The sequence below is a fragment of the Nelumbo lutea genome, chromosome 3 (genome assembly GCF_056320005.1).
Source record: "Nelumbo lutea isolate HS-2025 chromosome 3, American lotus-T2T, whole genome shotgun sequence".
Classification (NCBI taxonomy): domain Eukaryota; kingdom Viridiplantae; phylum Streptophyta; class Magnoliopsida; order Proteales; family Nelumbonaceae; genus Nelumbo; species Nelumbo lutea.
The window spans coordinates 100,312,943-100,431,326 of NC_142686.1; the positions used below are offsets into that span (position 1 = coordinate 100,312,943).

Sequence of the window (118,384 nt, forward strand, 5' to 3'; positions counted from 1 at the left end):
ATACAATACAATTTTATAGATTATTAAACTTAATAAATAATTAAATTTATAAAATTCAAATAACAAAATTATTTAAATAACTAAATAATATTTTAAATAACCAATTTTACTTGTATCAATTAATAACTCTAGAAGAATAACTTTCAAAAAAATAATATTCATTAATAATAATTTTAAAATCTTAATCTATATTTATTATATATTTAATAGACTAAAATTAATATATATTGTAATTTTCGCAATTATTATAGTTTTTTATGATAAATATATTTTTAATAATTATGTATAAAGCTATATTTGTTTTATTATTTAACAGAAATTTTTTAATAATTATTGGATATTAAACTACTATTTTTTTAACTTATTAAATTAAATTTTTTATACTTATTGTATTTTTGTATTTTTTTATACTTTATTCATTGATATTTATTAGAGATTAAACTATTATTTGAGATTACAATATTTATTGACTAACTTAATATATTTAGTATTTTTGTAATTATTTTATTTTTATTAGTTATTTATTTTATTTTCATTATCAATATATTTTTCAATAAATGCATATTTTTACTGTTATTTTTTAATAATTATTGGTGATTAAACTACTTTTATTTATTAGAGATTAAAATATCAACTTAGATGGAATTAGGAGTGTTTATCATGGCTTGTTTTAGTTCGGTTGTAGGTTATTTGACCAACCAAATCGACATGGTCAAGTTGGGGAGTTGGTTACCCGAAATCTACTGACCATTAGTGAAAACCAACTAAATCGGGTTGTATTGGTTTGGGTTGATATTTGGTTTGTTCAATTGGTTTAAAATATTAAACTGAAAACTTAATTTTAAATTTTAAAAATGACATTAACATTATGAAAAAAATAAATTTACAATATAAAATATTTGAGACTAAGGAATATGGGAATTTCTCCACTTTTTCATATTAAAAAATTATATTTAAAATATAAAAATATTAATATATATCTGTAGTTGGGTCATTCGATTTTGGTCAATTTACAAACGGCCATAGCAAAATTGATCCAATTTCAACCAGAAATATTAGAATCTAAGTAACTCAAGTCAAATTGGTTGGTTTCATCAATGAACAAGCTTGGGTGAAATAAATTATAAATTATATATATATATATATATATATATATATATATATATATATATATAATTGGGGTCAGGGCGGGGAGGGGACCTCAATCCCCATCCCCGACCTCGATCGAGGATTCCTATTAATCCCCACCCTCACCTTGCCAAAACAATCTCATCCCTAGCTCCATTGGTTTGGGGATGTTAGGTCCCCGTCAAGGATGGGGAAAATTGACATTCCTAAAAGTGTGTTTTAATAAATGACCCTAATAGAAACACATAATAATATACAATTGTTTTATATTTTCAATTTTTTAAATAATTAATAATTATTCATATTTTATATACCATTTTTAATAAAATTTTTATAATACAAAAATAAAAATAATTAATTTTAGTTATGCTTATTTATCAAACTGATGAAACCGACTAACCCGATTAACTCGACCCGAGTTGGTCGATTTTCTAGTATTTTAGGTTGGCTTTTGTTCAAAAACTTCCCAATTCGACCAAGTTGCATTAGTTTCACTTTGGCCATGTATAAACCAATCAAAATTGAAGGACCTGACCATGGAGATATATATATAATTTATTTTTCAATAATTGCATTGTAATTTTTAAAATTAAATTAAATTTTTAAGTTTGAATCTTTTAATCAGACTAACCAAACCAAAAAATTGACCCAAACTGATACAACTTGAGTGGGTCGGTTTTCACAAAAGGTTAATCAGTTTTAACTGACCAACACCTTAACATGACCAAGTCAATTTGGTCGGCCAAATAGCCTACAACCAAATCGAACCAACTCATGAACACTCATTATTTCAACTAAATTAATAGTCTTATCTATAATAAATAAAAATAGTTTAATCTCCTATAATTATTCAAAAATTATAGCAAAAATACACAATATTGAAAATATATTGATAATGAAAAATACAGTAAGTACTAAAAATATATTAACTTAGTCAATAAATAGTATAATCTCAAATAATAGTTTAATTTCTGATAAATATTTATCAATAACTTATAACAAATATAAATACAATAAGTACAACAAATTAAATTTAAAAATTTCAATAATAGTTGAAAATACATTTTTCATAAAAGACAATAAATATTATTTTTAGTATATATAATTATATAATAAATACAGATTAACAGTTTAAAAATATTATTAATAAATACTAATTTTTGAAAGTTATTTTCTTGAATTATTACTTGATATAAGTGAAATTAGATTTTTACACTATTATGTCAAAATATTAAATTATTATTAATTTAAATATTATGTTATAATTATTTTGCTGCTTTTTAGATTTTTTTTAAATTTATTATTAATTTTTTTATTTTAACTATTTAAAATCTAGTTATGTTAAATATTTTTTATTTAAATACTTAAATAATATGTAAAATATTTAAAATTTAAAAATTTTAATTATTTATTGAATTTAATTATCCATAAAATAATAATTTATATTTTTATTACATAATTTCATTAATAACTTTGTAATATATTAAATTATTATTAATTTCTATATTATATTATAACTATTTTTCTACTTTGAATAAGCTTTTTAAATTTATTACATAATTTTGTTATTTTAACTATTTATTTAAAGCTATTAAATATTTAAAAAACATTTAAATTGATAATCCAAAAAAGCATAATTTAAATTGCTAGTATATAATTTCGTGATATATTTTGTAAAAATATAAAATTACTTTTGTGTTTTTAATAAATATTTTAAAGTTATTATATAATTTTTGTTAGAATATTTAAATAATTCATAAATTTTTTAATCCAAGCTTTCTTTATAGAGATATAGATAAAAAAGTAGGGGAGAGGATAAATAGGAATTGGAGATAATTTAGGAGAGAAACTCATTGCTAAATTAGAGATAATTTTGGAGATAAATAGGAATTAGAGATAATTTAGAAGATAAATAGGAATTATAGATAATTTAGAAGATAAATAGGAATTATAGATAATTTAGAAGATAAATAGGAATTAGAGATAATTTTGGAGAAAGTGGGGTAGGTAGTTTAGGATAAATTTTAGAGGATGAGATTATTTAGGTTATTGGGAAAGTGCATCTCATTGGTTGTTTCAAAAATGACATGAAATAAGAAAAATAATTCAAAAAAAGGAAAAAATTTCTTGACTGCTTTATACATATATATATATATATATATATATATTGAAAATAATAAAAAATAGTGTAATATATTGTTCTTTTAATACTTATTTTTTTTATTGTAATTTACTATTATTTTTTACATTTAATCATTATTTATTGAAAAATTATAAAAAATAGTGTAAATTTAAGAAAAACTAACTGGGACCTTTATGATGCACATGCTTTGTTAAAAGAATTTGAGGCAAGAGGATCTAGGGGTGCAACTTGGGTGGGCCCAACCCGAGCTTGATCCAATTCAAGCAGAACTTTGCACAAGTTGGGCTTGAGTTTTCAAACTTCAAACTAGCTTAGGTAGAAAAAGTCAAGCCTAATTCAAACTCATGTTTGTCTTGAGTTGAAACCTCGGGTAGCATGATACCAATCTGACCCAATTTCAGCCCATCCAACGTTTTATGATATATAGGAATGGCAATGGGGCACGGTGGGGTTGGGGAGCCTATCTCCATCTTCATTCCCATGAAAATCCCCATCCCTGTCCCTGATAACAGGAACAAGGTTATCCCCATCCCTGTGAGGATCCCCACTCCCATGATTTTTTATAATAACAACCATTTTGCTTTTATTTTATTTTATTTAAAAAATAAAAATAAAATAATTACAATTTAGAAATCCATTAGAAAAGATTCAAACATATTCAACCTTTTTTTTAAATATTAATATATAAACGTATGTGTGTATGATCAGGGTCCCCATAGAGCGGGGAGTGCTCTTCTTGTCCCTGCCAACAGAGATGAAAATTTGCCCATCCCCATCCCTATAGGGGAAAAATCATCCCCATCCCTGCTCCATTCGGGGCGGATCCCCACAGGGATCGAGGAAATGGAGAAAACTGACGTCCCTATATATATCTATACTACTTTAAAAAGCACAAATAGCCTCAAGAATATTTTTTGAATTTTTTGAGGACAAAATTTACCCTTCCATTTTTAAATTTATTGATAAAAAATGAGGGCAAAAGGGTAATCACTTATTAATATTAAATGAGTTGAAAAGAGACAATTATAAGATATTCAATGCATTCAATTTATTTTCATTAAATCCAACACTTAAGGTATTAATTCGCATTCAACTTCATTGAATCATATATTTAAGGCATCTTTATTTCTTCTCACCATTAAATTCTATTAATTAAATCCATACATAATAAATTAATAATTCCAATAACATAAAAACATACTTTTAAAATATACCTGAAAAAGAAATAGTGTCTTCAACTAAATAGTGATAAGAAATTAAACCATTTCGGGTCAAATAGGCCAATCCATGTTGTCACAATTAAATAATAAAACAAAAAAATAGATAAAGTGAAAAAAATATAGAAATTAAAAGAATTGGGAACATTTAAGATCATATATTCGATATATTAAACAATAATAAGTATGATAAATAAGAAATGTTTTTATTAATGATGGAAATGGAATGTAAAATTTAAAACCAATTAGAAATAAAACTATTTTCCTATTCTCTCTCATTATATCTCATATTAAGGTATACTCTCTCATTAAATCCACAAAATTAATTTTAATATTATAAAAATAAATATTTTGAAAAATAATTTAAAAACAAAACTATTTTCTTCCCTCTCAATGGTGGATAAGCAATTCAACCATTTTGGGTCAAATGGGTTAATAAATAATATCATATTTAATAATAAAAAATTAAATATATAAAATATATAATACAAAAAATAAAAAGAATTGGACATATCATTAATATTGCATATTCATTATACTTAATAAAAATACATATAAAATGTAAAGTAATTTTATTAGTGATGAAAATGGAATGTCAAAGTTAAAATCAACGTATAAATGAAATGATGTTATAGTCAAATAATAAATATTTTATAAATAGAAAATATAAATAATAACAAAAAAAATAAAAAAAATTGGACACATATCTAATGTTACATATTCATATAAATAAATATTGGGTACATCTCTTATATTATTCATTCATTATCAATGATGGAAATGCAATATAAAATTTAGTGTCAACCTAAAAATCAAATTATTTTTCTTTTTGGGTTGTGGGTTAGTGGCTTGGGTCAAATGGATTAACCGATGATATGATAGTTAAATAATAAATCTTTAAAAAATAAAAAAGTACAAGTAATCAAAAGAATATATAAAAAATTATATATTAATTATGTCAAACAATAATTAAGTATAATAAGTAAAAATTATTTATATAATGTAGATGATATATAATTTAAAGGGGTTTTTACCATTCAGTCCACCTCTAAAATCCTAGCTCCATTGTGCAGTTGGGGGTAGGTGCCAGCTCGGAATTGATGCCAATTCTAGGGTGAGTATGGGTGCTATAGGTGGAGGTGTTTATAAATTTGAATTATTGTAGGTTTGCAATTTAAATCTGAATTCTAAGTTGGAATGCAGTCTAAAAATCCCTAATTTAAAACAAATCCAAAAGTAAAGCTATTTTCTTATATAGACGGTAGGTCAATGATCCAACTTTTCAAAGAAAATCATGATGTCATAATTGAATAATAAATATTTAAAAAATATAGAACATAAACAATGAAAAGTACAAAATTCTATCGCATTTGGGAACATTTATAATGTTATATATTCATCATAATAAATAAAAATAATTGTTAAAATAAAATTTGTCTTTATTTATGGAAAAAAATTAGTGAAATACAAAATTTAATAATAATAATAATAATAATAATAATAATAATAATAATAATAGTAGTAGTAGTAGTAGTAGTAATAATTGTTGTAATTTAAAATTTTCACATGCAATGCACGTACGCATTTATTATAAGCATTTGAGTTTATTTTTAATCATATTGTTACTTTTGTTAATTTTTAATTTTTATCTTAATTATGATACATCTAAAATCCAAGTAATTAATATAAAAAAAAATCACATACAATACAAGTAATTAATTACTAATATATTTTTATATATACAGCTCTTTACCCCCAAACCTAAGCCCAACCCAAAATGTTAGGTTAAGCTCGGGAGTCGGGAGTTGAACTAAATTGGGTTTAGGCTGCGCCAACGAAAACTGCACCCCTAAATCTTTTTGCCACAGATTTTTTAAGAAAGTCCGTACATTACAAAAATGAAAGTGGAATTACCCGAACCGCTATTTTCTTTGCGTTCTAGTCTAAACCAACACGTGGCAGACATCCGACCGGAGGGTATTTTGTTGTTAAATCCCATCAGCCCATCATACTTGTCATGTCTTGTCCGATGCCTATTGTGTGAACTGAGGTGTCTGAGGTTGCCGCCCCACGCCATCGCCATTCACGACCCTCCTCCTCAGGGATATATGTACTTGGGCCTTTGGGCCGGATCACGCGTGCATTATCCACTCCACGATACTCTTTTAATCAGTACGGGTGTCTCCAAACAACTGGTGTACATCTCCATCAGTCCAAATCGGCTGCATCTCATGGGCCCCATTTGAAAGCCACACCCAAACCAGCCCATTTGGATCATTCCAAGTTCCCACCCACTGGACTCATTCAAACCCCACCCCATCTCAGTCTTTGGCCTCAACTCAAACACATAATGTAACTAGGGCCCACACATCCACATCTTGTTCTTTGTCCCATTCTGACTGGGTTGACCATCCAATAGCGGTGACCCACGTGGAGCAATGTGACAAGGGCCAATACATACATCAATGCAGCTGGACCGGGCCCAGCTGGACATTGGGTCAAACGAGTAGCGGACATTCTTGGCCCGAGGCCTGGTCTGGTCCTATAATAAGAAACAATAGACGCAAGTAGTCACTGACCCAGATTAGCTTTATGGGCCTGGAGGCAGCGCAGCACCCGCTACGGTGCTTGACATATGTTGGGATGCGGATGAGCAGATGTGCTGCTGATTGCTGCATTTAGACGAGACTGAACCAAGCTACTAGCTATATATGGGTGGGCTTGGATTGCGTGGGTCAGTTGATGACTAGTACTACAATTGGCTGATCCATATGCCAATATGCCATATATGGATGGAGTGCTTTCTTCACCATCAACCCAAAGAGAACGATGTTTAGGTGTATGACGGCCCGGGCCACCCATGGGCCAGTACAGTTTGGCACAGCCCATGGCCCCATCTCCAATCTGTCGTGCTGTGCCAGCAGGCCCAACACGGCCTGCTACAGTCTGGGCAGTACGATTAAATCGTGTCGTGATGGCTCGGCACAGCCCACATCACGTCTAATAGGCAAGTTGAACTAAAACTTTATCTTAACCACTAAATCCAGCGGACCAAGTTATTCTTTATCTTAAGTTGCCATGTGGATGAGGGCCTGAAAATTTGATGGTTTGGGTTTATTAGTTGGGCTGTAATGGGTCTGAATTGAATTTGATCCATCCTAATCCGATCCAAAATCATATTGGGGTCCTTACGTCGGATTTGGGTTGCACTTATTGTGTTTAAAGCACTGTTTTCAAACTGTTATTGATCCGGATGGTCGGACTGTTTGTCGTGGAACCTTCCGGATAGTTGGTTTCGTTTCACCCTTAACCTGGTCATTGGCCAAAAATGTTGGTTTGATCAGTGACCCACCGACCTGGATGGTCGAACAGTCAATCTGTTTGACCTAAACAATATTTTTTTGTCTTTTTTATTTTCATTTATTTTTAAATTAAAACAGGTCATCCATTTGAATAGACGGTCAAATCACTGACCCAGACTGGTGGCCAAAGTGCGTCCAGTTCCGAATTGGTTTTTAAAACCACAGTTTAAAGAAAGAAAACTTAAAAAGAATTACTTATTTTTAAGTTATATAAATACAAATATTGAATTTATTAATTGGGCTTAGACCTAGTCAGATTAGATGGGATGCATCCATTCCAATCAATGAGATGAAGGTTCTAAAATCTGAATCCAAAATAATCATATCGAATGTTGGATTGGATTTCCAAAGTCTTTTGTAATCCTTTGACAGCCTTAATGATAAGAAAATTTACTCTCTGCAAAAAGGAGAGGATGGTGAGAGGACCACTAGGTTAGGTACCTAACTAACACATTCAACTGCAATTTAGTAATTCAGTAACTAATACCTGGCCTATGACAAGTTGGGGAAGAGAAATCATGGCTGGAATCTCTATTCTATACTTCTATAAAGAAATATACTTTTTTTTGCTATGAATAATGTAAAGATAAAGGAGACTTCTCTTTGTAATTGTCCCTATCTCTGATCATCTCTGATCAGAAGAAAGAGATTGCAGAGAATACCAGTTTCGGTAGATAAACCGGATATATTCTTCTTGGGTTTTGTGTAACAAAGACATACTACTGAAATTAAAACTGTAAGATAAGATGGGTTTTGTCTTTTATAGAGTAGAATGAGAAATAGAAGAAAATCCATGCAGAAGTGAATGGTTGTAAAAGTCTTTTTGGTTTGCAGTCGAAATTGGAATCTAAATCCTCTGAAATCGGATTTAGAATTGATTCATTCTCATTATCTGTTTGGTTCAAATAGGAATGGAAATAGGAATTAAAATCAGTAAAAATGAGATTTCATTTTTAAGGGAGAGGCAGGGAATGGCCATTCCCTCCCTCAAATGGGGGAATGCTATTTCAGTATAAATGAGAATGAAATTCCAATTCCACCCAACCAAACAGTTGAAATCGATGGATTGTAAAACGGGGCCTAATTCTTGATAAATAACATTTAGGTGGATTGAAAATTTGATACATTCCGATATTTTGAATCTTATTTAAAACAAATATATGGTTTTAGGTGAGGTGAGAAAAATTTAAATAAGTGATTAGGATCTTTTGTTTATATCAAGGGATTCCGTCTTTTTTTTCCGTTCTTTTTCTCTGGGTGGGACAAAAGAAGGGTCTCAAAGTCGCATCCTTTAACAAAAGCTACCCCCTTTGTCTCAGACTCTCAGGCAGAGTCGTATGGCTCTTACTTTGAACGTTATATGGAGTTTGGATCCTCTAAACCGTTGACCAAAGTGACTATCCTGGTCTGCTGACCAGACCAGAGTAGGGTACTCTGATCAACGGTTACATGGTCAAGCCAACACTGTATGAGCAAAGCATGCCTTCCAGAATACATCCTCCCTAAAGGAGGAATTCACCATCTAGAATTTGACTGCCTCAAGGTCTCTGGGTAGCAGAGTCTCCGTTTTCTATATTCTGAAAGAGATATTTTGGTGGGATTGGTGTTTGCCAGACACATTGTATAGCGAAAGGCATTTTAGACCACAAGGAAGCTCAATTAGTCTCAACTCATCAATTTGGACTCAAGTAGCTCCAAAGTGAAACACCCAACATCCCCACCCAAAAAAAAAACAAAAACAAAGCATAGAAAAATAGAAAAAAAATAAATAAATGAGAAAATCTATGATACTAGAAAGACATGATACCTAAGAGGTTTTGACCAATCACAACTCCAATAAATTTGATGAAAATCCACTTGATTGATTACTACTTTTATGATGCTGATCGATTGGTTATAAGTTTTTCTTGTTTTTCTGGCATCATAGTCAAATCTTGAATATAAATAATTAAATATGTCTAACAACATCATTTTAGATTTATTAAAAAAATGATTTTCGGGGTATTAAAAAAATAATTTTTCATTCTCTAAAGACAGACCAAGGGTGGAGGTTTTGGGGCCGAAATGAAATGAGCTTTGGAAGTAAATGCACTGTCAATCCATGTTCTAGAGGGTCCCTCAGCTGATTAATTGTCTGAATTTGGCAAATGCAGGACCCCCTGTGGCTATCCAAAGGAGGAAGAGCCCTAAGAACCCCATTTTTAGAAACCCTTTTCTCTTGTCATCACACTGGATTGATTTTCAAACTTATTTCACATCATCAACGCACTTCCTCTTATGCATTTAGTTATACCAATGAAACGCTTCTTTGATTTCTAGGGTTTTTTGTCCACCTGAAAAGGAAGAATATATTCCCTTAGCAAAGATAAAAGACAAGGGACTGTCTCAGATACGGGGAGACAGGACTAGTAGGTATGGTTTTTGCCTTGGGGCCTTACTCTTCATAACTCACTACAAACATTCAATTCAAAGGATAGGAACTTGCTATTCGATGGGTCACACCAAAGCCTGGACCTCCGGCTAAAACCTAGCATGATTTGATCACTTTCAATCGCCTGATTTATGCATTTCCTTTTGAGAAAACTCCAAGACTCTTTAGCAGAGAAAATAATTTCTCCATCCTTCCAATATTTGCAGTGAAAAAAGAAAAATAAAAAAAAAAGACAAACAGTGGCCTGATTTTCAGGCGAGTTGACTGGTGGGCCCGATCATCTGATGTGGGAAACATGTGTAGTGGGCCCCCTGGTCGCTTTTCACAAGAAGACAAATGTCAATTGCAATCATAATCCATGAGGGTCCATTTGGATTTTGGAAGCTCAAATGACAATTGGCTTCGTTTAGTAATTAGAATATGGTAGTCTTTGAAACCCATTTTGAATGCACAAGGCTAGGGCACCATTTTGATTAGTTTCATTAATTAAAAACCCTAATTTCTCTTCTTTTATACAACTCTGTTGTAATTGCAGAATAAAATTCTTTCATATATATATGCAAAACAGAATAGGTGACTCCTGAATCCTGCCTCCATAGGACTGGAAGCAAACTCAATAATTCCAATTGAATATATGATAAAACAGCAAACGAGCATTTCCCTGTAATCTAGAAAACCAAGAAAATAAAGAGAGAGAAATTATTATTTGAAAATGAAAAAAAAACTAAAAAGTCCTGTAATCTGAGAGTGGAAAGTTCCAATCGAATATATGATAGAACAGCAAACAAGCATTTCCCTGTAATCTAGAAAACCAAGAAAATAACAGAAAGAAATTCTTGCTTGAAAATGAAAAAAAAAAAAAAACTAAAGAAATTCCTGTAATCTGAGAGTGAAAAACAGGAAAACTTCATGGGAATTTTGGGATGCAGGTTGGTGTACATTTTGGAGCATTATCTTGGATGGAATCATAAAAAGAATACTGCAAAAGTAGAGGAAGGTCCCCATCTCATCAACTTGAAAGAGGATCAGGAGCTATGCTGGCCATTGGTAGGGCCCGTTTGCTTTGTCGTGGACAGTAAAATCAACATTTAACGGTGAGAATGGTTGTTTTGTTTCTTTTATTTCTACTCTTTCCCTACCTTCCCTCATGACGAGTATGAGCTAAAAAAAAAAGTCAAAAGTCATACATTTGCTTTAAGAGATCATGTGCCACACAATACAACATTCTGGGCCTTCTGGTTGGGACCCAGAAAAAGTCAGGGGTCCACTTTTGGCCCCTCCTTGGGTGGGGCCGTGGGGGTCGCTTCCCTTCCCATAGAGACAAACTCGGTCAAACTTTTTTTTTTTTTTTTTGGGGGGGGGGGATCCCCAAACCCAACCATACCGGAGCCTATCCACCAACTCGAGTGATAAATTTCATCCGACCAAAAACAGGCCGTCTTTACAATCGTTTCCAATCCAAATCATTCTGAGCACCAGAGGGCCGTTCACGTGACTCGTGAGGGAGCACTTCTTAAACTATAATACTTCTCCAGATGGGAATCATGGCGATATCAGGTGGGGGATGGGCGTTAAGCCCATTTACCAGAACACAATCGCAAAGGCAAAAGCAGCTCATGATGATTGATGAGGGGACCTCTCAGATTCGAAATTATTTAGTAAAATATCCGTCACAGATTTCCTTCTTGTCTTTTTTTTACTCAAGAGTGTAATGGATGTTAAGATAAGCTTGTAAAATGCTATTAAACTGTTTAGGAAACCTTATCTGAATAAATGTATCGATTGAAAATGAAAAAGAGAACAAGAGAAGTGCAAGAGACTGCCAAAATAATAAAAGAGATCAATTCCATGCTAAACAACAATATCACCCCAAGATTCCAAATAGAGATTGAAGTTCTTTATCCAAATGCAAAGATTTAATTCGTCCCATCTCCTCCACAATCAAACATTGCTCTGGATGGCCACAAAACAAAAACTGACAAGTCAAGAAATACCAAATCAGCATCCATATATTAGTGGGTTCAAACTTTGAATACAATAAAAGAAAGAAACAAATGAAAAAGAAAACAAAGAAGGGGTGAACGTGAACCCTACGATCCCACCCCCACCACCTTGAACAATATATAATTTAAAAAGACAAAAAATAGAAAGGAACCCTGTATCTTTTTCCTTAGTTTCACTACTCCCCTACACACCCCCTACCATTCCCTTTCCCGTCCAAAACCGAGCTCTGATTCACGGACGAACATTCTTTTTAATCAACACCTTCTCACCAGTAACACCAGGATTAAGGTTCAATGGTCATTGAAATAACAAGCCACTGGTTTTTTCACAAAGGATGAAGAAGCTAAAAGCAAGAGACCATAAACATCTTTCGCCCTTTCTCTCCACGCTTCTCTATCTGCAAGACCACAACCAAACCAAATTAATTAGAAAGAAAGAAAGATAGGCACACGGGGCTTCCCATTCAACTACAATCTAGTATTAATGCACCTGGTCCTAGAAGTGCCAAGGGTGAGTTCAAGGTCATCTGATCCGCACTCCTCGTGGATCCTCTCTCCTTCCCATGGCTTCACCAGCCCTGTTGCATTGCTACCAAATGCAAATTCATCTGAGATGCGATCTGACATTGGAACGTCTGCAGTCTGGTCGGAGCCCCCAGCAACTGCTGGTGAGCATGTCCCGCTTTGACCAGGTGTCCACATTCGAGACCCTCCACCAGCTAAAACCTCTTCCTTGAATCCAAATGGGTTTGATGAGACAAGGCTGAATGTAGGAGAGGATGGCCCACCTTGGGGGATACGGATACCGGCAAGCCATCCTGAGTCCGGGACAATTTGACGCCCAGGGCTTGGTGGAGTGGAGGAAGGTAGGAAGGAGTAGTGCTGTCCGGGCCAGGTAGGACCAGCAGTAGGATCATCCCAGTCGGTCTTGATTCGTGGGGTACGGGCAGTTGGAGAGCTCAGTGGAGGGGTTACAGGAGCACTTATGGAACCACCAGTGATATAGAGATGGTGGGGTAGCTTTGAGGAGGCAGAGGATGATACAGATGAGAGATTTTTCAGCCAAGGGATCAGGGAATTGCCATCACCATTTGCATTAGCATTGGCAGCATAAGACGATGAAGCTGGGCTTGGGAAGGAAGATGTTGCTGGGCTAGGGTTGTATGATGCACATGGGCTTGGCTGGTATGAAGAACATGGGCTTGCGGAAGCAGACCCACCAACTACATCCATGCGCTCCACAGGCTTGCATCCCTGCAAAATTTAAACGATAAGAGAATTTATTAGACAAAAATAACAAAGGTTAATGACTTGAAGGTTTGACAATATGAAAGTGTCTTGCAAAAGTTTGCAAGTAACACAATTAGGACGTAACATGAGCATTTTGCAGCTTTCACTTTGTCATGGAGTACCAAGCACAATAAAGCTCAGAAAAAGAAGTTGCTGTCATGTCCTAATTAGATTATGATGAAATGCGGGACAAAGCATTCCCCACTGGATCCATGCATCCTCTGCATGCTTGATCCGCTAGCATCAGGCTATAATCATGGACTCTCGCTGTTATTGGGCGTGTATAAATTATTCTTTCACCCTTACCCCAAAATTTACCCTTATAAATCATGATTGACCTTGTTTGAAGACATACATTCTATTTCAATCGGATTTGATGTTTTGGGTAGGAAAACTATGTTCTTACAAAAGGCCAAAACAGTTAAAGGCACCAATGAACCTCGGGCTCAGTTTGGAAGGAGTACAAATACACATGTAGAGTGCAAAACTTTGCATTTTGTATTATTTTGTATCTATTTGTACTATACATGTATTTGTACTCTTTCCGAACTAAGTCTAGTTCTCAGTTTGGAAGGGGTACATATACAAATATGTACAGTACAAATATATATAAAATAATACAAAATACAAGCTTTTGCACTCTGCATTTTTGTATTTGTACTCCTTCCAAACTGAGCCTATAAAGCCCAAATTCTGATTCAATTAAGCATTAAATTTCAACGGGATCCAAATTCATTGATCAGAAACCTCCAATTGGAGAGACAGGACCACACGACTTGGACTGGTAGTAACCCAATGATTATAACAATCAAACATCTATAAACATAAAGCTAACCAAGCTCTAGCTCCAATTCAGAGAGTCCTTAATTCCTTATGCATTTTTCTTCTTAGAAATACCAAAAGAGTATGGAGGCATGAACTGAAACTAATCCAATGACAAAGAAAGCCCAGTATTATTTGAGACATGGGTAAATCCAAATTTCAAATTTTATACCAATCATATTCATACCTGAAAAAAAAAAGAGAAAAAAAAACACTCATCACACTAATGTAAATAAACCAAGAAGGCTGCAAAACTCTCAATTTGGAGATATACCATTATAACCAAACAACAGATTCTCCTGCCTACTCAGGTCCAAGCAAAGGAGACAAGTACAGATCCATAAAGCTATCAGGTGTTCGAATGAGGAGAAATTCCGGGGAGAAACTTAACCCTGGATCAGACATTTTATTCCTTCAAACAAGCCCACATCTAAAGCCCAACTCTATGGACAACTACGTAATTCTAAGGTTTAAAGTGAGATGGTACACAAATATCAACGAACGTATTCTTTACGACGCGTAATCCCTTGATTGGTCTGGCGTTCAGAACCACAAACGGCAAAGTATGTGGTGTGTGCCTAAATGGAGGAAAAACGAAAAGGGGATCCATAGGTTCGAGATTTTGAGATCTCTTCTCCAATATTCTAACGTAAAATTCTGCAATAAAGAAACGCAGCTCAAACCCCCAAAACTATGCTCGCTGCGGCTACGCTTTCGTGGGAAAATATAGCATCCGGGAATCTCGCACATTAAAAACCACTAAAGTATTCGCTTTGGCCATCAAGCTCATATGCTCAGAAGGCCCCGGCAAAACAAATTGGCCAAAATGACCTAACATGAATACACAAATTCTGACGTTAAAGTAAGGGGTACCTTAGGTAACATGGAAAAGTGAAACCCAATTCCGGAATTACCCTCGGCTCTCACGAGAACTGGTATAGTGGTATTTTTGATCGGAAGTTGGACGCTCCAAAAGAAGAGCGGAGCTCAGAGGACGGCAAAAAAAGGACTGGCCACAGCTTACAATAAAGAAAGACAAGAGGCTACATTGAATCTACCAAAGGGAGATGGTACCCAAAATGGCAAAATTACCCCTCTTAAAATCCGGATTTCTGGATTTTGCGGGGAATTTTGGGAAAGAGCTCGACTATTGAGAAATGAGAGGGGCACTGTCGGAACATGGCTTCCTATACGCTTTCAGGCTTGCAGTGCTTCAGATTTACAGTCATCGTGTAGACTAGCAGAGAATCTTTATGCTTCACGCGCCCAGGAAAAAAAAGGCACCCCCTGGAACTGATCTAACGTGCGCTGGTAGGCAACGCTGCAAAAGGATCTGTTCTAGCAGTTCTATGCTACGAAAGAAGAATGAAAGAGCACATAGGTGCGTGAGCGCTTTCTTGGCTCCAACCAAGGTACGGAGCTCATTTAACCTGACCGGCGGTTTAGCTAATGATCCACCGGCATCCGCGCTCGTTAACAGATTTTAGTGATGATAAAAGAAGCTAAACCGATTTCAATGGGGTCAATCATTGAATGAAGTCAATGGACTTCAATTCTGTTTCAGAGTTGGAAGTTCATAAAATTAAGACAGAAAAAAAGACACATCCTAGGCAGATATCTTATCTGCAACCAACCGGCGCAGAATAGTATCGATCACTCACAAAATGCGACATTAACATGCGCCGGGTGAAACCAGATACCACTAGGTGAGAGAAGTGAGTAGAAAAATAGATTATGCGAGGAAGAATTTTCTTGCTTACCTTTCTGTAAGTGGTACCGTCTTCTTCGACGGTCCATCCGGCTTCGTTGCAGAGCGCTTTCAGGACCTCGTTGTTGTCGCAATGCTTCGGAAGCTTGTAATTTCCGTACATTCGTAGACCCGCGAAGATCTTCGCGGCGATCGCCCGCCTTCTTCTCTCCCGTCTCTTGTTATTCTCCCTCTCCTTCCATGTCGGAAGCCTCGTTCCCGACGTCATACCGTAAAGCCAATCTCCAATCTCCCCCCAAAAAAGCAACCAAAGAGAAATAGAACAACCCAAACAAATGCCTTAAATCGTTAGGCCTCTCTTCACCAGCTCGGAAGAGATAAAAACACCCGAAAAGCCATCTCCGGCCAAGAAATCGAAGCAGATACTACTCAATCCGCTTGCAGAATCAGATCAGCCACCGAATCCTGATACGAAACAGCCCGAACTTCAATTTGACTTGACAGAAACCACCGGGAAATCGGAGATCGGACTACCCCCTAGATAGAAGCCTAGAATCTAAAAGACTGCTCGGAAAACCAGATCCAACCCAGTGAAACAAGGAATAGATCCTCTAGCTTCGGTAGGAGAAGAAAGAAGCCTACCAAGAGACCGTATCGAACTCGTGAAAATGCTTGAAAAACCGCTCGTAAAACCAGATGGGAGGGCTTCTCATTAAAAACCAGAAACCCCAAAAAGTTCGTAGAGACCATGTAACGAATAAATGAGGAGTTTGCGGAACGGCGAGCTAAATACCTGGGTTGGTTTGTAATGCCCTTGTACTCTGACATAAATTACGCAATTGCCACTGTGTCCTTTACCCACCCCAAAAAAAGTGTGAAGAGGGAAAGATGATGATTTGCATAATTGCGTCTGGACTCCGAACTTCCGAAGGAGAGGAACAGATCAAGGGAGTGTGAGAGAGAGAGAGGGCAAAATGGGAATTGAAAATAGAAGCCTGGGTTTGGCATTTGTTGAAGGGAATTGATCATCTCTCTCTGTAAGTATACGGAAAATGGAAGACAATTTCATTATTATGTCATCTCATGATCTCGCACAGCACAGCCGCAGAAGCCGCAAAAATTGGGTAGGGTTGCTAAGGCTTAGGTGTAAATTGGGTCAGCCCTAACCGAATATATCCACACCCAATCCGCTGAAAAAGTGGTGGATTCACAGATACAGGATTAGGGGCCCGTGTTGAGGATAGGGCAGGGGTGAATGTATAATGAATATGCAAAACAAGGATTGTAGTTTTGATTCACATTTCACAGGCCATGTTTGGTTTCAATCCACCCTTTTCAGTTAATTCTCCAGGTTTTCGGCATATTTTTTTTAGGCTTCTACATCTAAGTATTTCCCATCAAACATTTAGATTATTAAAAGGAGCAATTTTCTCTCAAAATTACATGGTATGATCATGAAAAAAAAAATTACATAGACAAAAAGAATATGGGTTTTTTGATTAATGGAAAATAAAATCCTGTTAATCAATTTTTCTTCTCAAAATAAAAAAAAAAATTAACTAACCTTTAGGCTACATTTGGAAACAATGCAAATAAGTGTGAATGTAAATATGTAGAATGTAAAATCGTTCATATAAATTGTAAAATTGGGTTAGTTTTGCACGGACAAATTTATCTTCTTAGGAAACAGGCTTTTGACTCTAATGGATGCAAACATAAATTCCAATAAAGCATATGCATTTTTTTTATCAAAAGTCCACTTGAATGCAAATTTACTTCTTTTTTTTTATTGATGTATGCATTAGTCTGTCATTTGTCAATGTATAAATGTAATGTTGCCAAGTACATGCAAAAGTAAATCAGAGTACAAATTTATCTTAAATCAGGATTTACACTCCATTTGCATTGTTTCCAAACGTAGTCTTAATGTTATGTTGTTTTGATGTCTGTTAGCAAAATTAGGCACCACGTATACAAAACAGGAATAAGTGGACTCCAATCCGCCTCAGAAATCTGAATTGCAGCCCCCTCCTAGTCTATTAGTAGCCCACCCCTTATAAACCTCATCCTGCCCGTGAATTTGGCATCAATCCTCGAGCAAAATTCAGTCTACCCTTATAAATCTTAGTTCCACCCTAAGGGTGGACTGAACTATAAAAACCCCCAAAAACGTTAATTTGATGTTTTCTTAGAAAGCTACTCAATGTATGAGTGTTATATGAAAATATTTGGGGACACTTAAAAAACACTTGGAAAGGTAGAGGAGAGGAAAAAAATGAATAGTACAGACAGGCCCAATGCAGATTTTTTATTTTTACTTCAAAATTATAAACATTCAAAATGTCAACAATCCACACTCTATGCACCAACGCCCACCATGAATTGGCATCATTTCCAAGCCGTCACCTACCCCAACAGTAACCCTGGGCTGAACGGTCATTCTCCCAAAAAAATGCTTACATGGCTTTAACATGGAGTGATCGCCTTAGAAAAAACGCTATTGATATCAAATACACACACACACACACACATACACACACACATATATATATATATATATATATAGATATTCAATCCAAATCCGATTTGATTGAAATGCTAGTAAATTTATACAAAATTAAAATAAATTTATAAAAATAAAAATAAAAGAAAAGCATATAAGAAAATAAATTTTATATAGACACCAAATCTCAAGATTCAAGAAATATCCAAATTTGAATCGAATATTAAATTGATCATTATCTGAATCTACTATACAAATTGAATTTGAATTGGATTAAATCCGATCCATTTGCAACCTAGTTGATTTTTGGAAAGTTTAATGTGCATCAAGCGCCACTAGGGATGACAATGGGGTGGGTTTGGGGAGGGTTTTGTAAATTATAGATTCCACCCACCTCTCAAACCTCTCAACCTGTACCTGCCCCAAAACCTATAACGGGTTAGATTTTGAGAATCCAAACCCTCCCAGCATTCAAGGGTAAGACCGGGTTGGGTTTAAAACCTGAATCTAATTTCCTATTATTTCTTATCATATATAAGCAATAAATAAGTAAAATAACACAAATAAACATCAAGGTTTCTAATGATTGATTAAGAAATGCAAAAAATCCATAAATTATCAATTATTCTTTACATAAAATTCAAAATATTATTAAATCCAACACCTAATACATAAAATCTGTATGCTTTCCAACAATATACAAGTTGAGGAGGGTCGGGTTTAGTCTAATACCTTACCTTGTACGCTTACGGGTTATAGAATCCCAAAACCATACCCACCCCAAAACCCATTATTTAAACAAAAGAACCCCACCCTGTCGGGGATAGTAAAGGCAAGTACCCACCGGATAGGGTAAAAATTGCCATCCTTAAGTGACACACTTAACCAGGAGCATATAAATAATCATCCATAGAAATTGTCATTCCTACTAATTGTTAAACCTTGGAAATAAGCAAAACCATGGAAATCATTATGTGCATTCTACAAAATTCCCATCCAACTAAACTTAATTTTGGTGCTAGTACCAATATTCTGCAACGAAGGGAGTGATAAAATACTGAATAGTTCATTCATACTCGAAAAGAAATTTATACAAAAATTAGACTTCACCTTCAAACAAAAAACTTAGACCATTAGATTGTACACTAATCCTTGTATCTTTCATTTATTTCCAATGTGGAACTTTATCGTCAAACACTTATATGCATTCCGACATTTTTAAATGGAAGAATGCCTACTGATTAGTTACATGTCTATCAACGTCATTGAAGGCCAAATTGGGGTGTTCTTTTGTGTGAATTTCTAGATGGAAAATAGGTGAGTTAATATGATGTTCCATAATTAAAATAAATAGGCGTATCATAAAATTTGTTTTCATTTAAAAAGCCATCATTTTGATGATTTCAAAAACATGAATGGTTTGATTTTGTTTCTCAAAACAAAAATACAGTTTAAGAATGCATTTTTGTTTTTCTTTGAATAATGTGGCAATTTCAAAAAACAAATGACAACAAAAAAACATTCAATGTTGTGCAACACCACCTTAGTTTTGGGTTTCTCATACATATTTTCTTTTTGGTGATCTGATATTAATGTTTTACAAAGCATACATTATTCACATAGATCCCAATTAAATGGATATTAATTAAATGGAAAGTATTTTCATATTATTTTTATTATTTGCAATGTAACATTTCTTAGAAACAAAGAAAAAAATAACTAATCAATGGTGCTGTGTTTATAAAATTTTACACTATAGTAATTGTCCCTAAAAACATCTTATTACAAGCTAACAACTGTACAGTGTTGTTGTGAAGTAAAATTTGAGGTAAATGCAGGGGTAAAAATTGAATAAAAAAGGGGTATCATTAATTTTGTCGCCATTATCACAGGAGATTGGTTGAATCATGGCGGGAGAGAGATATGCTCCGATTCACCCTAATGGCAAATTGGCAACCCAGAAGCAGCGTTGGAGTGGTGTGGACTGTGGAGTGGGTATCCAATGCAACCTGCCACTTGGCCATCAGCGCACTCCCCCCTGTATAAAGTGTGTTTATCACCAATCACCCACAACCATCCAACAATCAGGGCCCAGTCCCAACTCATACGTGTCAACTGGGGGTTGTACGTGTACGGCCTTCAGTGATTGTGGATTTTGTTGTTGGGCCATTGTGGGGCCCATTATACTCCAGCTTCGGGACGGCGCGGGTGCACGATAATCCGGCGGAGTGCGGACTCATTAGAGTTTCAGACCATTTAAGAGTTAAAGACTTGAGACTTATGAGAGAGAGAGAGTTGTCTGAAGACTTTGCACGTGCAGAGCGGACGTGAGACCGGTCAGCGCTTAAGTGAATTGAATAGTGTTTTGAAATCCGAGCGTGACTTTGCTTCCTTGCGTTTGGTGTCTTTTTCTTCTTTTCTTTTGAGAGTCTTGGTCGTTTACGCGGCATGGATTACGGGGTTCAGAGGCTGAAAGAGAAAGGAAGAAGCCGGAGCCGGGAGGAGAGAGGAGAGAGAGAGTGGATCGGGTGGTGTTAAGTGTGATAGGGACGGAGAGTGTGTGAGAGAGGGAGAGAGAAGGTGTGACTGTGGGGACCATGGCCATGACCTCCTTGGCTGAGCGGTGGGGTCACATGCAGCCCGATATGCCCGCCACCCACGAGGCACAGCAAGTGGATATTATAAAAAGGATTAAAACGAAAAAAATTGGGGTAATGGAATAAATCAACAAAAGAGAGGGGCTGAAATGACGAGAATGGCCTCCATTTATTGCCTTGTTCCCTTTTTACGAAAATAGGCCTGAATTGCTTGGCTCTGTTCAAAGAACAACGAGGGTGCTTTCGTCTATTTGGTTGCTAGGGCATCGTGTGTGTCATGTGTCATGTATGTGTCTGGCTGTCGTTGGTGAGCAATGACGTCGCCTTTCGACGTGGATACCTTGATGTATCTTATCCGTCCATTTCACCAATCTTGTGAAGCTTTATCATACATCATAGATCTGGAACATTTCATGGTTCCCGCACATGTACTGTTCGTAGTTAAGTTGATCAACGGCAACAATTACTTCAACCACGAGATGGAAAACAATAATACATTAATACCTGGTGGAGCGAAGTTTTCAAGAGTTGCATAAACTCGTTGTTTACTGACATTTTTGTTGTCTCCAACAATTAACATCATCGTATGTTCATGTCCCATCATCACACGCATAACAGTCCATTCCCTGATAAGTAAACATGACAATGCAACATACAACATTCATACTCAAGAATCGCCATTAGCCAATCTGACCCGACTTGGACATGGAAGAAGCTCAGGGTCCGTTTGGTTTGTCCGAACATGGAAATAAAATCGGAATTCAACAACTGTGTTGAGTGGCTTGGTGAAATGGCAACTTCTGAGGGAATAGACCTGATGGCTCAACGGGTTTGCTTAGCATGACCTGCTTGTTCTTTATCAGGCTTTCTCAAACAAGATCGAGCCCGAATCCATCCCGATAATATTATATATAATATATATTAGTTTATTAAATACATGCAGATAGGACTTTTTATGTCCAAACTGGGGTGTGAGTTTTATATAAGACCTATGTTAGGGTGTAGACATTTTCTGTTAATAAAGAGGCAAATCTTGGACTAAACCCAGGTTTTGAACAGGTTGATTTGGGAATAAGAATTCCTTTCCAGCAGATTTTGGTTCTGAATTTCTGATGAACCCAATAGGGAGGGGGAATAGACCATTCTAATTCCGACTGAAAACCAAATGGACCCCTAATGGCTAATACCGAATGGAGTACATAAGCAATAAGGCATTGTTTTCAGACTCCAACCAGATCGAACCCAATAGTTGAACCGGTGAACCAGTAATGGCTTGAACGATCTATCCAGTTAATTAGTAAAACTATGACCCAAACAGCTTTCTGGTCTGAGTTTGAATTATGAAGTGTACTTTTTTGTTAATAAATATAACAGGGTTTACCGTTTACCTTTAGGGATTTATTATCTGAAAATGGCTTGATTAACATGTAACTGTTTTGTGATTAAAGGTTGTATTATAATGTGCCAGGCATTGTTTATAATAACTCTTAATCAATGCGTCAAACCTCTTCTGCATTGTTTTTAGTCTTTGGCCTCTCAAACCCTAATTTTTCTTAGCCATTCACATTAGACATGTAGAAGATATGGTTAATATAATTTCTTAGTTTTGTGACTGAGGACTGAGGAGGTGACCTACCCATATTTCACAAGGCCCAATTATCTTCAGGTTAGAAGATATGTCACCATCTGCTCCTTGAGGTCATAGGGTTGAATTCTATAAAGCCCCCCAAGTGGAAAGGTTGAAAGTTCTAGGTCTTTCATAGTTGCAAGTATTTCAAATTTCCTTGTAATGATTCCATCTCAGAGATGATCATATGCAAATGCCATGAAACATCAAACAATTTCCTAACACCCCAACAAATTTTGGCTAAGTCAAACCCAATTAGAGGAAATTTTATGTTAATTATTGTCTAAATTAAAAAAAAATTGTAGAAATTTCCTACACAGTTACAAATTTGCATAGAACAAAAATACAGTTACAAATTTGCAGTTGTCTTTCAAGCTGATGTTTGGGCCAGTGGATCTCCATGTTGGGACCCATCAAAAGGGAAGTTGAAATCTAATGAACATGAGCAGTACGCGACTTCAGTATTCTTGCCTGCAACTAATGAGGATAAATAGCAGCCCAGCTGATACTTGTGAGGGCACCCTTTTGGGCCGATTCTTAGAGTCTAAGGAGTCCAAAAAGCACAGGGCCCGATGTAAGTTTGGATGGTTCAACTACTGGAGCCCAGGAAAACACATGAAGAGTATTAGAGTAGTGACCCTCAAATCAACCTACCATCTTAGGTTAAAGCCTTTCACCATGAAACCACAATAATATTTAGGGCATGCATGCATGCATGATGATGATGATGATGGAGGCATTTTCCTCGGAGTCCCACTCTTCCACATGAGGCCAAACCAACATCTCTTTCTATAGTTCTCTTGTATTATTATAATAATTTTTCAATGTCCATTGTTTATGTTCTACTCATGCACACCCTCATATTCTTCTACTTAATTATCTCCTAAGACCTCACATTGGAAGAAAATCTGAACTCCATTATCCAGATAAAACCCCACGTGGGATGATGCAACCCACGTGCAAACAAAGGCAAGGAGTGGCAAAGTCAAGAATAGTTTAATCACCAGATGGTGACACGTGGCTGAATCCTGTAGATTTTGACCAATGCCGTGTTAGATGGTATTTGTTAGCAGGTCATTATTGGGAACCCACTTCACCATTTTGTGTGCTTGTCGGCAAAGGCAAGGCCAAAGCAGCCTTATTTCATATATAAAATATTTATTCTGTGGGAAGACCCAAAGCCCTTGTCGCTTGCTTCATATTTTAGAGGATAAATTATACACACCCACACTCTACTTGGGAGATCGTGATTAGGTTAAGGGGTGCAAATGGATCGGATAATTTGGTCGAATTCGGATAATTTTCGGATTTTTGAGAAGATTAAATTTGATATATGTTATTTATTTATTTATAAATTTATTATATTATTTATTTTTTATTAAAATATGTATATATATGATGAAAATAATTAAAAAAATACTTGTATTTTATTTAAATTAGTATATCTTATTTTCTTTTAATAATTTATTATTTTTTAAAGAAAATAAATCGGATTGGATCAAATCCGAAGATCCAACTTACTGATAGGATTCGAATTCAAATTGAGTCCTATTAGATTTGATCGTATCCGACTGAACAGTGTCAAATCATATTCGAATATACCCTGTTTCAAATCCAATCCGATTTATTTGCATCCCTAATCGTAACACTTAGCCACCCAAACTTTGCTTTGCAACCAAGACCTTCTCGTAGTATTTTTAGATTCTAATACTTGGGCCTTTCATGAGATAACTACATGGATCCATCTTCATGTCATCTTTAAGATCATTTTGTCCTTTTGAATTAGTTTTTCTAAAATATTAGCTCTTCCATGTTTCTCTCAGCAAAGGCTGAGAACGACTTATGCCCTTTTATGTGTGTTGGCGAATAGGAGCTTAAAATAGCAGTTGATCTTTATATGTTGTGTTTTACAAGGTTCTACAAACTGACCTAGAAATGGAACCGTTGTGGCCACTAGTTTTCAGGGCAGCAGTTCGACCGCCTAGGTTGAACAATTCAGACAGTTTTATTAGAGTGGAATATTAGGGCAATTGTTGTTACTCTTTTAGTCTTTTAGGCTGCATTTGGAAACGATGCAAATAAGTGAGAATTCAAATATGTAGAGTATAAAACGGTTCATATAAATTACAAAATTGGGTTAGTTTTGCAATGACAAATTTACCATCTAACCAAACATACTTTTAGCTGTAATGGATGCAAACATGAATTCCAATAAAGCATATGCTTTTTTTTTTATCAAAAGCCTACTTGAAAGAAAATTTACTTCTTTTTTATTGATGTACTTTTACATCTTATTATCAATGTAAATATGCACAGGCAAAAGTGAAACAAAGTGCAAATTTACCCTGAACCGAGATTTACACTCCATTTGCATCGTTTCCAAATGCACCCTTATGAGAAAAGAGAGATTATGTGGACGTTGGCCGAGAAAGAAAGAAGGAAAGAAGGAAAGAAGGAAAGAAAGAAAGAAAGAAAGGAAAGAAAGGAAAAAAGGAAAAAAAGGGAGGGAAGGAGGGAAGAAAGATGAAGAGGAGGATCCGACATTCATCGGTGATGACAATGGTGACAGTGAAAAAAATGTAGATCTCAGATCTCAGATCTGATTCTCTCCGACCTTTGCAATCTTGTTTTCTGCTCTGTGTGTGTGTGTGTGTTTCTGGGATCTTAGTGATCTCAAATCTAAGATCATTCTTGTCTCAGTCCTTTCCCATCTCTCAATCTCCAATGCACTTTTATTAAACTGCAAACCATTGTCTGGATCAATTGGATCAATGGTTGGATCGCTTGGGTCAACAGTTATTTGACTAAGTTAACAATTTTGGACCAGGAATGGGTTAAGGGTGAAATAGAACCAATTACCTGGATGACTTTTGAGCCAAACGGTTTGACCGTCTGAGTCAATGACAATTCAAAAGCATTGGTGTTTTATATTAGGGCTTTCCTAATTCTCATCATTGTTACTATTAGTGCATAGAATATTGAATGGACAATTTGGTAATTTTACCTTTGGCTTTTACCTTACTAACCATTTAGGCCTCGTTCATTAAATGGTAAGCCATTTACCTAGATAAATGCGTTTGCTCGGGAAAATATTTCTTGGGAAACATTTGCTAGGATAAATGCACTTACCAGTGTTAGAAAATGACCGTTTTTGTTTCCCAAGTAAAATTATACAATGACCATTTTATCCATAATAGCATCATTTTTGAAAGGACAATGTTATCCCATCATGTGTTAGAACATTTTCACATGGACGAAAAAATGATTTACCCAAATCTTAGGAGGGTATTACTTATCCAGGTATATGAATTGCTAAGAAATCCTTATTTTATGTCGGACTCACTAATACCAAAATATGAACATAGGTTTCCTTCATTTACATGAAACCCACCAACTAACCTGCTTTCATTTACTAGAAAACGTATCTGCCCTTAGAGGCCAGGTGATGGAATTAAAGGTATAGGGGCAAGGGTGGGGGTGGGGGTATCTAAGGTTCAAAATATCAATACACCCGGATATGGCGGAAGGGGAGGTTCAATATATCAATACACTCCCTATGATAGAAGCGGTGTATCAATACTTCGAACCTAATGCTTACCATTTTTTTTTATTTTCTTTTTCAAAATTTGGGAGAGAGTGGGAATAATATTGTTTAACATTCAAAATGAATTTTCTTGAAAAAAATTTTAAGCTTAGTTTGGAAGGTGTACATTTACACTTTACATATTGCATTTGTACTCTTTCCAAACTGAGCTTTAAAAACATCGTATAGTGATTAAGGGTGTCAATTGGACTGGATTTGGTCCAATCAGGTCAAGTCCAATGTGAGCCTATTACAAATGAACCTCGTCCAATCCAGTCCAATGAATATTTTGGACCGGTCCAAAGATTGTCCAATCTGTTCAAATTCCTGTTAATTTAAATTGATTTCAACTCAAACATGGTCCGTTGACACCTATGTCCTTATTTTCTATCAATGGACCAGATATTGACTCAAATCCAATATAAATTCATTATGGATGGACCAGGTCCAATCCAATATGTCATATTGGTCCGTTCAGTCCATCCAAATTCAATGTCTTATTGGTTCGTCCAATCTGTCCAAATGGATTTTGATTTGGACGGAGTCCAACCCAAAACCGGTCCCATTGACACCCCTAATAGTGACCACCTGAGTTGAGGGTGGGTGTGACTCTAACCAAAACCATGGCTTATTATTCTTTCTCGAAAAAAAAAAAACAAAACAAAATAAAATAAAAACTGGCCAACTGGACTCTTTCTTAACAAGACAGCATGTCTGCATATACTTGTTCCACGTCGAGGGATCATTTGATTTGAAGTTTTGAACTTTGGACCTTTGCAGTAGAGAGTAGACCCCATAAATAATAAAAAATAATTGAAGATTTGAAAGTTGGGTTGATTCATTATGTCATGAGTAAAGTGAAAACAATCATAATTACATAATATTTTCAAGGTCAAAAAAGCCAAGATATTCACTTCTTTCGGTGAAACGCTGTCATTGTCCATTCCATTATCATCTTGGATAATATTTGAGTCATTGAGATACTCTGCAATTTTCCTCTACAACATTATTCCTAAAGTTTACTGGTTTAATGATTTCTAAGATACTTGCACTCTGCAATTGATTGAATGGTCAACCATCTAGTCAGAAGCGGAGTTTGGGCAATCAGAGATCAGATGCCTGATCATCGATTTGTGGTGCCTATTGAATAACACACATTCGACTGATGAAATAACAGACACAAAAGAGAGAGTCATGAAATATTGTACCAGATACAACAAGCAAGAACAGTTCGCATGTCCCACATTACTTGAGTAGGGAATCATGACTTCCATTGACTGCCACACAACAGCAAGACAGAAATCTCTGTAAACAGCATATTCAGTCTATTACGAATATGCCAGATGCCACCAGTGATAATGCTTGACAAATTCAAAAAAGAAAACGATTAAACTGTCTTGATATTCCAAAATAAAAAATAATAATTACCCAAGCCGTGATGGCAAAACCAAAATTTTTTAAGGGCCAACCCATTTCAACAGCATGCAAAAAGACAATTTAACTGCTTGACTGGGTAATTGATGCAGAAGAAAATCTTCACAATTTATGGCATCATGACCCATTTTTGGTGTATATGGAGCAGTGACTACGCCATTAATGAGTAAAACAGCAACTATGTGCTTTGCAACTCTTGCTTCAACAGAGAATACATATGAACTACAGGTTGACCCTGCAGTTTGGTAAAGGAATGAAATAGAGCAACCTGAATGTGCAATTAGGCCCATAGAACCAAACTTCAAGTTTGAGTTTGAGGTCTTCAAGACCAACATGATTTATTGACTGAGATTGATCACCTCCTTGAGCAATCTACTGACGGAAGCTCTTGTTTCTTTGGGTACAACTAGCTCTGGGTGAAACAAGTCCAAGGAATACACCATGAGAATTCTCATAGTATCAGCCAAATTTAAATGATCAACTTTCGATACTTTTTTGTTCACAAATTTACATGAACTTCTTAGTTTGCAAGCACAGCATACCTGAAAGAAGACATAAAAATAAGAGAATAGAACCCAAGGATATAATGCTTAAAGGAATAACACAAATAGAAAGGATTTTAGTACAAAGGCAGCTTACAGTATCTTCGTGAACACTGAAGAAAGTACGCAATCTTTTAGCTGCAAATACATTATCCTTTGCAAGGGAAGGACAACCAAATAAGGCAACAGTTTTTAAGTCGCTACCTGACAACCATCTGCAAAAACCAGATTTCAAAGGTTACACTAAGCAGTGCAAAAAATGATGATAAGCCAGATACTATATTTACTGAAAATGAAGCAGCAGTAACCAAATGTAGTCCAAATTGTACCAAATTTAAATCAAAACATAATGTGCCCACAGATTGGTTTCAACTATTTTGCATGTATTATAATCAAGCAAACAAAACACAGAAAAAGGTAGGGAAACAACAGAAATAGAATTAGATTGGAAAACATACAATAAGTAGAAAACCCTATTTTTTATGGTTAAGCTATCAAGGAAAAAGTAAATCAGAATTTTTATTTCTTTACATTTTTACAAATAACGTATTTTCAAGAGGATGACCATCACATAAATGATATATTTTTCACTGTTCTTTCTGATGGAGTAGTACATGATGTGTTGGTCACTGCAAATTTCTACAATTACAAACCTCTAGCATGTTTTTCATCTGAAATGCAAAATCAATCAGAATCTCCCATGTCAAAAGTAAAAGTCCACAAACTGTTTCCATCTGGTTTGAGCAACATTTGTCCTAGCTGGTGAGAGTTTCCAAGGGAGCTTCCCTAAGCAGTACATCCACCTCCCCATCAATCTGAGGAAGATGTGACATTCTATAAATGGGAATACATGGGGAAGACCAGAAGATCTCCAACATTTCCTAAGATTGTGGACGGAAAGATGCGATTGTGTTTTTGATCCACTTACCAAAAAAAAGTGTCTTTGATCCCATACTCCTGATAACACAGCATACATAATAACTTTGTAATAAATCTGGTCTCTACATGCCATCCTAATTACCTTGCATTGACCATTGGCCAAAGATATCCATTACTAACTTGATCATCCTATCACAATTCAGACCAGAACATAATTCAATGTCAGTAACCAGACTATTTGTAATTGATAGTGGTGAAGATTTTGCTTCTCCAAGAACAGCTCAAGGAGACTTCGTGCAGGTTGAGTTTGTTGAAAGAGCAAGACCAACCTCCTAAAGTAGCATTTTAAGGACAAGGATCCATCTAACTAATCATTTGTCTTCATTCACTCCAATATGACTAGCTTACATAGGCTCTTGATTCCTTAACCTAACTTCTAATAGAACCCACCCATTACAGAAAATATCTTCTGGAAAGCACTAGAGAAATAAATTGTAGAACTTGCTATTGAAAAAAAAAATCAAATGACACCAATATGATAAACCATAAGACATACCAAAACCATAAGCAGGGACAAAAAGGTATATCTACAAGCATGCTGCTCTACTCCATATGGAAACAAGAACCAGGTATGTATTACTCACTCATTTCATTGGAGAAGGGCAGCCTGCTTATATGCTTTGGATAAATCAGTGGCCCTTACATCCTTTCAACATTTTGGAATATCTAGGTATATATTACTCCACTCATTTCATTGTTCTTTGCAATCAGTTATGACCACATCATGCCAAAAACCTTAGCAGAGAAGTTGCAGGGTGAAAATTCTGAAACATCTATTACTTTATCTTCATTCACTTCAATCTCTCAGAGAAGGGACAAATATGCAAACACAAAATCAACATCCCCAGTAGACTGCAAATATATTACCTCCACTTGTTCCCAACACCTTTCTTCTTTCCCTTTTTGTGTCTGCATCAGATTAAATTCCACCAAAGTGTTGCTTAAAAAATCAGGGGTCATCACCTTGCTTGAATAGATTTTATTTTTATCTTCTTTTTTTTTTTTTGTAAGGGCTGAGCTCTGTTGTCTGTATCATCTGGAAATCTGTACATCCCCTTGTGTATTCGCTTTCTGTTTTCTAATTTAATACAATCACTCTTTCTCAATAAAAAATAAGGCACATGCGTCATCTACAAACGTAGTGCTAATAAGGTCCTCCTTCACCCCCCTCCCCCCAAAAGAAAAAGAACTAATAATAAACAAGTGTAAATACAAATGCAAATGAGACCACACATGTAATTGGCTGTCACCGACTGAATGGAAATTCATTGCAAGTGCAGCAGATCTGGACTCAATTATTTTGCAGATATGGCAAAGTGTCTTTGGGTCAAAAATTCATCCATGAACACTGGGTGGGGAGAGGAACTCAGAGACTTTTTGAACTCCAAATTAATTTGACATGTGTGAGATTCTTAGCATAGTTAGGGAAACTCATGGAATGACCAAACTAGCATATCAACTCCCCCATATGTGTGTCAGTGAATTTGCCTATCCTCCATATTTAGGGAAAACCATTTCCCACCTCCCACCCAAAAAGAAAAAAGAAAAAGAAATTGTAGATCTAAGGATACGTAGTTATTCCATTACTCAAAAGAAATGCTTATTGTTAATTATCTACCTCCCCTTATCCTAGATGGATGCTAGCAGAACCACATTTTGCAAGATGGAATTTTAACCCAATACCATTTTAACCATCATTCAACTTTCCTTTGGAGTTCTTATGTCTTAGACTCTACTCTATTAACTTCAAAAAAAGACGCTACTCTATTAGCTTCACCCAATATAACTGTATCATCTGCAAATTGTAGATTTTGTACTACCCTTTCTTTACTTTCTACTCTAAAACTTTGAAAAGGTTCCTATGATCTGCCCTCTTCAATAGTCAATGTTCTACTCAAGATATCCACGACCAGAATGAAAAACATTGGAGAAAATGGATCTTCTTGCCTCAATCCCCTAGAAGATTTAAAAAAAAAAAGTTTAGGAGTTTCAACTGGATAGGCGTGTACTTTGAAATTTATTATCCCTCTCTTCTTTGAAGATAAATAAAAAAATAATTTCATTAGAAGGAAAGAAGGAATACGGACAGAGGTGATAAGAAATCACCCCAAATAGAAGTAAAAGCCACCCCCTAAAGCAACCTTATAAAATGAAAACACAAACCCCCTACACTTTTGAATCTTAGAACCTACTCCACACAATTACAATTCTTTCCTCACCCAAAGAAGATCAAAAGAAAAATCTTCAGCTCCCACTACCTCTCTCTCCTACCTCCAAAACTTTATTATCCCTCCCTTTCAATGGGTCATAATTGGGACTTTCGGTTTTGAGGAGGATTGAGGGATGACAAGGTGACTGTTCTAACTGGTTTGCTGCAAGTTCTTGGCAATGTTTGCCTGGATCCCTCTAAATCAGAAAGCCTTTTTCTTCTGTCTCCTTTAAGTCTCTTTGTCATTCCCCTTCCTCTTCGGCTTTCCCCATCCAAGAAGTTTGGACTAGTTCTATTCCCCCCCTAAAATAGAGGCCTTTTGTTGGGAGATGTTCTATGGGAATAATACAATGGGTGCCTTACAAAAAAGAAGACCCTTTATGTGTGTATCTCCAAACTGGTGCATTCTGTCAATGGAGAGAGTTGTTACCACCATCTAATCTCCAGTCCTTTTGCTGCAGATATTTGGGAGTGGTTTTTCTTTTTGTTTGGGTGCAAGTGAAGTTGGCCAACGGAGGTCAATATGCTTTTTGATCCTTCTACTTTCATGTGGTCCAAGAAAAGGGGAAGAATCATGTGGAGATGTGCAAGAGTAGCTTTGAGTTGGATGATATGGAAGGAAAGAAATGCAATAATTGTTTTGGAGCAGCTACAGTAGTCCGAACCAGTGAAGAAGGAAGAAGAAGATGAGGAAGAAGACAAGAGAAAGAGAGAACAGGAGGGTTTAGTCGAACTGATTAATCTTCCATTCAGTCGACCCCCTTGTGTTTATTAGGTTCTAATTACACTTACAAAGACTAAACTGCCCTCACTTAAGTGTGGGGCAGAGTACTCTAATAAAACAGCCACATAAGCAAAGTACTTAACTGACATAAGATTACTAAATTACCCTTATTCGGCTCATTCTAACACTCCCCCTCAAGCTGGAGAATATATGTCATATAATCCCAGCTTGTTACATAGATGATTCACTTTCCCTGAGTTTAGAGCTTTTGTAAACAAATCTGCCCATTGATCATTCGAGCCCACATGTTCTGTGTTTATCTCTCCAGCAAGGACCTTCTCCCTCACAAAGTGGCAATCAACCTCTATGTGCTTTGTTCTCTCATGAAATACAGGATTGGATGAGATATGGAGTGCAGCTTGGTTGTCACAATACAGTCTCATAGGTTTATCCATGTGAAACCCAATTTCTTGTAGAAGATTCCTCAACCACACTAACTCACAGGTAGTATGTGCCATGGCCCTATACTCAGCTTCAGCACTACTTCTGGCCACAACCGTCTGCTTTTTACTCTTCCACGTCACAAGATTTCCTCCAAGAAATGTGCAATAGCCCGTAGTAGATCTTCTATCATTCACTGAGCCTGCCCAGTCTGCATCTGTATACCCCACTACTTCAAGTTTTCCTCCTGGTTTATACAATAGTCCACGGCCTGGAGCTCCTTTCAGATACCTCACAATTCTAAGAATTGCATCCCAGTGAGGTATACGAGGGTCCTGCATGAATTGGCTCACCACACTGACTGCAAAGGATATGTCGGGTCTCGTGATAGTTAGATAGTTCAGCTTCCCCACTAGTCTTCTATACCTTCCAAGATCTTCAAATACTTCTCTTGTATCACTGCTCAACTTAACATTTGGTTCCATAGGGGTCTCAGCCGGTTTTGCACCTAACAGTCCTGTTTCTTCCAATAGATCAAGAACATATTTTCTTTGGCACAGATTTACACCTTGTTTTGACCTGGCAACCTCTATTCCCAAGAAATATTTCAATGTTCCAAGATCTTTTGTTTGGAAATGGTTTTGCAAAAATACATTTAATTTGCCAATCCCCAATTTATCACTGCCAGTAATGACAATATCATCCACATAGACCACTAATAGAATCTTCCCAGCTTCTGAGTCATAGCTGAACACTGAGTGATCTACCTGGCACTGCTTCATTCCAAAACTCTTCACCACTTCACTGCACTTCCCAAACCAAGCACGCGACGATTGTTTCAACCCATAAATTGCCTTTTTCAATCTGCATACCTTACCATCCTCCCCCTGAGCAACAAACCCAGGTGGTTGCTCCATATATACCTCCTCCACAAGATCACCATGGAGAAAGACATTCTTGATATCAAGCTGAAACAGAGGCCAATCATACATAACTGCCAGGGAAATTAGTACACAAACAGAACCAATCTTAGCCACCGGAGAGAATGTCTCCATGTAGTCTACTCCATACAACTGGGAGTAACCTTTAGCAACAAGTCTGGCCTTCAGACGCTCTACACTACCATCTGGCAAGTATTTCACAGTATACACCCATTTACATCCCACAGCATGCTTCCCAGGTGGGAGAGTAGTAAGTTCCCACATTTGAGTATGTTGAAGAGCAGAAAGTTCCTCCTCCATTGCATGCCGCCAATCAGGTGAACTGAGAGCTTCTTGGACATTGTTAGGTATGGAAATAGAGGATAAAAGGGAAACAAACTGGCGATGTGATGTAGAAAGACGAGATAATGAAACGAAATTGGAAATGGGATGGAGGGTAGAACTGCGTTTACCTTTCCGTAAGGCAATGGGTAGATCAAGGTTTGAGGGTTCAACAATAGGAGCCATGAGAGGATCCGCAGATGAGGTAGAAGCTGGAGGAGGGGCCGGTGCCGTTCGACGTGTATACACTTGCCGGATTGGTGGACGTTCGGTGGTGATCTGCATGGGATGAGGTGATGAGTCTACTCCAACAACAACATCTGGAACTGGATCACTAACAGGGAGAGGAAGAGGAAGTGTGGGTGGAGACGAGGGTGCTTCAGGACTTGAGAAGAAGGGGACTGACTCAAAAAAGGTGACATCAGGACAGACATAGCACTTCCGGGTAATGGGATTATAACACTTGTACCCTTTCTGAGTCTGTGAGTAGCCAAGGAAGACACATTTAATTGAGCGTGCATCTAGCTTGTCTATTCCAGGGCTCAAATTGTGGACAAAGCACACACAACCAAAGACACGAGGAATTAATGGGAATGGAGATAAAGTGGGAAACAAAATAGAGAAGGGGGACCGACCATGAAGAGTGAAGGAGGGCATTCGATTAATGAGAAAACATGCAGTGAGTACAGCATCACTCCAAAAACGTTTAGGAACATTCATGTGGTGAAGAATAGACCGAGCAGTTTCAAGAAGCTGACGGTTCTTCCATTCAGCTACCCCATTTTGTTGAGGGGTGTATGCACATGATGTCTGATGAATAATGCCATGCTGTTCTAAATACTGTTGAAATGAAGTAAGAAAGTATTCACGACCATTATCTGAACAGAGAATTTTGTTTGGAACACCAAATTGTGTGCGTATTTCAGCATGGAATTTTTGAAAAATAGAAAACAATTCACTTCTTTCTTTCATTAAGTAAATCCATGTCATTCTTGAACAATCATCAATAAAGGAGACAAAATACTTGTACCCATTATAAGACTCTATTTTGATTGGACCCCAAACATCTGAATGAACCAAAGAAAAAGGACTCAACATACGACTCTCAACTCTTGGACTGAAGGACACACGACGATGTTTCCCAAACTGACATGGCTCACATTGCAAAACTGACAAATGACTCAATGACGGGACCAAAATCTTGAGAGCCTTGAGAGATGGATGTCCCAGTCGGCAATGCCATTGTAGAGGAGTAAGCGAAGTCTGAAGAGCAATTGAAGATCCACCACCGTCAAGATAGTACAGTCCACCAGCTTCATGCCCCCCACCAATCTTCTTCCCCGTCTTGAGATCCTGAAAAACACAGGTGGAAGGAAAGAAGGTAACGGAACAGTTAAGAGCTTTGGTTATTTTACTAACAGACATAAGATTGAATGGAAACTTAGGGACATATAAAACAGATGATAAGGGCACAGGAGCCATGTCAATATTACCAACACCACATATGGGAGATGATGACCCATTGGCAAGTGTAACAGTTTGTGATGTGGAGGTTTCAGAGAGAGAAGAGAACACACCTGGAGTCCCGGTCATATGATCTGAGGCTCCAGAGTCAATAATCCAGGGAGAGGTTTTAGATGACATGCAAGCAATACCTGATTGGGCAAGTGTGGCAGTGGTATGCTGTGAAGTAGTTTGAAGGAACCGTTCATACTCATCACGCGGTACGCTCACCATTTCCCTCCCAGAGGTAGATGTAGATGTGGGATGAGTTCGGTCTGCCGGTTTACTGTCACTGATATCAACCTCACCCGCTACAGCATGATTAGCCCATTTAGAGGGAGGGCCATGTAGATCATAACAAAAATTCACTGTGTCCCTCTCTACCACAATGAGTGCATTTCCTTGTAGAGTTATTCTTCCCTCTGCCACGACCTCCCCCTGAGTCACGACCACCCCGACTAATCATGGAACTGCCACGGCCTCCTCGGGGAGCATGACCTCCCCCTCTTGTACTATATCCAACCCCTCGAGCTGTCACAAGTGCTGATCTATCAGACTGTGTGGAGTTCTCTGTCTGTCCCAAAGAGATTCTACGAAGCCTTGAGAATACTTCCTCAAGTGTAGGAAGAGTAGAACCCCCCAATATTTGGGCTCTAACTGGTTCATATTCCGACTTCAGCCCCACTAAAAATCTTGTAACATCTAGTAGCTCCCTTTGCTGTTGTTGAACTTTAATATCTGGAGTAAGGGGGTGATAGACATTGAATTCATTCCTTATATTCTTCATGTTGGCATAGTACTCTTCTAGTGTTTTGGTTCCTTGTTGTAAATCAAAATACTCCTGATAAAGCTGATACACTCTTGTTGTGTTATCTTGTCCAGAATATAGCTTCTTAGCATGCTCCCATATATCCTTAGCCGTATCAAGAAACATGAAGTTGGCACTAATTTTAGGTTCCATACTATTCCACAGCCAAGTCATGATTTGAGCATCTTCTTGTTCCCAATCATCAAACCCTGGAGAGTCCTCCGATGGCTTTTCATCTCTTACATGCTTTACTTTCTTCTTTGCCTTGAGAAACACTTCCACTGATTTGGCCCATGGAACATAGTTCTCCCCATTCAGTTTAATTGAGGTCATTTGTACCCCTAGGTAGTCGGAGGAAATTACCACATTAGGTTTCTGATCATTGTAGCCATCTCCTATTGCTGCCATTGTACTCTTTCACAGTTGCCTCTAACCTTACTTCTCAGCTACAAGCTGATTGATGTTGTTCACAGTTTGATACTTCAGCACCTATTGCAGCCCCTAAACACAACAGTGGGAGCACACACTTGTTCTTTTTTACACTACTGCTGACTTCACACACCTACGACCCACATAAGCATCACAAGCACCACAACACAACAGTAGGCCCTCTTACAACCACTCAATAAAAAAAAAAAAAAAAAAATTGCGCATCACAAGCACCACAACACAGTCAAACTGCTACACCTAGTTCAGATTTGTTTAACACACTTAAGAGGGCATTACACGACCACAAGGAGCTTGGCAAGGTCACTGCATTCCACCTTACACCACTCGGCCACCTACAGCAGCCCTAACACCACTCAACAACTCACAGCAGCCCTACACCATTCGGCTACTGCACACACAGCCCTTTTTAGGGCAACAATGAACCTAGTTCTCTAGGTTCTAATCAGTACTAACTGATTCTTGAAGGGTTCCTACCCAGAAATACCAGCAACACAAGAGGACTAAATAACCAACCTTCCTTTGAGAGTATCAGCCAACCATTCACTGCTGAAATCACCTTCCTTGATGAAGAAAACTGTGCGCAGCAGAGAGCAACGAACTGTGATGTCTCAGACCTAGGGCGAACCAGCTCTCTCCATTAACCAACTAGAAACGAAGAGGAGGGTGTCACGAACACAGCTGAGATGCTTTGCAAGCGGAAGCAGGTCAGAAACCTGGCTCTGATACCATGTTTTGGAGCAGCTACAGTAGTCCGAACCAGTGAAGAAGGAAGAAGAAGATGAGGAAGAAGACAAGAGAAAGAGAGAACAGGAGGGTTTAGTCGAACTGATTAATCTTCCATTCAGTCGACCCCCTTGTGTTTATTAGGTTCTAATTACACTTACAAAGACTAAACTGCCCTCACTTAAGTGTGGGGCAGAGTACTCTAATAAAACAGCCACATAAGCAAAGTACTTAACTGACATAAGATTACTAAATTACCCTTATTCGGCTCACTCTAACAATAATATTCTTAGAAAAGGAGAGAAGAAAGTGGTAAGAGAATGTGTAATGACCATAGTAATACATTGGATTAGAACTTCAGACACTTGCTCACAGTTCTCATTTGAGGATATAAGGAAAAATTGCAAGGCGGTGGCTAGAAGATCCTCTAAGAAGGAGAGGTTAAGCTCAGCGAGGATGCCTCCTCCTGAAGATTACTTAAGGCTGAACTTTGACAAGAGCAGTCTAGGCAACCCGGCCCTTCCAAAATAGGAGGGGTTTTAATAGATAGAGGACAGGTCATTGCTCTATTTTCGGGTCCAATGGGAGTGAGGGATTCTCTTAGCGCTGAAGTGCTTGTTGCCCTAAAAGGAGTCAAGGAGTACAAATTGCTAATATATTGAATAAGGTGAGTTTTGTGATTGAAGGAGATTCAAAGGTAGTGGTGAGGTGGCTGAAGGAACCAGAGTCTACAATTTGGTGGTACAGAGACAAGATGAAGAAATTTAAGTGGCTAATCAAGGGTGAATTTGAGGACACAATGGGGGTGAGGAGATCAGCTAATGTGATGGCGGATGCTTTAGCCAATAAAGGGGTTAATAGGGGTCAATTGTTTTGAGATGAGTTGTAATTTGTATTTTTTGTTTTCATGGGAGAGGTAATAGCTCATGCCCCTCCAAGGGATGCTTGTAATGTCATTTTCTTGTGATTAATATAACTCTACTTATCAAAAAAGAACTTATTAGAAATTTAGAATAAAGAAATGCATGGCCAAAATACACCCCATGATCCACTCAATCCACCTTCTACCAAAGCTCATTTTTGTTATAATCTATCTTTAAAATCTGCAATTTGTAAATAAATCTTTTCTCATCCAATTTTCTCAAATTCTTCACTACCTCATTTGCAATCAATATTTTATGTAGAATTTGATGTTCATCGGAAAAAACCTCCTTGCTTTTGCAATACCACCAAATGAAGGATTTTCTCTAATCTCATTGACAAGACTATTGCTATGATCTTAGACAAACATGTGGCAAGACTGATTAGTCTAAAACTATTTAGGGAATTTGAGAAATGATTTTTAGGGATCAAAGATATAAATGTCGCTTTCATTTTTTTTTTCAATGTTCTCCCCTCAAATATATATATATATTGAAGACTCTTGAGAAATGCCCATTGACAATTTTCAAATCATTCTTGAAAGAAGGCCATTGTGAGTCCACCTAGCTTCTAATTTCCTCCTCAGATAACAATTCTTCCAATTTCCAAGCAAACCCTCTAGATTATATTCGAAATGAAACCTTCCAAAATGGTTCTTTTCCTTCTTTGATGTGCATACAAAGCTTGAAAATAGGAAATGAAAAATATTGTCAAACTCCTCCAGATCCAGTGTTTCATTGCCATTTAAGACTAACTTCAATATGAATTCTTCCTTCTTCTAGTTTCGAAGCAAATCCTCTGGATTAAATCCCAAATCAAACCTTGTAAAATGATCTTTTCCTTCTTTGAGGTGCATACAAAGCTTGAAAATAGGAAATGTCAATATTGTTAAACTCCTGCAAATCATGTGTTTCATTGCCATTGTTAAACTCCTTTCATTTGCTAGAGAGTGAAAAATCATTTGTTTTCTTGAGTTAAATTCAGCAAGATTTTACCAAACCCAACGATTGAGTTGTCTTGATAAATTTGCAATTTGGAACTACTAGCCAATAACTAAGGATGTTGAGTTTTATACAAATAACTTCAATAAAGATTCTTTCAACAACTCATTAGACTTTCTAGCCTAAATAATACAAGTTTCGTAATTTTTGAAGAAGGAAAAAATTATTGTCCCTACTTAAGTGAGGGACACAAGTACTAACATAACTTTACACATCAACAACTTAAACATAAGCATAAAGACAAAATTACCCCTACATAGTCAACATTAACACTCCCCCTCAAGTTGGTGAGTATATATCATATAGTCCCAACTTGTTACGTATGTAGTCCACTCTTCCCCGACTCAACCCTTTGGTAAACAAATCTGCCCATTGGTTTCCTGTGTTAACATATGCAGTATCTATCACTCCACTCAGCACCTTCTCTCTCACAAAGTGACAATCAACTATGCTTGGTTCTCTCATGAAACACCGGATTAGAAGAGATATGGACTGTAGCCTGATTGTCACAGAAGAGCTCCATTGGAGTGCCAACAGTGTATCCCATCTCCTGTAAAAGGTTCCTCAGCAACACTTATTCACAAGTAGTATGTGTCGTAGCTCTATATTCTGCCTCTGCACTGCTTCTTGCCACAACTGTCTGTTTCTTACTTTTCCATGTCACCAGATTACCCCCAAGAAAAGTACAATAGCCTGTAGTGGATCTCCTATCAGATATAGAACTAGCCCAATCAGCATCAGTATATCCCTCTATTTCAAGTTTTCCTCCACTTCTGTATATCAAACCACGACCAGGAGCCCCCTTTAAATACCTCACAATCCTTAGAGCTACATCCCAATGTGGAACCCAAGGTTTCTGCATGAACTAATTTACCACACTAACCGCAAATGTCATTTCACCCATTTTAGTTTTATTTTGACAGTATTATATTAAATGCCCAACATTCAACAACATGCTTGCTCCACCACTTCCAATCTGTCATGAAATTCTACATGAAACTTCCACATATATTATCTACCTAGATCATGATTCGACCATGATAAGACATACTGCATGACAATCTCTCTTGAATCAATTTGTTGTATTCTTCCAATCATGACACTGAAAACCATTCCAAATCTATAACATACCACATATACTTGACCAAATAAAGTTGGCATTTCAAATATAAAATATCTCAATCTTTGGCACGAGGTAAGTATTGAGATCGGTAATCCTTTCCCCAAAGATTTCCCATAAGTAAATCTAGCTATATTAAAATAACTACCTAGGCACTACCATATTTAAGCAGCTACTTGTGTGGTAAAATGTCTCATTGATTGGTTAATTTGGCCCATAAACTCCAAAAAGAACCAAGTTACCTGAGCCTGTCCACTTCACATGTTGTATGAGAATGCATTGTAATGGTTTTTCTTGCCTGCATAGCAAAGCTGAGCTTCCATCTCTTGATATTGCCTAATAATTGAATCTTGACTATTCTTTTTGTGTTAATAAATCCTATGATAATATCAATAAAAATATACCACCATTTAGAAGTTCCCAACACCCATTTCCACTTGTTTTTGATAGGTAAAAGCGAAATTTTCATTAAAATAAAAGAAAATTACAGGATGAAGGTGTTGTTGCTTCAGCAGTTCTGAAGTCATACATTGTGCATGTTACTAAGGTGTACAAAAATTATGAGTATAATGTATTATCATAACCTATGATAATATCAAGATTGTTGTTGCTTCAGCGGTTCTGAAGAAACCCCGAGTCTCAAGCAAAATCCACATTGTGCATGTTACTAAGGTTTTTCATGGTTGAAAGGACTTGTTGGGGCAGGTCTGCCCAACAAACACAAAAAGCTTTACAAAAGAGAGGGGGTAAACTTCAGATCTCCAAATCATGAAGACCCTGTTGGGGAGAGTCAAGACTTGCAAGATTTTGATAGGAAGAAGAACCTTTCGATGTCCCTTCTAGAGGGAGGGGGGAGTTGTGAAAAAGTGGAGTTACAAAGGAAAGGAAAGGGAGAGCAGAAGTGAAGCTAAGGAGGTTGCTGTTGAGGTGTTGCTGGAAGAGAAGGAGGTGAAGCAACTTTGGATTTGTTTTTCTGGGGAGGAGAGACTTTTGCTAGAAGACCTTATGAAGAATTTGAGAGGAGAAGGACGGAAGAGAGACTTAAGAAAACCATAATAAAGAAAGGGTGAGAAATATTGAACAAGGAAGGAGGGTAGGAAAGTTTTTTTGATGGGGAGGATTGAATGTGGTCTTCAGGAGGAGTTACTGGGGTGGCGTTTAGTGCTTGTAAGAAGGGATCAAGGGAATCTCATTTAGTTTGATTTTAGTTTGTCTGGAAGGGTTGCATTTAGCTTGTCTGAGAGGTGTTATCTTAAAACCTGTTAAGTAGTTGTAATCAGCTTTTATTTATTTTTTTTTCAAGTTAGACAGGAGATGTAATGTTGGGCATGGTGCCATTTGCTATTTTCTGGTGCATCTGAACTGAGAGAAATGGTCAAAATTTTGAAAGCAAAGCAAATTGAAAGGATGTTTTACAAGGCAGAGTCAATGGTACTTTGCAGTCTTGGTTGTCAATACATAGATTGTTTAGGGGAATTATCCTAAAGTAAACTTTTTGATATGAACATGTTTATATTTTGAGGATACACCAAATCAATTTTTTTATGGTCCTTTGGTGTACATGGGAGTTGATGTAAGCACATAATAGTATATCACTACAACACATTACTTTTTCAAAAGAAAGAAAGAAGGAAACATTATCAAACCCTTTTGACCCTTAACTTTACCAGGAGTAATGAAGATAGGAGAGTCAACATTTTAAGGCAGGAGAAAACCCACTCTATCCTGTTAAGAGAAACTTGGAAGGAGCATTGGGGATCACAGAGACAATTAAAGACAATTGATGGACTGCCAAGAGACTGATGGAGGTTCAAGCATCAGTCCAAAGAATGCCAGCAGAATGTTGTCTCACCTGAGGGTACAAGATTCAACCAAAGAGTCTTCTATTATATATAGATATAGATAAAACACACACACACATATTAAACAAATACATGTATGATTACACCCTACACTTCAAGCAAGTGGAACATCTTGTGCCACACCTCAGCATCTGAAAATATTGCTGTACATAGTTTCAGTGAAAACATAATTTATCATTCTAGCTTTCAGGATGGTGGATAATAGTTATTGCATAGTATCATTTATTTACCTATAAATATTTCTTTTTCTTCTTTTTTCTGTTTTAGAATCCTGAATTCCTTCACAAAATTTAAGTGATAGCATATACTAGAAAAAAAAAATTCAAAGATTTAAAATATGCACTCTATAAAGGTAAATGATGAAACACATAGAAACCAATCCATCTAATCAATACCAGTGTTGGACTACTTGGGTTCTGCCCATGCTAGAGCCCTATACATGAATTAGCACATTATGGGCATGGGTTTCATGATATAGGTTATTCTCATTAGGCAAGAGTGACACAGTGTGGCCTCAATGATTGTCACCATTAATTGCCCCAATACCCCCACTGAACTTACTCTCTTTCATCTGATGTTCATACCTACGTCTTAGGCACAATATATAGTAACCCATGATTTCAACTTTTCAAGCAAGCTTTGTCCATACTACTATTCTGCCTGCGATTGATCTTTTTACATATCCATCAACAGCATGTCATAGAACAAGTTAAACATTCCACAATAATTTCACAAGAAGTAAGAAATGAACCTTGAATTGCTATAATTCCAAAAAAAAAAGTGAGTCAACATGAGCTTACTATTAAGATGCGTTACAAATGCCATTAAGTTTAAAGTTTAAACTTGAAGACGAAAATCTCAGACAGCAATAACTGATTAGGATATAAATCAATTTAACTGTGTGCATCCTGCTTTGTCTCCAGATTATTATCTTGTAAAGAAAATCCTATGAATGTAAAATTCTAGACGCTATATAATTTTATTCCAAAACACCTATCTTTCCAGTGAAGAAATTAATAGCATTCAAGATAAGGGATTCTTATTTCCGCAACATGATTAAAGAAAGTTCTGATAAGAAGTCACCAATAGAAGAAGGAATCTCCTTACCTCGCGATTTCCTGATGGTCCCGGCCAAACCTTTCAGCTAAAGACACCAAGAACTCCCGGGGATAACTTTTGGAGAAACAACTGAGATCTAACTTCTTCTCTGGAAAGAAATTTGCCTTATCTAGGTACCCCTCCTCGTATAAACGACCCACCAGCGAAGCCATGTCTGGTGAAAACTCTTTATAACGAGGCTTAGTTTGTGGTAAAAGCTTTTTCTTAGGAGGCCTGGTTTTTTGTGAAAGCTCTTTCCGATGAGGACGAGGTCTTACTGCATCCTTCAATTCCAAAGGCACTGGCTTTCTGTTATTTGCAAACAAAGAATACAAACTCCTGGGTGTAGTTTGAACATTTTCTCGTGGATCTTCTTCTGTCTTCGGCTCTTTCCTCTGCTTCGCTTTATCCTTGGCATTGGCTTTCAGACTTCTCACCTCACGCTCCAAATTTCGTAATTTCTTCTTCAATTCTTCGATTTCCTTCAACTTTGAATCACCAGAAAGTTCGTCTTCTTTTAATTCCGCCTTCTCTGAGGAATCGTCACTTTCTTCGGGCTTTTCACTTAACCCGACAGCCTCTTTCAACGAAACATCGAGAACCTTCTTTACCTTCTTCGCCATCTTTTTCCTACTCTCTTTCACCGGTTTCTGCACGCATTCACTATTTTCTTGCATTCTTTCGGATTTCCCATTCGATTCATCCTTCTCTGAATCAGTCGATTCATTTTCGAAGCTTTCTTCAACTTGGGCAGAAGCTGAAATCGTTCTCCGAAGGAAAGATTTGAAATTGAATAAATCAAAACTAGGACCCGGTTTCGGGATAACTAGAAAGTTCGAATCTACAATGGGAGACGTATATAGATCTTTTCGAATTAATTTTGAAGTGTTTTGCAGTCTGAGAAATGTGCAGAGGTGCTGGGCGCCAAAGGTTTTGAAAAAAACCATCTTTTAATAGCAGCAGATGGCTTTTGGAGGATTAAAATGATATTTGGCTGCTGGAAGAGACGGCCATGAAAATGCAGAGGAAGTTCGGCGGAGACTGGAGAACACTGGGGTTTAGGGGTTTAAGTCAAAAGGAGCTGAAAATTTGTAAAGTACAGCACCTTAAGCTATGTTTGGTTTGAAGGAAAACGTACGGAAAGGAAGAGGAAGATGGAAAAACCTTGGCATAATAAAATATTAGGGCAATTTTGGGGTTTAATATATTTAAAAAATTTTAAAAATAGGTTAATTTTTTAAAAATAATATCAATAAAGGGCAAAACACTGTTAATCCTCTTCTTCTTGCCATTTGTTCACTAGAGTCGTCGCTCGCCACTATCGTCTACTGTTACCTTTGCCTCTGACTATGTTGTCGGAGGTGGCCGAAGGCAGAGGTGGCTGCGGCGGCGGTGGCACTGGTGGTTTCTCTGTCCAATGCCTCCATCTCCACCTCTGACAACGTTACCAGAGATGGGTGGAGACAGAGGTGGTGGCGGCAACGGGCAGAGGAATGACCACTAGCGTTGTCGCCACCACCTCTAGCAGCGTTGCCAAAGGCGACAGTGAATGGCGGTGGTGGGCGGTGGTAGGCGGCGGCTCTGGTGAACAAATGGCAAGAAGAAGATGATGAACAGTGTTTTTGCCCTTTATTAATATTATTTTTAAAAAGTTAACCTATTTTTGAAAAAAAATTTAAATATATTACCTTCATTAATATTAAACCCCAAAAATTGCCCTTATATTCTAGAAACCCAAAAACCTTTACAAACTTTTGTATAGGTTTCTCTACATTTCCCTATTTTTTCCTTCAAATCAAACATAGCCTAAGGGTCTGTTTGTTTCAAACTTTTAATGAGTGGAATTTTTTGCTACTAAAATATTTGACATGACAAAGACAAACGCAGCCTAAAATGGAGGAAAATGGGAAAAAGGCAAAAGGTTTTGATTGGATCGAGCTGACCTAATGCACAATTGATATTACTCGAAGTACTGTCCCAAGGGCCTTGATATTAAACACCTTCAACAAGGCCTTGTTCCAAGTTCCAAGGCCCAATAAAGGGGATTGGCCACATCCAAGATGTTAGGGCCACTTAGACCTAGCAAAAAATTGATCTAATACACAAACCTGATGTGATCTAAAAAGCGGGTTAGGGTCTCCTATATAGTGACTTGAACTATAAGGTGGCGTGACCCAATTGGGTCATTGGCACCATTAGATCATTGTGAGCTTCGGGAAGTTCATTGCTGGTTCAAATAGTTGGAGTTGTCATCCATTTTTTAAAGGTAATGGGCCATCATTTTCATGTTTGAAAATATTCAAATTAAGCCTTTGATAGTGACTCCGCCCTCCATGGGTAAGACACTGAAACGAAAGGTTATGGGTCTAATAGATTGGGAGAGGAAAGGTGTTAGGCATTCCTCTCTCCAAGTTGCTATAGCAGCCCACTACGGGAGTAATTCAGGTAAAACACGAGCTAACAGGATTACTCAAAGTTTCTGAAATTTGGTGAAAACGTTCTCAACTTCGCCCAGAATTGATTTGAGGTGATGTTACGGATCTTACGTATTGTTTTCCGTAAGACCCTTGCCTCTCTATCTCTTTTTCTCAATCTGGAGGAAGTCGAGAATGCAAGTTTCTCTAGATTTCAGGGGCTTTAAGCATCCTGAAACTAAACTAAAAGCGAAGAGATGGAGGGATGAGAGGCTTACCTCTCATGTACAACCTTAAAACCAATTTTCCAACAATTGAAATTACTTCAAATGAAACTTGAGCAAGGCAAGAACTGGTCTGAACGCTTTTGGTTTTAAGTTTGGAAAGTAGGTGATAATGCTTAAGTATGGCTTCCGAGATTTTGGGATTTCAAGCAGAATGGGGGGTTACAGAAGTTGGAAAGCTGCCTTCCTTCTTCAAGCTTGAGTTGGGCCTCTATTTATAGAGAAAATGGAGGGAGGTGGGTTTGAAACTCGTCTGGATACAATGTTTGTATCTCATAAGAGTTTTTTCACCAAAATAGGCAAGGATGTTGAGAGAGGCTTGCAGTTGACTTTTCCTTATTTGTGCAACAAATCTTCTCGATTTTGGGTAGTTTCTTATGAGTTTCATGCATCCAATGAGGGAATGGGGCGTGCTAGACGTTGCAACCTTGTATTTGGGGTTGACAATGGCAAAAAAACTAAATTTGAAGAACTTTTAAATGCTATTTTGTCTTCTCTTGATTTCAAGTAGGGTCAATCGAGTGTGTTAAAAAGGTATTTCTCTAGTTCAACAGTCAAATGGATGAATCTGGTAATGAAATTTGGTGTGTTGGGGTTTTTTAGGTCTCTGAATATAGTGGTGGGGTCTGATCGGAAAAATGGGATCAGGAAGATTAAGATCTGTGGCTGGCAAGTTTGGATCAATAAGATTTACTAAAATATCATCTTTGTTTGATGAAGGGTCAAATGGGGGAATTTTGGAATGAAATTTGGTGGGTAGGCATTTTCAAACATCCCAAATCTGATGAAAGTGATGAATATTTGATCAGAGGTGTAGATTTACTAGTTCAGTTCATATCATGGTTTTATGGTTTTTCAATCAATGAGAGGGTCTGAAATGGAATCTTACTTTTTTAATGGTCAAATGAAAGTGTTTGGTCGTGAAATTTGATGTGCTGGGGTTCTTTGAGTCTTTAAACATGGTGGTGGGGTCTGATTGGTCAAATAAGATTTGTATGATGGAGATTTGTGACAGGTGAGCTTTTAATCAATAAGATTTGTCAAAAGAAAATCAAGGCTTGATGTTGGGTCAAATAAGGGAATTTTGGGATAAAATTTGGTGGGCAAGTATGGATCATGATTATGAGGCTGTTGGAAGGGTTTGATCGTGTTAAGTATGTACAAATCACAGGTTTTAGGTTCGATGAGAGTTGTAGTGTTAAACGCGTCAATATGGAATCTCTTATGGATGTTGTCTAAATTTAGGAATTTAGGGTTGAAATCTTGTGTGATTGTTTGTTTGAGGGTTTTGTTTCACGTGATGGATTTTGATTAAGGATCAAGTATGGTGATGTGGCATAATCAAGACCATCAAGAGGGAATCATGTAGATTTAACGGTGGATTTATGGGCATTTGGGCTAAACTTTGGTTTCTTAGGGTTTTGGCATGTTTTAAAGCGGCTAGCATGGTCTGGTTGGGTATTCAGAATGTAAGAGGTGGGACAAAGAAGGGATAGAGCAAAAAACGGGTGCTAACAATCATCTCTTTTTTACATCAACATTTTCAAACCAGCATTGATTAGGATGGTTAGAATTGTTTGAACCGGATGGTAATCCATATTTTTTGTAAATAAGCATTGACTTGGTCAAAGACCAACTGATTCAACAATTGAACCATTAATCCAATTGACCTGTGGGCCAACCCTACCATGAGTTTTTAGGGTTAGAGTCTAGCATTTACCGACCCGAATTCACTTTTGATATGGTTGGTTCTGTTTTTCTCTACCCTTGTATAGCCAATTTCTTCATATATGCTTTTAACACCAACCTCATAGCATATCTTGGCCATACATCTGGAACATCTTTGGTAATTGTATTTACTATTCATCGGGAGATGTTACCACTACACGGTGGGGTGTGGCTGTGAGGTCGCTTTGAGGAGCAACCCACCCCCCCTCCTAAGAAAAAAAAGAAGAAGATGCATGATGATTTTAGACATGTAATATGAAATTTATTAGTCTATTACCAATAGGGGGTGAATTTGAGTTGAAGCGAGCCCAATATCTAACTATTCGAGTTAAGCTTGATTTGAAGTAGAGATTTGAGCTCAAATTCGGTTCGAGCCAAAAGCTCATATGTTCAAGCTCGGCTTGACTTGAGCTCGGTTGTGAACCAAGCTTCCTATAAAAAATAAACTATACATATAAAATATATTTCTTATTTTACGTATAAAAATTATTTATTATTATACATATAAAAAATAAGAAAAACAAAATATTATATATATATATATATATATAATTTAAGTTCAATTAGGCTCACAAGTTTCGTTGGACTTGAGGTTGACTCGATTTATAAACGAGCCTATATATTGGGCTCAAGCTCAATTCAAAGCTCAGTTTAATTGAGTTGAGTTCAAACAACTTGTAGAGAAATACAATTTGTGTATACCTTAATTACCAGCATAGAGGTGAAAGAGAATTGGGCCCTTTTTCAGGAAAAACTAAGCACAAGCCCAATCCACAAATAAGTCTAATAGTGAGATATTCATTAAACCAACAAAAAATAAACTCAAAATCCATACACAGCCAACCAAACAACTAACAATCAGAAATAAAGCCAAAAGGGAAGTCCTCGTATTGCACCCTAACTTTTTTCTACCCAAAAAAGGAAGAAAGCTAATGTATTTAAGCAGCAAGCTCACAAGACAATCAGCTGTAGCTGGTAGGTGCCACCAATCTCTAATAAACAAAAGATGCACGACTTTGACATAAAGCTTGTGTGGGAGGGCTTCAGCTTTCATTGAGCTGCATTGATTAGAGGAAGCTACTAAAATTAGCTTCACCTATAGTCCATTTCTTAGTTGAGATAATGTGTGTGTGAACTTTCTAAGGTTTTCACGAAATTTCTATGTAATGTAACACTTGCCTTGCAAGTTGCAAATCTAGAAAACTGCTTTGTGAAAGCCTTCCTAAATGGGTACATACTTTCACAAAGCTTGTGGAAAGCCATTTTCTTTGAATGGGCCTCAGTAGGAGGTGTAGATGAGGCACAACTGCATACAAAGTAGAATAAAGTAAAAGCTAAAACAAAATTAAACAATAATTTGCATTTTTTTCATTTGCACTCCAATGCATTTATGCTAGTGCAAATAAAATTGCACTGCAACCGAACACATTGGTTTGGTTGTTATTCATGGGGAAATGTTCCTAATACATCTTGGGATGTGTTGTGAAGTGCACTAAGCATGGTTTTTAAAAAACAACCCGTAGACCGAATCGGTCAGGGGTCCGGTTATCGGGTCGAACGGTCTTCAAACCGAACGGTCGGCCCATTTTGACAAAAAAAAAATTCAAAACCGTTTGAACGGTTCAAACGATTAACCACCATGGTCAATGGTTTGCTGATCAAAATCAATGATTTGGGGCAAATTTTCGGGTTTGGGGAAAACCGAAACCAGTCACCTAAATAGTTCCCGGTTTTTCCGGTCTAGTCCAGTTTTGAAAACCATGGCGCTAAGTGAGGAACAATTCCTAATTCTCTGACAATGTACTTGGTTTTATTTCTAAGACTCGGTCTGAAAAGGGTACAAATACAAATATATAGAGTACAAAACCTTATATTTTATATTATTTTGTATATATTTGCATTGTACATATTTGTTTTTGTACTCCTTCCGAACTGAGCTTAAAACAAAAATAACTATAACAGAAACATAAAATTATATTGTTGGTAGTGATGTGGCAGTTACTTTTGTTTTCAAAAACAAAATTAACCAACCATCTCATCAAATACTCCCAAATCAACTTACACCATAGTGCACCAATTATTTTGACTTTTATCATTACCTTGATGGTGGAAAATTGACTTTTTGCTAATGGGTTGGTCCTTTTATCATCCCGTTGATGGTATAGATGGTTGACTTTTGATATTTGGGGTTGGCCTTAAGGGTGGATGTTAAATTGTCAATGCCACCTTAATAAAATACAATTTCTTTTTCTTTTCGAAAGCAAGAGGTGTGGTGTTATCATCCACCGTGAATCCATGAATGATAATCAGTGATAGCTTTTTCGGGGGTTAACTTTGGCTATTGGGTTGCAATAACACAGGCTGTTAAGACAGTTTTTGGGCTGGGCATGTTTTTAGCAGTTCACTTATTTATATTCATGCTTTGAATTTAAGTAAAAATAAATTAAGATGTAATTACTAAATTATCTATTCTCATGATAACGTGGTATTTTCGGACATTCTCTCAACAATATAGGATATTGGCCCCCAATAGCTAAAGTTTTTCCCTTTTAGGGTGGTAGAACCCTACCACCCAGGGAAATAACTTTCTCAAACAGCTATTTTGAGAGCGTTTTTGGACTGACACATTAACCACATAGAATCTTGTTTCACCAACCTTTGTTATTAAGCATACCAATCATCAAGATTAATTTGGATTTTGAATCAAACAAACCATTTGGTTTGACAAGACCCAATGCCAAATTTGGACCCAAAAACCTCAAAGTGCGTTTCACCTGTCCCCTACCAACCCACCTATATTGGGTTTGATACAAAATAAGAGAGATATTTGAGACTTGAGGAAAAGTTTTTAAGGTTGTGTTTGTATATAAATGCTGAACCTGGATATTTATGTATTCCAATTGGGATTTCTGATATTTGTTTGACATACAAAACTGCAATGATTAAGAAGTCATTTTTTTTCCTGACATTTTTGTATCTTGAGGAGAGGGCATCATTGTACCCATTTTTTGGATATAGATTTGTGTTGACGTAACAGATTAATAGGTTTGGTGCATTTGACCAAAAGTTTAAGGCGTTGGAGCATTTAATGATGGAACCAGGTTACACTTTTCATCGATTTCAAACAAATAAAAAGAATACAAAAACAGGTTACACTGTTGAACCCACTTTACATTATTGAACCGAAAAGATGGTATTTATGGAGAGTACATATTTATGTTTGTATCACAACCAAATGAAGCCTTTTAAGGCTTAGCTTGGAAAGAGTACAAATACAAATATGTACAGTGGTAACACATACAAAATAATACTAAATACAAGGTTTTGCACTCTACATATTTGTATTTGTAATCTTTCCAACATGAGCCTAGGGCTTAGTTTGGAAATAACGCAAATGCAAATACAAAGTTTAAAATATGATATGCAAATATTGGTATTGCGGTTGCAGCGCGTGGAGGTCATTTGAAGGAAGGGTAACTAGGCGTGGATTTGAGCCGAGCCGAGCCGAATACTTGGCTATTTGAGCTCGGCTCGCTGAAATAGTGTTTCGCTCGAGCTCAAGCTCAGCTCAGTTCAAAGTTCGCAAGTTTGAGCTCGACTACAACCCAAGTTTTTTCTAAAAAATAAAAAATATACATATAATTTTTTTATCTTATATACAAAAAAGTAAGAATTACAAAAAATTATTTACCATTATACATAAAAAATAAAAATATTACATATAAGATATTATTATATAATAAAAATTATTTATTATATATATTTATATATTGATATGTATGTATGTATGTATGTATGTATATAATACAAAATTATTTATTTATTATGCTAGGCTCGCGAGCCTCACGAGTCGAGCTTCACTGGGCTTGAGCTCGGCTCGATTAGCAAATGAGCCTATATATTAGGCTTGAACTTGGCTCGAAGCTCAGTTTAAACCGAGCTGAACCGAGCTGAGATTTTTATGAGCTGAGCTCGAATAGCTCGTAAGAAGCTCGGCTCATGGCCACCCCTAAGGGTAATGCTGGTTCAACATGTTCTCACTATAATTCCTTCATACCTGATGCCTGTGATGGCTTTTCCCATTTCAATTTGTGAAGATGTTGAGTAACAAATGAGACAATTCATTTGGCATTCAAGTGATTCCTCTATAGCCCATGTTGCAATCTCTTGGAGTAAGGTATGTCTTCTTAAAAGCTTTGGTGGTTTGGGAACCAGGAGGATGAAATTAGGAGCCTGATGTGCTTAAGACCATTATGCATATAGCTCAATATGTCGAAGAGTGGCAGAGGAGGTGTCATTTGATCGTAGTTAGTGGTCCTAGGTGTACTCCTACTCCCCTAAGTGATGCAAACCTCTTGAAATAAAGTCAGCACACCAACTTATTATTGCTACCATTAATCTCAGGACTTCTTCTCAAGAGTTCAGATTCAACAACAATACTCTAATAATTATTTCAACTCTTTTTCTCATTAGACATACCATACAAAATAAACATAAAACCTAGAAATAGTAAGATCCGATGGTCTTACTTTTAGTGGGCCCATTAGGGACATCCCACATCCACTATATATTCTTTCAACGGGCTCAAAGGGGTCATGCATGGGCTCAAAGGGGTCATGCATGGAGACACATTAGATATATTATACTCGTAAACTTAACCTAACAAATATACATCCAAATTGGGCCATAGTGGTTTCACCATAAAAATAACTAACTGTTATTTATCATACTTATTCTTGATTTATATGATGAATATATAATATTATAGATGTGTCCAAATGTTTTCTATAAAATTTAATTATGACTTTAAGAGCTAACACATTTGACCCAAAAGATTGACCTATTGACTTGTCATCAAACAAAAAACTATTTCGTTTTTTTGCTCAATTTTAAATTATGTACTTCATTTCCATCATCAGTAAAAATAATTTATATTTTTCTTTGATATGATTAATAAAAAATATTAGAGATTCGTCCTAATTTTTCTATATTTTTTATTTTTTAATTGTTATATTTATTTCTATTTAAAAAACTTTTTATATTTAATCACTCTTATTTATCACACTTATTTTTTATCCATGCGGCGAATATATAATATAATAGATGTGTCCAAATGTTTTTTACAAAATTTTATGACTTTAAGGGTTAACAAATTTGACCTAATAGACTGAACTATTGACCTATTATCAAACAAAAAACAATTTCATTTTTTGCCCAATTTTAAAACTTGTACTTCATTTCCATCATCAATAAAAATAATTCATATTTTTCTTTAATATGATTAATAAAAAATATTAGAGATTTGTCCTAATTTTTCTATATTTTTATTTTGTATTTGTTATATTTATTTCTATTTAAAAACTTTTGCTATTAAATTATGACATCATGGACTGACTCATTTGACTAGGATGGTTTAATTTTTTTACCTACCACCTAGATGGAAGAACAATTTTGCTCTTAGTCAATTTTGACATGGGTTTTATATTGTTGAAAGTATTGAGTTTAGATCTAATTAGTAGAACTTAATGGTAAGAAGAAAAGCCTCAAATATAAGATTTAATGAGAGAGAATGAGAGTTAATACCTTAAACATAAGATTCAATGAGAAGTAATTGAATGAGGTGAATAGTAGTTCAAATGCTCTCAAAATTAGAGAGGAATCAGATTCAAAGATAAGGGTAGTTTAGCTAAAAAGAAAAATTTCACATCCTTGCACATCGCGTTTCAGACGATGATAATGATAGTAATAATACATGTCCAATTTTTTTCATATTTTTATGTATATAATAGTATTTCTTATTCATCAGACTTATTTTTATTCAATGTGATGAATATATAAAATTATAGATGCAAGTGAGCTCTAGGAAGGTCATGGATGTCTCAAAGAAGAAGTAGTTGCCACCCATTTTTTATAGTAAATGGGTCCTTATTTTAGACTTGAAGATTTTATTTTATTGTCTTGATAATAACTTCATTTCTCCACTTTTAAGGCATTCAACCGAAATTTTGAATTCCAAATGATTAGGAGAGGGAAGGTGTTAGGCACCACTCTCTCCAAGTTGCTATAGCAACCCGATATGGGAGCTGTTTAGGCTTAACTTGCGTCAAAGAACCAATGAAATTGCTGCTCAGAATTCCAAAAAATCTGGAGAAAAAACACTTCTAACTTTTCCTAAAACTGGTTTGAGGTGATATTATCGGGTCTTAAGTATTAATTTCCCTAAGACCCTCACATCTTTACCTCTTTATCTCAACTTAGAAGAAGCTGAAATGTAAGTTCTCAAAGGTTTAAGAACTTAAAGCAATCTAAAAATAAAGCAAATCTAGGAACTACAAGTTTAACCAATAAAAAAAAATCAAGTAAGAGGCTTACCTCTCGTATGTAGCCTTGTTAGATGAAATTTCAACAGTTAAACCTGACAAGAAATAGTGTTTGAATTAGATAAAGAGGGGTTTAAAACTGCCAAGGGATTAGAAATTTCGTACAAATCTTAAATCTTAAACACAGTGGGTGGATTTAAAGTTCAAGGCTGAAATGCTTGGAGGTTTTTCACGTTTGGGAGCTCTATAGAGATTGGGAATGCTTCTAAGATCTCTCATTTGTTTATCCTCTACAAAAATCCTCATCTAGAGCTTAAGTTGGGTTTCTATTTATAGAGAAAGGAGGGGAATAGGTCTGAATCTTGTCCAGTCACAGAGTCGGGCTTTAAAAGAGCAAAGATTTTCAAAGAAAATAGTGCTCAATCAAGCTTTCCTTCTTGGTGAAATAATTATCCTTAGTTTAGGGTTGATTTTCACGGGTTTTGTATGTCTAATGAGAATTTGGGGAGTATTTATCATTGCAGTCTCGTATTTGGGGCTGCCAGTAGATAAAACATAAATTTGACTTACCTATAAATGTTATTTTATCTTTTCTTAACTTTAAGTGGGGCTATCTTTGGGGTTTTTAACTCTACTAGGCATAATTTCATTGGTCCAAGTGTTTTAACAAGTCAAGTAAGGGGCTATCAGTTGAGATCTCAGGTTGGAACAACTGATATGGCGATTTAATCTAGCACATTGACATTGAATCTTTAAAATTTAATGGTCAAACAGATGAATTAGGTTATGAAATTTAATGTATAAGGGTTTTTTGGGTCTTTGAACATGGTGGCTAAGTCTAATTGGTCAAATAACGATCAGATGATGGAGATTTATGGTTAGTATGCTCTTAATCAATGAAATTTGCTAAAATGGAAACTTAACTTGATAGGGGTCAAATAAAGGAACTTTGGGATGAAATTTTGTGGATAGACATTTTTTGATGTCCTAAATCTAATGGACGTGATGAGTCTTTGATCAGAGCCGTGGATTGAAAGTTTTGATTCAAATCAGGTCTTAGCTTATGGTTTATCAATTAACGATAAGGCTAAAAATGGAATCTTGCTTGTTTGATGATTAAACACAGGAATTGAGTCATGAAATTTGACATATAGGCTATGTTTAGTTTGAAGGAAAAAGTAGGGAAAGGAAGGGAAAGGTAGGGAAACCTTTACAATTACGTTTCCCTTCCTTTCCCTACTTTTTTCTTCAGACCAAACATAGCCATAAGGAAATTTTGGGTCTCTAAATATGATGGTGATGTCTAATTGGTCAAATAAAGCTTAGATGATGGTTGATAAGCTCTAATCAATGAGATTTGATGAAATAGAATATTGGCTAAATGGTAGGACAAATAAGGAAATTTTGAGTTGCAATTTGGCTTGTAGGCATGGATTAAGGCGAGGAATCAGGTGCAAAGTTCAGATTTGAGAAAGAACTTATTGATCTTGGTTGTTTAGCTCTGTTCATTTAAGCCCGTCGAAACAAAATCTTGGTATTCTTGAAGTTGATTATCGTAGATTGGAGGTGATATTTGGGGGGTGATCATATCTTAGCATCATCTAGGAAATGGATGTGTTGGATTTGATTTTGTGGGTTCAAGGTTTGAACATCACGTAGATCGAGATCGTTAGAGATGAGATTGGTGTAATGAATAGTGAATATTTAGGGTTTGATCATGAAATTCAATGTATAACTAAGCTTTAGTTTCCTAAGTCTAGGGATCGCATTTAATCAGATGTTCAATGTTGATCTCAATGTTCTTGTTGATTTTGTCAAAATAGGGAATTTGGAGTTTTGGCAAGTATCAAGTTAATTTGGTTATGTTTTTAAGTTTTAGGGTATAAAAGGAGTGTATAAAGGAGTAGGGTGAAGGGACTGAACAAAAATCGGGTACTAATGTGCCAAAACGCTTTCTACAAAAATTGTATTTTTTTTTTCATTTTTTTGTACTTTTATCATTTTAATTGTATATTATTTAATTATGAGATCAATGGTTGGCATATTTTGACCCAAAAGATTGAACTATTGACTTGCTACCAAATTAAAAATAATTTCGTTTTGGGTTAGTTTTAAATTTTGCATTTCATTTTCATTATCGATAAAAACAATTACTGTTTATCACACTTGTATATTTTTATAGTTTTTGTGCTTTTATATATATTTTTAATTTTATTATTTAATTATGACATCAATTAGTAGCACATTTGAGATTTGACTCGAAAGGTTAAATTGTTGACTCATCGTCAAATAGGAAAATATTTTCATTTTTTTGAATAGTTTTAAATTTGTATTTAATTTTAATTAAAAAAAAAACAATTGTTTTCTATTACACTTACTTTTTAATATGATTAATAAAAAAATATTATAGACGTGCCCAATTTTTTTACAACTTTTTCATTTTTATAATTTTTGTATTTATTTCAATTTAAAATAATTGTTAATTAATTATGACATCATGGGTTGAACCCATTTGACCCAAATGGTTAGATTTCTTACCCACCACATGGATGGAAGAAGAGTTTTGCTCATAGGTCAATTTTAAAATTAGGGATTTTTGGACTGCACTCCCCCTCAGAAATCTTTTTTGCATCCCCCTCCTAGTCTACTAGCCCCCCCCCCCCCCCTATAAACCACATCCTACCCGTGAATTTGGCATCAATCCACGGGCAGGATTCAGTCCACACCTAGGTGGAGCTAGGATTTCCTAGGGGTGGACTGAATCATAAAAACCCCTTAAAATTATGGGTTTTATATTGTTTAAAGTAATAAATTTAAATATAATTGGTAGAATTTATTAATAAGAAAAAAATATCTTAAATATATGATTTAATGAGAGAAAAAAGGGAGTTAATACCTTAAAGGCAAGCCTTAGTAAGGAGTTAAATACCTTACTAAGAAAAGAAATATCTTAAATATAAGATTTAATGAAAGAGAAAGGGAATTAATACCTTAAACATAAGACTTGGTAAGAAATTAAATGAGGTAAAAAATAATAATCAAATGCCCTCCGAATTAGAGAGGTACTAAAAATCAAAGATATAAGTGTTTTAATCAGAAATAAAAATTTCAATTATTTATACTAAGATTCATAGACCTTTTCTTGACTAAAGTACCTTTACCATAACAAGCTCCACTAGGAAAACCCCAACTTTTCTTCAAGGTTACCAATTGAAGCACAAGCACCGTGAATCCCTCCTACATGCATGGATGGCCTCTACTCATCTAGGCATGTGAAGCAAGGTTCAAGATTTTGGAGGAAACTTTTTTTAATAATTAAAATACATAAAATGGCCCAACCTAAACCTTTTTTTAATAATTAAAATACGACCCTTCTAACATATTGGGGTGCATGGTAAGTGGGAAGGTCCCACAAAAAAGCAGTCGGCGACCAAACCCTTTTTTTTTTTTTTACAAAGATCTCCTATAGGTGGATAAGCTATTAACCCACAGAAACTCAAATCGTATAGATTCTCACACTTTACCTACGTAACGTTTTTTCTAGCCGAATATTGTATTTGTAAATACTCGAGCAATGTTTTCCAAGAATCACTTGCCCGGAAAAATGGAATTGGGATCTTCTCCTCACACAGATGCCTCACAATGACCTTGTACATCACACCGTGCATTGGTGTGAGGCGCCATGTGCGAGAGACCAGATCTGCTTCTCACATGGGGGTACCTCACACCCATATCCTACCATGCATTAGGAACATCTTCTGTATTTATAAGTTATTTTTCAGAGGAGATGTGCTCCTCACATGGGGGCACCTCACACGCATATCCTACCATGCACTGCAAACATCTTCTATATTTGTAAGTTATTTTTCATGAGAGATGTGCTCCTCACATGAGGGAGTCTCATACGCATATCCTACCATGCATTGGGAACATCTTCCGTATTTGTAAGTTGTTTTTCACGGAGATGTGCCCAATGCACGGTGGACGTGCATGTGAAGCACCAAAGTGTGAGGAGCAGATCCCATTCCCATGTGTGAAGAGCAGATCCGGTCTCAAAAATACTCACAGATTCGGTTTCAAAAAAATGCATTATCCAAGTAACACAAAGTGAAAGAGGCCTAGATGAAGTGATGGCGACTTAGCAACCAGCAACCAGCAGCAACTCATCCTCAGAACAATAACTACCAGGCAAATGGGTATTTAAATTTCACATCCATATTTCATTCACCATAACTTCAATCCAAATGCAATCAATGAAAATAAATCAGAGAAACATCATCATCATCCAAGTCTTGTGGCCCTTATCCCAATGGGGTTGGCCACATGAATCCTGTTTTGCCATTCTGTTATATTAGTGAGTATGCAAACCACCGGATAATAGAAGATAAAATATTATATAATTCAGATGATTGAAACAACAATCCAAATATCTATTTCGCAAATGGTAACAAAACTTAAATAAGCAAAAAATAGCATATGTTTGGAGACAGATGGTGTCCAAAAGTTCAAAGCAACGACCCCACACCCACAAGGTCTTCAGTACTCTTCCGGAATTGATGCCTGTTTAGACACTCTAATTTGATCTCGGTGTAGCCCACTCGACTCTAAGGATGAGATTATCATAGCCATAACCATTTAGCTTGTTAATTGCCCTCTCAGCATCTTCCTTGTTTACAAAGTTTACAAAGCCAAATCCTCTGCTCACACCAGTCTTCTGATCAACAGCAACATAAACACGGCTCACAGGGCCAAAAGTGCGGAAGAGCTCAAGTAAGTCAGGTTCGCGAGTGTCCTCTGATAGATTGGTGACCCTAACAGAGTTCTCTTCGTTTCTACGCTTCATGTCTGTACCACTTCTATCCCCACCTCCTCTCAATGTTGGAGGAACATAGGTTGTTGACTTGCTAGTACCAGCAGCAGCTACAGTGGTTTCTGATGCAGAAGGCTTATCAATAAAGCTTTCAGGTTGCACAGCAAGATCCTTGTAAGGACACTTTGATGTCCAGTGGTCACCCTTCTTACCACAAGTCCTGCATACCATGAGAACAGCACCTCCTTTCGCAATTGATGCCAAGGGGTCTCCAGCAACCTTTGTTTCTTCTGCTTTGCTACCTGAAAGAATCCTTAGTTTAGAACATTTACATAGACCAAGATCCAGAAGAATCGAAGACATTGGATAATGGGTACTTTCATTTTCATTAATAAAGCATTTAATTTGCAAGATCTATCTTGAGGATTCTAACACACATGCACACACAAAAATACTGTTTGGATAATTAACCTGCTAAAAGATTGTACTTTTTTTTTGAGGTAGATTCTGAAAGGATTAAGTTGTTAGCCTGGTTGGCAATTGCTTGCTATTACATTTGGATCTGTAGGAATAATATAATATTCAGATCTCAGCACTTCTCTTTAGATCATTTGTTAGTTACAATAAAAGTGGCTTTTAAAACCTTTTTGAACTCCTTTGAGTTCAATCAGTGCGTTGGGATTCAGATAGATCATTTTGGTCTGGGATCATCTTTATATCTTGCTTCTTCTAGTTGCTATATTTTGTGTGATGGAGGAACTATTGATGCTAGTATTGATACATTTGGTTTTGTTAGTTATAAATCTGATGGTGGTTTTCTTGCTTGCTGCTGCAGGGGGGAAGTATGTAATTCAAGAAGGACCAGTAGAGGTGGAGTTGTGGGCTATCTGGAAGGCGCTGTTATTTGTGTGTGCTCATTTTGGTCTGGGATCATCTTTATATCTTGCTTCTTCTAGTTGCTATATTTTGTGTGATGGAGGAACTATTGATGCTAGTATTGATACATTTGGTTTTGTTAGTTATAAATCTGATGGTGGTTTTCTTGCTTGCTGCTGCAGGGGGGAAGTATGTAATTCAAGAAGGACCAGTAGAGGTGGAGTTGTGGGCTATCTGGAAGGCGCTGTTATTTGTGTGTGAAAAGGGTTTTTTGGCTGTGATTATCCCTTAAGGCTATGTTTGGTTTGAAGGAAAAGGTAGGGAAAGGAAGGGAAAGACAAGGAAGCCAATACAAGGTTTGCTCCATCTTCGTGAATGCTATAGCTTCTGCCGCTTTTGGAAATATTTCCTGGACTTGTTTACCCTTGAAGGATAAAGTTATTGGCCTTTTTAGGTCGTTTTTATTTTCTGATATTAAATATGTTAATAGAACTGTAAATATGCCTGCCCATGTGATTGCTAGGGAAGCTAAGTATTGTGAAACAGATATTTTGGGAGGGGACTCCTCTGAACTCTTGGATGGATGTAGACATATTTTTATAGTAGTAAAGTTTCTTTAGTGATAAAAAACTGTTAAAAACCGAAGGGCTCTGTTCTTTGGAAAATGATCTATATATCAGGTGATGGCTATAGGCATCCAATAAGCTGGTTTTTTGCCTAAGAAGTCTCATACTAGGGGTCTACAATTTCTATTTTTTGGTCTGAGAAGATTTTCAACAAATTACCTCAAGAAACCATGTTTTAGCACATTAATAGTAGTCCAAATATTTCTCTATTTTCACTTGTACTCAGGGTTCAGTAGCCGCATCCCTTTGCCAAGGGGAGGAGACTTAGGAATACATGTTCAATGTGATCCACTCTGACTAAGTGTAGCTTTACTGATAGAATTGACACTCTGTTTACTCCATTTCTCATTTCGGTTGTCCTGCCTTGCTCAAGCCTCAAAATGATTGTATCTTAGTCTTGTACTGGGATTTATTCCTATGAATTTATTCCAGAGATTAAATTTGAGTACTTTAATTTAAAAATTGGATAAAGGGGGCATATCTTGGTGTAATGGTAAAATTTGGGCTAAAAAGAAACAGGTAACAAAGATTTCATAAGCTGTGATATACCAGAAACCAGTCCAGGGCCTCCAGGCATCTGTATTTCAGAGATGGGTCAATCACTTCAGACATGTCATGGATTCACAAATCATAAAAGGGATTGCGATTCAATAATGCCATGTCATGGATTCTAGATTTAGATAAAAAGGTTTCTTTCCATCATAAACAAGCAAAGAACGAACCTAGCAGGTGAAAGTAATCGATGCCCACGAAATAACAAAGAAAAGAGAGGAAAACAAAAAGCAGAGGGAGAACGAACCAGGAGCCCTAGGCCGCTCGAGAAGAATCTCTTCGGTGGAAACCATGGTGAGCCTGCTACCGAGTTCTTCATGAACAGCATCGCCAAACTTAGCCCACGATCGCCTCTCGACGGCACTCTTACTGAGCCTCGCCTTAGCGAGCTTCCGAATCCGAGTGGTAGTGGTAATCTTGACCTTATTTCCTTCGTTGTTAAACTTGTACTCAATAACCTTCTTGACACCGTTCTCGTCTGGTCCGATCACCATACGAGGCGGCAGAAGGAAGTCCAGATCCTCCCCGTCGTCCTCATCGAGCTCCCCCCATCGAATCTTGTTAGAATGCGGAGGGTTCTGAATTGTCGCCGAAGCTGGTCGATCGAACGCCATCGCCATGATCGAAGCTTCACACGCACGAGAGAGAGAGAGAGACGGAGGGATAAAATTTTGAAACCCTAAACAAGCCGCACCGAATTTCTTTTCGGTTTATTTGGTAAAGTTTTGATGGAGAGTCTCTACTCGTAATACCGAGCCAAACATGACACGTCAGCTAGACGTGGGTCCCATAAATCAGGACCTATCCGTCCGGTTCCCGTAGAGGAGTAGCCGAGTGGGCAAATCCGTAAAAGCAGCTAAAAACGTACAACACTACCACGTCACCAAATAACCCCAAAGAAAACCTATAATAGCAAACTCCGCGTGTGGAAGAAAGGGAGGAACTGATGAGAGAAAGTTGTCTCCGTTTCTTCAACTAAGATAAACTGAAGCTCGCAATTTCATCATCGACTCTCTGACTTTGAGACATCGTCTGACTCATTCAATATTGGGACGACGATCCCCAGATATCGGAAAGAAAGAAGAAAGAGAGAAACAGACAAACAGGCCACTAAGAAGATTCTGCAGAGGCCAATCTGCGGGGGACATTTGCTTCTGCAAATTCACTTTTGTTTTAATGGCCGAAAGGATGCATTAGACCTCTCTCTCTCTCTCTCTCAATCTTTTTTGAGGTAAGTCAAAAAAAGACTGGATTTTTTCTCTCTCTTTGGAAACTGGAAAGGCGACGACGTTTTGGTTACTCTGTCTTTTTTCTTTTTCGTATGTCATTTTTCCCTAGTCTATTTCTTCTTCTCGGAGTTTCTGGGTTGTTTTTTTTACTATTATATTTTCTTTAATTTTACTTGTATGTTGATTGATGACTTTTCTCAGCCGGCTTTAATAAAATTTTTAGTTTGTCAACGAATAAACAAGTGAACGAAGTTGGTTGCCTGGTTTAAATTATGACAGAACTGTTGCAACGGAGGCTGGAGGGTTAGGGTTTGAATCCTGACATGCTGGTTTTTTTAACTCAATTTCAGGTGGATTTTGTTCGCGAGGAGGAGCAATTCATTGATTTGAGGTTTTCTTTGTGGTAGTATGCGAATTAATGCAGCTTCTCAATTCTGGGACTTGGTTTTGTCTGATATCATTGGAATCCACTGTTGTAGGCTTTGGTTGATTGGTTTTGAATGGTTTGGTGAGAAATAAGGGGTGATTGGTTCATTTTGTTGATGGTGAAGAGGTGAGAAGATAGGAAGCTGGATTGTTTTGGGGGGGGGGGGATTTTTGTTTAGGAGCTTGAAATGGATTTGTTTTGTTGGATTTTTCATATTGGAGGTTGAATAGAGGGGTTTAAATTTAGGATGGATGGATCTCAGGGCAGCTCCAATGTGCCACCTCCTTTTCTTATGAAGACGTATGAGATGGTGGATGACCCATCCACCAATTCAGTTGTCTCGTGGAGTCCAAATAACAGAAGTTTCATTGTGTGGAACCCTCCTGAATTTTCAAGAGATTTGTTACCCAAGTACTTCAAGCACAATAATTTCTCCAGCTTTGTCAGACAACTTAACACATATGTAAGTATGTTTGAGACGTATTTGTTTAAATTTGATTGGTGTCTCTGGTTTAGTTTTATATGTTTTGTTCTTTCCAATTTAAGTTTCTCCTTTTGATATCTTCTCTTTGTTTGAATTCAATTGTATTCCCTTTTGAATCAGGGGTTCAGAAAAATTGATCCTGATCAGTGGGAATTTGCAAATGAGGATTTTATAAGAGGTCAAAGGCACCTTCTGAAGAATATCTATCGGCGCAAGCCAGTCCACAGCCATTCTCAACAGAATCAAGGAAATTATACTGGCCTAAGTGAATCAGAAAGGCAGGATCTTGAAGAGGAAATTGAAAGGCTGAAACATGAGAAAAGTATGCTTGTTATGGACCTACAGAAGCATACACAGGAGCATCAAGGAATTGAGCTGCAAATGCTGTCCTTGGAGCAACATTTACATAAATTGCAGCATCACCAGCGGCAACTAATTTCTTTCTTGTCTCAAATCCTTCAGAAACCTGGTTTTGATTCCAATCTCATGCAAGAGCCAGAAAACTACAAGAAGAAAAGAAGGTTGCCTAAACTTGACTACTTATATGATGAAGCTGGTGTAGAAGAGAACCAGGTATTGACCTTTCAGAAGGAGAAGTCTGATGTTATATCAATGCCAGTAATAGACATTGAACCGTTTGAAAGGTTGGAGTCATCATTGAATTCTTGGGAGAACTTTCTACAGGATGTTGGCCAAGCTTCTGGTGAGGAAATGTCTCCTGTTGGAGCAGCTTTGCAGCCTTGTACAGTTGTTTTTACAGAAATACATGCATCATCTGGAGATCCAAACATAGATGTCGAAACACAGTCCCCTAAATTACATCCATCTTCGCCTCATTCAAGAGATATTTATTCCTCTTCAGAATTGGCAGGATCTAGAAGTCATAGTGAAAGCCCTGTTACCTCTTCTGTTCAGTTTAGTGCAGATTTACAGTCAAGAGCTTCTGGAATTGATATGAATTCCAAGCCTGCTGCTGCTTCTGAGGTTCTGGAATCAAAAGAACAGGTAGTAGGAATGAAAACTTCTGCAGTGCCAAAAAGGGTGAACGACGTATTCTGGGAACAGTTCCTAACTGAGACTCCTGGTTCATCTGACACCCAGGAGGTCCAGTCAGAAATAAGGGATACTGTTGTCAGAAAAAATGAAAATAAGCCAACTGATCATGGGAAGCTTTGGTTGAACTCAAAGCCTGTAGATTACCTTACAGAACAGATGGGTCATCTTACACCATCAGAAAGAATGTAATGGTGGTTTTTTTGTTAAGTTCAACTTCTTGATGTTTTAGGGGGCCGAGTGTATTATTAATTTTACATAGAGGTATGTTTCACTTGATCTTACAATATATTTCATGGATATTAATATGTTGAGTTCATTGTTCTCGTGTATCTCTTATGCATGTTGATTAGGTCTTGACATTACACTTTCCCTCAAGCAGGGACCATTGCTTGATGCAATGTATAATCTTGGGCTGGAAAGCATGAGAACATGGGTGTGAGTCTGAGAATGGTCACTTTGTGCAAAAACATGCTGGATGGTAGGTCCGCAGACCACCCCTCCCAAGACTCTGTAAAGCTGGAAGAAACATTGTGCAATGCTGTTTTTATTAGATGATTATGAAAGTCATTTTATCTGTTTACGGTTGTATCAATATCAATCAGTTGGTCAATAAATCACAGTTGTGTATATCCATGATTATCTTCTTGTGCCTTCCCTATTGCATTGATTCCATTCTTGTGCCTTCCCTGTTGCATTGATTCCATTTCAGAATCATACGAATCAGCAAAGGCTATTATTGGTATGTACCTATAGGTGGGTACATTGAGAACTTCAGCACTAACTGTAGAAAACATGGAGTTGTTTGTGCAGTTCTACAAAATTGATAGTTGTACTGGTGTAGGGAGTTTATTCTGAGGGAAAAACTATCTTTATGATTTTGAATTGAAAAATATCAAGTAATACCTTTGCATATGCCATATATACTTATTAAAAAACCTTTGCATGCATCTTCTATTTATGTAATGCAAATATGCATACCTTCCAAATCCATTGCCAGACTAGTTTATCACATTAGGCTCTATAAAAATAGCATTTCTGAAATTTGGCCATTTCCTACACTGAAGTGTGGGAAAAATGTTGACACTTTCATCTAGGTAATGCGTCTGAAATGTGGTGTGACCACTGCCAATTAAATGGAAGGAAAATTGTAAATGATGGTTATAGGACACAAGCCAATGAACACTTTATGAGGAAAAACATTGTTGAGAAAGAACATGTTGGGAGTATTGTAATCAATATTGAGTTTTTTGGATGGACAAATGGCAAGATGATGCAGACCTGGAAGCAAGGAAAGAACCAATGGAAAAGAAATCAGTTTTGTCCTAATTTCTCATCCAATTGCAATTTTCTAATTTTTAGTTGGTTTGGATTTTGTTTTTTAGTCTTTTAAAGCTTATTTTCTAATTTGTTACTGTCTTAGAGTAGGGTTTTAAGTCTTCTAGACATTCACTGTTATTACTAAAAATTTGAAATTACTATTTCTAGTAACTGATTGGACTTGCTATTTATAGTTATTAAAAAACTTGAGAATAAAGAGAAAAAGAAGAGGAAAAAGAAAGAAAAAGGGTTGGGAAACTTGTCTTACACTGTGGAAAACAAGAAGGTAAAAGGAGGAAGAAAACAAGGTTTAAAGGAAGGAAATACGAACTATGTTCTCCTACCTATTGACCTACATTGTTATTGTATTCATTATAACATGCAGAAATTACAAAAATGCCCATGTTAATTGATTATTAACAAAAAGAAGAGAAAAAAAAAGGAAAGAAAAAAGAAGAAAAAAAAGAAAAAAAAGAAGAAAAGAAAAAAACCACAAAAGAAGAAAAAAAAGAAAAAAAAGAAGAAAAGAAAAAAACCACAAAAGAAGAAAAAAATTATTTAAATGGAAAGATTAGCAATATTTCTTTTGGATAATTAATTAGAAGAAAAATCTAATCATAGCACAAAAGAATCAAGTTAACAATTAAAAGTCCAAAAAGGTAATAAATAAGTAATAATTAAATAAAAATATAATAATAAATGGAAATAAAAATATAAAATAATAATAAATGATGAAAAATAAAAAATAAATAAAAGAAAGAAAAAAGAGAATAAAGAGAAAGAAAAAGGAAAGAGAGACACAAGAAAAGAAAAAAATAAAATAAAATAAACAAGAAGAAAAGGATAAAAATAAATAAAAAATAACAAAATGAACAAAAAAGGGTAAAAAGAAGAAAAGCAAAAGTGAGCCATATGCATTTCATAACAAAAAAAAAAGAAGAGAGAAAGAAGAAGAAGAAAAAGAAAATTAACAAAAAAAAAGAGAGAGAAAAGAAGAAAAAACAAAAAATTATTTAAATAGGAAAGATTAACAATGTTTCTTTTGGATAATTAATTAGAAGATAAGAAAAGCTAATCATAACATAAATAAAAAATAAAAAATCGAGAATTAAAAATAAAAAATAAAAAAGATAATATATAAATAATAATTAAATAGTAACAATAATAATAAATAAAAATAATAGTAAACAAATAATAAGAAAAAAAGAAAGAGAAAAAACAAGAAGAGATACAAAAATAAAATTTAAAGAAGCTTACAAAATAGAGAGAAAAGGAAAAAGAAAAGAATAAAGAGGAAAAATAGAAAAAATAAATAAAAAGAAAGAGAAAAATATATGAATAGTAAAAAAGAAGAAGAAGAAAGAAGAGAAAAAGAAAAAGAAAAAGAAAAGATAAGAAAGAAAAAAGGAAAAGAAAGAAGAAAGTAACAAAATTATTTAAGTGGGAAAGGTTAAGAATATATCCTTTGAATAATTAATTAGAGGATAAGGAAAATTAGTTATAGCGTAAATAAAAAAAATTATTTAAGTGGGATTTCTGCACTTGCCTTCTACTTTCTTCACTGCTGACCAGAGTATATGCTTGTGACAATAAAACATCTTCCTTGGACAAGATGTTTTGCTTTGTAATATCATATTCAGAATTCAGCCATGTCAAGAACTCAAACACCCTATTCCGTTCAACCAATTTTCTGTATGTTTCAGCATCCTTAGGGGTATCCCAAGTCATAGCCTCTATCAAATCAATCTCTTGCCATATAGATTTTAAGATTGAGAAGTATGCTGCAAGTGACTTCTCCCCCTGTCTTAGATTTTTCACATCAATTCTCAGTTTGTAAGCTCTAGCAACATTCAACCTCTGGGAATAAGTCTCTGCAACACTATCCCAAATCTCTTTAGCCAAATTCATCCACAGATAATGTTGACTGATCTGTGGCTGCATTGAGTTCACAAGCCACCCAATTACAGTGTAGTTCTCTTGTACCCATCTCTCATAAGATGGATCATCCTCTAGAGGAGCCTTCTTGCTCCCAGAAATAAAACCCCATTTTCCTTTGCTCCAAATATGGATTTTCACTGATTGTGACTAAGCTAAGTAATTTGTCCCATCAAGCTTGACTGTAGTTACAGCTAGCATAGAATCGGTTGGGGTTCCCAACATCTGCCCATATTTAGTAGTGTTCTTGTTTTCAAAGTTTGGGAAATCCATCATGCAAAGTTCGGTGATAGTTCTTTTCTTTTTCTGTTTCAGCCTCCAAAAGACACCCAACAACATCCAAACACAAGATATTTCTGATTCTAACAGCCGATGTCTTAAGAGGAAGATAAAAGAAATACAGTCCTTGAGAGACCTTCTGTCAAACACTTAGTGTGCAATACTTAACAGCCCACTGTTTACTGTTTCAGCCTTCAAAGTATAGGGCACTGTTTACTGTTTCAGCCTTCAAGAAGGGGCTGGAATGTAGATGAGACTAATACCTCTTAGTTTTAACAGTCTCAGCAACTTCCCAACCCAATAATCAGCCGAATAGGACCTCCAAAAACAACCCAGAAATTTCTGGGTAGGAGCAGTCCAGCAACAGTGGCCGAATGAAGTAGTCTCAACAGCAGTGATTCCAGGGGTATTTCGGCTACTTGACAGTCTAGAAAAGAGATAAAAAACAACCCAAAAATCTCTGGATTAAGTCAGACCAGAGGATAGCCGAATAGTAGCACTGTTTCCAAGGAAACTTTGGCCCTTTTAACAGTCCAGAACAATGAAAAATTAACCCAGAAACAACTGAGCAAAGACTTACAATAAGAGAGTCTCTGGTTTGTACAATAAACCAGGCCGAACACTTGTCCTCTAGGATGACTTCGAAAAACCTTTTCTCTGATTTTAAATCAGGCAAAGCAACTTGTTCTTTAATTCTTCCTGATCACCGAACCCTTCTCCAAGTGTGTAGAAGCTTGGGAACCCTCCAATGACCTCCAAGAATCAGGTGGATGACTGTAAACTCTCAGCCCTAGAACCTCCTCATGTAGTTGGCTGGACTAGAACCGCATGAGGGACACGCCAAGCAGTGGCCTGCTCTAATACCAAGTTGAAAACAGTCCTAATAGTAGGGACTGTGTTTGAAACAAAGGAAACTAGCAAGAGAAGATTAGAGAAGAAGAGAGAGCTGCGGCAAGAAGAGTTAGAGGATGAGAGTCTCGAACATAACCTCCCTCTAACTCTCTAATACACTTTTATTAAGTTAATCTTTTAGTAATTACAAGAGAGGTCCTTAGTTGGACAAGAAATTATAAAATATGAACATAAAAGAGTATGGGCTCAGAATAAGGCCCATTACAGAGAAGAACATAAAGATAACATACAGTAACAGCCTATGGGCCATTTGGCCCATCTTCTCTACAGATAGGATTGGGATATTGGAGTAGAGAGGATATTTTTGTGTTTGTAGATTTTGAATGGGAAGAATGATCAGCAGGAGAGGATAAATGAACTTAATCACCAAAAAAGTAAAAAATTCAAAAAAAAAAAAATTAAAAAAAATTAAAAAATTAAAATAATAAGTACAAGAAATAATAATAGAATGAAATGATAAACAAATTAGGTCAAAGGTGAAGTGGGGAGGCTAGTATAGGCTAGGACTTGCCTAGGTGAAAGGGGGAGAATAAGCCATTGAAAGGAAAATAGTTATAAAAATGAAATAAATAATAAATAATAATGAAAAACTTGATAAGCTTTTACGAATATAATCCATAGAGCTCGAGCTTGTTACGAATATAATCCATCCTGGTATGACACAAGCTCTTTGTAAACAAGTTTGCCAGTTGTTCTTTTGACTTGACATAAGAAGTCACAATATCACTGTTTGTCACCTTTTCTCTTACAAAATGACAATCAACTTCTATATGTTTGGTCCTCTCATGGAAAACCGGGTTGGAAGCAATATGAATAGTGGCTTGATTTTCACAAAACAACTTGATAAGTTTCCCTATAAAATACCTATCTCTTGAAGAAGGTGTTTCAGCCATATCAACTGATAGGTGGTGTGGACCATTGCTCTATAGTCTATACTTAGCTTCAGCACTTCTAGCAACTACACTTCGCTTTTTAATGAGATTGCCACACAAAAAAGTACAGTACCTTGTTAGACCTTATGTCCATTGAGGAACCTGCCCAATCTATATCAGAATATCTCTCTAAGGTTAATTCTCCCCTTTCTTGTATAGTAATCCCCATCCAGGTGCACTTTTCAGGTGTCTCTATACTCTTACAACACTTTCGCATTGAATGACTGGGATTTTGCATGAACTAACTCAAAACCCCTACACTGAAGGAGATATCAGGATGGGAGATGGGAGATAAATTAGTTTGCCAACTAATCTCCTATAGCTTCCATGATCATTGGATGGCTTCCCCTGACTATTAGTCATTTTCACATTAGGATCCATAAGGGTTTCAATTGGTTTAGCCCCTAGTAGACTGGTCTTATCCAACAAATCCAAGACATATTTACATTGTGACAAGGAGATTCCCCACTTTAAGCGGGCTACTTCAATACCCAGGAAATACTTCAAGGATCCTAAATCTTTGGTTTGAAAGTTGTTGAAACTGAAGAGAGGAGAGGAGAGGAGACTTGTGTGTTTCGGGAATGAGGGTTCTGAGAAGAGTTTTCGAACAGTCTCTATCTCAGCCCTCTAACACTGTTTTATTAGATATTTTTGAGTAATTACAAGGAGGCCCTTAGTTGGGCAGAATTTACAAAGAACCTAAAAAATAACTTAACATTGACAGGATGGGCCCAAAATAACAAGAAGAATAAACAACCTGTGGGCCATTCGGCCCATCTTCTCTACACTCCCCCTCAAGCTGAGCATACATGTCAATCATGCCAAGCTTGCTGGTATCATGCTGAAGTTTTGCCTTGGGAATGCCTTTGGTAAGAAAATCTGCCAATTGTCCTTCAGATGTGATGAAAGGAAGACACACTTCACCCGAAGAGACCCTTTCCCAAATGAAGTGTCGATCAACTTCAATATGCTTGGTTCTATCATGTTGCACTCGGTTGTGAGCAATGTTGATGGCAGCCTGATTATCACAGTATAACATCATTGGCTTGTCATATTCAACTCCAAGTTCTTCTATCAAAGATTTTAGCCATAATAATTCAGAAACCCCATGTGCCATGGCCCTGTATTCTGCTTCAGCAGAAGACCGAGCAACAACCGATTGTTTCTTGCTTCTCCAAGAAACAACATTACCAGCTACCAAGCTGCAATACCCAGATGTAGATCTTCTATCATCAATGTTCCCAGCCCAGTCAGCATCGGTGTAAGCTTCAAGTTTCATATGACCATGCTTGGCAAACAGAATACCCTTTCCTAGGGAGCCCTTCAAATAACTTAGGATTCTCTCTGCAACTGCCAAATGAGTGTCTTGAGGAGCATGCATGAATTGGCTAATGCAACTGACTGCATATGCAATATCTGGCCAAATCATGCATAGATACAAAAGTTTCCCAAGAAGCCTCTGAAAGATTCCTTTGTCTTCTAACAATGTCCCTTCTGAGGCTGAGAGTTTATGACTCATATCAATAGGAGTAGCAGCTGGTCTAGCACCCATCTTTCTAGTTTCAGAGAGCAAGTCAAGAACATACTTTCTTTGGGAGATAAGAATCCCATCCTTGGATCGAGCCACTTCTATGTCAAGAAAGTATCACAATTCCCCCAAATCTTTAATCTCAAACTCTGTATGGAGAAAAGTTTTTAGATCTTGAATTCCTGAGGCATCATTACCCGTCACTACGATATCATCTACATACACAATGAGGTATACTGCCAGAGGTCCACTCCTCTTCACAAAAAGAGTATGATCGGACTGTGTCTGTACATAACCAAAGTTAACAAGTGCTGTTCTAAATCTCTCAAGCCATGCTCTAGGGGACTGTTTTAGTCCATAAAGAGAATTCTTCAACCTGCATACCTTCCCTTTTATATCAGTTCCATACATCCCTAGAGGAAGAGACATGTAAACCTTCTCATGTAATTCACCATTCACAAATGCATTCTTCACATCCAATTGATAAAGGGGCTAGTCAAAGTGAGCAGCTAAAGATATAAGAACCCTCACAGATGTCATCTTGGCAATAGGTGCAAAAGTCTCTAAATAATCAATCCCATATGTCTGTGTATAGCCTTTTGCAACCAGCCTGGCCTTGTACCTTTCAATGGTACCATCAGCTCTGTATTTGATAGTAAAGACCCACTTGCAACCAACAGGATCCTTCCCTTCAGGCAAATCCATCACTTCCCATGTGTCATTCTTGTGTAGGGCATCTATTTCAGATTTCATGGCATCCCTCCATTCTGAAATCTTAAGAGCTTCTGACACAGACCTGGGAATAAGATGAGAAGCAACAGAAGAGAGATAGGCAAAATATGAAGGTGAAAGCAAACGGTAAGAAATGTGCTTGGAAATGCAGTGTGCAGTGCACTTCCGTTTTCCTTTTCTAACAGCAATGGGAATATCAAGGTCAGGGAAGGATGAATCCAAAGGTGCTGAACCAGTACCTGTTGTCTCTTCTGTGACTGGAAGTGTAGGAGGTTCATGTGTTGTAGGAGAAACAACCTGTACATTTCTGGATCTTTGCCTTTGATACACCTTGGGATTGAGGACAGGACGAGGAGGTAGGGTACCAGGACAAGGAGAATGGAACGACTGATCCAACCTTGATTCATTTGAGGGAGAGACAGACACATCAAGGGACTCAACAGGGACAGGAAGAGGAAGAGCAAACACCTGTGTCAAATTCTCCCCCTGTGGACAATGTCCTTCTGGAGAGGAACCATAAAAAGGGGAAGACTCATCAAAGGTGACATCCATTGAGGCATACCGGTTGCCAGGCTTTGGATCATAACAGCAATAACCCTTATGTTTGGGGGAATAACCAAGGAAGATACACTTTTGGGCTTTGGGTTCAAATTTATGCCTTTGGACACTTGGAACATGTACATAACAGGTGCAGCCAAAGACACGAATAGGAATAGGAAAAAGATCTTTGTCCGGATGAAGAAGAGTGAAGGGAGACTTAAAACCCAAAATCCTGGATGGCATGCGGTTTATGAGATAGGTAGTAGTAAGTACAACATCACCCCAAAACCTGGTAGGAACATGTGAGGCAAATAAGATACTTCTTACAACCTCAACAATATGCATGTTTTTCCTTTCAACAACCTCATTCTGTTCTGGGGTCCTAGCACATGAGCTTTGATGAATAACCCCCATGTCAGAAAGATAGCAGGATAGGTTTTTCTCAAAGTATTCTTTTGCATTGTCTGATCTGAAGATTTTAATCCTGGTATCAAATTGGGTTGGAACAAATTCATGGAATTGTTTTACAAGTTTTGGGACTTCATCAGGGGATTTCATCAGGAATATCTAAGTGAATCGTGAAAATTCATCAATAAACAAGATAAAATATTTGTAGCCACCCATGGAGGGTAAGTGGTAAGGCTCCCACACATCAGAATGCACAATATTAAAAGGAACAGAAGATCTTTTATTTCTCAAAGGATACTTGCTTCTACAATGCTTTGACAATTCACAAGACTCACAATGAAGACTGAATAGACTAATTCCCTTAAACAGTTCAGGGAATAGATGACTCAAAGCCAAAAAAGACAGATGACCAAAACGACAATGACACAACATAATCTGACTAACAGACTCTGAAGAGATAGATCCAAGAGCAACATTCCCAAGATGATCAGTGCATTGTCCCGGAGTATCAAACAGGTATATTCCATTTGCCTCATGGCCACTCCCAATCACCTTCTGAGACTCCAGATCCTGAAAAACACAGTAGGAAGGAAAAAATGTTACACAACAGTTTAGTGACTTGGTTAAACTGCTCACAGACAACAAATTTGTATTTAGTTTAGGTACATGAAGGGCAGAAGGGAGGTACAAGGAATCTGTAGCCTTGATGGTTCCCTTACCAGAGATAGGGGCAAGTGAACCATCAGCTAAAGTGATTTTATCACGTCCAGGAAGTAAGTCATATGAAACAAACAAGGTTGACAGATTGGTCATATGGTCAGAAGCACCTGAGTCAATAATCCAAGGGATCTTGAGATTACCTGAAGAAGTAGCATGATTAGCAGAAGCCCTTATACCTGAATGAGCAAATGCTGAAGTAGTAGATTTTCCTGAAGGGTCGGTAGCAGAGGTCACATCACTCAGCTGATTGATCATCTTACCAAACTTTTCATATTCTGCTCTCATGGCTGCCAACTGTGCAGAAGCAGACATCTCTTCACTATCTGGCCCGGCAGCTACATTTGCACTTCCTGATCTTTTACTATCATATTTTTTCTGAAACCTGATGGGAACAAGATTAGGATGTAACTTCCAGCACTTGTCTTTGGTGTGCTTCAGTCTCTTGCAGTACTCACATACAACTTCTTTCTTTCCTGTGCCACTAGAAGTTCCAATATTCCCTTTAGGTTTAATCCCCATATTGGCAAAGTGATCATTAATATCAGCCACTTGAACTTGTACAGTCATTCTGCTCTCTTCACTACTCACCAATGTATGAGCTTGTGACAAAGATACACACTCCTTGGAAAGAATATTCTATTTTGTGATATCATATTCCGGGTTTAGTTCGGTTAAGAACTCAAATACCTTGTTTCTTTCAACTAGTTTCCTGTAGGTCTCTGCATCATTGGTGGTGTCCCAGGTTACAGCTTTATCAAGTCTATTTCTTGCCACAAAGACTTCAAAGTTGAGAAGTATACAGATAATGGTTTCTCCCCCTGTCACAGATTCTTCACATCACTTCTCAACTTATAGGCTCTAGCCACATTTAGTTTTTGGGAATAGGTTTCAGCAACACTATCCCATATTTCCTTTGTTGAATTCATCCATAGATAGTGTTGGCTGATCTGTAGCTGCATTGAGTTCACAAGCCACCCAATGACAGTGTAATTGTCTTGCATTCACTTCTCGTAGGATGGATCATCTTCTGGGGGAGCCTTCTTACTCCTGGAAATGAACCCCCACTTTCCTCTACTACAAACATGAATCTTTACTGATTGTGGCCATGCCAGATAATTAGTCCCATCTAGCTTAACTGTGGTCACAGTCAATAAGGAATCACTTGGAGTCCCTTGACCCAGTCCATATTCAGCACCACTTTTGTTTTCAAACTCTGAGGAGTACATCATGTAAACACTCCAAATATGATTTCAGATGACTTCTACAAATATGCTGGATAAGAACAAGCAATAACTGAGTTCAGCCGACCACAAGGAGACAACACACTAAGTTCAGCCGACCACAAGGAGGCAACACACTGAGTTCAGGCTTCAAGAAGAAATCAGAAACTCCTGGGCACTGTGCACTTAGCCGAAGTACCTTTTCAAGGTTGTACACTCAGCCAAGAAGAGTAAGTACCAATCGGTATGGCTGAATAGGCCTTTTCACAAACACAGTGTGGGCAATAGAGACAACCCAACTGTCAAAGAAGAGAAAAGACCCCAAAAAGTGTTCGTACAACCCTCTAAAAACAGCCGAACAAGAGTAACAATACACAGCCTTGTTACAAGGATGTTTTGGCAGGTTTTAACAGTCCAAGAAGAAGAGAAAAAACAGCCCAGAAATTTCTGGGTTAAACCAGATTTAATGTAGTTGAAGGTAGTAAAGAACAGCTAGGATTTTCGAACACTTCAACAGTCCAAACATAGTCGAAGGTAATGCAAAACAGAACCAGAAAACTGAGCACAACTTACAGTTCGAGCTTCAGCAGTCCAAACACAGTCGAGCTTCAAAAACAGAACCGAGCTGTTCCCCTTCCCCTTTTTTCTTCTTCTCTGATTCTTCCTGGTCACCGAACCCCTTCTCCAGGAGATTCTAGTCTTGGGCTTGTCCAATGACCTCCAAGAATCAGGCAGTATGTGACTAAGCCTCCAGCCCTAGGACATTCAAGTTTAGATATGCTCTGATACCATGTTGAAACTGAAGAGAGGAGAGGAGAGGAGACTTGTGTGTTTCGGCAATGAGGGTTCTGAAAAGAGTTTTCGAACAGTCTCTATCTCAGCCCTCTAACACTGTTTTATTAGATATTTTTGAGTAATTACAAGGAGGCCCTTAGTTGGGCAGAATTTACAAAGAACTTAAAAAATAACTTAACATTGACAGGATGGGCCCAAAATAACAAGAAGAATAAACAACCTATGGGCCATTCGGCCCATCTTCTCTACAAAAGTGTTGTTGCAAAAATTGTTTCAGATCATTAATCCCACCAACATCACTACTAGTAATGGATATGTCATCAACATACACTACCAAAATGATCTTCCTAGATGTGGTATCTCTATTGAAGACTGAATGGTCAACTCCACATTGCTTGAGACCAAACTGCTATACAGCATTGTTGAACCTACCAAACTAGGCCCATGGTGATTATTTGAGCCCATAGATTGCCTTGCGCAATTTACATTACTGAACTACCCTCCCCTTGTTTAACATACCCAAGAGGTTGCTTCATGTATATCTTCTCTTGAAGATCATCATTAAGGAAAGCGTTCTTTACATCAAGTTGGTACAAGGGCCAATCAAAGTGAACAACAAGGGAAATAATAAACCATACATATGACAACTTAGCCACAGGGGAGAAGGTTTTGCCACCAATCAAACTTTGAGCGTCTCAATGCTACCATCTTCTTTATGTTTGATCGTATACACCCATGTACAACCAATTGCTTGTTTCCTAAGGGATATAAAGGTAAGGTCCATGTGTGGTTAGACTAGAAATTTTGAAATTCATCATCCATTGCTTTCTTCCAATCAAGTGAGGCAAGAACTTCCCGATTAGACCTAGGGACAAATGCAAAAGACAAAAGAGACACAAATTTCTAATGGTAAGTAGATAAATGAACAAGAGAACAATAACCAGAGATGGGATTGTCAGTATAGGTACGTTTACCCTTACGTTCAACAATGGCAATATCAAGATCTGACGATGGAGGATTTTTTGATGGTTATGATGTTGGTGGAGGGGCAAGAAATAGAGTTTGAGCCAGTGTAGAAACTGGTGCAAGCTCTTGAGCACATCTGATGTACATTGTGAATTGATGGTCAAATGGGCTCCTCAATAATGGGGAGAGGGATAAACACATCACCTGAAGCATCCAGGAGAGGAATAGAGGGAGAGGGTTCCCGTTCAGAAAAATAAGGAAGACTCTCAAATAAGGTGACATCAGGAACAACAAACAACTTACGAAGGATAGGATCATTAGCATTTTACCCCTTTTGTGTGCAAGAGTAGCTTAGAAAGATGCACTGGATTGCTTGGGACTCAAGTTAATCATGTCCAGAGCCCAAATGATGGATAAAACAAATACAACCCAAAACACACAGAGGAAGAGAGAAAGGGTACTTTCAAGGAAACAAGATAGAGAATGGAGAGTCCCCAACAAAGATTGATGTAGGCATATGATTGATCAAGAAGCATGAAGTGAAACCCTAGCTATCAAGTACCTAGGTACTGTTTTGACCTCAAGTAAGTTTATAAAGCCTAAAAATTTAGTTTTTCTTTTTCATTTTTGTTTGATCAATGGAGCAATGTGGAAGTGAGTTCAAGCAGATGCTGGTATTCGGGCTTGGTTCAGTAGAATCCGTTTTGATTGGTGTGATCACAGTTAAGTTGGATGGAACCAATTACCTAGCTTGGGCACAATCTATACGGATTTATGTTTATAGTAGAGGTAAATTAGGGTATCTCACAGGAAGTAAAGTGAAACCCGAAGAGACAAACCTTGCATTTGAGAAATGGATGCAAGAGAACTATACAATAATTAGATGGTTGGTCAACTCTATGTAGCCTCATATAAGTCAGAACTACCTTTGGATGTCTTCAACCAAGGAGATCTAGGACAGCGTTATGGAGACCTATTCACAAAAGTTGAATGTGGCAAGAGCATATAAGCTGAAAAGTGATGTGAAGAATTTGAGGCAGGGGGAGAAAAGTGTGGTAATTTACTACTTTATGTTGAAGTCTCTATAGCGGGAAATTGATGTTATGGAGACAGTTGTATGGAAGAGTACATAGGATGCAAAAACCTTTAGGAAATTGGTGGAAAGAAACAAGGGTGTTTGAGTTTCTTATGGGACTCGACCCTCAGTTTGACATTATTAGGCAGAATATTCTGGCCAAGGATGAGGTCACCTTGGCCCAGTGAAGAGAGTAGGCGACGGGTTCAATTGTAGAGTCCACCTACAGGACACTTTGCACATGCTGGAATAAAGCCGAAGGGTCTGACTTAGAAGGAGGAGCCGATATGTGAATACTGCAAGAAACCGAGGCATACTAAAGACACTTGCTAGAAGCTTCATCCAGATCTTCTACTAGACAAGTTTAAGAATAACAATAGTTTTAAGAAGGTTGGTCAAATAGGAAAGATTGCGAATGTTGCCACAATGCCCGAAGGAGGGAATAAGAAAGTGAAAAAAGTCGGCCATGGAACAGTTGGCAGCAATGTAGGCAGAGTTCGAAAAATATGGAAGGTTATTGAACACTTGGAAACCACTGTCTCTACATCCCACTATTTAGGCAACACCTCATCATCATCCGCATTTGCTCACTTAGGTATTCGTGCTTTTGCAAATCATGCTTTTGTTTCAGGTAATCATAAAATCCCTTGAATCATTGGTTTTGGTGCATCAAACCATATGACCAACTTGTCTAACCTTTTTTGTTAATATCATCTTTTTTCTGGTAGAGAGAAAATATCTCTTGCTGATGGGTCTCTTTCTCCCATCTCTAGCAAGGGGGATATTAAAACCTCCGACACGCTTGTTTTATCCTCTGTCCTTCATGTCCCTAAACTTAATACCAATCTTTTATCTGCTAGTAGCTTAACTAAATCCATGAACAGCATAACCTTCTTTCCTACCCATTATGTTTTTTAGGACCTGAAATCTCAGAGGACGATTGGGAGTGGCCATGAAATGAATGGAATATACTTGCTGGACACAACTGATAGGAGTCTTGGACCACCTCATGGAGTAGCATTGGAGTCAGTTGTGTCAGAGTCTGTTGATAGAGTCATGTCATTTTTTATTTGCTTATTTGCCTTTTTTCCTACTTTGAGTCATTTGTTTCCCAATATGTTTAATGGAGTGTCTTTATCGAGTTTTCATTGTGAGTCATGTGAACTTGCAGAGCATTGTAGACAGTTTTATTCAATAAGCAATAAAAGATCTATTTCTCCTTTTCATATTGTGCATTCTGATGTGTGGGGGCCATATCATTTGCCTGTTATGGGGGGTTACAAGTACTTTATCATTTTTATTGATGATTACTCTCGTTACACTTGGATTTATCTCATGAAATCTAGGGATGAAGTTGAATATTGTGCAAAAATTTCATGAACTTATCCTTACCCAGCTTAACTTAACACCTGAATCAAAATATTTCGTTCTGATAACGCTAAGGAATATTTTGAGAAGAACCTCTCACCCTACTTTGAAACTTTTGGGGTTATTCATTAGAGTTCTTGTTCCTACACTCCACAGCAAAATGGAGTGGTGGAAAGGAAGAACCGCCATGTGGTTGAGGTTGCTAGATCTCTCCTTTTTGCATCCCATGTTCCTATTAAATTTTTGGGAGATGTTGTCCTTACTGCTATCTTTTTAGTTAATCGTATGCCTTCCCGGGTTCTAGGTTTAAAAACCCTCTTTAGCCTTCTCTTTCTGGATGAGGATCTCTTCTCTCTTCCTCTCCGAGTTTTTGGGTGCACCTGCTATGTTCATATTCATAGCCATCAAAGGCACAAATTTGAGCCTAAGGCACATAAGTGTATTTTATGGGATATGTCTCCACACAGAAGGGACGTTGCTGTTTTGATCCGGTCAGTGGCACCCGCTTTGTCTCTCTGGATGTCACATTTGTTGAGTCTACCCTTTTTGCTATGTCTCTAGCAGTTCCTCTTCCTGTTCTTTTTGAGTCACCTGATGAGTTATCATCTCCTCCCACTGTGCCTACCTCAATTTTTCCTGCTCCTCCACCTCATCCTCTTATAATTCCCTCACATCCTGTTTTCCAAAGGTGGTAACAAAGACACGGATTTAGGCATGGGCAAATTGTTTCCACTCCTGCATAAGAGCCTCTTACTTCTCCCATCATTACTGAGGTAACAGGTCAACCTTCCTTTGACCCATCTACTTCCTTCCCAGACCTTGATCTTCCTATTACCCTTCGCAAAGACAAGCGGAAGTGTACAACACATTGTATCTCTAAACACCTGTCTTATAGACTTCTATCCCCTACCTATTACTCTTTTCTTGCTTTTGTATCTTTCCATGTGGTACCGGGGTCTGTACTAGAAGCTCTATCTAAACTTGAATGGAGGGATGCTATGATGGCTAAATTGGATGCTTTGCATAAGAACCATACCTAGGATATTGTGGATTTGCCAGAAGGGAAGGAACCAGTAGGTTGCAAATGGGTGTTTACCATTAAATATCATTCTAATGGCTCTATTGAGAGGTTTAAGGCTCGATTGGTTGCTAAAGGCTACACTCAAATGTATGGTATTGATTACCTTGAGACCTTTGCTCTTGTGACCAAGATGACCTTAGTCCGGGTTTTGTTGTCTCTAGCTGCTACTTTTGATTGGCCTCTCTACTAGTTTGATGCTAAAAATGCCTTCTTGAATGGAGATCTACATGAAGAGGTCTATATGTCTTTGCCTCCGGGAGTGTATGGAAAGGAAATGGAAGGGAAGGTGTGTAAACTACAGAAATCCATTTATAGTCTCAAACAATCTCCTCGGGCCTAGTTTGAGAAATTCAAGGCTGCTCTTGTCTCCTTTGGTTATACACAAACTCAATCTGACCATACCTTGTTTTTGAAAAGAAGTAATTCTTTGGTGACTTCCGATTGTTTATGTTGATGACATTGTGGCCATGGCAATGATACCCAAGAGGTCAGTAAACTCAAAAGGTTTCCTAACCTTGAATTTGAGATCAAGGATTTAGGATATCTCAAGTATTTCTTGGGAATTGAAGTTGCTAGATCTAAGGATGGTATCTTCATTTCTCAGCGCAAGTATGTTCTTGACTTCCTTGCAGAGACTAGTAAACTTGGTGCTAAACCGGCCTCCATTACTATAGATCCCAATCATAAACTTTCTGCTAGTGATGGTAAACTTATGTCTGATAGGGGAGTGTTTCAGAGACTGCTTGGGAAGTTGTTATATCTCTGCATGACTCCAGATATTTCCTATGCAGTAGTGTTATTAGTCAGTTTATGCATTCTCCCAGAGATACACATTTAGCTACTGCAGATAGAGTTTTGTGTTACTTGAAAGGGAAAGGTATTCTATTTGCCAAGCATTAACACATGAAGTTGGAAGCATACACTAATTTTGATTGGGCTGGATGTATTGATGATAGGAGGTCCACCTCGGGATATTGTGCTTTGGTGGCAGGGAACATTGTCTCATGGAGTAGTAAGAAACAGTCTGTAGTTGCCAGATCCTCTACTAAAGCAGAGTATAGGGCAATGGCACATTGTGTGTCAGAATTGTTGTGGCTGCGATAACTTTTAGAAAAATTGGGAGTTGACTATGAAAAGCCAATGATGCTCTACTGTGACAACCAGGTAGCTATCAACATTGCTCATAATCCTATTCAACATGACAGAACTAAGCACATTGAGATTGATAGACATTTTATACAGGAAAGAGTTGCTTCAAGGGAAGTTTGCTTGCCATTTATTGCTTCAGAAGAGCAATTGGTTGATGTTTTGACCAAGAGGGAAGCTGACACACACTATAAGCAAACTGGGCAAGATTACATCTATGCTCAGCTTGAGGGGGAGTGTAGAGAGACTGGGCCGAATGGGCCCTAGTATCTATCATTTTATTCTTTGTAATGTCTTATCTATTTGTTTTGTTAATGGGCCTGTCTTTGTGGGCCTGTTACTCTTTTTCTTGTAAGCTTCTTTAAGTTCTTGCTTAGCTGGCCGCCCACTTAAGGGCATACTTGTAATTATCCTAGTTAATGAAGATTAACAAAAGGATTAGAGAGGGGAGAAAGGAGATTATCAAACTCTTCTTCTTCTTCTTCTTTTCTCCATCTTCTTCCTTTGTACTCTGTCTTCTACCTTTCTTCTACTTTTCTCTCTATTTTTAACCAAGTTTATATCAGTTTTAGATGACTAATTTACTTCTGCAAGAAACTCATTATTAGAATCATTCATACTAGTGTTGTCCTCAACTATGGCATGATTAGTACAAGATGATGGAGGACTATGCAAGTCATAACAAAAAGCAACTGCCCCTCACGACCACAATGTGTGCACTCTCCCACAATAGCACAACCACTACTATTTCTTCCACCTCCTCTTCCTTCCTTACTTCTACCATGACTGACACCTCTAAGTGTACCTCTCCCCCTAACACATCTTTCACCACCATCTCTGGTTACTACTACGGCAAACTTCTCTGAAGTGATAGAATGATCGTTCTTGGGTTGGCATGTCCTACAGATACGAGAAAACACCTCGAAAAGGGATGAAAGATCACTTCTTCCCAAAATCTGAGCTCTCATAGGTTCAAACTTGGATCTCAGTCCTGACAGGAATCCGGTAACATCTAAACGTTCCCTCTGAGCCTGTTGTACCTTCAAATCAGGAGAGAGGGGTTGGTAAACATTCTGCTCATCCCATAAACTTTTCAAAGTAGCATATTACTCCTCTACACTCCTATCACCCTATCGGAGAGAAAAATAATCCTAATACAACTGATAGATCCTTATCACATTGTCCTGTCATGAATATAACTATTGGGCATGCTCCTAAATTTCCTTAGCAATATCCAGAAACATGAGATTAACACTAACGTTGTTTTCCATACTATTCGATTAAGCAGTCATAATCTAAGAATTTTCCTGCACCCATTCACTATACCCCTTGGATCCACTCGAGTTGACCTTCCTTAACATATTTCAACTTCCCTCTAGCAATCAAAGAAACTTCCACAGATTTAGCCCATGGTACATAATAATGGTGCTTAATTGGGTATTCATAAAGTCTGATTGCACTACTACAGCGGGCTTGGAGCTATTGCTGGAGGTGGTCATCGGAAGGGTAAGACGCCAAACAATAAGGATTAAGATTAACAACACTAATCACCAATCTCAAGATGTAAAAACATACTAAAGCAACTTTAAGCCCAAATACAAGTACAACAGCACCTTGCTACAGTAGTTTGCAGCCCTAGAATCTAACAAAAAGGCTTACACAACATTTGTAGAGTACCAAAAGACTCCACACACCATAGGAAGTGAGTTCCCACACCACAACACACCAAACTAAACACCACACTCACAAAACTGTCGAACTCAACACACACATCTATACTCAGCACCTCAAACTAACCAATTCAAGGCACTAAAGCTTCTTTTCCTAAGGGACGGCCAGTCCTTTTTAGTCCCTTTAGCTGCTTGTCTCGAAAGGAGTTCTCTCCTAGGGTGCAAAAAGGAGGCATGAAGACGTAACGAATGAGTTCAGAGCTTTGATAACATATTAAAGCTTGAGAACAAAAGAGAAAAAGAAGAGGAAAAAGAAAGGAAAAGGGTTGGGAAACCTGTCTTACACAGTGGAAAACAAGAAGGTAAAAGGAGGAAGAACAAGAGGTTTCAATAAAGGAGATACAAACTATGTTCTCCTACCTATCGACCTACATTGTTGTTCTATTCATTATAGCATGCAAAAATTACAAAAATGCCCTTGTTTACTGATTCTCGTTATCAGTGTAGTGATGGAAGAGAAGAGGAGAAGAGAAAAGAGAGAGAGCAGAAGAGAGGAGAAAAGATTGAGAGTTAAAAGCATATTGGAGGCGCCAGCTATTTTGTTATATATACTAGGGCGACAACAACTAAAAATAAAAGGGGTAAAAGTACAATAGTACCCCTGCGGTACTATACTTAGTAGAATACAAGCTTTCAACACTCCCCCCCCCCCCCAAGTTGGGACATAGATGTCAATCATGCCCAACTTGTCACGTAAGTCATGATGCCATGAATGGTGTAGCCCTTTTGTAAAGATGTCTGCAAGTTGATCCTCAAAGCTGACATAAGGAGTACATACTTCCCCTGTGATAACTTTCTCTCTGATAAAGTGTTTGTCGACTTCAATATGTTTAGTTCTATCATGCAACACTGGATTAACAGCAATGTTTATGGCTGCTTTGTTATCACAGAATAGGGTCATAGGTTTGTTCATTGGAAAACCCAACTCACTCTATAGATTCTTTAGCCACATAATTTCAGCCACTCCATGAGCCATTGCCCGATATTCAGGAAACTTAGCCCTCCCATTGCTCAATAGGAAGGTCAAGTTAATTGCAAGATCTAACACCTTTCTTGTGAGCAATAGGAAGGTTAAGTTCATTAGCAACAAAGGTATCAATAGCAATAGGGTCAAGGGCATCTATAGGAACCAAGATACCTGAGTGAGTATGATCTACCCCCGGAGAGTTTGATGGCATTTGAGGTATAGCTTCTAGATTCTCCACAACTCTTGAACTTGGTTGGCCTTTGTGACAATGAAAGAAGACACGAAAAGGAGGAGGACTGGGAAGAGGAGGGAGCTGAACCGGTTTCTCCTCATTCCTACACTCCCCCTGAGGAGAAATAGGGAAGAAAGGCTCACTCTCAAAGAAAGATACGTCCATGAAAACATGAAACTTCCAAGAAACGGGATCAAAACAACGGTATCCCTTCTGAGTGAAAGAATACCCTAGGAAGATGCAAGCAATATCACGAGGGTCTAATTTTCCACAAGTGAGTGACAGATTTTGGACAAAACAATGACAACCAACACACGAGGAGGAATGGAAAGAAGGGGAGCCTTAGGAAAAAGAAGTTGATGTGGGGCTTTACACTCTAACCAACGAGAGGGCATACGGTTGATGAGATAGATAGCACAAAGGACAGCCTCAAGCCAAAATCGTTTTGGGACATTCATATGGATTAGTAAACCCCGGGCCACTTCAAGGAGGTGTCGGTTTTTCTTTCGATGACACCATTCTGTTGTGGTGTTTCGGCATAGGTGCTAGGGTGAAGTGAACCACGTGAAGCAAAAAATTCCGTGAGATCACTATGAAAATACTCTTTGGCATTATCTGATTGCAAAATTTGGATTTTAGTTTGAAATTGGGTAAAGATCAAAGTCTTGGATAATTTTTGGTACTTCATCCCTTGTCCGCATGGGATATACCCATGTATATCTAGAATCATCATCAATAATGGTAATAAAATACTTGTAGCCACTCTCATGGTAAAGTAACTGGGCCCCACACCAAAATGAACAATGTAAAAAGGAAATTCAGATTTATTATTCTTTGAAGGAAAGTGAGTTCTACATTGCTTGCTCAATTGACAAGTTTGACAAGAAAAATCTGAAATTGACACAATTCTGGAAACACCAATTTTAAAGACTTAAAAGATAAATGACCAAGACGACGATGCCATAAATAAACTTGACTCTTGTAGGACTGACTGTTAGACTTTGTGACTTGAAGACCAACCTTATTCTCTAGCATGTAAAGTCCATCCACCATACATCCTCTACCGATCGTCTTCCCCGAGGCCAGTTCCTGGGTCACATAGTAAGAAGGGAAAAAAGGTAACTGAGCAGTTTAAGGAATTCGTAATACCACTAACAGAGAACAAATTAATGGGAAATTTTGGGATATGTAAAACATCAGAGACTGTAAGGCCAAAAGGAAGAGAAATGGTTCCTTGACCAACTATGGTAGTATATGATCCACCAGCTAGTCTCACCTTGTCTCTTCCAGAAAGGAGGTGATAGGTTTGAAAGTATGAGGACGTACCAGTCATGTGTTTAGATGCGCTCCAGAATCAATGATCCAGGGAGTGTCAGGGGTATGAGATGCAACATGGAAGGTTGTGGCAGAGTTACCTGATGTAGACACAAATGACGTTGAGGGAGGAGCATCCATCTGACGAATTGCTCTACCATAGAGCTGTAAATGGTCACAGAAGGAATTAATAATATCCTCCCTTGGGTCAGATCCAGAGATGTGAGTCGGTGTCACAATAATAATGGGGGGCTGAGTCTCCTGAGAGGCCATGTTTGCCATAGTGTTCTTTCTTGTACTTTGTTGTCCTGACTTTTTATTCAGATCTGAACCTTGCTTCTTATTCAAATCTTGAGCCCATTTTGGCTTCCCATGGAAATCCTAGCATGTATCTCGGGTGTGTCGGGGTTTTCGGCAATGAGTATACCACAATTTGTCTTTGTCATCCACCCTTTTTTGAGAGTCCCCTCTCTTAAAAGTGTTCCCACCACCTGTAACCACACTTCCTTTTGTTGCCAATCCAACTGCATCCCCTCCAGAACTGTTCATCAAGTTCCTTTTACTTTCTTCTGATTGTACAAGAGCATAAACTTCCTGAACGGAGGGAAGATCCTTGCTTCCTAGGATCTGAACTCTAATGGATTCATATGTCGGATTTAAGCCATGTAAAAAAGCAAACACTCTCTGTTGAGATACAAGTTTCTTGTATAATTTTGCATCTTCATCACACTTCCAGTCTACACTCTGATAATGATCTTGCTCCTTCCAGACAGAGGTCAAGTCGGAGTAGTACACAAAAAGACACCTCTCCCCCTGTTTACAAGTGGACGATTCTGCCTGTAACTGATAAATCTTTGCATAGTGATGCAGCTCAAAATAGGTTGATTTTGCTTGTTCCTAGATTTCCTTTACCATTTCAACCCACATAAAGTTCCTTCTTATTTGGGGTTGCATAGACACTAAAAGCCAGGACATAACCATGTTGTTCTCCTGGTTCCATCTGTCATATTCAGCACTCCCAGAATTGGGTTCTTTGGTTCTCCCGTTTATATAACCTATCTTCCCCCTTGCAGTAATGTATAACTTGATCCCTCTTGACCATTCCAAATAATTTAAACCATCGAGAGGAATAACAGCCATGGGAAAGGATAGGTCCACACCCCCACTCATTCCATTCGACATTGAGGAAACACTGGATGTAGTAGAATCTTCACCACTCATGATTTCAGATTCAATAAAACACTCTTAGAGGGGTACATAGCCTTAAAAAAAAATCCTAACACAGGGTACCAAGGAGAACCCCTTTTTTTTCTTTAGAAAACACACCTCTTTTCTGTAAAACAAAGGTGTTGTAATAGCACTAACAGGTCATCCTTTGACCTACGTATCAACAGGAAGGCAATTACAGCAAGTACAGGTCACTTTCTGACCTCTAGTTCACCATACAAGTTGCTGTTGCAGCCCACAAAAGGTCCTCACGACCTACAGTTTTATAGGGATCAGCCGACCCCAAAAAAAAGGAAAGAAAAGGGACTACTCGCCTCACATTAACAGTCTGAACCTATTACAGGTTATGTTCTGGCACACGACCAGAAAAAATAAAAAAGGAGAAGGGAGAGAGGGTACTTCAGTCCGATCTGGATCTGGATTTGGATCTTTAATGAATCTGGATCTGGATCTGGATCTGGTGAATGGAGAAGACAGGGAAGCTGTGCTTGATCTCTTCTTTCGGATCTAACAGTCCCGCTCCAATACTATGTTATCAGTGCAGTAATGGAAGAGAAGAGGAGAAGAGAGAAAAGAGAGAAAAGAGAGAGCAGAGAGAAGAGAAAAGATTGAGAGTCAAAAGCATGCTGGTGGCGCTAGCTATTTTGTTATACTAGGGCAACAACTACAAAAATAAAAGGTGTAAAAGTACAATAGTACCCCTGCAGTACTATACTTAGGAAAATACAAGCTTTCAACAATTCTCAATTGGGGAAATACTAGATTACAGCAAAAGACTAAAATGCCCCTATGGGCAAGCATTTCAACAATAGTAATTCTTGCAATTACTTGGGAATTTCCCTGTGAAAGAAATTTGTTGCAAGCCTATTCCCCTGAAGATTCAAGCCTTTTGCTAGAAAATATTCTTTGGTAAGGTAAACACTTGCAATATGCTATAGAGAAGAAGGCCATACATTTGCCTTTCTCCTTGTGTGTGCTCTGTGTAAGGAAAGTGTTGAGACCCTATCGCATTTAATAATATCCTATTCTTTTGTGATTCGGATTTGGGAATTCTTTTTATTATAATTCGGCCTGCCTTTGAGTTCTGTTAGTCTGATAACAACCAAGAAGAGAGAAGAAGAAAGAAGAAAGAGAGAGAGAGAGAGAAAGGAGGAGAAAAGGAGAGAAGAAAAGTCTGGTTCGAATTTGGAAAAAAGGTCACTTCTCCCATTCGCCCAGACATGTTTTATATTACTAACATAATGGTAAAGACACATGTGCCCTTATTTAAGTGAGAGACACTAGTTCTAATATAATATTACAGATCAGCAACCTCAACATAAGTATAAAGACAGAAATACCCCTACATTAACACTCCCCCTCAAGCTGGTGAGTATATATCATATAATCCCAGCTTGTTACATATGTAGTCCACTCTTCCCCGACTCAACCCTTTAGTAAATAAGTCTGCCCACTGGTTCCCTGTGTTAACATATGCAATGTCTATCACTCTGTGCATCACCTTCTCTCTCACTAAGTGACAGTCAACCTCCATGTGCTTGGTTCTTTCATGAAACACTAGATTTGAAGAAATATGAACTGCAGCCTGGTTTTTACAATAGAGCTTCATTGGAGTGTTAATATTGTATCCTATCTCCTGTAGAAGGTTCCTTAGCCACACTAATTCACAAGCAGTATGTGCCATAGCTCTATATTCTGCCTCTGCACTGCTTCTCGCCACGACTGTCTGCTTCTTACTTTTCCTGTCTCCAGATTACCCCCAAGAAAAGTGCAATAGCCCATGGTAGACCTCCTATCAGACATAGAACCGGCCCAGTCAGCATCAGTATACCCTTCTATTTCAAGTTTTCCACCACTTTTGTATATCAAACCACGACCAGGGGCCCCTTTTAAATACCTCACAATTCTTAGAACCGCATCCCAATGAGGAACCAGAGGTTTCTACATGAACTGACTTACCATACTAACCGCAAATGAAATATCTGGCCGAGTAATGGTTAGGTAGTTCTATTTACCTACAAGTCGTCGGTATCTTCTAGGGTCTTCAAACACTTCACCTATATCACTGCTCAGCATAGTATTTGTTTCCATAAGTGTTTTAGTTGGTTTAGCACCTAACAAACCTATTTCCTCCAGCAAATCAAGCACATATTTCCTTGACACAAATTAATACCATGCTTAGATCTTGCTACTTCTATCCCCAAGAAATATTTCAATTTACCAAGGTCCTTTGTTTGAAAATGTTCCTGTAGAAAAGTCTTCAACCTGTTAATGCCCATTTTATCATTCCCGGTAATAACAATATCATCTACATACACCACCAATAGTATTTTTCTTGCCTGAGAGTCATGACTGAAGACGGAATGATCAACCTGGCACTGTTTCATACCAAACTTCTTTACCACCTCACTGAACCTACCAAACCATACTCGAGGAGACTGTTTAAGCCCATATATAGCCTTCTTTAGTTTGCATATCTTACCATCCTACCCTAAGCAAGAAACCCTGGTGGTTGCTCCATGCAGACCTCCTCGAGCGAACCACCATGCAAAAAAGCATTCTTGATATCAAGCCGATAGAGGGGCCAATCATACATAGCAGCAAGAGAGATCACAACACGAACCGAACCTATCTTAGCAACTAGGGAGAGGGTCTCCGTGTAGTCAATACCATTGGTTTGGGAGTACCCTTTTGCAACCAAGCGAGCTTTCAAGCGCTCAACACTACCATCAAGTAAATACTTAACAGTATAAACCCACTTACAACCGACAGGCTGCTTCTCAGGAGGAAGAGTGGTGAGGTCCCAAGTATAATTATGAATTAGAGCGGAGAGTTCTTCTTCCATTGCACGACACCACCCTAGAGAGGCAAGGGCTTCCTGGACATCCTTAGGGACAACAACTGAGGATAACAAAGAGATAAACTAGCGATGGGAAGCGGAAAGGTGAGTGAGTGAAACATAATTAGAAATAGGATGAAGGGTACAAGTGCGTTTACCTTTCCGCAAGGCAATGGGAAGATCAAGATCAAATACTGGGTTTGGGGCTGGTGTGGAGACAACTGCCGGTTTTGTCGACGGTGATGGAGCCGGAGGAGTAGCAGCCGATACATGTGGGCGATATGTATACACTTGACGGATAGGTGGGCGTTCAATAGGTGGTGGCATTGGAGGCAAGGACTTGGTCACAACTGGAACAAAGGTAACAGAATCGGCAATTGGAAGTGGAAGAGGGGGAGGTGATGAGGAGGAAGAAGCATCATTGGACCCCAAGAAAAACAGAGTAGACTCAAAGAAGGTAACACTAGCACACACAAAGGAACGTCGAGAACTAGGATGGTAACACTTGTACCCTTTCTGGGTCAAGGAATAGCCAAGGAAGATGCACTTAATAGATCATGCATCTAACTTGTCCTTCCCGGGGCCCAAATTATGGAGGAAGCAGACACCCAAAAACCCGAGGAGAAAGAGGAAATAGAGACAAGGTGGGAAATAAGGTAGTGAATGGGGAATGACCATCAAGGATAGACGTGGGCATCCGATTAATCAAGAAGCAAGAAGTAAGCACTGCATCACTCCAAAAGGATTTGGGAACATTCATGTGATGCATGAGGGATCATGCTGTTTCCAAAAGATGATGATTCTTTCTCTCAGCCACCCCATTTTGTTGTGGGGTGTAGGTACATGAGGTCTGATGTATAATGCCATGTTGGTCCAAGTATTCTTAAAATGATGAAGATAAACATTCATAGCCATTATCAGGATGAAAAATTTTAATGTGAACACCAAATTGATTGCGAATCTCAGCATAAAATTTTTGGAAGATGGTAAACAATTCACTTCTTTCTTTCATTAAATAGAGCCACGTCATCATTGAAAAATCATCAACGAAAATGACAAAATATCTATATTCATTGTATGACATCACTTTATAAAGACCCCAAACATCTAAATGAACCAAAGAAAAAGGACTCGACACAAGGTTATCAACCCTAGGACTAAAGGGAACACGATGATGTTTCCCCAACTGACATGACTCTCAATCTAAAACAGAAAGTTGACTCAACGAAGGAACCAAAGATTTCAAAACTTTCAGCGAAGGATGACCAAATCGACAGTGCCACTGGAGAGGAGAGAGAGATGACTGGAGAGTTGTTGATGTTCTTCCACCACCGTCAAGATAATACAATCCACTAGCTTCATGCCCTCCACCAATCTTCATCCCCGTCTTGAGATCCTGAAAAACACACATAGAAGGGTAAAAAGCAATAGAGCAATTGAGTGACTTGGTCAACTTACTAACAGACATAAGGTTAAACGGAAATTTAGGGACATACAAAATTGAGGATAAAGATAAGGGGGTCAATTTGACATTGCCAACACCACAAATCAAGGATGTGGAACCATTAGCAAGGGTAACAGATTGTGATGTTGAGCAATGAGAGAGAGAAGAAAACACACCTGGAGTTCCAATCATGTGATCGGAGGCTCTAGAGTCAATAATCCAGGGATTGGGTGTGGATGCCAAACAAGCCATACTTGAGTGTGCAAAAGGTAGTCGTGTTCTGCTGAGATGTGGATTGGACAAACCTCTCATACTCATCACGGGGAACACTCACCATCTCCTTCTGGGAACATCTGTGGATGTAGGAGGCATCTGATCAGTTGAACGGTTCTCCTGTCTGAAACTGGTGTAACTAGTCGGGGCATGATTGGCCCAAGTTGAGGGTGGACCATGCAAGTCATAGCAATAATTAATGGTATACCCATCCATACCACAATGAGTACATCTCCTCGGACCCGAGCCACGTCCTCTGCCACGGGCTCCCCCTGAATCTCTACCTCCAGTACGACCACCACCACGGTTATATGTAGGTCCACCACCACCACTCTGGCCATATACCAGACCACTGCTACTACCACGGCCAGACTGAGCTCCTCGAGCTCCACCTCTAACACCACGGCCCCTTGACACTGCGAAGGCTGATCTATTAGAGACATTAGAGTTCTCAACAGATCCAATGGAAGTCCTCCGAAGTCGAGCAAACACCCTTCTAAGGAAGGGAGAGTTGACCCTCCTAGTATCTAAGCCCACACTGGTTCATACTCAGATTTCAACCCCACCAAAAATCAAATCACATCAAGTTGTTCTCTCTGTTGTTGCTGAATTTTGACATCAGAAGTGAGGGGGTGATAAACATTCAACTCATTACGAATGTTTCTCATACTAGCATAGCACTCCTCAAGACTCTGATTGCCCTGTTGCAGATTAAAGTATTCCTGATACAGCTGATATACTCTGTCTGTATTGTCTTGACCAGAATACAACTTCTTAGCATGGTCCCACACATTTTAGGCAGTGTCAAGAAACATGAAATTTACACTAATCTTGGGTTCCATACTGTTCCATAACCACGTGATAATTTGTGCATCCTCTTGTTCCCAGTCTTAATACTCATGAGAACTAGTGGAGGGTTTCTCCTCCCTTATGTGTTTCACATTCTTCTTTGCCTTCAGAAAAACTTCTATAGATTTAGCCCAAGGTACATAATTCTCTCCATTCAGTTTAATGGAGGTCATTTGAACATTTAGGTAGTCAGTAGGTATTATCACATTAGATTTGCTATCACTGTTATCTCCCATTGCTAAATTCTGTTATTACTGAATGCGGCACACTGCACACTACTTGATCACACTGATCACACTGGTTTCAGCACTTGTTATTGCTGAAGGTTGCACTCTTTGCACCACAAACCCTACCCTACGACTACCTGAAATCTCACCACTATATGAGAACCACTCCCCCTTCGAATAACACAAAAAGCAGCATAAACCCTAGCACACTACAGTCTGAAATCCCATCATACAATCTGAAACATACTTCCTGTTTTATTCATAACAAAAATATGCATAGAAATCTCTTACCTCATCACTTGAAAAACAAACCACACAAGAAGAAACTACACCACACGAATCAACCTCTTCTCTTCATCGATTAGGGGAGGGCTTCTTAGAAACCACAGAAACCGACCATGAGCAGCACAACTGGAGGCATAGAAACCTCCAAGGGAAGAGGGCAACCACTCCTTTTCAGCCCTTTCCCTTATCTCCAATCGATGGTAGAGAAATCAAGAGAAAACCCTAGATTGAGTGCGCAGAAAACAGAAATCTGGGCAGATCCGAGTTGCTTCGTTGAGCTCTGATACCATATTATAATTTGGCCTGCCTTTGAGTTTTGTTAGTCTAATAACAGCCAAGAAGAGAGAAGAAGAAAGAAGAAAGAAAGAGAGAGAGAGAAAGGAGGAGAAAAGGAGAAGAAAAGTCTGGTTCGAATTAGGAAAAAATGTCACTTCTCCCATTCGGCCAGACATGTTTTATATTACTAACATAATGAAAAAGACACATGTGCCCTTACTTAAGTGATGAACACTAGTTCTAATATAATATTACAGATCAGCAACCTCAACATAAGTATAAAGACAGAAATACCCCTACACTAACACTTTTATACTCTCTTTGGCTGTAGGTGGGTTCCCCTTCAAGATGTGGCAAGACTCTTCAACCTTGACTTCTTGAGACAACAAAAGAAAAGAGGGATGATAATGTGGAAAGCAACAAAGGCAGCAATTTGATGAGTAATATGAGAAGAGAGGAATAACAGGGTTTTCTTGGAAAAAAACAGAATAGTAGGGGAAGCGATTGATAGCATCATGGTGAAAGTAGCTCATTGGGTAAAAACCCTTGGATAGTTTTCAAGTCTTCGCAGTCATAGACATTCTAAGAACTTGGTCTGAAGTAGCAGAGTAAGAGATAAAGTAAGGTTGGAGTGGAAACCACCAAAAGGCAATAAAGTGAAACTGAATTTTCATGGGAGCTCTTATGGAAATCCAGGCATTTTAGGAGTAGGAGTATTCAAAATTTCTGAAAAGAGGATATTGGGTATGTTCTCAGGACTGATTGGCACCGGAAACTCACTGAAGGCTGAACTTTGGCATTACTACAAGGGTTAACGTTAGCCAAACAGTTAGGATACAGACATGTTGAGGCGGAAGGAGACTGAAAAGTAGTAATTTCTTAGGCAGCAAACAGCAGCCATACCCCGTGGACATTTAAACATGTGATTAGGGAAGTGGAAAAGATTGCAAAGGAGGTTGAGGCTGAATTTAAATGGGTCTGAAAAAGTGCAAATGGGCTAGTTGATGTTTTAGCAAAACAAGGGGCATTGAGACAGCAACTATTTTGGGTTTGCACTGTAATGAGGGATAGAATAGAGTGATTAAAGGGATCAATAATCCCATCACCAAGTTGCATAAACTACTTACAATCTGAAATTTAATAAAATACATGTTTACTAATAAAAAAAAAATCTGCAATTACTAAATTTACTATTTATAGTAAAACTGTGATTTTTTTACTGACACCTGGTTTCTCTAGATAAGGATAATTTTGGTGGGATTAGAAAGTGTTACTAGAGTTATTTTAAGAGCTAGAGTCTCTATTTGAGTGTCCATTTGGTTTACTTAGTGAGTTGCCTTGGTTGTAAGGTAGTTGGAGTTTATTTTGAGTCAGTTTCCTAGTTGAATTTAGAGTATGTAAAAGGAGAACCGATCTCTTATGTCTATTCTTTTACTAGAGCCATTGTAATTGAATTTTTGAAGTAGAAGTAATTGAGTGAAAAGTTCACTTGAAGTTATGTTCAAGCAATAGTATAATCATTCTTTTTTGATAGGTTAAAATGAAAATTTATTGCTTGTGGTGAAATAATGCTGAATATATATATATATATATATATATATATATATATATATATATATATATATACTATATGTGTGTGTGTGTGTGTGTGTGGCTGGTTTTACTACCTAACACCAGTTATAATTTACATGTGATACTAATTTGTTACACCCCAGTACAACAGATCTTTGTTAACCCCGGATTCTATGACCATGAGTCAAGTTCCAAGTCACTTCAAAGTGCCTAGCAAGTTTTTGTTTTCCCTCTCTCAAGGAACCGTTCAACCTAAAAGCTTAAGCTGTTAGATGAGGCCCCTGAATAGCTTTTTATTCTCTAACACGCCCCCTCATGCGAAAGCCCATCAGGCTTTAAACATGGACAAGCACAACCCACCCATACCTTGTGCTGAAAATTAATTATTACTGGAGCAACAAGGATCAAACACTAGATCACTTGTCAAACGGGTTCTGATGCCATTTCAAGGAACCACTCAAAAGCTTAAGCTGTTAGGTAAGGCCCCTAAATAGCTTTTTATTCTCCAACACCCTCAAGGTGTGTTGATGTTGCCATGTTCCACTAATATCATTCTTTAGCCACCTCACTACTATTTTCAAATCTCCTACAATCACTAAGTTTTGTATGTTCAATCTCTTGCTAATCTTCAACCCTTGGAGGGATAGCTGTTAGACAGTCTTGTATGCCCTTAGCTTCAATCGGATTTGATGTACTTTTGTTATTTAGTGGAAATAAATTTAAGTGCATGCTTGATTCATGTTGTTTGGTATAATTTTGTGTAAGACCCTAAAACTGGACACTTATAGAAACTTGTGTTAGTTTTAAAAGTTCAAAGCCATTGGATAAGTCTGGGGAGATTTATCCTGCCAAGGCTGATACTGGTGTGCCACCAAGTGTTGGGATGGCTTGTTTTGGCCATCAGGGTAAGACCCAAGGCACATGCAGTATGGGATTGCTTGAACCCTTGAACTGAACCAGATTTCCAGTATTGCCCTAGACCTTGGAGACAGATGGGCAAAACTAGAAAGTTACACCTGACCCCTAGACTCGATTATGACACATCACTAGGTGTCGGATTGGGCTGTCTTTGATGTGTCAATCAGTGAGATCCTTAGTGGGGGTCAAAACCTGGACATGTTGGGGCAATCTGAGAATTCATCTGAGTGAGTGGTCATAGTGACAGGATCAGCCCCTTTGTCGGACAATGGTAATGATCGGCAATGCACTCTCTCTGATGGAAACCAAACTGCCGGCAGTTGATTTCAATCGTTGGAATTTTGTTTTGCAAAATTAAGATATATATATATGTATATGTACGGTTTCAAAAGATTTGCAAAAGGTTTTAATTCCCGGGATCCATGTGAGTAGAGAGTGCGGCACTGTTCCTTGCAGCCGAGAGAGAGGTCTTCTCTTGTCGGGCAGTACTTGATCATTAAGGACTGAGAGGTTAAGTGTAAGACCATTTAGGATAATACCTGATGGGCTAATCTTGCACCTGCCCACAGTCCCTGGGTTTTTATAAGATGGCTTGGCCCAGGGACCACTTAATGTAAGTGTTGGGCCCATAGGGTCCATGTGATGGGCTCAAGGGGGTCACTGAGTCTTTCAGTGAATTCGGCTGGGCCTTATAATAAAGGCTGGGCCGAACCCATGTGGTTGGTGTGTAGATCATTGCTTGGGTCCCACGCCATACAAAGAAGCCCAACTGGGCAGCAGGTTGGAAACTAGTTAAACACTGAACACTTAATGGGCCAAAAGCCCATTTCGAACTGGGCTGATATGATCACCAGTTCATAGGGCGAATCTGAGATTAGTGTTAGTAAAAGGATTGGGTCTTTTACCTTATCCACTCTAAGAGACCAAATTCAAATTAGATTTGAATCTGGTAACCTCCTGATAAGATCAGGAGTTAACTAACTTAATCTGCAGATAGGATTAAGATTAACCTCTATCCAAATACTGATTTGGATTGGGATAACTCCCAAAATATTGGGAGGTTTCTTAATCAAGAAGAATGAGGAGAAAACCCCAGCAGAAATATCAGATTTCGAACTGGGGGTTTGAGGAAGCAAGAAACACATCCTGCAATGTGAGATTTGATTTCTCACAGACTCCAGAGAGAAGAGACAATTCTGCCCTCTTCGTCCCTGGACTTCTCCTCCTTCAGCCGCCGCCACTACCAGTTGGAAGATTGGATCTTCGCAGCAACAGGAAGTCAAGAAAGCAGTTCTTGACAATAGTCTTGCAAGAAAGACACTAGGATTCGGTGTTCAAGGTTTCCAGAGGGTTCTTGTGAAGAATCCAGTGTGTAGGACGCACCCTGCTGGTTCCATTCCATCCACAGCTGTGTCATCTTTAGCAGTAGCGGATCTTAGTCACTTCTTTGGGCGTGAACACCAACTTTGGGAGATTATTTCTCCGGATCAGGTATAATCCTTCCTGTTTTCTTTTGGTTCAGATCTGGTTTGTTTATGGTTCAAGTAGGATCCTTGAATAATGTATTCTAAATTTAGGGAATATGATTCCCAGTTGGAAGAATGTAGGAATTTTTTTTTGAAATTCGCCCCATTCCGCACCTTTCTTGGCGTCCATTAGATGGATCCTATCATTCTTTCAATAGCAAGCAGTTCTGCACTTGTAGAGCCACTCACACCTATAGGGCCTGAATAAATAGCAATCATTGAGCCTGAATTGTCTCTAAAACATCTGATTTTCTTTATGAACCTTGATTTTCAAGGCTGCACCCATCAACATTGAGCTTAATTTGATTCAATGAAGGAGGAATCCACTCCCTTGACCTTGGGATACTTGTCCTGAACTGGAGAAATTTGCTATAGACTCCTACCCTCTAATTATATCAATCTTCAAAGAAAGGTGTTCAAGTCTCTAAAACTTCTATTTATTCTTGATGGACCTTAATTTTCAAGGCTGCACCTATCAAAATTGAGTTTAATTTGATTCAATGCAGGAAGAATTTACTCCCTCGATCTTTAGATAATTGTCCTGAAGTGGAGGAACTTGCTACATACTGCTACCCTCTAATTATACCAATCTTCAAAGAAAGATGCATAAGTCACCAGTGTTTCAATCCAATTCACCATTCTTAAAAAGCTTCTCAATGATTGCATCCTTAGACTTCTTTTTCATGAGAATTCTTGCATTCCTCTTCTAGTGTCCATAAAGTAGCAGCTCTTGAACATCTCTGGATAATTTCCCCTTCTTCTAGGTTAAAAAATGAGGTCTTAAAGAGGCTTTCCATGCAATCAGATGGGGTCCACCTGCAACCAAGAAGAGCAAAAAACAATTCCAGCATTCCCAAACACAAAATGCATAACTGCTAGAGATAGTAAATGAAATGAAGATTCCCCACTTGCATAACAAAGAAAGCATTTATGTGAAGACAAATGTGATCTTCTTTTTCTTGTTTTTCTTCTAAAAGTGTGCTATTTCTTATCTTCCTCTTTTCTATTCAGATCTAAATTTCTCTCCTCATAATTCAGATCCTTAATCCTCCCTTTTTTTTCCCACCATATGCCCAAGTAGGACTTTCTCCTTCCTGTCCTACATCACAAGATTGGGAATGATAAAGCTTGCAAACATGGAGCAAGGTTGTTGGGAACTTGGGATGGACACCAGTGACATGACTGGGGAGGATATAACTAGAAACAAAGGCATTCATGATAACCTATGGGTGTCCCAAGTCCCCATTGGGTGAAACTGACAAGATGAAAAAACAGCCATTTGAGATGGTTCTCACAATTTGCATCAAATCCAGTAATCCTAAAAGTCAGAGTGTTTTGGTCCAAGCTGACTGCTCTGAAACAATAATAGAATAGCCTAGAAGGATATTAGTTGAAGACTTGAAGTATTGGGGAAGGTCAAGGATATTATTTGAATACAATGTTTCAATACGACATACTTTCATGAGTAAACTTACTTAAAAATTTATCATAGTATCTAAATAAACTCTTTTCAACTTTTTCATTTTGATGAAGATTTGTTGCAAGTGTTTCTGATGTTTATGTCTTCTCCAGTTATATAGGTTCCTTTGCCCTGCTAGGGGATGGAAATCTTGCAAAGTTGATCTATTTCCTTTTTCATTGCCTTTCAATCTTTCACATTCCTTAATCTGGTTAGAGTGGTGGTGAGAGGGGAATCTGGAAATAAAATTCATTGGATACAATCTTCTAGAGGAGTTTAGATGTCTGGATAAGGATTTGAGTTATTGACATGGACACAGATATGACTCTCCATTTCATTAGATCCCAAGCATGAATATTTGGTGCTGGTATTTCATTTGATATATATATATATATATATGTTTTGGTAGAAACTCATTTTATATGTTGAGCTTCTAACAACTGCAGATTTTAGTAGTATGATAAGTTAAAACTTTCCATTTATCTTAAATGCTACTGTTATAAAATACAATTCACAAGTGTCCATGCCGTATCCTGTGTTGTATCAGCTACATATCATGTCTGATACCGGTATACTAATCATGCACAAGTATCTGGATATGACAGAGGGGATCCATGGAGGCTGTTTCATGTTTTAGAGACTCTAGATGCTTGGCTTCTAGCTGTTTATTGGGGAATAAGACAAGAATGGTACTACATACACTTGGATTCATAACTGAATTTTAAATTTTACATCATAAATCTATCATTCCAAGTTTACTCGTTAAAAAGGATTAGGCATGTCCATATCAAGTGGCCTTTCTATAAGTGTATACACTTAAGCAACTCTCCATTGTTCATGGTAACTATTGCAATTACTTTCTTTTTCTTCTTTTTATTTTTCTTTATACAGTAGTAGTTGACATCTATGTCTACTTTTATGCTAATTGGGTTGGCTGGAGCTGCAACCTGGATTAGGTGACGATGACATCAAAACAAACTGACCCAACCAGATAATAGAATGCTTTTTGGTTGTTTGTTCTACACCATTAGGTTGGGTTTCACATCAAGCTGATTTAAAATAAGATTGGTTAAAACTGAAGCCTTGGGTAATACAGTGTAATATGAATCCATACATATTGTGTTTATTGTACTTGAAAAAGATATGAAAAAATAGAAATATGAGGGCATACTTGCATATTTGTTGAACTGTTGTACTAAACAAGGAAGCTGCAAGTTCAACTCCATAAAATTCTGTCTTAAGTCTTAACCTTTTGGCTGTCAGCTTTTGGTATAATAGGTACCCAATTTGACACAATTTTGATAACATTTCGTCTTGTTTATTTGTCTTCATTGGTTTGGAATTTTGAATGGTGGCACTTATTACTAGACTTGTACTTGTCTCTTCAATCTTCATGTTATGTAAATTGTTGAATATGCTTTATTGCCATTTTCCTCATTTCCTATCTTCAGATTTTAAGCACTAATTCTAGTTGGTACTGGTATTTAACTTTTTGCCCCCGTTTGCTTTCTGGGAAGTCACTTACCCGGGTAACCCAGGTAAACGCATTTACCCATGTTCTTTTTATTTCTCATATAAATAAGGCAATGACTATTTTAACCATAAAAAGCCATTATTAAAAGTGGCAATTTTGCCTCATCCAAGTATTGGCAACTTTCCCCCAGGTGCGAAAGTGTTACTTATCCACCGTAGTGTTGGCAGCTTACCCTGGTAAGTGATACTCAGGGAAAATAAATTTTCCATAGACCCCACATAAATCTGAAAAAAAGAACATGGGTTTCTTGGTCAAGATCCTTTGTGTAAGTTATATAATTGGATGCTCTTGGGTTTCTGGTTTGATATATTTTATGGCCTTGATATTAATTATTCTTTCTTCTTTTCTTTAAATTCCCTTCGGAAGTAGGTAATTTCTTAATTTTGAATTGTATAAGATGATACCATGACTCTTTCGCAATTACTGGTTATTATCAGTATGCTCAAATTTGTTTTTTTTTTTTTATCAATAACAGATTCATTATATTCATTGAAACATCATACTAATGCTCAAATTTGTTTTCCTAAGGCTGCATTTGGAAACAATGCAAATATGTAGAGTGTAAAACAGTTCATATAAATTGTAAAATTGGGTTAGTTTTGCACTACCAAATTTACCTTCTTACCAAACAGACTTTTAACTGTAATGGATGCAAACATGAATTCTAATAAAGCATATGCTCTTTTTTTATCAAAAGCCCACTTGAATGCAAATTTACTTCTTTTCTATTGATGTACTTTTACATCTTATTATCAATGTAAATATGCATTGGTCTGCCATTTGTCAATGCATAAATGTAATATTGCCAAACACAGGCAAAAGTGAATCAGAGTGCAAATTTACCCTGAATTAGGATTTACACTCCATTTGCATTGTTTTCAAACGTAGCCTAAAGTAATTGTCTTTTGGGTTGAAATATGGTATAACCAACTGAGGGGTGGCTTCAGTTGGTATGTTAGCCATGTATTCTATTCTCGCAACTACCGAATTTGCAGAGGAGGTTATTAGTGGTGTGTATCACTAAAATATCAAATACCAAAAAAATAAAGGGATTTTTGTACTGCAATCCCCTTTAGAAATTTTTTTTGCAGCCCCCTCCTAGTCTTACAACCAATAAGACATCCGCGTGAATTTGAATGGATAGCAGTTGATTTGCTACCAATAGATCGTGGCGGTTGATCGGTTCAGTTTTAAAGGTACCATTACCTGTTTTCTACTACGGTCAGACTCTTTTGGGTCCGATGAGAAGGGTTTTACTAGTTTACTTAATTACTTGGCTCCTACCATGGTCGGACGCTTGATTTTCACATCTAAACTCTATTAACACTTAAAATGCATGCGCTTTGTTGTGGGTGCCATGCGTGCCAATTAGCTGGTTGGTAAGTAGCGGAGACTTGGGATCGAATCCTGCCTGTACCTGGGAGAGGGTTATGGGTTGGGGGATGGGTTACTCTAATAGTGTAATTCTTCAAAAGAAATTTAAAAGAAATCAAGTCTCCATAAATGTCTCATCGTGTTGTCAATTTGTCATTAGGTCAGGTATGGTCCAGGTCACCATAGGCTTGAACCTGACCAGATAAATTAATGTGCAGACCCAGTTCCGAATCAGATTCTATAGGGCCTGTAATCCAGACTGACTTAATAAGGCCCAATTATAATTGACATCTATACTTTGAATTTTTAATTTGACAATAAACTTACTTGTTTCTATAATTGACACATTTGGACATCATAATATGATAATGTTATAAATATATCATGAGAAAAATAAGAATTCTTTTATGAGGGAAGAGAAAAATAAATATTAGAGTGGGGTATCTCTCTAGTATGCCAATATACATACATCATAATCATCATCACCATCCATGCCTTATCCCCAACTATATGGGGTAGGCTTCATGAATCCCGTTTTGCCAATCTGTTCCAATATATGTATATATAGTTGGTTTGGGTTTTATCATTTTGTAATACCAAAACCAATCTTGATGGGACACATTATGTGGATCCAGGCCCTATGTAATTGGATTGGTTTGGTTCGAGTCTGTTGGGTCTGCCCAATCCATTGATAGCCCTAATATTTGGTCCCCTATTTAACCCCATATTTTTATGATACAAAATTTGCAAGTGACAAGAATTGCACCCAGGTCTTTGGGTTAAAAAACAATTAGTCCATTGTTACATCATGCTTTTCCTAGTTGTATTAATTGCATGAGCTATTAATTTTAACCTTTAGACATTTTCTCTTCGTAGTCTATGAAAAATATAAAAATAAAAATAAAAAATTGATGATTAAAATGTATATGTTTATCAATATTGACAAGAATTATATTGATTCTCTAATGATTAAGATACATATTCGTATTTCTAGTTCTTTTATCATTTTTTAATTGTTTTCAAGTGTGATCGAGTGATTTACCCTTCACATATAACTATCAAAGTATGTTTTTCTTTAATCTATATACCTTGTATCCAAGACTTAAACTTAGTGTCATTGATGTATTTTTAACTTTCCATCTTATCCATGTGGATCCAAAGTTTATCCCTATGCACCTCTTATAACTATCTTTCCAATATTTTTTGCAGTTCTGATAGTTAAAAATTTGTGACCTAATTTTTAATAACCATTATTGTAAGAATTGTTTAACAATGAATGCAACATTGACCCAGGTGGAATAATGGAACAGGATTCATGTACCCAACGCCATATAGTTGGAACGAGGCTTAATAAGTTGATCCAAGTTCAGACATGAGATTAAATCTCATGTCAGTTCAGTTGTTTGGATCTCTAACTCGTTGTAGCAGAGACCTGAGATTAAATCTCATTGCCAAGGGGGATTAAGAGGATGAGGATGGGATTATGCTATCCCTGTTTGTGTAGTTCCGTGAAGCCAAAGAGTCCCTTTTTTTTGGTATTTGATTAGGTATTGGAAAGGAGACTATCGATAAATTTGAGTAGAAAAAGCTAATTTTACTTGCTTGAATATATCACTGGCAAGATCTAGAGGAGATAGTGATTGCAATGAAAGTGTTTGAGATTCAACTAGGAACCACTAGTTATATACAATAAATCTTTTCACGTGTATGGTTTTGGATTTTACATGGGGTGGATCTCGTTTTGGGATAAAGTTGTTCATGGACTAATTAGGTCGGGCTGAGCTTAGGACATAGGCCCAAGGTTCAAAGTATCGATACATCTCTGTAACAGTATTAAAAACTTTGTGTGTTTATATATATTTTTTAATTTAAAAAAAAAATTGGGTTATATATACACACAGAAAACACTTGTAAATGGTACCCAAAAGATATCATACAATACACCCGATCATATCGGAGCCAATGCCAAGCGTAGACTCCTCTATCTCATTTAGAAATTAGGATGCTTTCAAGAATCAATAGATCCAGCAATATGCCCCCAGGGGTGGTAGAGGCCCCTGGATAACAAATAAAAGAAAAACATTTCAGTAAAAAACATGAAGAGAATAGTTGTTAAGGAAAATCTATGATGCCAAAAAGACATGATACGAAACAGTTTTGATCAATTAAAACCCCCCTGTAAACTTTGATAAATACCACCACGCGGTTATTAGGTTTATGATACTGGTTAATTGGTGACCATTGTTTCTTTTATATATCATGTCTTTCCGGTCGAACCCAGATTCTTATTGGGGATCCAACAATGGATCACACAAAAAAAACCTAGAAGTGTGTGTTGGGTGGACACAAATCAAGCTATTCGAGCTTGGTTTGACTCGGCCCAGTTCAAGCTTTGAGCCGAATTTGAACTCCACATATAGCTCGCTTGTTAATCGAGCCGAAATCGAATATTCTTTAGTTTGGCCTAACATATATATATATATATATATATATATATATATATATTATGCCTTTTGAACAAATGTTATTGAAGGGGATGCAGTTTAATGATGGTCCCCTCACATTCTATCTTTACTCTGATTCTCTCAAGACTAAAGAAAGTAAAGACTGGAAAAATCAAAGTATCAAACCCTTCGCCTTCCTTTTCGTTCTTCACTTCTTTGATCAACTCTCCCACTCCCAGCTTTAGTCTCTCAGAGATTCAGTCCATCTCAGTCTCAAAGATTTGGTCTGTCTCAACTCTCAAGCTCTCTCACATTCATAGTCGACGCCCGACTACCGACGTCCGATGAGTATCAAACCCTTCGTCTTCCTCTTTGTTCTTCACTTCTTCGATCAACTCTCCCAGTCTCAGTCTCTTAGAGATTTGGTCCATCTCAAAGGTTCGGTCTGTCTTAACTCTCAAGCTCTCTCACACTTACAGCCGATGCCTAACTACCTAGATCCAACGAAGCTGTGTCCAAATAGGCTCACCAGTCACTAGAAAGCTCAAGCTCGAGCTCAAATAAGCTCGGCTCATTATCAAGCTCGAGCTGAATCGAGCTTGAACACATAAATCCTATAGTCGAGCCAAACTTGAGTTTCCATTTCTAATTCAAATTGAGCTCAAGCCCAAGCTCAAGCCTTACATTTTTCTACTGAACCAAGCTCATATACTCAAATATTCGGCTCGGCTCGAGTCCACCCCTGGTGTTGGGAGTTGGGACAGATGTCTTGACCTCAAGTTGTTGGGAGAAAGTATGTTGGTAGGAGATCTAGACTAAGTAGATATTCAAGCTCATTGATGTCAATAATGTTTCATGGTCTTTATATAAACCATGGTTTTCAAAACTGAACGGTCGGACCGAAAAAATCGAGAACCGGTCAGGTGACTGATTTCGGTTTTCCCCAAAACCGGATTTTCCATAAAAACCATTGATTTTGGTTAGGAAACCGCTGACCCGGGCGGTTAATCATTCGAACGTTCAAACGGTTTTGACCGGTTTTCATTTTTTTTTGTCAGAACGGGTCGGCCGTTTGACCCGGTAACCGGACCCCTGACCGGTTCGGTCTCCATGTCAGCTTTAAAAAGGGATAAAGGCAGCTTTTGGGTCCTAATATCAGTAAAAGTAATATTTAAAAAAAATAAAAAATAGGGTAACTTTTGAAAAATAATATCAGTAAAGGGCAGAATCACTGTTCATATTCTTCCTCTTGCAGTCTATTCACCAATGCCTCCGCCTGTCTCCACCCACCTCCGCCTCCGCTTCTGGCAATGTTGCCAGAGGTGGGTGGAGGCAGAGGTGGCGGTGGCGACGCTGGTGGTTATTTCTTTGCCCAACGCAGCCACCTCCGCCCACCAGCGCCACCGCCGCCTCTATCTCCACCCACCTCCAGCAACATTGTTGGAGGCGGAGGCGGAGGTGGTGGCATTGGGCAGAGAAATAACCACCAGCGCCACTGCCTCCTCTGGCTCCGCCCACCTCCGGCAACGTTGTCGGAAGCGGAGGCGGAGGTGGGCGGAGATAGGCAGAGGCGTTGCCAGAGGCGGTAGCGGATGGCGACGGACAACAACGGGTGACGCTGATGAATAGACTACAAGAGGAAGAAGATGAACAGTGATTCTGCCCTTTATTAATATTATTTTTCAAAAGTTACCCTATTTTTTAATTCTTTTTAAAAATATATAAACCCATTAAAGGTGTAGTTGTATGATGCATTGGTGATATTGAAATTTGGTGCAACGTCTTATTCTTTGCAAGTAAAGGTTCAAAACAATGGCAATATGCACCTGCACGTTTATGATAACAACGATTAAACCGACAAAATATATTATCATGTCCTTATTCTCTTTCTTCTTTAATCTTTTTTAAGTACAATTTACCATTCCATTTTTATTGGGAAACTGTGGGTTTTTTATTTGGATTACCCAAAGAAAAAAAGAGAAAGACTTGTACATTGTAGCTTTCATTTACTGATATTTTTCCTTCATATTCTCATTGCCTTTGGGTAGATTCAACGGGAATAATTAAAGGTCAGTTTTATAAATTCATTTGTTTATTTTAATATGTATTAGAATTTAAAAAATTAGATGGTGTTGGACAACGTGTTTTTGCTGATGGAACAACTGTTTTCATTTTTGAAAACAAAGTAATCATGTTGTCCAAAAGCCCCCTTAGAATCCACATACATGTCCCTTGGGAGTTACTTATCCACCTTGAAAATGCCAATTGTTTTATTTCTCATGTGTTATTTGAATAATCCTTGGAAGCCAAATACGGTATTTGTGATTATTTAGGTAAAATTTCCTTAAAATACACAATCAACGACAAAAAGATCCAAAATCCTTTAGATGAACTGACTTCCGGATTATCATTTGAAGCAATAACATTAAAGTGGAGCAGTAACCTTCGACTCATCTTGGATCTATTGAATTAGAGAGAGATGACAAAGTTAAGGCAAACAGCAAGACGGGATGGTTGGATCGGAAAAATCAGGACCAGTTCCATTTTACCTCAAAATCGTTATTTGGCCAAAAATTATTGAATATTTGATCAGCGAACTGCTGATTCAAGCGGTTGAACCGTTGAATTGTTTGACCCAGGAACTGTTGGCCGTTTATGGGGTTTTAAAAATTTTTAATTTTTTTTAAATTTTTTGTCAAAGTGGGCCATCCATTCGACCCAGAACCAGACCCCATAATGGTTCTCTGTCTGGTCTGGTTTTAAAAACCTTGACCCTAATACTTGAAAACCTTCTAGCAGCATTAACAAATAAATAAATCCATGTCCTCTATTCTAGTTCCTCTTCTCTAGTCCTAAGCAGGGGTTAAAGATTGATTTGTCTCTCTTTTTTGGGCTTTTTTTATTTCAATAGGACTATGATTGTTAAACAAATGGAATATGCAATGTGTACTGATTCGTTTTTGTTTGTTTGTTTGTTTTACATTTTTCTTTTCTTTTTTTTTTTTTCTGTTGTTGTTCATCCTTCATTTTTTTTTTTTTATCATGTTTAAAAAAGTAATCAGTTTAAGAAACTAACCTTCGTTCCCAGATGACAGTAGCCCACTTTGATGTGGCAATACTTTAGTAGACTCGAAGGAAGAATTCCTTCAACTGCAAATGTAAACCATTAGGAGGCTCCGAATTAACCTTCTTCCCTTCTAGATGTTTACTAAAGATTATATATCTCTCTGTTTGTTTCTCATGTTTTGTTGTTGTAAAAAGTATACTCCAATCAATCTTTTATCTTTGTCCCTACCGTTGGAATATGTCTAATAGTTCATACGAATCAAGTTAGAATTTGCCACCCAAATGATGCATTAATTAGGGAAGCAACAAGCGAGGAGATTAGGGGACACAAAATCTGAATTTGCCACCCAAATGATGCATTAATTTTGGAAGAATGACACTTGGGATAAACAAGACCTTTATAATGTGGAATACAATTTATAAAATTATATAAAAAATCCTCGTAAATAGGCCGAAGCCTATCCTAGGTGAAATAATAGGACCATTTCAAAGTGCATTTGTTCCAGAAAGACAAATTAATAACAATATTTTGATAGCTCATGAAATGATGAACACAAAGAAAAAGAAAAAGGGTAGGCAAGGTCTCATGGTTTGCAAAATAGATATGAAAAAACCTATGATAGATTGCAATGGGGTTTCATGATAAGTGGTCAATTGGATTTCATACCAAATCCTGATAAATGGATCCCCAATTAGAAGTTTCAAACCGGATAGGGGAATCAGACAGGGGGACCCTTTATCCCCTTATATTTTCGCTCAAATGTCTTTTCTATGATGATTTGTAAAATAGATCGATGAGGTAAGGAGATATTGGGATTGAAAGCTGCGAAGGGTGGACCCACCATCCCTCTTTTACAATTTGTGGATGATTGTTTAATTTTGATTGAAGCTAACATTGATAATGTGCTAAGAATTAGAGATATTATAAAAAAAAAAATATGTTGGAGCTACAGGTCAGAAGTCGAATTTTAGCAAGTCCACGTTATTTTTCTCCAAAAATATTCATACAAGGCTTCAAAAAGTTCTTTCGAGAATTCTTAAAATTCCTACAGAAAAGAAAGAGGGAAATTATCTCGGAACCCTAAAAATTGAGGGAAGAGTCTCAAAGAAGACCTTTAATAAGGTGGAAAATAATGTCATAAACAAGCTTGCTAGATGGAAAAAAAAAAAAAAAATCACACTCTCTAGCAAGAAGAGTAACACTTCTAAAAACATCAGTCTCAATGATGCCCCAATTCATAATGAGAGTGTTCAAACTCCCTAAAACCATGGTGGAAAACCTGGAAAAAAATGCAAAGAAAATTCATTTGGAATAAAAATGAGAAAAAAAAATCATTCAACCTACTGAATTGGGATATAATATGCAAACACAAAAACAACGGAGGATGGAGCTTGAGGAAACTATATTGGACTAATATGATAAATCTTGCCAAATTGGGGTGGAAAATTCTCAATCAATCAGAAAATCTATGGATGAAGCTAACAAAAAATGAAATTTTTTGGTAAATTACCACTAAAAAGAATTGTTCATGGGCATGGGCATGGAAGAGGGGATTGGGTGGAAAGTTGGTAATGGAAAGTCTATCAGACATTTGGATAAAAGATTCCCCTAGAGGAATTAGCCCTCTGGCCAAATCTAAATCCAAACCTTAAGGTTAGTGATTTTATCAAAGAAAATAAAACATGGAATAAAGAAAAAAATTTGGAAGTTGTCCCCAACCATAGATAGAAGTGACAAGATAGTATGGAAACTAGACACAAAAGGTACCTTTTCGATTAAATCATCCTATAAACTAATGGAAGAGGATGTGGGTAGTTCAAGCACAGAAAGAAGAATGAAGAATATGTGGAAACTGGTATGCCCTCCAAAAATTATTTCATTCATGTAGTCCTTGCGGGGAGAAATCTAAACCAGAAGAGACTGAGAAACTGGGGGATCAGATCAAATGTTGAATGCCCTCATTGTGGTTTAGAGGAGGACTCCAACCACCTACTCATATATTGTGTAGAAGTAGAACCAAATAACACTTGGACAATAACGAAGAATATTGTTCCCCCTCCTGAACTAGAGTAATCCATTTTAGTGCAAGAATTTGCAAGTTTTATTCTATGGAATAATATATGGAAAAGAAAAATTGCAAAAATCTTCAATAATAAAACCATAACCCCATAACAAATTGCAGAAAAATCTTGGAGGGAGTGTAGGGACTACACTACAATAATGGCCTCTCCTCCTACTAATAAGTATCAAATAAACCAAAGCTATCTTATTGGCTAGAGGAAACCAGATAATGGAAATGTGAAAATCAACTTTGTTGCTTCAAAATGAAGGGAAGCGAGATGTGCAATAGGGGTTATTTTAAGAAATGAAGATGGTAGGGTCCTATGGGTTCACTGTAAGGAAATTGGTGTCTGCACAATCAATAGAGTTGAAGCTTGGGCTGCGGTTGAAGCCCATAAGATCGCTTGCAAAACATCAGTGCATTATAGAAGGTGACTCAAAACTAATTATTGATAGTCTCAAGGCTTGAGTGGATCCTCCATGGAGCATCAGCAATTCCTTTGTGGAATGTCAAGATATCTGTGCTCGTTTCAACATTAACATCTCCTATAATCGCGTCTTCAGAGAAGCAAACTTTGATGTAGATCGTTTGGCCAACATGGGACACCAATACACCTTGTCAGATTTCAAGTTGTTGATGCTAAACTTTATTTTATTTGCTTGTTCGATGCTTATGGTCTTCTAACCAAGAGAGATTCAAATCTTTAGTTTTGTTTTCCTTTTCCTAGCAAAAAAAAAAAAAATCTATACTCCATGGGTCAGTACTCAATTATAAGCCATGCAACTAGGCATTTGCAAGATTATGCATGTTAAGGCCATGTTTGGGAGGGCTTAGAAATAGGGGTGTTCACAGTTCGGTTAACTGAACCATGGACAATTTTTGCAAACTGAACCGGTATCACTGGTTAATCGGTCTATTGTTTTTTATTTTTGACCGGTTCAGTTCTTCAGTTTTTTAGTCTTTTATATTTATAATATATATTATATAAATATATGTACAATATTATATTACAAATAATAAATGATATATAAAATATTATAAATATTATAAAAATATATAATATATTTATAAATAGATTATTATAAATATGATATATGTATATATTTATATATATATATATATATATATATATATGTTTATATATAATATATAGAAAATATGTGGCATATATTAAAAAAAAATATAAAATATACATATAAATATATATAACGGTCGGTTCGGTTAACCATCGGTTTTTTTGTAGGTTAACAAAAAACCAAACTGGTCCTTTTGGTTTTTCAAAATACCAAACTGAAATCGAACCTACTGGTTCGGTTAACAACATTTTCCAATTTGGTTTTCTCAATTCAGTTCGGTTTTTTAGTTTTTCATGGACACCCCTACTTAAAAATAAGTTTTTATTTGAAATAAATGCTTCTTTGAGTCGGGATCACACCATTAAGCACTTATTAGTGTTTGGGAAATAAGTCTGAAATAAGGACTTGTTTTTTAAGCCCAAATTTCCAGCACTTATTTAATTTTTTTCTTCCAAAATTATCCCTAGTTGAATTTTATAAAAGTACTTTTGTAAAAATGCTTTTGTAAAAGTGTTTTTGTAAATGTAATTTTGCAAAAATGCTTCTATAAAAGTAATTTCATAAAAGTGTTTTTATAAAAAAAAATACTTTCATAAAAGTGCTTTTATAAAAATACTTTTGTAAAAGTACTTATGTAAAATTACTTTTATAAAAATGCTTTCATAAAATTTGAACGAAAATGAAGGACAAAATAGTCACAAATGCTTATTTAAGTGCTTATTGGAGAAAAAGACTACCAAATGCCCAATATGAACTGAAAAAGTTGGGAGCCAAATGCAAATAAGTGCTTATTCTAATAGACACTCTCAAACATGGCTTAAGTTCAATAATGTTTGATTTGACCCATACCGTACCGTATTCTATTGAATAGGGGTGTTCATCAAAAATTGAAAAATCAAAAAATTGAATTAAATAAAAATTTTGATTAATCAAATTGGTCAATTTGGTATTTTTAGAAAACTAATTAAGGATACTAGTTCAGTTACATAAATACACACACATACATATTATATGTAACTCTAGTATTTATATTATATATTTATTTATAATACATTATAAATATCAAAAGACCAAAAAAAAACTAAAGAACCAAGCCAATCAACCAGTTAACTAATTGATTTTGATTCATGATTTTTTAAAAACTGGTGGTACCAATTTGGTTTGCGAAATAGGCCCACGGTTCGGTCAACCAAACCATGAACACCCCTACTACTCTACCAAGCTTATATATGCATATATTTTAGGGTTGCAAGCCAATAGGTCAAGTCCAACATGGGCTCACTTCAACCCAATTACCTGATTATGGTGTCAAGTCAATGCAAGTTTACTAACTAATCCACTGAAAAAACCTAAACATTTATGTAGAGATGGTAATGGGGCAGGTTTGAGGAGGGCTTTGTAAATTACAGACCCTATTTGCCTCCCTAGACGACTAGACCTCTTAATTTGCACCCTCTCAAAACTTGTACCAAGTTGGGTATTTAGAATCCAAACCTTCCCTACACTAAACAATAAACAAGTAAAATAACATGAACAAGCATCAAAATTTCCAATTGTCTATACTACTATTAAAAGTGTGAATGATAGTGTAGAACTTTTATTTTACTAAAATACCCTAATTTTTTAATTCGATCCATCTCTAATTGTAAGGACATAAGTGTAATCTGAACAACCACTTTTTTGTTCATCTAAATTCCTCTCATTAAGTATTATATATAGGGTCTCTTTGGTTCATGGTCAAGACCATAATTGGAAATAGAATCAGAATCAGAATTGCCTATTCCCAATACTTGTTTGGTTTAGATAGGAATTGAAATCAGATTCCATTTGTTGTTGTTTGGTTCATTTGGAATTGGAATCAGGATCAATTGAAAATTTTCAATTTTGTATTAGTTTATCCATATTTTATTATTATTATTATTATTATTATTATTATTATTATTATTATTATTATTATTATTATTATTATTATTATTATTATTATTATTATCTTATTATTACTTTAATAATATCTAGAATGTGAATCCCATTCTCAAGGGGGGCCTAGAATTAGGGTTGTCAATGGGTCGTGTCTAACCTGATCCCAAACCGATTGGGTCAATTTTAGTTTTAGGAACCAAAACCGACCCAATCAGTTTCGGTTCCTAATATATTGTCCTGATTATCATCAGTTCAGAATCAGTTCTACTAGTCCAAAGCCAGACCAGACCTAATCTGATCTAATTTAATTCTAGGTCCTTACTATTTGTTGTTGGGCTGGTTTTGATTCTCTCTAGACCCAACCCAGACTCAACCCATTGACAGCCCTACCTGGAATGGCCATTAGGGGTGTCCACAGTTCAGTTAACTGAACTATGGGCATTTTTTGTAAATTGAATCGATATCGCCAATTTTTCCATTTCCCCAAATCGAAACCGAACTGGTACCACCAGTTAACCGATCCGTCGGTTTTAGTTTTTTACCCGTTGGGTTCTTCGGTTTTTTGGTTTTTTATATTTACAATATATATTATATAAATATATGTATAATATTATATTATAAATAATAAATAATATATAATATATGTATATATTTATATATGTAATGAATATATATTTATATATAATATATATAAAATATACATATAAATATATATCGATCGATTCGGTTAACTACATTTTCTTGTTCGGTTTTTCGGTTTTAACAGTTGAATCACATTCAATTATTCTAGGAAGCCAAACAAACTCTTCACTCTTAGGGTATTAATACCTATTAACGTTCATTGAATCATATTCAGTTTACACTCATTAAGTCCTCTATTTAGGGTATTAACTTTTTCTCTTTTATTGAATTTTATATTAATTAGCCATATTAAAAAAGTATTTTTGGCTCTAATGACCTTGAACTTCGAAAAAAAGTTTATTTTTTACCCAAATGTTCAAAAAAGGCACTTTTGCCTTGAAACAATTGAAAAAAAAAAGGTCATTTTAAGGCCGAAATGGATAACCTTTTATTTACATTAGAAAAATATAAAATATTAAACATCACTTATGTATCACTAATCAAGTCAAAATAAATATGAAAAATTATAGGTGTATCACTTAACATTCCCATCTATTCACATGTGACCAAAAATAAAATAAAAATAATTATTTTTGTTTAATAACTAATTAATAAAAATATTATTTATAGGTGGATCCCATTTAAAATTCACAACTTGTTTACAGGTGAGGCCCACCTATACTTGCGGACATGGACTGATCTTCGCCATTATATAAGCCCAGATTTCCTACTCACTTTTCGTACCCGCCCTCTACCCGCAGTGAACATCTCTCAATTAGATGTGTGGCTCCGATTCACGGCGAATAGTTTCTTATATTTTGTATAAACTAGCAAGAGTACGGTCATCTAGCTCCCAAGCTGGTCTTCCATCTCGTCCTCATCAAAGGAAATCGCAGAAATCAATGGCGAACAGACTTGTTTTTTTTTTTTTTTTGTTTTGTTATACCGTTCCCCTGTTCACTATTCATTAGAACAACATCAACAACGAGTATTTTAATCCACACCAGACACCAGGAGGTTTCGTCACTGCAACAACTACAGTCGAGTTCTGCTTTTTCTTAGATCACCACTGCACCAATTTTGGTCAGTTGGTCAACCTGCACAAAATAATCACAGTCGTTGTCATAGGAATAGTTCTGTTTGTGAATGGTATTTGAGCAATCTCGTTCAAATCACTGTAGTTCACCTTTCAAAATCCAACAACCCATTTGTTACTTTTTCTAACCTAATCCCTTCCCTGCTGCAGAAATCCAATTTCTCTTTCGTCGGAGCAGAACAACTTAATCGGGCTAATTGCTAATCATCTTCTGCATCATCGTTGGTTGAGGAAAGCCAACAGTATCTTATATCAATTCCCTGATACAGAAGTAACAGAACTTTCGTCAGGTGGGGTGGTGATCGCTGGATGTTCGTTAGGGAGACTTGGGGACCCCGGATCTGCTCCTAAACGCTCTTACACCAATTTCACAACAATCAAAATGCTGCAATACATCGGAAATTAGACCGGCAATTGGGTTGGGTGGGTCGGGTGGGTCGGGTTCAGGTTGGGTCAAAGTATTTCAGGTTGATTCTGGGTCAGGTTGAATTTTGGGTTGGGTTGTCAAATATTAGATTCTAACCCTAAATGTTTGGGTTAGGGTTGATTCATGGGTCAATTTGGGTCATCTCAAAAAATAATTAAATTTTAAAAAATAAAGAAAAAATACATGAAAAATGTCAAAATTAAAAGAATGAATCTTAAAATTCCAAATATAAAATAAAAAACTTGAACATTTAACAATTTAAAGAGTAAACAATAAAAAGTAAAGACTAAATAGAAAAAATTAAAGAGTGGAAACTTCTAACAATGCATAAATAATCCCAATTAGACTTGACAATCGGGTCAGCGAGTTGATCAATGACCCAACCTTGTTTTTTTGGATTGGGTCGGGTCAAGTCATTTTCACATTCGGGTAGCTAAATATGAGACCTTAGCCCTGTTTTTTCGGGTCGGGTCGGTTGCGGGTTGGGTCAACTTTTTGCCAGATCTATCGGAAACATCTCTTATACTTATCTGTTATTATTCATTGGCGAGAGATGTTTCCAATAAAAGGTGGGATGTGGGTGTAAGGTCGATGTGAGGAGTAAATCCCAATTCAATGTTAGGATCACGTGAGTTTGAGAAAACTGCATTTTTCATTTAGGATGTTGATGTCAATGTAAAGGTGTTAATGGATGGGTTGTATCAATTTGGATGGATTATATGAACTAACAAGATATATTGGATTGAACCAATTCGGTCCAAAATATTTATTAGATTGAAATTGACCTGATCCGTCCATAATATATATATATATATATATATATAGAGAGAGAGAGAGAGAGAGAGAGAGAGAGAGAGAGAGATTAATAATGTATTCAAATTTTTCAATGAACTTTATGTATTTTTTGTTTTTATATTTTGTTTCTTATTATTAATAGATGCTTATTGAAAATCGAAATCTAATTAAATAAATACATCATCCAAATATGTGATAATCAGATAGAGTTGTGAAGTTTAAGCATCATTGATAGGCCTAATTGCTTGGCTAGATTTTTCTTTTTGTAATATTTAATCTTTTTTGCGTATCATTTATTTTTTTCATTTATCAAAAAATAATGTAAGATTTAAATAAATGGAATTGAATAGAGTGAAGAATAGTAGTTAAATTATAATTTAAACCTCATAATTAAACATAGATTAAATTCAAAAATGAGTATTTTAGTCAAAAGAAAGTTTCACAATATTATTCATATCTTTAATAATAGTGTAAATATAGAATTATAGATTGTTTCAATTTTTTTTTATAACTTTTTATATTTTTGTGTGTAAAAATAATTCATATGTCACACTTACTTTTTGTTTAATATGATAAATATATGATATTATACGTGTCTATAATTTTTTTTTGCAAAATTTATGTTTTTTTTACTTTTGTATTTTTATATTTTATTAACTTTATTACTTATTTGTGACACTAAAGGTTAACATGTTTGACCTAAAACTTGAACTATTGATCTTTGCCAAACAATAAAATAATTTCATTTTTTGTTAGTTCTAAATTATGTATTTCATTTTCATTACTAATAAAAATAATTATTGTTTATTACACTTTTTTAATTTGAATAATAAAAATTTCATAAATGTGTCTATTTTTTTACATTTTTGTAAGTTTCTATATTTATTTTTATTTTAGAAATTTTATTACCTAACTATGACTTTGTAGGTTGATCAATTTGATTCAGATGGTTGAATTACTTATCCACCACTTGGATTAAAATAGTTTTGTTTTTTAGTCAGTTTTAAAGTATGTGTGTTTACATTGTTAAAAATATTGACACAAATCTAATTTAATAAAATAAAACGAGAGTTAATAATTCAAGCATAAGACTTAATGAGAGTGGATTAAATGAGTTGGGAAGTAATAATTGAAGTTACATTTTTAACCTTATCATTAGAGATGGACTAAATACACAATTATGAGTATTTTAGTAGCCATTAAATCTGGCATTAAAGGTGTAATAAAATAACTTTTATACCCTTTCTCAAACAAAGAAGTATAGAAAGAGAGAAAGAGAGAGAGAGAGAGAGAGAGATGAAAAAGTGGACCCACCAGTGAACAAGTGCGAACTTTAAGTGGGAACTACCTATAATTAATATTTTTATTAATTAATTATTAAATAAAAATAATTATTTTTGTTTTATTCTTATGACATGTGGGAATGTTATTAGGGGCCCACTTGTAATTTCGTAGATTTATTTTGACTTTATCAGTACCACATTAGCAAGTTTTATTATTTTTTAATGGAATTGTGAACAACATCTTTAACGTCGTTCATTTTGGTCTTAAAAATGACATTTTTTTAATAGTTTGAGGCCTTGAGGGTAGAAATGACATTTTCTTAAATTTTAGGGTCAAAAGTGGATTTTTCTTGAAAATCCTTAAATTAGGATGACAAAGAATAATTGTTTTAGTGAAGAAATAAATAAAATATAAATGTAAAACCAACCAAACAAAAAAAAAGTTGTTTTCATATTTAGTGGTGAGTAAAAAATTCAACCTTTTAAGTAAAACATGTCAACCCTAGACATAATAATTAAATAATAATAAAAATTAAAAGAAGATAAAAATACACAAAGATATAAAGAATATAAAAAGTTTTAGGGTAAAATACAAAAAACTCCCTTGAACTTTCTAACAATCATAAAAACATTCCCTATAGTTTCACTTTAGCAAAAACCTCCTTGCTATTTTTAAAAATTTTGACAAAAGCCTCCCTTCTATCAATAATCATGACGGAAAATGTTAAACCCATGATCAAATCATTTCAAATACCTATTTTACCCTTTCATACGTTAATGATTTTCCTGGGCATTCAAGTTTTTACACATCAGGCATGCACGAACTTGAGATCTCACATGTGTGAAGTAATTATAAGGTGTGGTTGCCCTTGTCTTTTTATCTTATTTTCTCATTTTTGTTTTCAAATGAAAAAAAAAAAAAAGTTAAAAAGTTTGGCTGCCACTCCAACGTGGACATGGGAAAAGCAAAGCAAAGGGAAAAACCCTAGCTCTTCTTCTTCGTCAGCCAGAAAAATTCCTATGTTGTAGAGGCTTGACCATTTTACCTCTTGACCTTAATAAAAACTCTCTAGTGTTGCAGGTAATTTCTAAGGTCTTGTGGGTCTTCAATTTAAACACTGTTAGCTTTTACAGGTGAATAATTCAGACACTGGGAACGACCATGAACAGTGGATTTGAAATGGAACCTTGATTCCTAACCACCTAAGCCCAAAAGCGTAAGGAACTTAAGAAATTGGATTCATATTATAAGGATATATTATTCAGTAACGATTTTGTTTCTATAAGACAAGAGGGATGCGGCAATCATATTGGTTTCTATGCTCAAAATTTGTATACTTTCGAACATTCTATAGTGTTGTGGGTTGGGGTTGAGATGGTCTTTGTTTTGAGTTTCCCTACATTAAAGCAAGCTCTCTGCCTTGAGATTTGGGCATCATAGAAATTCATGGAAAGTGTCTTCTCATTTTTTGTAGAGTAGAACTCCACACTAGCAAATGATAGTTCCAAAGCATCTTTGTTCCACTTCCAATTGATAAGATATTAAGATCTAAAAATTTGACTCAACTTATTAAAAGTTTTTCGTAATTTCTCTTTCCACTCAAGCTTCTTGGTAAGATTTTTGTTCGTGTTCCTGCCCCTACTGAAGAAGAAGAAGAAGAAGAGGAAGAAGAAAGGGTTTCTCTACAATTATTTTCCTTTGTTTGTTTCTATTGTTTTTGGAGGCGGGCATAGTCGTGGAATCTGCATCGAACTCAGTGGCATATGTACAAAAAGAAGAAGCCAGGTCTAGCATCAAAAGAAAATCGTATATGCAGAGTTTGCAACAAGGGATTTAGCTCCAAACAAGCTCTAGGAGGTCACATGAGAGCCCACAGTTAGGCACGAGTCCAGGGCAACGACCTTGCTAGAACCAAGAATCAACCCCACTTCTCTAAGCTCAAACCTCATGAATCCATTAACAAGGATAAACTAAGCTATTGTTCTAATCGTGCAATAGCCAATCTAATGACCAAAACAACCTCTTCCATATGTGGAAAGAACTTTCCCTCCATGAAGTTCTTATTCAATCACATGAGATGCCACCCCGAAAGACAATGGTGTGGTATTCATCCTCCCCCTTCAACAACCACAGCACCCAAGAACAGCTCATCCTCCACTATGTCCAATGCCCTACCTCCTCCGAAGATAGATGATCGAGCTGATTCTGCTACTATGTCAGGTAGAACTACTTCAACTCTTGATCTATGCTAGCTTCTTCCGAGCTAGTTCGTCATTGCAAAGCGAGATCGCAAGAGCCTCGCTTCCTTTGTTGCTACTGCTCCAACTCACAAGGC

At 37.0% G+C, this 118,384-nt stretch overlaps 4 protein-coding genes across 6 annotated transcripts; 1 reads left to right on the forward strand and 3 right to left on the reverse strand.

Annotated features, from left to right (window-relative positions):
* Positions 1 to 12,272: 12,272 nt before the first annotated feature.
* On the reverse strand, positions 12,273 to 17,149 carry BEH4 (BES1/BZR1 homolog 4). The gene is made up of 3 exons (XM_088980918.1): positions 16,157 to 17,149; positions 12,775 to 13,538; positions 12,273 to 12,682 (listed from the first exon to the last, which is right to left on the reverse strand). Exons 1-3 carry the CDS (start codon positions 16,370 to 16,372, stop codon positions 12,679 to 12,681), a joined length of 984 nt encoding a protein of 327 aa, XP_088837044.1. The 5' UTR covers positions 16,373 to 17,149; the 3' UTR covers positions 12,273 to 12,678.
* Positions 17,150 to 27,590: 10,441 nt separating this feature from the next.
* LOC148867158 (uncharacterized) lies at positions 27,591 to 44,551 on the reverse strand. The gene is made up of 3 exons (XM_088980919.1): positions 43,461 to 44,551; positions 28,488 to 28,605; positions 27,591 to 28,390 (listed from the first exon to the last, which is right to left on the reverse strand). Exons 1-3 carry the CDS (start codon positions 44,396 to 44,398, stop codon positions 28,187 to 28,189), a joined length of 1,260 nt encoding a protein of 419 aa, XP_088837045.1. The 5' UTR covers positions 44,399 to 44,551; the 3' UTR covers positions 27,591 to 28,186.
* A 14,017-nt stretch (positions 44,552 to 58,568) lies between these two features.
* Positions 58,569 to 62,034, reverse strand: LOC148867159 (uncharacterized). The gene is made up of 2 exons (XM_088980921.1): positions 61,309 to 62,034; positions 58,569 to 59,309 (listed from the first exon to the last, which is right to left on the reverse strand). Exons 1-2 carry the CDS (start codon positions 61,679 to 61,681, stop codon positions 58,771 to 58,773), a joined length of 912 nt encoding a protein of 303 aa, XP_088837047.1. The 5' UTR covers positions 61,682 to 62,034; the 3' UTR covers positions 58,569 to 58,770.
* Positions 61,993 to 94,045, forward strand: LOC148867160 (heat stress transcription factor A-4b-like). Of its 3 annotated transcripts, XR_016110724.1 has the most exons (5): positions 61,997 to 62,292; positions 62,641 to 63,180; positions 63,322 to 64,518; positions 64,637 to 64,735; positions 93,206 to 94,045. XR_016110724.1 is itself a non-coding variant. In XM_088980920.1 (3 exons), the coding sequence occupies exons 2-3, from the start codon at positions 62,965 to 62,967 to the stop codon at positions 64,444 to 64,446; spliced, it is 1,341 nt and encodes a 446-aa protein (XP_088837046.1). In that variant the 5' UTR covers positions 61,997 to 62,292; positions 62,641 to 62,964; the 3' UTR covers positions 64,447 to 64,929. The 3 variants fall into 3 exon arrangements, 1 of the variants encoding a protein (XP_088837046.1); XR_016110723.1 differs by lacking the exon at positions 93,206 to 94,045 and having other exon boundaries at positions 61,993 to 62,292; positions 64,637 to 64,929; XM_088980920.1 differs by lacking the exon at positions 93,206 to 94,045 and having other exon boundaries at positions 63,322 to 64,929.
* Positions 94,046 to 118,384: the final 24,339 nt, after the last annotated feature.

Coding starts and splice junctions, on each gene's coding strand:
- BEH4 (XM_088980918.1), bottom strand. CDS start 16,372: ATGACGTCGGGAACGAGGCTTCCGACATGGAAGGAGAGGGAGAATAAC. Junction 13,539..16,156: donor ACGGTACCACTTACAGAAAG/GTAAGCAAGAAA, acceptor TAAATTTTGCAG/GGATGCAAGCCTGTGGAGCG.
- LOC148867158 (XM_088980919.1), bottom strand. CDS start 44,398: ATGGTTTTTTTCAAAACCTTTGGCGCCCAGCACCTCTGCACATTTCTC. Junction 28,606..43,460: donor GACCATCAGGAAATCGCGAG/GTAAGGAGATTC, acceptor TGGTTTTTGCAG/ATGGTTGTCAGGTAGCGACT. Junction 28,391..28,487: donor TCAGTGTTCACGAAGATACT/GTAAGCTGCCTT, acceptor GTCTTCTTTCAG/GTATGCTGTGCTTGCAAACT.
- LOC148867159 (XM_088980921.1), bottom strand. CDS start 61,681: ATGGCGATGGCGTTCGATCGACCAGCTTCGGCGACAATTCAGAACCCT. Junction 59,310..61,308: donor CGAGCGGCCTAGGGCTCCTG/GTTCGTTCTCCC, acceptor GGATTCTTTCAG/GTAGCAAAGCAGAAGAAACA.
- LOC148867160 (XM_088980920.1), top strand. CDS start 62,965: ATGGATGGATCTCAGGGCAGCTCCAATGTGCCACCTCCTTTTCTTATG. Junction 63,181..63,321: donor TCAGACAACTTAACACATAT/GTAAGTATGTTT, acceptor CTTTTGAATCAG/GGGTTCAGAAAAATTGATCC.